At 43.5% G+C, this 138788-nt stretch overlaps 1 protein-coding gene and 2 long non-coding RNA genes across 6 annotated transcripts; all 3 read left to right on the top strand.

Annotated features, from left to right (window-relative positions):
• The first annotated feature begins 20346 nt into the window (after window positions 1-20346).
• On the top strand, window positions 20347-97788 carry cntn6 (contactin 6). The gene is made up of 23 exons (XM_077014060.1): window positions 20347-20453; window positions 63839-63989; window positions 66829-66955; window positions 68303-68478; window positions 69521-69616; window positions 74677-74880; window positions 75440-75542; window positions 76151-76335; window positions 76965-77107; window positions 77594-77723; window positions 77869-78019; window positions 80725-80852; window positions 82068-82240; window positions 82974-83091; window positions 83494-83652; window positions 84013-84162; window positions 85741-85811; window positions 86405-86639; window positions 86876-86991; window positions 89108-89288; window positions 91964-92076; window positions 95963-96131; window positions 96509-97788. Exons 2-23 carry the CDS (start codon window positions 63929-63931, stop codon window positions 96601-96603), a joined length of 3084 nt encoding a protein of 1027 aa, XP_076870175.1. The 5' UTR covers window positions 20347-20453; window positions 63839-63928; the 3' UTR covers window positions 96604-97788.
• Window positions 97789-119731: 21943 nt separating this feature from the next.
• On the top strand, window positions 119732-123216 carry LOC143521026 (uncharacterized). 4 transcript variants are annotated; one of them, XR_013132599.1, is made up of 5 exons: window positions 119732-119966; window positions 121054-121427; window positions 121568-121643; window positions 121952-122091; window positions 122580-123214. It is a non-coding gene; the product is annotated as an uncharacterized LOC143521026 (long non-coding RNA). The 4 variants fall into 4 exon arrangements; XR_013132597.1 differs by having other exon boundaries at window positions 121952-122486; XR_013132596.1 differs by having other exon boundaries at window positions 121952-123216.
• Window positions 123217-135565: 12349 nt separating this feature from the next.
• On the top strand, window positions 135566-138015 carry LOC143521025 (uncharacterized). The gene is made up of 3 exons (XR_013132595.1): window positions 135566-135702; window positions 136412-136756; window positions 137068-138015. It is a non-coding gene; the product is annotated as an uncharacterized LOC143521025 (long non-coding RNA).
• The last annotated feature ends 773 nt before the right edge of the window (window positions 138016-138788 follow it).

Raw genomic sequence — 138788 nt, 5'->3', positions numbered from 1 at the left:
CACCCATACTCCCACTCTCAACCACTCTCCCACCAACACACACCCACACACACACACTCACCCATACTCCCACTCTCAACCACTCTCCCACCCACACACACCCACACACACACACTCACCCATACTCCCACTCTCAACCACTCTCCCACCAACACACACCCACACACTCACCCATACTTCCACTCTCAACCACTCTTCCTCCAACACACACACACACACTCACCCATACTCCCACTCTCAACCACTCTCCCACCCACACACACCCACACACACACACCCATACTCCCACTCTCAACCACTCTCCCACCAACACACACACACACACCCATACTCCCACTCTCAACCACTCTCCCACCAACACACACACACTCACTCACCCATACTCCCACTCTCAACCACTCTCCCACCCACACACACCCACACACACTCACCCATACTCCCACTCTCAACCACTCTCCCACCAACACACACCCACACACACACACTCACCCATACTCCCACTCTCAACCACTCTCCCACCAACACACACACACACACACACACACACTCACCCATACTCCCACTCTCAACCACTCTCCCACCAACACACACCCACACACACACTCACCCATACTCCCACTCTCAACCACTCTCCCACCAACACACACCTACACACACACTCACCCATACTCCCACTCTCAACCACTCTCCCACCAACACACACCCACACACACACTCACCCATACTCCCACTCTTAACCACTCTCCCACCAACACACACCCACACACACACTCACCCATACTCCCACTCTTAACCACTCTCCCACCAACACACACCCACACACACACTCACCCATACTCCCACTCTCAACCACTCTCCCACCAACACACACCCACACACACTCACCCATACTCCCACTCTCAACCACTCTCCCACCCACACACACCCACACACACACTCACCCATACTCCCACTCTCAACCACTCTCCCACCAACACACACACACCCACACACACTCACCCATACTCTCACTCTTAACCACTCTCCCACCCACACACACCCACACACACACACCCATACTCCCACTCTCAACCACTCTCCCACCAACACACACACACACACACACACCCATACTCCCACTCTCAACCACTCTCCCACCAACACACACACACACACACACACACTCACCCATACTCCCACTCTCAACCACTCTCCCACCAACACACACACACACACACACTCACCCATACTCCCACTCTCAACCACTCTCCCACCCACACACACCCACACACACTCACCCATACTCCCACTCTCAACCACTCTCCCACCAACACACACCCACACACACACACTCACCCATACTCCCACTCTCAACCACTCTCCCACCAACACACACCCACACACTCACCCATACTTCCACTCTCAACCACTCTTCCTCCAACACACACACACACACTCACCCATACTCCCACTCTCAACCACTCTCCCACCAACACACACCCACACACACACTCACCCATACTCCCACTCTCAACCACTCTCCCACCCACACACACACACACACACACTCACCCATACTCCCACTCTCAACCACTCTCCCACCAACACACACACACACACACACACACACACCCATACTCCCACTCTCAACCACTCTCCCACCCACACACACACACACACACTCACCCATACTCCCACTCTTAACCACTCTCCCACCAACACACACCCACACACACACACTCACCCATACTCCCACTCTCAACCACTCTCCCACCAACACACACCCACACACACACTCACCCATACTCCCACTCTCAACCACTCTCCCATCAACACACACACACACACACCCATACTCCCACTCTCAACCACTCTCCCACCCACACACACACACACACACACACACTCACCCATACTCCCACTCTTAACCACTCTCCCACCAACACACACCCACACACACACACACTCACCCATACTCCCACTCTCAACCACTCTCCCACCAACACACACACACCCACACACACACTCACTCATACTCCCACTCTCAACCACTCTCCCACCAACACACACCCACACACACACTCACCTACCCACTCTCATATACACCCCCCTCTTCCACACACACACACATACACACATACAGTGAGGATAATTATTTGAACACCCTTTGACTTTGCAAGTTGTCCCACTTAGAAATCATGGAGGGGTCTCATCTTAGGTTCATGCCCACTGTGAGAGACATAATCTAAAAAAATAATTTGGAAATCACAACATGTTCTTTTATTTGTGTGTTACTGCTGCATATAAGTATTTGAACACCAGTGAAAATCAATGTTAATATTTGGTACAGTAACCTTTGTTTGCAATTACAGAGGTCAAACGTTTCCTGTAGTTTTTCACCAGGTTTGCACACACTGCAGCAGGGATTTTGATCCATTCCTCCACAGATCTTCTCCAGATCAGCCAGGTTTCTGGGCTGTCGCTGAGAAACACCAACATTTTCTGTAGGGTGTAGACTGGCTAGGCCACTTCAGATCCTTGACATGCTTCTTACGGAGCCACTCCTTGTTTATCCTGGCTGTGTGCTTTGGGATATTGCCATGTTGAAAGATCCAGCCACGACCCATCTTCAATGCTCTAAATGAGGGAAGGAGTTTGTTCCCCTAAAATCTCCCAATACATCTCCCAATACATGTCCCGGTCATCCTTTCCTTAATACAGTGCAGTCGTCCTGTCCCATGTGCAGAAAAACAAACCAAAGCATGATGCTTCCACCCCCATGATTCACAGTAGGCATCGTGTTTTTGGGATGGTACTCATCATCCTTTGTCCTCCAAACACAGCGGGTGGAATTAAGACCAAACATTTTTATTTTGGTCTCATCTCACCACAGAACTTTCTCCCATGACTCCTCTGGATCATCTAAATGGTCATGGGTGAACTTAAGATGGGCCTGGACGTGACCTGATTTAAGCAGGAGAACCTCCCGTGTCATGACTTTAAACTATGACATCTTAGTGTATTACCCACAGTAACCTTGGAAACAGTGATGCCAGCTCTCTTCAGGTCATTGAGCAGCTCCTCCCGTGTAGTTCTGGGCTGGTTCCTCACCTTTCTTAGGATCATTGCTACACCACGACATGAGATCTTACATGGAGCCCCAGTCCGAGGGAGACTGACAATCATGTTTAGCTTCTTCCATTTTATAATAATTACTCCAACAGTTTATCTTTTTTCACCAAGCTGCTTGGCAATTGCCCCGTAGACCTTCCCAGCCTTGTGGAGGTCTACAGTTCTGTCTCTGGTGTTTTTGGACAGCTCTTTTGTCTTAGCCATGTTAATAGTTGGAGTCTTACTGATTGTGTGAGGTGGACAGGTGTCTATGCAGCTAAACAACCTCAAACAGGTGGAGTGAAGGTGGACTTTTTACAGGCGGACTAACAGGTCATTGAGGACCAGAATTTTTGCTTATTGGCAGGTGTTCAAATACTAATAATTTGCAGCAGTATCACACAAATAAATGATTTTAAAAATCATATATTGTGATTTCTGGATTTTTTTTTACTATATCTCTCACAGTGTACATGAACCTAAGATGAAAATTTCCGACCCTCCATGATTTCTAAGTGGGAGAACTTACAAAGTCGCAGGGTGTTCAAATACTTATTTTCCTCACTGTATACTCCCACAGATCCACTTTTGGTTGTGTATTAATGCAATGATTAGTCCTCAAAAATGACTTGTGTTGTGCAGCTACCCCTCACTCCCCCACTGGTTTCCTCCCTGCGAGGGACAATGGCTTTCCTAGAGCTCTCCCTCTTCCAGGATGTGCGGCTGGTTCAAGACAGTGCACTGACCTGTGGAAATGACATCATATACCTTCTTTCTCCCTTTCGAATCAATTATTCATCCCATTGCACTTTGCTGGGAGGCTTTACAACAGTTTCATACTAGTGAGAAAGAAGCAAAGGTTGGTGCTGGGCGTGGGGAGGGGGGCATGAGGAGGGGGGCATGGGGAGGGGGGCGTGGGGAGGGCATGGGGAGGGGGGCGTGGGGAGGGGGGCGTGGAGAGGGGGCGTGGTAGACCAGCGTTCTCATTTGATTTGCTCGTCAGCCATATCCGTCACCTGCACCCACACCGCACCTGGGTAAACGGGTGAGCGACCTTTACGGCCTGAGTCATCATAGCCGTCACGTTGTCACTGGAGGCAAATCAGACGCTGACCTGTGAATGACCACACAGTCCTGCGATCTGAAGCCTTATGCTTCAGAAAATGCTGCTAGTGTTTCTACAGGTATGCGGTTTATTGGGTCAGTCCTGTACTGGTGTATATGAACAGTTGACAATGTTGAGAGATAACTGTTTCATGGTAACACTGCCATGTACATGGCTGCTTAAATGTTAAAATGTTTTTCCTTATACTGCATGTGTGGATGTCATGATGGCATCTAGTGTTAAGTACAATAATTCTTGTTGAGTACAACAAGATGTTGGTTAGTAGGTCACTCTGTACAAAATATAATAGTGATAACAGAAATAGGTATTGAGCGCAGGCTTTAACTTCCACACAGGCGTCTTCATTGAGGGGATCCCCCTGCTCGGTTCACCCTCACTCAGCAACTAGTAGCCTCACCTGGAGGCTACAGACAGCGTTCACATCTCTCAAACGTTACTCATGGTTTATAAATAGCTGCATGAACTGTCAACCAATGTATGAACTCAGCCTCATTTTGCTGTACAAAATGTGCTCACACCCTGTCCTGTTCTTATCAGAATCAAATCAGAATCAAATTTATTTGTCATACTATGCACAGGTACAGGGTTACGAAATTTCATCCCCCCGGGCCCACAGTTAAAGCACCAGGAACCCAGAGTCGAGTTATAACAAAAAAGGTTTCTGAGCCCTTTTGACTTAGTCTTATTTAACAAATGTCACAACATTTAAAATTGCTATATCTTTACAGAAGGTATGGTTTAAACAGTCAAGGTCACTGATGGAAAATATGTGAACCCTCAGAAAAGGACTTCTTTAAAGAGGGTAATTGGAGTCAGGTGTTCCAATCAATTCAGGTGAGCGCCTGGCCTGATCTGTCATATAAGAAAAACACACACAATTTGTCTGTCTGCCCTTTACAGAAAAACAGAATTGTGTTGCAACATGTGCAATATGGTGCAACACAGCCTTCGAAGGAAAGATGTTAAAGTAAATGTAACTGGAAAGGGTTACAAAAGGATTTCACAGGACCTCAGTCAGTCCAGTCAGGAAGAAATTCAGCATCGCTGCATCTCTGCCTAGGAGTGGGAGTGCTGCAAAGATCTCTACATGATCCCACAAAATCCTCCATCTGACGTAGATACCTCCAGTGAGTGCAAAGCAACTGCAGGCATCCCTTATGCTTCATCACAACTACGCACGAGTCTCCCATATGAAAATCCACTTTATTAAGGGCAGTGGGCAGTGTGATATTAGCATGACAGACACCACTGCTATTTAAAATCTATTTCTACCCAAATACTTCAGTAATGTTCTAGGGACAAATGAAATGAAACATGGTTGGTAAACTGGTAAGAGACCTGTGTAACATGATTTTCAGGGTATTTTCGTTTTGTTTATTGTACCCAGCTTTGTGTTTGGAGACCCTGTGCATAAAACATCAAGCTCTCATCCCAGCTCAAAGAGGTCATGTACTAAGTCAAAAGGTCTGTAGACATATTTATATAAATTTTGTATGCATCAAGTGTAATTGAGTGTATTAAATAAAAATATGCTGTTATTTATGAAAAAGGCCATGATCTTGTAAAAGAAATGTTTAAAAACCAAATTATATAAACTTTAAAATATGACTTTCTCATATATATAAAATTGGTGTTCTGGTAAATAAGACATCTTTCAGACATATTAGGTGGAAGTTTTGCATGCAGGCCACTAGCTTATCTCATCGGGGTGTATACGAACCAAGTGCATCTGCTTATATTTAATTTTTGACATTTTCATTTCAGAATTCTGCTGCCCAGAGATGGATGGGTTTCCCTATTGAGCAGAGCTCTTCTTGCAGTTTCCTCTTACTGCCCATAGAGGGCTCTCTTCCACTCTCACCCCCAGCTTGCTCATTAAGAGGTTTGCAGCTGGACTTTGGAAATGCTGCTCTGTGGTAGAAACTGTTTTTAAAAAAGGCCCATCCAATGGCCCATAAAAACCCAAAATGACCTGAATTGCCTCAGTGTTTCCAGCCTGTCTGTTTCAGCCTGAGTCAGAGTAGCGCCAGAAAAGTCCCCCAGTGGAGCCCTGAAGAATAAACACGGCCAAGACATCGAACCATCAATCACAGTGGCACTCAGCTCTAGTATTAATGGAGGACAGTTCCTCGTATAAGCGCGGCCTCTTGTAAGCATAATTGCGTGGCGTAGTGCCGATAGCATACTCTGCCCCTGCCGCTGAGAAGAATTGATTGGGGTAAATTAGGCCGGCCTTAACTTGTCACGGCTTGTCCCTCAGCCAGCTTGTTAGTTCCCTCCTTCCAGCCTGAGGTCTATTTTTGCCAAGCATCAATATTTCAGAGGGTGCTGTTTGTCTCCGAGGGTCCATCATCGTGGGGAAAGGATGAACCATTACTCCGGGAATTACTCCGGGATGAACCATTACTCCGGGAATTTCCAATTCCTACCTGTTGCTTATGCTGAACGTTTAGGATAGAACTGCAGGAAGTGGATTATGTTGCGGTCAAGAGGCTCCCCTTCGCACGTGACCCCATGCACGCGTCAGCCGCCTCTAGCGTAGCGGGATAACATGCCGCGTGTAGTCGAAAGCATTCAAGTCGCACCTCACTCACTGAACTCCTCTTCTAAAGGCTCCTTCTATGAAAGACATCCCGTGGCCCCAGGAGAGCTGGAGTATTTCTGAGGCCTCAACTCGATGCCTGAAACGATTCCTTAATTCGTCTCTGGAGGTGAATTTTGAAAAGGTCTTCTTCCAGTCGTGGTGATGTACCAAGCTAAAGAGCGCATGAGGTCATCAATCATCCTGTTTGGAAAGCAGAAGCATATGCTGGGTTTTACTGAGCATATGGACTTTCATATACTCATGCTAGAGGTTGAATCAGCATTCAGACACCAAGACACACACACACACACACACACACACACACACACACACACACACACTCACTCACAAAACTACATTCGGCAAATGCTAGTGCCCCTTTGCAAACTCCTTCTTATTATTAACCTTCAGCAGACAGTGATTGCTCGGTCAGAGGAGATGTGCGTGCATCACAATGTAAGCAGACACTACGTAGTGTTCATGACCGCTGAATTTCTGTGGTCCGACCGTTAGCAGTGCTAATTGGTCAGGAAGCTGTTTGGGATTGACTAGTTTAAAATGTCAAACAGGCTAAACATAATCCACAGGGACTGTATCAGAAGGGAAAAAAACATGCATTTACACATTTAAATATAAAACAGGACATGCACTCTCACTCTGAGTCACACTAATCAGGGAGTAGTGCATTTGAACCGGTCAATTTGCATTGACGGGTTGCATCCACTGCCATTTAAATATATTGCAACAGCAGCACAGCTGAGTGTCAGCAAAACTGTTTTTTTTTTTAGTGATTACAGTCTTGGCGTTCCCTACTGATACTCATGGAATTGAGCTCAGTACAGCAGTCGGGGTCACTCAGGGTCACTCAGGGTCACTCAGGGTCATTCAGGGTCACTCTTCAATGTTGTTTTGAAGTGGATTAACATTTAACAGGATAAATCTTTCACTTTAAAACGCCTGTTCTCAGGTCCTGTGAATCTTTGTTTGTTTCAGGCTCTTAGAGCTCTCTCATGGAAACTGTTCCCCTGCTTGCTGTCTACTTGTGTTAACTGACACTGACATCAGGCTAATTTAGATGAGTTTGATCTTAAATTAATTATCTTAGAACCCATCTATGTTATTGGGAGATTACTCAAGAGAGAGCATGTCTAATTGCTAAATTCATGTAGCATTATTATAACAATAATAAAACAGAGTACTTTTACTATTCATAGCCAAGAGGGTAACCATGGACCTGACTACCCAAGGTGCACATTGGATGGACAGCCCTCCAATAGTATCAGAGGTAAAGGGCTTATTCTCTCTGTTATTGAGATTATACCTGAGTGTCTGCAGTGGTACGTTCTGCTCGTGTGTTCTCCATACTGTTTCCTTCCATTTCACGCAGCCCCCTCCTCTAAAGAGAAAGTGGGTCGATCCTCCTTCACTAAGATCTATTGTTGACTACAGAGCAGTCAGCAATTCAGATGTGGTTAAAATTTAACCAAAATCAGCATTTCAGAAATTGAAGTAGTGTATAGTGGAAAAGTGAGTGAGAGAGAGAGAAAGAAAGAAAACAAAAAGAAGGCAGGCAATGTCTCAATTTCCTTCAGAGTCTGAACTGGGCCAACCAGTAAATATATGGTAGTAATGTAGTCTAATTAGCAGTTAGCTTCATTTGGACTCATTTATAAAAAGAACATGTGGATTCAGATGTGTGGGAATTTCATTCAGCACAGCAAGTAAACATTTCATGTAACACTGCTGTCCTAACCAAACAAAGTTAGCCAACCCAGCAACTAACTTGTAAAATCCACACTGTTAGTCCCACATGCAGCCTTAGTCACTGAGGAATGTCTTCTGTTTCCGATGTTTACTCCATATATAAACAACAATTTTTTGTAAACAAAATACAGTTTGTGCTTCGGTCACATGCCACTAGTTAGTTGGCATTAGTTGGCGTTGTAGATGAAGGGAGGGGATGAAGGGAGGGGATGAAGGGAACAGGAAGTGTCCACCTGATGCCAGATCCATTATATCTCTTTGTGTTTTCTGGCTGGCTGAGTTTTGTTATCTGCTCTAATGTTAGAATTCAGCTAGTAGAAGCACACTCACATATAACATCCAGGCCGTGACTTGTGTAAATAACGAGATACTTGAGAACGTTAGCCATCGCATCTTCTAATCGATGCCCAGTGGTGACCATGCCCTCACGAGGCCACAATCACAACCCCTCACACGCTCGCTTTTCACAACAGCCAGAGCTGGGGAGCTTCCCTCTGAACAACTGGCTCACACTATCCATCTCCTCCCAGGACGCCTCTGATCTCAGAGCCGAGACCTCTGGCTGCGAGCGCCTGTGCTCACGTTGCGTTTTCCGTCCTGTGTTTCATCACAGGATCAGACGGCACGAGTGCGAGCTGAGAGGCCTGAAGCGAGCAGCGATCCCGCCTCGGTAGGCGTGGTTTCACCTCGCCGGCACAGGGACCCAGCGGAGGACGCGGGGGTCGGGTGCAGATGGCCGTGTCACTGGCGGAGCCTGCTGGGACACGGGAGGACGCCCGTCGTCGCACTCGAGACTCGTTTATTATCAAAGCGGGAGGGAAAATGTCAATTAGAGGCATGCGGGATGAATCGCCATGAAGCACGATTTCAAACAAAGAATGAAAAATCCGCCACCACGGATTAGCGGTCGGTAAACAAAGGCGCAGGGGTAAGGCTTTGATACTGCCAACATGAAGGCCAATAACTCGCGTCTCACATGTGGCACTCTGGGAAGAGCGAAAGCTAAGGAATCATTTATTTTGGTAAGTTGCCACCAAAACTCTAGGAGCTGGAACTGTAGGAGCGTGACAGCAGGTGGCCGGGTGTGCTCGGAAACCCCACGCGTACGTCAATATGGTGCATCACATCCTGTGTCTGATCCATGGAGGGCACTCGGTGGAACTTCAGCACCTCTGTGGGTGGACAGCTCCTGAAGGCAGAAGCAGGAAGATACAATCGGTACTGGATACCAGACCAGCCGCACACATGCTCACCACTTCATAACCATGCAGACTGCGTCTCTACCAGCACCTTTGGACCCTCTCGATCTCTCGCAGACTGACTTTGCTCCTACGTCCTCACTGCTGCTCCCGCACCTCCCTCTCACTCAGATCGCCTCTGTCATTCATTAACTATGCGCTTACAACTTTTATCATGTTTAATTACTTGTGTCCAGATACTCTAGTCAAGACCCATTAACGGTGTGAGAATGCACGCCTGTAATGGCCCTTTAAGAGGAGTTCGTTATCTGTGTCCTGTGCTACTTCAGTGTGACAGAGTCTCACACACACCGGATGAAGTCAAGGAGAGACATTGAAGGCAAACACACACACACACACACACACACACACACACACACACACACATACATACATATATATATATATATATATATATATATATATATATATATATATATATATATATATATATATATATATATATATTATATATATATATATATATATATATATATATATATATATATATATATATATATATATATATATATATATATATATATATATATATGTCTACACACACTAGCGAAAGTACTGATATACAGATTGGAAAAGAGCTTGAACTATGAAGGATAAGATGCCTCATTAGTTGTTTCTTAGGAAGCAGGATACATCTGCCTCATTGCATTTCACAGTAGGTCTTATGTGTCCTGTTGACACCAAGAGCTGCTTTTTCCTCTTCCCTGTATGATACAAAACAAATGTGATTCATTTGGGCCATCACCAGAGAGCATCATTTTCACCTAGCCATTTTAACATGTCGTTCTCTCCCTTCCTCCCTCTCTGTCTCCCCCTCTCTCCCTCTCTGTCTCCCCCTCTCTCCCTCTCTGTCTCCCTCTCTCTCCCTCTCCATTTGATACCCACAGTCCTGATCACGGCAAAGTTGGTTTCCTTTGCTAGTGTACAATATTTTTGATATTCAAAACTCTTGAATGGGTAAAAAAAATCACCATTTAACATCATTTACCATTGAAGTTCAAATAAGTCTGGTAAGGTTAATTACATAGTCTACTTAATAGTGCCTCTGTTACTTTGTCTTGCACTCAGAGATGTATGACTTATTTATGGCACTCGATGTCCATTTACTCCTGACAATCTCTGCTATCGCTACAATCTCATTTATGACCCCAGCGCAACCGTTTTACCTCATTAGAAGCAAAGAAATTGTGCTGTTTTGACATGAAATGCAAACAGTTCAGAGCCACAATATATTTTCTTTTGTTGTTTGTCTTGCAGAAAATCTTGCATGGAAAGTTACTAGTGGAAGATAACACTAGTTATCTCACTATAAGGGAGTGGAGTATGTCCACACTGTTAAAGGGAGTGGAGTATGTCCACACTGTTAAAGGGAGTGGAGTATGTCCACGCTGTTAAAGGGAGTGGAGTATGTCCACACTGTTAAAAGGAGTGGAGTATGTCCACACTGTTAAAGGGAGTGGAGTATGTCCACACTGTTAAAAGGAGTGGAGTATGTCCACACTGTTAAAGGGAGTGGAGTATGTCCACAATGTTAAAGGGAGTGGAGTATGTCCACACTGTTAAAAGGAGTGGAGTATGTCCACACTGTTAAAAGGAGTGGAGTATGTCCACAATGTTAAAGGGAGTGGAGTATGTCCACACTGTTAAAAGGAGTGGAGTATGTCCACAATGTTAAAGGGAGTGGAGTATGTCCACGCTGTTAAAGGGAGTGGAGTATGTCCACACTGTTAAAAGGAGTGGAGTATGTCCACAATGTTAAAGGGAGTGGAGTATGTCCACACTGTTAAAAGGAGTGGAGTATGTCCACACTGTTAAAAGGAGTGGAGTATGTCCACAATGTTAAAGGGAGTGGAGTATGTCCACACTGTTAAAAGGAGTGGAGTATGTCCACAATGTTAAAGGGAGTGGAGTATGTCCACGCTGTTAAAGGGAGTGGAGTATGTCCACACTGTTAAAAGGAGTGGAGTATGTCCACAATGTTAAAGGGAGTGGAGTATGTCCACACTGTTAAAGGGAGTGGAGTATGTCCACACTGTTAAAAGGAGTGGAGTATGTCCACAATGTTAAAGGGAGTGGAGTATGTCCACACTGTTAAAAGGAGTGGAGTATGTCCACAATGTTAAAAGGAGTGGAGTATGTCCACACTGTTAAAAGAAGTGGAGTATGTTCACACTGTTAAAAGGAGTGGAGTATGTCCACACTGTTAAAAGGAGTGGAGTATGTCCACAATGTTAAAGGGAGTGGAGTATGTCCACACTGTTAAAGGGAGTGGAGTATGTCCACAATGTTAAAGGGAGTGGAGTATGTCCACAATGTTAAAGGGAGTGGAGTATGTCCACAATGTTAAAGGGAGTGGAATATGTCCACACTGTTAAAGGGAGTGGAGTATGTCCACACTGTTAAAGGGAGTGGAGTATGTCCACAATGTTAAAGGGAGTGGAGTATGTCCACACTGTTAAAGGGAGTGGAGTATGTCCACACTGTTAAAGGGAGTGGAGTATGTCCACACTGTTAAAGGGAGTGGAGTATGTCCACAATGTTAAAGGGAGTGGAGTATGTCCACAATGTTAAAGGGAGTGGAGTATGTCCACACTGTTAAAGGGAGTGGAGTATGTCCACACTGTTAAAGGGAGTGGAGTATGTCCACGCTGTTAAAGGGAGTGGAGTATGTCCACACTGTTAAAAGGAGTGGAGTATGTCCACGCTGTTAAAGGGAGTGGAGTATGTCCACGCTGTTAAAGGGAGTGGAGTATGTCCACACTGTTAAAGGGAGTGGAGTATGTCCACACTGTTAAAGGGAGTGGAGTATGTCCACACTGTTAAAGGGAGTGGAGTATGTTCACACTGTTAAAAGGAGTGGAGTATGTCCACACTGTTAAAGGGAGTGGAGTATGTCCACGCTGTTAAAGGGAGTGGAGTATGTCCACACTGTTAAAGGGAGTGGAGTATGTACACAATGTTAAAGGGAGTGGAGTATGTCCACACTGTTAAAGGGAGTGGAGTATGTCCACACTGTGCTCAATGTTTGTGAACAGAGTAACTGGACCTTCACCAACATTTGTGCATATGCTGAATATTCCACCACACATCTTCCATCACGTGGCCTGCGTGAGATTGGAGTGGAGGATGGAGCCATGCAAAGTACACAGCCATCATTTTCATAGCAAATTGAGTGAGAAGAGCCATTTGCTAGTGTGTCCTTTGTTCATAGTGTGTACTTTAAACGTCTGAGAAGTTGACAGTGTTAGGCCTAAGGTTGCTGCCTTTTCAACAAGCCTACACCAGATACTCCTATTCCATTAGAGTCACCACTAACACGTCGTCCACTTGTACATTGTATTTGACTTTGCCAGCCAACTTTTGATTGGTATAAAAATGCCAGTGGGCAGAGGAAGGGAGTAGTGACAAATAAACCCCCCACAATTCAGGAGAACATGGCACAAAAATGTCAGAACTAGGCACCTAGACATATAGCCTAAAGAATGCAGGTGAAAAAAGGTGTTGACTTGACAGGTGGCAACCCTAGCCAGGGCTTTGGGGGGGAAACACGTTTTGTTTGTTGAAGGATAGAGTGTCTGAGTTCTCAACTCAGAGCCATGCAGAAGATTCGAGTATTCGATTCGATTTGATTATCCAATTAATAGTCTGGAGATCAAAAGGGAACCCAAAATTCACTCAACTAAACGATGATCAAAACAGATCCATACGACCTGATTTACAGCAAACAATAGAGTTTAGTACTGATACCTCAAAATCAAAGAAACAAGGATGAGTTAGGAAGTAGGGTAAAACGTTCAAAGCACACTTTGCTATGTTCTTTTTCTGCCCAGATCTGTGGGCTCAGTTACACTATTGTTGTGAGATCATTAACTCAACTGATTGATGTTGGAATGCGTACCTTGTCCAGGATAATTTGGCTGCTTGTGTCCTCAAGCATCATTGACACATGTCCGTGATTCAAGCTGACATTTTAAAGACATTTTGAGATAAAATTGCTGTTCGGACATTAAGGAATAAATCAGATTTATAGCAGATCTTGTCAGATTTAAAGGCGATTTCTCTGCCTGTCCAAACAAATCTCTACTAAGAAAATCCCTAAGAAAAAGGCATGCGTCTAACATCAAACAGCACTGGCTGCTAAGTTCATAACTCTGGAATTAAATGGCGAAATAACAAAAGCAAATGTAGAGTGGAACATAATGTAAATACTCCACTTAGCTTGACACATGTTTGCATGAGTAACGTGTTTGAGTATTCATGCTTATTTTTCTATACTGGATCCATTTCTAACTAGTTACAACAATGTCTTCATCACATGTGTAGTAACTTTGAATGAAAAAGAAATCACCAGAAGACACACTACCAATTATAACATTTTAGAATTATAAAATTATAAAAATATTTTGTTAAATGTATGATTCTCACACAGAAATATTGCACTAGTATTTTACTTTTACTGCAGTAAAATACTTCCAACCCCATATACCAACCACAATAATTCTTTATCTCTGAAAAATAATAATGAAAGGATGTTGGAGGACGTTGGAGCAGTGAACTTCTACCATCTGAGAATGACTTAACATACATGATAAATATTTAGTAAGGTGAGTCCTCTGCCCAAGGCGGAGACACTACAGATAACTGCAAATTTAGAACAAACGACTGCTATTTTTATTCCACGCATTGAGTATCTTCTTAAAGAATTCTGCAGCATTACTAACCTTTACCACGAACCCTTCATGCCACAACAGTGTGGCAGGAGATGAAAAAAGGTTCTCAGAATTCAGCAAATTCCAGATTTTCTTTCTAAGCCGTACACAAGCTAAAGTCTAAATCCTAATGCTTTGGATGCAAAACAATCATGGAAGACTACAGGAGAGCCCCAGTGTGTCATTCTCAGTGACACACACAATGTACCTATCGGGATCTGACCAAGTACCTACCTAGAACTGACCTAGAACCTGCTTCTAGAATGCCAAATATGTTTAATAAACTCCTTTGTCCTCTGTCTATTATGCTATCTATTAAGAGTCTGCTGTTTTAGTATCTGTTGTGGTTTACTGTAATGCCATTTGGCTGTAGTAAAAGACCTGAACAATATGACAAGTACAACTTGAAATCTCCAAACCTATAAACCTAATATTAACAATAATACCCCTGGGTGATTTATGTTTCTTGGATATCTGTAAAAGGCAGCCACCTCTGGTGCAATGTTGGTGGACACTATAAGGACATGAAAAATGTTACAGAGAAGTGACTGTAAATGGCCCAATTTCGAGCAGGAAACCACAACACCAAACAGCCTGCATGGGCCGCACCACAGATGGATGATCTTTGAAGATGGTAAGCTCTGCAGGTCAGGTCTGGCTTTTACAGATCCTTGCCTGGTCCAGCCAAAAACTAGGTCAAGGACCACGGTTAAACCCCCCCCTCCCCTCAACTCCCAAAGATCAACTCCCTGAAGAGTCAATTAGGACAGGATACAGTGCACAATCCAGAGCTAACAGCTAAAAGTAGCGTCAAAGCCATCGCCCCTTTGCCTTTGACTGTAACAAATAACCAAACTCCCAGTTTCTGCCAAGTGAGTCCTTAAAAAGCCTCTATTTAGGTAGCACCAAATCCCCATCAATCCCAAGCAAAGTATATCGACCTCTCATCCACTGTCGCGCAACTCTGGAATGGGCTTCCTTATGCTGCTGGTATTATCCTTATCTCTTAGGAGGTGAATTCAGAGCTAGTTTGGTGTCTCAGATATCCTCCCTCACAAGCGCCCCCCCCCCCCCCCCCCCCGCCACCTGAGATGCCCCTGTGCTCCCTGGTGGAGCAATTTGCAGGGAGAGATCATGAATTACCCGGTGCAGTCCGGGCTGTCACTTATTAGAGGCGGGTCAGCATCTTATTGTGGGGTCTGGATATAAAGCGTATCCGTCTGATTTGTCCTTTGTTTGCCGCCCTGCTGAGATGGCTCAGGGAAGGCGTGAAAATCTCATTTGTCATCGCTCTAGGCCGTGGAGAGCAGGTGAGCTGGCAGGGTTGTTTAAAGAGCATTCCTTACATCAAAAAGCCCATGCTACGACTCGCGCCTTTGATCTTTAATGAAGTCTTTAATATAAGAACACCACTGAGATGCAAACACTTGGCTGGCTTATGTTTAGGAACATTATTAGGCAAACCCAAACAGAGCAATGTCTATTTAGGAGTTTACTGAGTTTAATTCAATGTCAATGTTGTAAGTAGGAAGCAGCAATTTCCGTGTCCAGCTAGAAATAATGTCTGTAAATTCTGTAACTATTTCCAGTAGTGTCATGCACACACTTAAGTAATAAAACATACACAATTAGCAATAATATTTGCAAAAAAAAAAAAAAAACAGCAGGAATAATCTTTTTTCCCTCAAAAATACTGCAACATTGCAAGTTGTCTTGGTTCATTCTTTTCCATGTTATATGACTCTGGGAAAAAAAGACTCACCCAGACAAATATGGCACTACATTGGCAGGTCAGGGAAATGGCAGGTACTCTCGTACGGGGCGACAATCGTACTAGCCTCCAACAGATGTTCCGTCTGAACGTGAAGGCGCTTGCGATCCACCTCTGACACCTCTGAGCAAGGCTCTGTGACAGTGGGGAAGTGCTCTAAGCATGGCTGTGCTCTAAGATCTGTACTCCCAGACCCAAGGGAAGCAGAGAGTGCGACTCTCACTCACGGCTCCTGGGTGACGTGCTTCCCAAGTCTTTAGCAAAGCCTTGCATATATCTGCAATCAACCACAACAGAAAAGATGGAGAAAGATGCAAAGCATGATGTGAAAGTGCATGAGGAAGGCCAAATGTTTGCCATGTTTGTTCATTGACAGGGGGGGACGTTAGTTGGGCTGCGATGTGGTTGATCTAGGTGGCCGATCGTAGTTGGCGGAAACACACAGAACCGTATGAGGGAGCAGGTCTCTTCTAAAAGTGTTGACAGGCTCACAGTGGCATGAAGCTGTCCAGTCAAGATGACCATAGGAGAAAAGAAGGTCATTCACTGAGGTAGTGCTACAAGTAATTACCCTGTGGGGAAATGCAGAGCAATAATGACCACTGTCAGGCCTTTTGCAATCTGCTGGCATGACACTGCGGCAGATGAAAATTATATGGTTGAGTGTGTGTGTGTGTGTGTGTGTGTGTGTGTGTGTGTGTGTGTGTGTGTGTGTGTGTGTGTGTGTGTGTGTGTGTGTTTGTGTGTGTGCGTGTGCGTGCGTGTGGTGTGTGTGTGTGTGTGTGTGTGTGTGTGTGTGTGTGTGTGTGTGTGTGTGTGTGTGTGAGGCTGTGAGTATGTGTGTGTGTGTACGAGACTACTGTCATGGGATTCACATATCTGTGTATGAGTCTGGGCTTGAATATGCATGAATGAATGTGGATGGTTACATTTTTATACATTTTTCTTTTCTGCAGTCTAACAGTGCACATTCTTGGACATTTATAAATAAACATTTATGAGACATCAAACTGTAAAATTATTCCTGTTTTGTCGATTAAAAGTTGAATTTTTGGTCAGGGCAAGAAGACATAAATATGTATCACCCACAGCCTATCCTCTTCTGTCTTTACCATCGGCCTCGTGCTCACTGAATAAAGTGTCATTGCCAACCAAGCCAGGTAGGAGTTAAACATCAAAGCACAGCACAATTAAGCCAAAAATAATACAAAATGAACTGCCACTCCAGCTTGTTTAAAAGTCACTCTCACATTCAACCTTTTCAATCATATAACATTACCGAGCTATTTAATACTCTTATGGGCTTTAGCAATATCAAGGAGTCATTGTGTAATACTCCGTGTCTCGCTGGATTTCTGTGGTAATTACATGAAATGAATACCTTAATTAAGTAAATGTGTCAGATAGCTGCATATATGTCCTGGGTGTAGTTTGTATTCCTGGATCATAGAATCTCTCTCAAGCTTTTCCATGCTGTCTCTCGCTCGCTCTCTCTCTCACACACACACTCTGTCTCTCTTTGAGATAATGACGTTGAGCTTTGTGGTACCCTTTCTACATCCTTCCAATTTCCATTAGGTCGTTTGCATTCAGAAACTTGGAGTATCGATATTCACATACACAGCTCTATACACACCTTACAGTTATAACCCAGGTGTCTGTATGTTAGCGAGACCTACACCTGCTTTTTGCAGGCTGTCTGTCGGTGTTTTAGAAAGGAGGCCCCATCTGTTTAGCGCTACACCTTGCCTGTGTGCAGAAAAGGTCAGGAGCTCATCAGAAGGCACCAGAAGAGCAGAACCTGACGAATGAGCAGTGGCCAGTTTGCCCATTAGGAGGTCTATTATACAGGCAGCTCCATGAGGAAAAAGTTCTTCTGACTATGCACATTTTGCTTTGGTGTGAGGTTCTTTTTTCTTTTTTTTTTTTTTTTGGTGGGGGGTTGTCTTGACATGGGATGACCCGACTCAAATAACACAGCTCTCAAAGAATACAGCCCTCAAAGAAGCAGGGTCACAGGCAGCTTCACGAGCCTACAGATAAGATACACAGAGATGGGAGTCGTGGTAGGCCAGGAGAAAATAGCTTTTAATGTGTACTGACTTGTAGATGGCCCTTTTTGCTTAAAGCATGTATTATCAAAGATTCACTAGCTTTGGTGTTCTGACACTATCGCAACCATGCACCTCGTTTTTTCTCACAGCAAGACAAAAATGATTAATCTTCGAAACGCTTCTCACCAGCCTATTATTCTCAGCTGGTATCTACAGCGACGCCATATTTTTACTGCATGCCTCTTCTTTGCAACACTCCACACAGCAAGACACTGAATTTCGACCGAATGCCTGAAGTGTCAGTTTAGGTTAAGCTGGTCACATCAGATCACTAAAATCATCACAATATAGATACATATATTCTACATGTACACACATTAAGCATTTAAAAACATACTTTAAATATGTTTTAAATACAGAGCCATGTCCCTGTATACACTAGCCTCTTCATTAATATACAATGGCTGAGTAAGGCCCATCTGTTGGCAAGTACAATTACTCGGCCACCCACTATGTCATTCATCACCCATCAGTTTCTGACCACAGGCGACTGCTGACCGGATATTATTTAGGAAGAAGATCATTGTGCGCACAGCGTGGTAGGTAGATGGTTCTGGGGGTTGTGCTGGTGCAACTGTGTCCAGCAAAGCAGTGCTGGATTTGGGTCTTTCGGGTGTCCCCGCCGCCGGGTGTGTTGAGGGCCAGCAGAAATCCTGTGGTGAGAAATAACCCTTTAATGAAGCGCTGAATCATAGTGGTTAACACAAATCATGCATGATATAGGGGAGCTGATTTTAAAGTTTTTAATTCTTTAAACACACGTACACACAAACACACTGTGATCCGTTTTGAATATTGCACCATTGCTGTCAACATCACAACCGTGGCGTGATTCTCCGATCCTAGCCAAACATGCTCTGCTGAATTCACATTTCATGATTGTGAAGGTCACTGAAGTTTAATTAGCTCATCTTCATGGGTTGCACTTGATTAGCAACGACATTCAGGCAGCATGTGGCTCTCAAAGATGCCTGACTGACCCAAGTGAGGATGGATTCATGGATTTATACTTTTACCCCAAATTCTGACCCTTAAAATCAATTCATCAGACTAGGTCACCTTCCAATGTACAACTGTCCAGGTTCAGTAAGCATTGGATTCTTTTTCTTTGTTAACTGCAGTGCAATCTGATGTGTTTTTCTGTCATAGTCTCTCAGTCTTCTTGTCAACTCACAGCAGTCTGGTCATTGTCCTTTGACCTCGCTCACAAACAAGGTTGCCCACTGAACCACTGTTCATGCTCACTAGATGGTTTTTGCTGCTGCTGTTTTTGTGGTTTTTTTTTTTGCAACATTATCTGTAATCTCTAGTGTGTGAAAATCCCATGAGATCATGAGATCAGCAGTTTCTGAAAGGCTGAAACCAGCCTCTTCACTACCAAGAACCATACCACAATTATGGCCAAAGTGATTTTTCCATTGCATGCATGTTTGATGTGATTACTCTGTTTGATGTTTGATCTAACAGTGGTCTCTCTCTCTCTCTCTCTCTCTCATGGACGTAATTTTGATTTCAAAAGTGGGGGGGACATGGATTCGTCGCTATTTAAATATTTGGTTTTAACCGTAAAAACTGGGGGGGACCAAAACCGGCTTTTGAAAAAGTGGGGGGGACATGTCACCCCCGTCCCCCCCCCCAAATTACGTCCGTGCTCTCTCTCTCTCTCTCTCTCTCTCTCTCTCTCTCTCTATATATATATATATATATATATATATATATATATAGGCTATATATAACATGTGCTTTATATATGAACATGTGTTTATCACTTCCTTTCTTCAAATCGATTAAATCGCTTATGTATACCGTCTAAGAAAAAATCTTCAATTATGCTCCTTAATACAGCGTATTTATACGGGCAGGGGAGGAGTTTGCAAGTTAAAGCTGTTTGCAGTCAAAACTAGACGCGCTTACACAGGACCAAGGTATCAGACATCAGACTGCTGTTTCAGTAACATCGCCACACCACCAGCTGCATTCTTCTCTCAGAGCAGGTCGGCGCAGTCCAAGTAGCGGAACCGACCTTAATTTCAAAGGTAAGAGTGTGATGCATGTCCCTGTACTAGGCGTTCAGAAGATTACTGGTTTAGTAGGTACAATTTCACAACGCGAGTTACGTTGCGTGTTTATACTGTAACGTCCATACGAGTTAAGTCCATTTATGCTCCATACACAATTTTAGTATGTTTAATAACTGCTGTATGTTTCTTTCTGAGATTTTTTATCCAAAGTCCTTACAAGGAGTTATTCTCACGGACCTATTTGTGTTGTTTTGTCCCGTGAGAGACGCACCTATAGGCTACAGGAGGCTTGAGTCAACGTTTCACGTGTGTGTCCACCTTGCCAGGTTTTTTTGGGGTGTGTGAGTGGAGAGTGGAGCTAAGTTTGATCTTCACAGTCACGTCTCCGTGTTTCTGGAGGATGTAGTGCGTGTCTTATAATAATCATAATTCTGTAATCCTAGCTTTCACTTTTGAAGCAGACGTGTAAAAATCAAAGTAGGGACGGTAAGAGAGGATCTAGTGATGTTCTTGGCTTGCTGATGTTCAAACAGAGCCCATGGTTTCTCCTCTTTTCTCGGACGTGTGTTTGTAACGTTGTCCTGGGGTCCACTGCTTAGATTCGAGAAGGAGGGTGACTTGGGGTGTTTTACTCGGCTTGTTTAATTTAATCGGATCGGAATCATCTTTGAATGTTATTCAATATGTAAAGTTTGCGCATCTTTTCTTTGTGTCCGAGACATTGTCTTGGCCGCGGAGATGGTGGACCATTTCAGCATCACTCGCGCGCGTGCACGCGTCCGAAGGGGTTGCGCGCAGGCTACATGCTCTCTATATTTGTTACGCATTACCTGCGTTTTATGCAAGTTTTATGCAAGTTGATCGAGGAACTTCTTGTACGTTATAAGTTCCAAGCTTTATGCCAGCTTTAGGATAAAGGTTACTCGCAAAATCCCTCTGAAAAATTAAGAAAGCCGGTGGTTTATCACAAGAGTTTAATCAATTTCCGAGTTTCTAATAATCAGTCTGGGTAGTAAAGTGATGGTTAGCTCATCACTGTGCTTTATTTCTAGATGAGCGCCTTTTATAAACTTGCCACATGAATGGTCGTCTAGCATCGCTATTAACACTTCATGTCAGTAACACGTGGCAACAGATCAGAGAGAGGCAGTCTGGAGCCTCTATGTAGGTGTCCGCCAAACAGATGTCCAATTACTTTGCCTTTCACAGCTCTCTGCCAATTGATTAACTCGATAATATGAGGTATGGAGCTTAGATTAAGGCTGCTGGCTTATTTTTATATTTGGTCATGAATTAAATTTCTTTGAAGTGCATAAAATGCATAATATTCATATTTTTTCATTTGTCGCTGATAATGGGATCCATGTGATAAATTACGACGGTAAAGTGTGGTTTTACGATCAGATTATGAGTCATCTGTTTATAGAAGGCATCTGTCTATATTTTAGAATCGAATTACAGCTCTGTTCTTTGCAGGCAAGAGACATCAGATAATGAGGTCTGGAGTGTGAGTTTTAAGTGCGGACTATACACTGCTTCATTGCCTAGCAGCGGCAGTAGACGGCAGACTTAATCTCCAGTAGGGTGATATAGATCAGGGTGATAGATGGGGCAGGCGGTGTGGTTGAACATCCCCGGCACACTGCTGTCTGCCGGGTCATGTCTTCGATACTGCAGGCTCATTCGGCCAGCTCTCCTCACACACTGTCTCAATGGTAGTGATGCTAATATATTATAGGCTACTATGCTATACTATACTATAGGCTACTAGAGTATACCATATATGTGTACTATATGTGGGCTCTCTGTGCTCTCTCTGTATATATGTATGTCTGTATATATATCGTCCATGTAGTTTGTGTTAGCTGTCCTTCAGGATGCCTCTAACTCAGACATGGGATCCTCATCACAGGATTTCTGTTGGCTGGGATGTTTGAGTGGCAGACCACTCAGCCCAAGAGCATAAACTCCAGCAACACTGCTGTGCCTGATAAACCCCGACCATGTGATTCTCTTGTTTTAATGACACTGCTGTGGCCAGCAGTGGCCAGAAACTAGTGACAAAATACACATGCAAACAGGGTTAGTCTACTATCTATAGCCTGCAATCATTTATCTATAACATATGTATCTAATACAGTGAATTATTAGGTTTAACATTGTATATCAGTAGCAATGAACCAATGCTGTCTAATGAAGTTTATGAAGATGGATGTACATCGTTAAGTAGGAAAATAAACTAGACCACAGGTAAAGAATTTGGCAGTTGTGATGATCTGCTCTAATACCCATGACTCATCAAGGGCATTTGAAGGTCCACTGCGACCGTGGCCCTATGCCCACACCCCTGCAGCACCCGTGGGCAACTAGGCCTGTGACCTTCACCCTGTGGCGCTGACCGAGCCTGGCCCTGATTCACAGACCCGAGCAGCAACGTGCTGTGCGTCGGCACGCTTGAAAGAAGCGGCAGAAAAGTTATTACTGGCCAGCAAACAAGAAAGATGAAAGACCTTGATAAGAAGGGCCTTTCTGAATGGAAACGCAGCTAGAACAAAACTAAGCCGCCATTCCTTCGTGTTTCATCCCAAGGTGAGGTCCGGAACCTGGCGGAAGCCCTTAATTGGTTTATGTCAAAGCAAATTGTTATTTCTGTAGAGTCACGGAGCGTGAGTGAGACGTGCGTTTTCCGTGTTTGATTTGTTTTGCAACCGTATTTTACTTCCCTCAGCAGATTTCTTCCTCCCTTTCAGTCATTCACTCCCCTTTAATGGTTCTTGGCAACAAGCACAAGGTTCATGAATAAATCAAAACTCTCACTGTCACCGCTCAAAGCAGGAGGGAGTGGAATTAACATGTACTGTACAGTTCTCAACTGAGAGCTACTTTCATCATATTCCTTTTCTTTCGACATCAGACTGCGTAATGCCTTTGGTGTGAGTTTATAAATAATTGCACATGTAGTTTTTGGGATCATTGTAATAATTGCGTCTGCCATCAATTATTAACCCAAACCTAACTGTGAACTTAGTAGCACCTGTTCATTCCATTTTCCTCAATTAACATTGTGTTCCTCTGAATACTTCTCTCCAGCGGCAGACCCCTCTCAGTGGTCTATTTCTACCTCTTCCTCTGAGAGCACTGTAGCATCGCAAAGAGAGACTTTGATTTATGACGCAGGGGATAAAAGGAGCAGAAAAAACCCCACATTGTTCCTCATAAACAATATAAACAATAGAAATAGAGCACGCCAAGCACACTAATATTTTCATACGGGTGATTTTGAACAGTAGCTGATTCTCACTAGGTATGTACTGGTTATTGCTGACAAAGAGTCTAATGAGAATTGCCAGTTCACATTTAAGCTTATAGTACTACAGAGTTGCAGTGCATGTTATGCCTGTGTGTGTGTCTGTGTGTCTGCTTCTTTTCTAGCAGTAACAGTTGTGAAAAGATGACAAAAAGACATTATGGGAAAATCACAAATACAGTAAGCAAAATTGCAACATTAAAGAAACCAGACATAAAAACCACAACACTTAACACACAACATTAAGCAGCAACATTACAGCTTTAACCAAACAGGAAACATTTAAAAGAAAAACACATTTGAGGGTACTGTGGTGTGGTGTGAAAATAGGAATTTTTACAGTCAGTTTTTAAGTTGCAGTAATTATTTAGGTATATTCTAGTGATAGCCAATGATGCGTTCATGCTTTGTGTCTGTGTTTCATTTTGAACTGAAGAAAATCATAAGAAGTTTTGAAAAAAGTGTGGATATGAAAGCTCTTGAGAATAAGCAGCAATCAGTTAATGGGAATTGTCGTACAGGCTAGAGTTTGAGGTAACAAATTAACAGATTCATCTAAGGCTTACATTTTTGTATTTTGCTTTTCTGTAAATATTTCCGCTATTCATCTTCTACCTCTTCTACTATTACTACTAATTCTCAGCAAGAGTATGACTTCAAATGAACATCTGGATATTTGGCCAGTGTAAATTTGCTGTGTTAATTCAAATGGCACTTTTAAGTGTAAAATTTCACTTTATTATCCAAATAATTAAAAAATATGAAATAAAATTGTGTAAAAATCAGTAAATGCAAAATTCATCAATTCTCAATCTAACTAAACTGTAAGCAGTAGCTTGTTTTAATTGGGAAAAAAAACATCTGACAAGAACAATTACATAATTACACTTTGAATTTACCCCAAACCCTAACCTACCATGGGGGAAATTAGCTGTAGAGAACAAGCTGTGGTAGTATTACCTGATTGTGGGTAGGGTTGCAGCGGTAACCGGTTTCACGGTATACCACGGTATTAAAATGCACGGTTACCATACCGTGTGCGTTTGCTTATTACCGGTAAAAAGCAAGCCAGCGGAGAAACTGACCCGCGCATGCGCAACTCCGCTCCGGTTCAGCTACTCAGCACACAGCGGTGAGAATGGCAGAAAGTGCATCAGACTTAATTTTTTTAACAAAAAAAAAGCTAAACTAAAATCAGCGGCGAAAATGACGTAATCGCGGTGGCTCCGCCCGTGCGCGAGGGTCTCACGCGCTGTCGATTCGCGAGGTCGTGCACCTCTGAATTTTGTAACTTTGCGCGCGCCGCGCCTCAGCGCAATGAACAATGTCATGTTTGCAGGGTTCATACATCTTTATAAGGTGGAATTAAAGCACTTGTACGTCACTTTCCCAGCACCTTAAACTTAATTAAGTTAAATATTTATACATATACTCGAAATAATTCGCTTTTTCATCACATTATTTAATGGTTGTTTACGCCCAATCTCAACGTCTTCACGTTCTCTCATGTTTAGTCCTGGAATTACAAGAGGCTCGTATTTGTTAACGTAATACAAAAGAACTGTGCGGAGTCGCGCGCTACGGTCACTAGTGAAAGTATAAACCTAGCTTTTATGGTCCTTGCTTTCACTGGATGTGAAAGACGCCATTAATTTACATGCGTTCATTTTCAAATTCTAACGTGCCTGTTTTTCATATGTTAAAACCAGACTCGGTGTGAAAGCCTTAAAATAGAAATCTCTATTGTGAGGGTCATGTCAGAAATAAATCCTCTCTTTCTGCAGTATCTGGTTATATTCTAACTTGGCAGTACAACGGACGTTTACAACAGTTGTTGATCAGACACTGACCCAGGCTCAGTTTATCAGATATTAAATTATTTAAACTTAAATAATTATACTGAAATCCATGATTTAGGTTTCTCAAATTTTGCAGTATTTATATAAACATGTGTACAGCTTTTTTTTATTTAAAGGAGACATTTTGTATACAATTGTTCCAGGTTTCTACAATAAATAGTTAATTGAACAAAAAAAACTTGTTGTAATTTCTTTAAGGGTCAGTGTATCTTTTAATAATATACAAACAAACTGTGATACCGTGATAACCGTGATACCACGGTATTGTCTGAGACGGTTATCATACCGTGAAAATCTCATACCGTTGCAACCCTAATTGTGGGTCAGGATCTGATGTTGCTAACCAAAATTCCCTCATCTTGAGATTCCATATTTAACAACAGTTAAACGTTAATTCACATATCCTGTTTTGGACACCTTTCTTACCCTTAGCAGAACTTTGAGGTGGTTGTGGGTTGTGTTTGCACAAAAATAATGCAGAATTGGTGATTTCAAAGCCACATGAGCTTTGTAGTTATAGGAGAGAACCTTTAAAAGGTATTTAAGGCTTTTACTCAACCTATTTAGTTAGTGAACATATTTGTTAGTTGACATGTTTGTTTTCTGTCTTATTTGGAGCAATGTTTAGGGAGGAAAGGAAGAATATGTCTGGAGTGTTCAGTGTTGTTCATGCCGTTTAGTTGGTGGATTACTTGATTTTGTGGTTTGATTTTCAAAAGCAGCCCTGAATTTCCAAACTACTGACCACCATGAGCCTTCAAATGGTCTGAACCAGCAGTAACATTTACTTTTCTTAATATTGTAATGGGGAAACTGCTTATTGCCCTACTAAGCAGTGTTGGAAACATATTTTTTTTAAAGGTTTTTGTTCCTTATACAGCCATTACATAAAAGATGTTAAGAGCATCAGTACCAAACTCTCTGCAGCTGAGCTATGAATTAGGCCATGACCAGCCTCAGTGTGTGTGTGTGTGTGTGTGTGTGTGCACCTGCGTAGACTGCGTAGGGTTCAGTCACTCGAGCTGAGCTTGACCACAGCACCGGTTGCCTCTTCTCCGTCTTTATTAAACACGCACGTGTAACACACTCGGCTGTGGCATGTGGTTGTTCTGGCTGACGCTGAACTTGCCCACCATGTGAGTTTATTTTCTCCGTCTTCATTAAACAAGGACATTGGACTTACAAATCATGTCAGCGCACCGTTTCTACGCGGCCAGCCTGGTAGCCATCGGAACATGTATAACGGCCCGGAAATCTCCTCTGCTCATGAACCATCACTCTTGGTGTATGACAACAGCTCATATTTCCAACGCATTTATGCCTTAGATGCTGAGTAAAGCCCTTTCAAATCTCATAATTACATTTTTCACAGAAAAAGGGAAGATGTCATGAGATAATTCATGGCCAGTGGTGTTGGGCCTGTGCCAGTTTCCACACACGTAGTAAAAAGCTGATAGTGTTGTAGAGAAAGTTCTTTAATCATATAGCTGTGGAAAAAAAAAAAAAAAACAAGACAACAGCTAAATGTCTGGCAGCCATCACATCCCACTGTTTGTTGAATCCCAACACAGGCATGAGGTATTCTACTTATTGAGGTAGGTGATCAGCTGAACTAACTTTTTTAACAAGCTAGTGCGGCAGACTACTGGAGAGCATGCCAAAATGCTTGAAAACTAGGATTGATTTCTGAACTCTTCCTAAGTTAAAACAATACTTGGTGAAATAAAATGAAGTTGTTTTTGTCACGGGTGTGAGGGGAGGAGGCGTTCAAACAAGATACGTTTATTCCAGATAGTACAGTACACACTCGCAGCACTCGTGTGGCAACAACATTTAACTAGCACTTAACACGTATCAGACTCAAACAAAGACGAGCACAGGACGATATGAACACACACTATGTACACGTAACGTATTTGACTAACGAGAAGGGTGAACACACACATACACACACACCCAGCCACGCCCACGGATGTACATATAAAAACACGGAATACGTTAACGCACGCCTGAAGGGAGGGGTCCGGGCTGTACCGAGTTTTCTTCAAAGTGTTTAACATCTGAAAACACTGCATCTTTTTTCTGGCTTGTTATCAATTTCTGCGTCAATAAATGCTTCAAATGAAAATATGTTTATTTTATCTGGAATTTGCAAGAAATCTTATCAATGTTTTATGGAATAAAACTGATGCAAAAAAAGTTCATGTTACTCAAACACATACCTATAAATAGTAAAACCAGAGAAACGTGATAATTTTGCAGTGATCTATAAATGTTTTCCAGAGCTGTCTATCCAAGTATTGAATATGTGCTTTTAAAAGTGGGATTGCGGCTCAAATTTCAGCCCATAAACCTAAACCTTTAGGGATTGGACAAGGGAGGGACAGTACCTACATGCCTATTTTTATGTCGGGGTTAATTCACCTGAACTTTTTTTGTAATGCAATCATCTTCAGCAGCTGTATTAACATCACATTAACTCTGAGTGAGATTGCTGAGCCCAGCTCCATTATAGAGTCACATGGCTGTGATTGAGAGAGATCCCACAGGAAACGGACACGAGCTTCCAGTGAGCTTCTCCTTGTTGGAAATGGCTTAACCGAGCAGTGACCAAGTCCGTAGGGCGGCTCCAATCATCTCAGGATTTAACAGTCTCACTGTTCGAGCGGCACATGTCAAAATCAATCAGCATGGTTTAAAAAAAGCTCTTGTAGGACTCCTTCTGAAATATTTGACTTGCCTAGAAGCACAGGTTAACGTCATTGAACAAGAACCATAATGCATCAGGATGCTGTCTATGGCAAAATTAAATTAGGATTCTCATAACAATGTTAATCTAGGATAACCAGGCACTGTAGGAACTAGTAGAGACAACTTGCACAGGACTCATTTTGTATGGTAATGCAAAGACTTCTCTTCATCTTTAGCTGCCTAGGATTAAATTTAACTCTGGTAATACCCAAATGGAATTATACTAAATAATTTGTAATTGACATGTGTACAAGTGTGTTTTATATCTGTGGAGTCACCTGATTAGAGTCGCATGCTGTAAATAGATTTGTAATGAGGCCCTCTCTGATGAGTTTGCTTACAGCAAAACTGCAGCGGGTCTCTTTCATAAATCACTCTAATTCTGCATTTGCTCACTTAGTAGATGTGTGTGTGTGTGTGTGTGTGTGTGTGTGTGTGTGTGTGTGTGTGTGTGTGTGTGTGTGTGTGTGTGTGTGTGTGACCCATTCTCTTATCATTATGTTGGCATGGTAATGTTTACTACACATCCGAAACATGCACAGAGGGATAGAGAGTTAAAGAAAGGCTGTTTGCCCAGCACTATCACCATATCTATAATGGGCAAAAGGCTGCACTGCTGTATGCAAACAGGCATTCAGAGACCCTGAAAATTCAGTTGTTTGCTAATCTCAGATGTTCAAATGTGCATACTTTTTAAAATCTTTGTGCAAAAAAAAAAAAAAAAAAAAGTTGCATTTAGTCAGACCATATGAACATGTAAAGTGCTTACAGATGTGCCTGGTAATAAATGTTATCACAGTAACAATATGCAACACAATTTCATTTTTTTCCTGTTTATATGCTATAGCCCTAGTGGGGCATTGCTTATCTGCCCTAAGCCCTGGGGTCCAGTCCAGGGCCCTGGTGTGGGTCTTCCAGAGACCGGCACTCCCATCTGTCCTGTCCATTCATCAGTGCTTTGCTGCAGTCACAATGGCCTTGCTTACAGTCAACTCTATTTTCCCAGGACACAGCCATGTCGGGCCATGGGTAAAAATAACTCCTGACGTCTGCGATTATTCCAAACCCTTTAAACTGTCTTTTCCCATTACATGTACGCAAGTGTGATTGATTGACCCTATCTGTGGGAGCCATGATGTGTGTGTTGCCCGTGTTTGTGGCAGGTTTGGAGAGGGATTTCCTCTGTCTCTCCCTCTCTGTTTATGCAGGTCAGGATGTATACAAGAAGCCCCAAGCCACACAGGGCATTTAAGGAATAGATTCTCCTTCTTGGTGGTCACTGGGTGTTTTGAGCCCAGCTCACCTTGGTCTTCCTCACCATCACAGCTGATCATGCGATGTGATTTTATTACAGTGCAAAAAGGGGCCAGTTGGAGCTTCGGCCTACAGCAGAAATTGCTCTTAAACCCAAACAGACATCTCTGGGCATCGACTCTTTGGAAACATGTCCTGCAGACACAAAAGTAATACCCAGGATGTACTGCACTGCCATTTCTATCTCAGCAAGCATAAATCATGACAGGAGGTTCTTTTGCTTAAGACCTGCATCCTGTAGTCCCCAGCAACTTTAAAACAAAGCCCAATATTCTAGGTAAAGGGAGCCAGATATCCCAGATAGAAGTTACAATTGCAGTCCATAAATCATTTAGAGTCCCTGCGCGAACACCTTTTGTTTCACACACTGCTTAGTAGACCCACTTCATCGTCAGAGGGAAAAGCAGCCACTGTCTTGGACTAGAAACGTCCAGTGATGTTGGCAACGAGCCACCGTTCACCTTCTCGTCTTTCCCAACCTGAACATTACTTCATCCATCACAACAAGGGCTGCGTTGGAGGGCGGACGGCGTTGACTCCCCCACACTCAAGGGGTCCCTTGCAACTTGAAGGAAGGGGGTTGAGACTCTCTCAGGCCCAGCCTGGTGCGGAGAGGTGACACTCCTGCTGTAGAGAGCCACACCTGTCTGCTAGATGGAGGATGGGGGCTCCACAGCTGACAAGACTTACAGATGATGGAATCCACCATTGAGCAGAGATGGCCGTTCAGTTACAGTACAGCTTCACGCCATGTACAGACTTGTTGGTCAGAGCTACAGTGGCTTTCTGATTGGTGGATGCTTTAACAGAGCGGTTCTGAGGAGATACCACGGACAACTCGCTTCATAGAATTCCTTTGGACTGTCAGCAAGTGGCCAGTCCTTTGTATGTTCAGAGCAACACCCAATGTGACCCAGTGGTAATGGCCTGAACAAATGCATGTACACCTACAGCTGGATGCAGAAGTTTCAAAGTGAAGATCCTTTGAAACAGGCATAGTGAAGGTGGGGTGTGGCAGTCCCTCAAAGAGAACAAGACCCGGACAAGGAGGCTGAGATATAATAAAGCTTATTTTTGTACACTGGGAGACAGGGAGTTTGCACAAACAAAGGTGTCAAATTGTCAAACTATCGCACACATAAAAAAAAAAAAAAAAAACTCTTCCAAGCTTTCCAACATTTACTTGGGTTCCTAGCGGTATAAGCAAAGCCGTCAGTCCTCAAACTACTGGAGAGCAGGAAAAGTATGAAAGGTGAGGCAGAACGAGGACCAGGTGTTAGCTGTTAATTGTCAGTTTTCTTTGCTCATCTGGAGCAGGTTCTGTCATGCTTTATGTGAGAAAACTGGCCTCAGATCAGTACAAAGGCCGACTCCCTCCAACAGGTCTGCTGTCCTTCATAAACTAGTATTCCACTAGAGCCCCCTGACCATGGATGTAATTTTGATTTCAAAAGTGGGGGGGGGGCATGGATTCGTCGCTATTTAAATATTTGGTTTTAACCGTAAAAACTGGGGGGGACCAAAACCGGCTTTTGAAAAAGTCCGTCGTCGCCCCCCCCCCCCCCCCCCCCCCCCCCCCAAATTACGTCCGTGCCCCTGACAATATATGAGAAATTGCATTTGTTTATGGATCAGATCGTGTTTATGGATTGGGCTTTTATGCTCTACCTAGATTTATTCCCCTAATCTCCACCTATTTCAGTTCTCTGCGATCTTCTTTAAACAGAATGTTGTTTCTCTCATCTTGCATGGAACATGATTTGAGGTCTGCTTTAATAGCTTCTCTGAAGAAGTGTTCGCAGATTTCAGAGATCATGTTTGAAAGGGGAGGACAGTACAGGTAAAGTACTCTGAAAAGTAATTTCAGTCTTGGATAGTGATGTGTCGTCTTTTCAGTTGATTACATTTCCATTCACTGGCAGACAATTACTCTGTAAGGTTGAATACGACATTGTAACAAATTGTTTATTCAGCTGAGTATCAGTTGAATGTGCTTAACGGGATGCCCTGCCATTGTACTATGTCAACCGAAAATCTCATTTACTTTCTCTACACTACATGCTGAAAATGATGATGGAGAAGAAAAGAGAGAATATTTTGATTGCCATGTAGCAGCGTTTTTACAAATCCAACAGGATTTCTCGCCTGCGAGAATCCTGACACGTTTCGCGGGGTCGCGATTGCAAGCAGTGACGTTATGGTTTCTTTTATGGAAAGTATTTTATAAGCCCGTAAATCCAAGATACTTCTATTATTATTCTGCGTGTATGTGACCATCCCTTAGTGTGCCTACAGTATATGATGTCAATATTGATATGAATAGGGATCATGTCCAGAAGGAGATGGTGTATGCTCTTCCTTTTGTGTGAGTGCTGAAAACATTTATTAGGCATCTGCACATGAGGCTCAGAGTTCTTTATAATAACCTACACTCTGTTGGTTTTATAGGGGCTGGGGTGTCTATTTATTTAACTCCGCTTCAACCATTTACTTATTTCGACAGTTACATATTGAAGTTTGTCTATTCATCACGTATTTTATGATGTACAGAATGTGTTGACAAGAAAGAAAGTTGGTATTTCCAGCAAGGTGATTTGTGGGGAGCATCGTGCCTTATCCTTTATCTAGTTTGACACCATCAACATATCACTGGCAGCTTTAAGACAGTCAGTAGAGTACAGCAGAGTCCGTTAGTAGCACAGTTCCTTATTTAGATCTTCTTAAACTGCACCTCATGAGATGTTCCTTCTTCCAAACAGTATGGGTTAGATGTAAATGTTGAATTTGGAACTCGTTTAACTCCAAGCAATGAAATCTTGTTCTCCTACTGTTATTGTTAAAGAACAACAGGATATGAATTATAAATTGAGGCAGGGATTAAGAGAGCTCACTGTTGTCTACGCACAGATCAATCCCATGTGCCCCAAACATAACTGCTTGTCACTTTATATAATGTATAAGGTCCCAAGGAAGATGATCGTGTGGGCCTGACTCTGATAATGGAATAAGGGAGAAAGTCACCAGAGACCAACTGCTGTTGGTGTGAATTCAAGCAAACAGGTACACAATCTCATCAGGCAAGACTTAGAGGTATGATTTAATTTAATCCTTTTATACGCAGGGAACCCGACTAATTTTAGATCTTTGAGGGTAAACCTGCAAAGTTCACACCCATGGGGACATGACGAGGAAGCGTTCCTACACCGCCGCACTTAATTTGTTGTGAACCTCGGAGCACTCGCAGGGCTCCTCATCTAGGGATGTCGTTAGCGTAATTCGTGGTCGAAAGACCATGCCACAGGAACACAGCTCGACTGCAAATCGAAATCACTCGAAGGACTCGAAGGGGAGGAAGCAAATATTCCTCCGTCATGCTCTCGAGTCCTCAGCTGCGCTCCCTGAGAATGGCACGGCCATTCGAGTATGATTTAAGAGCTGACCTTGTTGCTCGGATTCAGCCAGATGGTTAAGTGAGGTAAACACAGGGAGGGTCAGCACACACTGAGACCTCCACCACATGGCGCCGACGCCATCACAGTCACACACTGCTGCACCAGCTGGAATAAGAAGGACTTCGGTGCTTATGGAGATCAAACGCTAGGAAATTAGACGCCTCTTTGAAAGCCGGTTCAGATTACTGTCACATTTCCTCTGTGAAGTGCTTTGCCTTTGGAGAGACGGGCAGGCGTTAGAACATCATCGGTCGTGGCAAAATTCGGAGAGCTGAATTTACTCTACCAGCTTTCATTGATGTCCATTTTCATGTTGTAGGTGTCACTTCAACACGGGGCGCTGTGCTGTGATGTCTCGGACTGACTTAGGACAAAGCATGTTGATACTGCAGGATGTGTCTGGGACTGCACCATTAGCCTGAAAAAGATGAAGAGCCTCAGTGGTCCTGTGATGTTCGCCATGTCTCAGAACGCAGATGACAGTTTGAATCAGTAGGCTCTAGTATACTTCATCTGGAGACGTTTTTAACATAATTCACAGTCAGATGACCACGCACCTAAAATAAAACCCATCTAAGGATCAAAACCTTTAGACATCTGACAGAGGAACACTGTCACAATATTGTAAAATAAGAGAGGGTTCCGGACAGATTTAGCTGCGCCACTAATTGCCACAAGTCGGACAGAGATAATTCACAGGAGACGAGCTGCGTTTGCTCCACACTGCCGCCATAAATGGCCATGACAGACTCAACTACCCATCATCCTCGGTCCACTCCAGCCTAGCTGGGTTATAACAGGGGACCTGGCCTCACATCAGATGCCTTCAGATGGGCGAGGCACCAGGATCCACAGAAGCTCCGCCTTCTCAACTGCTTATCTTAATATGGGCAAACGAAGCCACACGTTAGGTCCCTGCAGTGCTCCTCCTTTGGGGAAGTGGTGTGTTTACTAAAAAGCCCAGATGCCTGGGCAGAATCATTTTTAACGCTGGTCAGAATGTGAGGGGAAATGTCGGCTGTTAGATAGACAGCTACTTGAGTTGATGGACTAATGTTTGCTTCTCCTTGATGACTGAGGACTACATTTACATACTGAGCAGTGTGTTATGCTTTTTTCCATTTGTTTATTTGTTTGTTTCTGGAATGCTGTAAGTATTGTCAATGATATGGATGCCTTCCTTGAGTAAAAAAAGAATCATTAATATTTTAATACCAGTCCTTGTGACAGAAACTTTCAAATGTCTTTCTATCGCTGTGAGTTTCTACAGTACAAATTGCAGTCCTTTAAGAATACTGAATAATATTTTGGCTTTATTACAATTATAACTAATTCATTATCTCACAATAGGCCAGAACGGTTGCCTTGTGAACACAATAGAGGAACTAAATTAAAGCGTCTGTCCTTATGAATGTTGATAACTCCTCTGAATGGAGGCTTATCTGCTCCTGGGTTTGGTGTTCCAAATCACGCCTCTTGCAGTCAACTCCTCTTGTTCTGTGCAGCCTGCTGTTGAATATGCATGCCGTCCTTGTCAATATGCGCAGACAGGCTTTCTTCTCCAGCCTCATGGTTGGCCCGCTCCATGCAAACGTCTCCTAAAAAGCCTAGCACAGCTTGTCGCCTCCGCGGGTTATTTCCCAAACCTGTTTGAGGTTATCGCACCGTGGTGCGTGCTAGTTTCATGCACAGCGTGGTCGCAGTGCGTCAGGCACCGACTACAACAGGTGAGGTGTAGGATTGTAATGCATGTTGTTGGATGTGGAAAGGCTCCTGTGATGAAGGCTGAAGGCATCCACCCTACGCGGGTCCAGAATGAGGTAATCGTGAGCTCTGACCACCAGGCCAAAGCACCAGCTGCCTGGCATTGCAGCCAGAACCTCCATTCAACCTTCCTAAGTGAAGGTCTCCGCCCCACCATCCTCCTGTTGGAGAGTGATGATCTCTGTCACACCACTGCCCCCTTTGGAGAGCAACATTATCTGTCACACCATTCTCCCTTCAGATAGTGATGGTCATGAAAAATTTGCAGTTGGTAATGACCATCACAACATTGGTCTTTGCAATACCATTTGCAGACCACATTTTACAAACCACATCAGGGCTCCTTGGGTGTGATTTAATACATCACAATGTATTATTGCAGTTGCAAAATGCAGCAGTTTAATTGTTGGCATTCCATTTAAAAATTTTTTTATATATTTTTATGTTTTATATATTTTTTACAATTTACTTTTATATATTTCAATTTCAAGTCATCATGGTACTGTACAATCATGAGGTGTAAAAGCACAAAAGTGCAGAGAAAATGAACAAAGAAAAAGCAAAGTGAAAGGAAAAATTCCAGAAATAACAGTCAGAAAATAATGAAATGTTAAAGGCTAAAAAATAACTTGCTAAAATGCTAGGAGAAAAATGTTCATGTGTGTGCATGCTTTTGTGTGTGTGTGTGTGTGTGTGTGTGTGTGTGTGTGTGTGTGTGTGTGTGTGTGTGTGTGTGTGTGCGTGTGCGTGTGCGTGTGTGTGTGTGTGTGCAAGCTAGTGTTCCAGGAAGAGAAAAAAAATTATTAGCCACATTTTACAAAAGAAAAACAGCTTACACTGCTCAGAAATCTCTGAAGCTGACATTCCATACTGAGGTTTAACAACCAGGACAGGAACCAGCTCATATGTTGGTGGATGTTATATGCATACAGTATTTTTTAGTCATGATCTGTGTGTACAGTGCAGTGATGCTCAACACGTCTGCATGCATTTGGATATTATGCATCGTAAGCTTTCATAATACTGTGATATCCTCCTTGTAAAGGGGTTAAAAATTCATAGCAACATTCTGGCATTTAATTGCTTCCACACTGCAGTAATTGAAGGCATAATGAACCTTGAATCGCGAACACTTTCTCCTTGATTTTTACATTTAACTGCAGTATTGAATTGAACGCACGCCTTCGCAGTATCATGTCACCAAACAGCAAAGCCAGCTAGCTGTAAATAGTCATTGGAAATAAACACATTCTTAAGCAATGTTCTTGAATGCTATGGTAATGTGGTACAGTGGTTCAGTGGTTTAGGTCGGACTTCCATACGGTGCGGAGGACGAACGCCCTTGTTGATCATTCCTACACTTGCTTTTGGCACAGTGGAGTCTGGCTCTTTGGCTTGCTCACTGTGCAGAGAGCACACGACGCACCAGCAGGGCCAGACGAGAAGGTTAAGGGCCCTGCCCGAAAGCCCAACAGCAGCAGGGCGAGCCAAATGTACACATCCTCACACCGGCACCGGGTGATGGCCGCCATCCCAGAGTTTCTCCTGCACCGGGTTCAGTCAGTGAGCCGCCTTCTCGTCGGACATGTAGAAGAAGCTGACTGTTGACTGGCTTTAGCCTTACATACTGGCAACATGCTAAAGCTAGGAAGAACACCTAGGTAACCTATGTGACCTAAAGTTGCTTTTTAAAATGATTTTCTCAAGATGTTGTTTTCAGTGCCACTCACTGGAATGCTGGGTAATTATTTATAGCCTGGTTACACAAAGCTTGACAATTTAAAAAATCCCCTTTTGGTGTTTTTTTTTTTTTTTTTTAATACAAGGAATGACAGTTATTACCATAAATCTTTGAAGAGAGGATTTTGGTTTTCTTCCAGCTTTTAATCTGTCAGTATGTTTTGCTCTGATACCCAGCTCTTCCTCTTTGGAGTAAGCTGGAAACTTTCTACATTTTTTGTCATTTTACAGTAACAACCCAAAGGCAGCAGTATTCTTCCCAATCCATTTCAAAATCCCCACAATACAAGAGCCAGTGTGTTGCGGTTTACCACATTTAGAGCCAATTTCCCAGACCAACATGAAACCCAACCTCAAACAGCTTAATCCATGTGAGGAAAACCATGCCTTACTGTATTTTACTATTGATAATGCACTACATTTACAGTAGAAAACTATGTTAACATAGACAGAGAGACGGTCTGGGACAACCTGGCAGCACTGTGGGCGGAGTCAAACCCTCTATGATCCACACTCCGCACATTCAGGCTCCTGTCTGTCTTTTGTCTGCTCATGTCTGTGTCTCTATCCAACTGATGTTATTGTCATACAACTACAAATAGAGACCCATTCCTTTAATCATCTCAGCTGTTTACGAACAGATGTTCTTACAAAGGAAGAGAAAATGCATTCTCTTATGGGAAGATAATGTCAAGATATCATGTCAAGGATATATTCCATTGTATATTTTTAGCATTCTGAATTAGTGACCCTGCACACAGACTGGCACACACACGCACGCACACACACACACACACACACACACACACACACACACGCAACGCATACACGCAGTTCATTTCACTGCAGTGAAGTGTCCTCCAGAGAGTCTGAGAGGTATTAAAGGTGAGACGTTGTACATCGTCTTGGAGTTTGGAAACGGCTCAATACTAATCAAATGAAATAAGCCGATCCTTTAGCAGCCTCCTCTTCAAAGACAGCAACAACAAAGAGAGAAAAAGGGGGTTGGAGGAGACTGCCGTCATTTCCTGAAGGCCTGAAGTTCACCAAGAAAACACAAACATGTAAATGCTTCTCTGCCAAAGAGGATATTAAAACTACATTCCGAAGGAATGTTAGTGTGTGAAATTTTCATCTACCAGATTTATGTAGACATATTTTTCTTTATCTCTCTTTATCTTTTCTTTATCATATTTTTATCAATATTTTGCATTATGACAAGATGTGACATTCATATCAATCCCAAATGAAGAAAAAAATAAAAAATTAGATAAGACAAGCAGCCAACAAGTGGATGAGCTGTGTATTTTTTTTCTCCATCTTGTCAAAGAAATGTAATATCCCCCACCCCTCCCTCATCCCCACCACTTTAACCCCCCACCACCACCACCATCACCACCACCTGTTCTATCAACTTGGTATCCATTTTCTCTTTCTCTTTTTTTCTTTTGCTCTTAAATCGAGAAATCAGCAAATGGAGAGAGCAGCCAGGCAAAGTTATCAAAGTGATTTGTAGCCTGACAGAGCTGGCCACAAGATTGACTTCTGAAATCCTGATCATGGTGCATAGCTGTTTATCTATTTCACTTTGGCCTGAGTCTTTCTCTCTACCTCCCTCTCTCTCTCGCTCCCTTCCTCTCTCTCTACCTCCCTCTCTCTCTGCTCCAGTTCTGTTTTATCTAGCAGTCCCGCGCCTCTGCCCTGTCTGATTATTTATGTCTGTCATTCTGTGGTTTAGCCGCTGCAGAAAGGTTAGAGCTCATAACCCGGGTGTGCAGGCCATTGCGACTGGGACTGGCAGACCTGATGAAACTCCAGCCAGCTTGGCGCTGATCTGGCAAGCGCCACGGAGCTGAAGCGTTTTTTTTTGTCTCATCACTTTAATATGCTATAATGCGGAGATGGACATTCCAAGTTCAGAAAGTAAAAGTCCTCACCAAGATTTTGCTCAGGCTTCCTGGATTGTGTTGATTTCACTAATTTTACTTGGATTGCACTAATTAGAAAATCCAGCAAGCTTGAGTAAATCCTGGGAAGGACTTTTACTTTCTGAACCTGGAATGCCCACCTCTGCTATAATAAAGACTTCAGCATGCAAATGTAAGACAATGTGACACATATGTTAACACGCTACTGATTTGCGAACCTCCCGTGTCCACAGGTGAACTACACGCTCCATGCCCACTCGCTTAGAAACACATTTTTGAGAAACACCTTGTAGGCGTGCAGTTAGAGACGACAGGCGATCTCTTGGCATGCACAGTTCGTGTCAGCTTCCCTCCAGCTCTCTTCCTGACCACAGATCGCTGTTATCTGGGTATTTTTGGGTGTCAGAGCACTCAGCACAGCGTCAGCACCGGCACATGTAGAAACAGCAGCAACACTGCTGTACTTGACACACTCCCACTCCCAAAGCCCCACACCAGCATCACTATTGTGTAAAGAAGGGTCAAATCATATCCATTCAGAAAATAAAGTGATGAATGAGGATGCGGGTGGCTAACAAATCATTCCTTTACCTAGTAAATACCATCAAGATACTTATAACATAAGTGGACCTAATATAGATCCCTGGAGTTGTAGGTGCATATAAGCTGTTTCTAAAAAGGTGGCTGGCCAGTTATCATTAGCACATACGTAACCCTAAAGGGCACAACATTCCATACAAACCCACAGAAATATCAGCAAGAGTCCCGATTCTAATTACCCACAGACATTTTCTTTATTTAACAGCCACCTCCCACATGAATTCACGTGCACCCCCCAAACCTCCATTAATTGTCATGTTGGTGCAGTGAGTGGAGGGATTAGCATGTGCTAGCCGCGCGAGCTTTAGAAAAAGGGCTGAGCGGCTCATTGTTTGTGTCCCCTGTGCTCGCAGACAGAGCGGGACACGCCGCATGTGATTGGCATTCTTGTAACCGAGCTTGTGTTCTGCATCCCATGCGGTTCCGTCCCAGTGAGCCCAACCCGAGAAACTAATTGGCCTTTGTGCAAAAGCCGGGCCGGCCAGCGTCAAATCTGTAAGGCGTCAGGAAGCTACGATAATTGTTACAGCTGCGCCTTGCCTTTCGGGTTGTTTTTTTTTTTCAGTCCAGCTACCGTAATAAATAAAATATGACTCGAGGAAGGCATGCTGGCCATTTTTTTTACTCCTTTATTGCTTTGGGTATTTTTTTTCTTTCTCTTTCTGAGGTGCTAGTAACAGACTACAGCATTATGAAGAAGGAAGAAGCGTAGGCCTATATGTAAATTGCCCACAAATATGTCAGCGAACATTTACACAGAGTAAAAGTATAGATCAATATATTTTTTCTTGGATTTTTTCAGCATTGGGTTTATATGCAAAGTTAATTATTTTGTTGAAGTGATTTTTAAGTTTCCTCAAGCTTCTCCAAATAAGTCCACAGAACAGCTGCCCTCGTGTAGCGTTGCCAAAATGTGTTTTCACAGCCTTGTTGTAATGACTTAAAATTGTATACCAGGATTAGATGGCTATGTTGTACTGATTTCTACTGCCAAACTGTAGATAATGAAGAATATAGAGAATACAGGGGATAATTGAATTAAGATTATTAACATACTCTTGTAAATAATCAGTTGGTTGGCATGAATAGAATAGAATAGAATTAGTTGGGTCTGTATTACTGTCATTTCCACATGGGACTTTACTGGCTTCAAAGGATTACTATCAGAACATATCAGAACAGTTCATGTGAGTGTTATAAAATGATATCGGGCCATTTCGTTTAATGACAGTACTGTAAGAAGTGTTAGGAACACAAAAGTAAGCATTTCCTGTGTCTTGCACTTGGTGTTATTTGATTTAGTTCAAAGGTATTTCCAAAATGCTGAAGTTGTCATCAGCAAATAAAACTGTTAGGAGACAGTTAGTGGTGTGTAAGAGACGTCATGCTGACTGGTCTCTGCTAGCTTCTCCTCTTCATTGTTAGCCATGCCAGCATTTTTGGGTGAAATTTAAGTTGCTGTTGTATTTTCCAACTTTTTTGCTGAAGAAAATGGGAAGAAACAGGTTAAGGGATTTCGGTGGCTTTGCAAGGGTAGTTTAAGCTGTTAATCCGAAAATTGTGTTCCCTGAGTTTTTAATGACCACAGGCATTTAGGAATTACCTGTCATCTTGAGGACATCCTTTGATCCACAATTCTCTGCTTTCAGGCTTATGATTCTGGTTCTCAGGTCATTTTTAGGAATGAGCGACTTTAGTAACTCATAAGAGTGACCAGGTCTACAGTTTACTGCATCCTATAGGGAGAGTTATGGGAAATGACATTGTGGCCATTTTAGAGAACTCAGTAACCCTTTCACTTATGTTATGGTTATGGCTGTGATGACAATGAGCAATGAATTTTAATTATTTTAAAATGTAACAGGAAGAATGTAGATGAATATGACAGTAAAAATAAACTAACCTCACACATTTGCTTGAGTAAGAATGTAAAACTCCCTCATTTTAAACTGTACAATTTGTTCACAAAGTTAAAATTAAGTAAACATAACAAAGAAAATGAAATGTAGCACGATACCACCAGCCTCTGGTGGGGTCTTGTTTTAAGACCTTTAAAAGAGCTGGAAAATGCAAATGAAAAGCTTTGAGTAATACATCTGCCTTTAAAACACGGGCATGTTCCTCAGTACAGTACAGATGGGCTCTTGGGACAAAATGTTAATGAGCTGTTTTACCCTCTGCCCATTTTTGTTACCACTCTGTTCTCTCACGTGGTGTTTTGGGTTATGACATCATATCCTGTGTTTGGATTGTTCGCTTTTACTCCATAATGTGTTCATGTTTCAAATGAAGCACACAGAGCATGTTTTAACCACACCAGCAGAGCAATCTCGCCAGGGCTCGTTTGAACCCAGTCAAAACTACCAAGTCTCACTGGGTAGGTCATCTAGGTGTTCTGTGGTTCAGAAAACTGAATTCTAACTTGTCTGAAGAGCTGTTTCTGTTACTTTTTCATCAGATGTCAACGTGTTTGACACATTACTTTCAACTTTTACACAACAAAGCACTATTCTTGCACCCAATTTGCAACCAACCAACAAACAATAAAATAAAATAAATATCATACGCATGAAAATAACGGGCTCTCTTGCTTGTGGATGACAGAGGATTGTAACCAAAGCTTATTTGCATGCCAGACAAGATGAGCCTTAGGGTTACAGCCTTAAAGCCTTGGTGACTACAGTTTCATTCCTTCTCTCGCCCTCCTTCTCTGTGCTGTTCGGTTTCGCTCTCTCACAGTGTTGCTGCGTGATCGCTCCTGGCTTGTGCGACAGCGATAAGCCATGGCAAAGGCTCATCCCAGTTGTTCGAAGGCAGACGACACTACGCTCCCGCTCTCTGCCTCTGCTGCTTTGTGTGCTAATCTCACTTCAACCAAGCAGCAGGACACGCCGGGAGCTTCACGCCCGCGTACGCCGCCGATGAAGAGAGCGCTCCGCTTCAGTGTCGGAGCGCTTTGGGTCATGGTCGGCATACAGAGACGGGCTTTCCAACAAAATCCAAAGTTATCCGAATGTAGTGAATGGGCAGTGTTTAGGTGAGCGATCCAGCACATAATGAAACATGCGATAGGGGACATGGCCATGTAGATGAAATGCACAAAACATTTGCAGTCATGAGTATGTTCTAGTGAAAGACTTCTTAAATCTTTCTCTTTAAGTCTCAACAGAGATCAGTAAGGCTTTCTGAATCCCAGAAATGTCTTTGAAGTCCTGACAAAGACTGTGTTAAGTTAATTTCTGCTTGAAGACCTTTCCACTTCTTTGACATTCGTTAAAATGTTTTGTACTTTTGGATGCAATCACAACTGCATCTGAAGGTGCTTATTCTTCTGACAGAATCCATGCAAGCTCGTTCCCTGTCTCCAGGCTATGCTTCACCAGTAATAATAAGTGACAGTTCTAAGGACCAGTTATATTGGAGTATAAATAGGAGTACCTTTTTTCCCAGATAGACATCTGTTGATGGAGGTCTTGCCAGTGCTGATTAGCTCCCTCAAATTGTGTGCAATTAAAAGGGCATTTGCACATGTGCAGGCTTTCTGGAGGGACCTGCCACAGTGTCAGGCTGGGGAAAAAGGTGCAAATGACGGAGGACGTTTGGCAAGAGTACGAGTCTGGCATCAGAGGAACATTCTTGGAAGGGAAGAAATAACGAGCAAGAGCAAGAACAAGGTGGCGAAGGCGTGAAGCCAGAGCTGGGCTTGATGGTAAACCTTGTATTAACTGTTGTAGCAGGGCTCAAAGTCACCGGGGTTAGGGACAGATATCGGAGGAGCCGTGTCTGTACTGGAGTCTTGAGCAGGTCAGCTCAGAAGAAGTGCAGACACTGAGAGAGGCGTGAACTTGCGGCAACTAAGACAATTCAGTTTGTGATCCAAGCGCATGTGTGTACGCAGGCAGAATCTGCATGCTCGAGTAGTCTTACTGTCCAGTAACTAGAAAATGAGACACAGTGCTGCTTTGGTTATTCATCTCTTACTTCCTCACAGATTCATTGTGATACATTCCCTCTCAGTAGTATCTGTAGGGCAGCTGTTGTCCATGGCCTTCATATGGAGATATTCTCTATATTCTTAACACGTACACACACACACACACACACACACACACACACACACACAAAATCTGTATACAACCAGTGTTCAAAGCTACCCAATAAATCTACTGCATGGGGAAAGTCTGAAAACATATCCCAAGTCAAAAAAGTAGCATTTACTTCTTATTTCAGTCGTAGCTAAAGCCTGCCGATGTTTCCACAGGTCATGGGGAGCACATCTTTAGAGAGTTTCTGTGTTTGTTTGTTTGTTTCTTAGCTCCCCAGTAGCCATGCTGCAGCATCAATACTGTCAAACATAAAGTTGTATATTGTCCAGACTTCTGCCAAATGTAAGGTCAGATTTTCAAGGACAGCTGAGCTTGTCTGGTTAAAATTAAGCAGACCACTTGCTCAATGCCATGTTGCATTTTGGAACACAGTTGTGTACATGTGGTTTTGCAAAGCATTAGTCTTATTTCTGTATGTGTAGAGGTGCAATAAAGTTCAATGTTTAAAGAAAGGAGTCCTGTTTTCCTTATTGGTATTGGTTTTATGTGAACATGAAGCTGTTAGAGTAGAAGGACGTTTTACCGTGACAGATCTGTATACCTGGAAATAATACCATGTAGAGATTTGAACCTGCAATCTCATGGTTATGTAGTTTACTTTCAAACTATGACCTTACCGTGACAATCGACTGGTTTTCTAAGTATTTAAATGGTTCCATCCAGAGGATCATCAAGAACACCTTAGGAGCTGCCCATCTGTAGGAGTACTTATGAACTCGGTTGGGTTTGGCATTAGGAGTGCACTCTTTAATTCAGCTGTGCCTTAAATCTAATCAAAAGGCACTTGTGCCTTTCACTCAATCACTCGTTTTAAGTGTTGCTTTGCAGCAGCTATTTGGTTAAAATCGATTTTGTCAAGCAAGGGCAGGTACATCAGCACAATTTCATGCTCTCGAACAAGTCAGACGAAAACGAGATTGGAGATCGGGTGTTAATGGCTACTACATTCCTCATGAGTGTTCCTGCTCTGTCTGATTGCGAGGGTTTGAAAGCTGTCCTAATTGAGACCTTTGAGATTGGGGTCTTGTGCGAGGTGCATGGACGAGAGCACTCATGCGCTAACCCCCTTAGATATGTGACCGATACATATAGATGAAGAGGCCCACCACCTAGTAGTCCTCGTATTTGTTGAAATGTTTTAAGGATTCGGTGGTGATTTCAACAACCCAGAAGCCCATTAGCTCACAAGTCAGCTAGTTAATGATCTTCTATTGTTATTTTATACATGAGGACGAGGTGGGTGGACGTTTCATTTTGGCTTTGCCCTTAACCTTCAGAACTATCTGATCACTGGGCTTTTCCTCACAAGCCTCTCGAAGCTTCTTATTATGCCACTCTTGACCTTGGCAAATTGTGACGAGAGCCCATTGACTGGAGTGTGGAGTGCTGCTGGCGTGCCCTTTCAGTTCAATGATAATTCTGGACAGTGGTTTAGCATGAACTTCATTTGCATGTTACCAATGTGGGCTTTTGTGTTGGAGGGAAATGTTGCATTCAGTTACTGCAGGCACAGGTGCTAATGTCCCCAAAACCGAATGAAAGCAGCAGTGTAGCTAGCATGATTTATTTTGTCTAAGACTAACCAGCTAGCACAATATCTTTTAACAGTTAACACTGCTTTTGCATAAAACTAACCAGGCTGTGTGGTCTTTTTTTGTCTAACAATAGCCAGTTAGCATGATTTATTTTGCACAAAACTAACCTGTTAGCATGATGGCTTTTGTATGTTTACCAGTTAGCATGATGTTTTTGGTTTTGATGTCATAATGTTCAAATGACATAATGTTAACCAGTTGCCATGATTTCTTGTGAGCCAAACTCCTTTGGATATCATTTTACTGAACCCTCCTAGCTTGCATTTGCCATACTAGCTTTTTCGATGATGAGTATTCCAGTATAATTTTTTCTTGTCATACTTTGGGCACTTAGATACTCTGATGGCCACTTCCAATAGCATAATAGACCAAATAAAATCACAATAGTTTATTTAACCTATAGTTCACGGTACTCAAATTGACCCTATAGTCACCAGATCTCAATGAAACAGAGCACATTGGATATGGTGAAACTGGAAATTTGCATCATGCATGTGTAGCCAACATGAAACTGATGCTACCATGTCAATATGGATCAAAATCTGTAATCTGTGTTTCCAGGACCTTGTTGAATCTGTGCCACAGAGAATTAAGGCTCTTAATTAAGTAGAACTCCAATCTCTACAAGATGTGTGTCTAGATAGATAGATAGATAGATAGATAGATAGATAGATAGATAGATAGATGTTGCATCATAGGATGTCAATAACCTCCTGATTAATCTATGTACATATATTCAGTGTTAACTCTGAAATGTAATTTGCCTTGGGATCAATGTTCTATAAATGAATGTTATGGAGTCTTATAGTTGTATATGAAACTGTGCAGTATCCTCACCTCATTCCTGACATTTCTCTTCTAAAAGCTCTAAGCCCATTCTTCACTTTGTCACTGTCCTCCCTCCTGGTGACTTGGCGAGGACTAATCTTGCTGACATTGACCCTTTCACTCTTCGAGGATGCTGGCACTTTGTCAAAAATGGGGGTGTGCCAGACGCAGTTCGTGCCTAACCTTTAGTGGTATTAGTCTCTCTGTGACCCAGGTTGGATGATGGACTCGGTCCCCTCTCTGTGAAATACCAGCACTGTCTGTGGCATTATTCAGGTGACTGACAGCCCTTGGTCCCTCCTGGGAGAAGCAGCCCGGCTGTATTGACAGGACTCGGAGAAGCCTTGATGATATTACACAGCATCGTGATGCCTGAGTTACAGCCTCAGCACTTTATGATTTGTTGTTCCCCTCCTACACTCACACACACACACACACACACACACATACACAAACACACTTGAGTGCACGTGCGTTCTGTTCCCCTGTATGCATCCTCACAGTGTTTGATATTTGACCTGAGGCAATTCATTACATGCTGTGCATTATGCTATCACCTTGGATTACTCTTAAACTAGGAGCAGGTAATGAAAACTGATATATCATATCACACTGAGAAGCAACTGCGACAAGCAAGCGTCGTACCAAAAGAGGGTGATGGCCTTATGGTTCACACTTAATACAGGTTTTATCTGCACCTTTCTGGTTAACATTAAGTTAATATCCACCTTGAGGATCTCACACGTGGATGTGTGACTGCTCCCCTGCCAAATGGCTTCCATACACAAAGAAGGGACGAGACACAACACGGCCAAACATTTTCAGGCACCGCAATTCGAGTGCCTGAATAATTCATGCGAGTCTGAGTAATGAATGTAAAAAGAGTTTCGCTATCATTCATAATCTGGAGGAAGGGGGGAAACCTGAGCCCAGAATCCGGGCACTTAAAGGCGCGTTTGGACAGGGCCACGCGATACTCGAGGAGCAGCAGAGACAGGGTCCTTCCTCCACGCGTGGGCCAGAGCGGCACTGAAAACACAACACCTCGGACATCGGTAATGGAGCTGCGCAGGGTGTGTGTGTGTGTGTGTGTGTGTGTGTGTGTGTGTGTGTGTGTGTGTGTGTGTGTGTGTCGGGTGGGGGGTTTAGGCCCAGGCCCAGCACACAGGTTTGTAAGCAGGTTGGCAGAAGCTAAGGGAGAAAGACCAAGTCCTTTTTTGGCCGGGGTGGAGTGGGGTGTAGGTGTTGGGGAGTTGGAGAAAGGTGTTGGGGTGTTCCTTGGAAAGGAAAGGATGGAGATTGGTAAAGGTAAGTGTGTGTGTGTGTGTGTGTGTGTGTGTGTGTGTGTGTGTGTGTGTGTGTGTGTGTGTGCACCCATGCATATGCGTGTATATTTATGTGTGGGTGGGCGGATACTACAACAACTGAAAATAACTATGATGAATACACTGAATTAATTGTGCACCCAAATGGACCACAGGCTTTTCTTTCATTCTGCAAGACATCCAAATGACCTTTACGGCTACAAAAAGCTTTGAAGTACAGCAGCCATTAGTATCCAATATCATATGCTCTCATGACACCATCTTTCAACACCCTCATCAGAAAAGGGGGAAATGATATAGATATGGTTGGTAATATGCTGTTGATGGTGTTTATAGCATCCCTTCGGGAGGGGGTGGGCCATGATGAGCAACTCTCATCCCCAGTTGCAGGTGGACATGAGGTATTGATTGGGAAGAGATTAAGTGTCCACCAATCAGGAGCTGGATTATGCACGGTTACCAGCTGTTTTGCGGTTAGTATAAATCATACAAGTAAATGTAGCATTTCCCAGCGTTGTCTGTGAACTCATTATGGACCTACATGATATGCTTATTCCAGGAAAACAAGATCTGTGTCATCACTCCATCATCACTCCATCAGAGCTTTACTGCAACCTTGGGAGATTTCGGTGAACAGCAAAAGAGTTGTGATGGACACCCAAGTGGCCTGTTAGATGCTCACAGTAGCATACAGAACAGTCCAATTTGATTTATAGCACACGACCTTGGGGGCTAACGTTGGTAAGCTAGGCCAATTTAAACATTTTTTAAAGAGTTATCAAATGATTCTGATTTTTAAAAAGTCTGCGAGAAAATTCTTGCATGCTTACATCTTAGCAAATATTCATTTTCCACTACTAAAATCAATAAAGCCAATTAACTTTGAGGTAAAGAGCTTACCTAGAACAGCCCCACCCCACTCCCATTGGTGAGTAATGAGAAAAGAGGGGTCATGGACTTACACCCAAGCGATAATATACTGTTTTTTAATATCTCCATTTCTTCCACTGGCTTAGCCAGTTTGTCAAATCCCTAAGAGCTCTTAAACCTACAATCGAACATTTCTTCAGGGCATCTTGATCCTCCCCCACCTCCCCTAAACACCTCCTCTTCACTTATAGTGTCACTGCTTTGACTCACTCACCTCCCTTTGCTTTCTTTTATTAATCACAGTGAGTCAGCAGCTCGAGGTTTTCCGCGAGTCCACCGCAGTGCCGTGAAGCGGCGTGTCTACGTCGCACGCACGCTGCTGCGTATGCAGAGCGTTTTTTTTTATTATTAGGACGCGGCGGTCTGCTCTCCCGCTGCCTGCAGAAGTGATCCGTCTTCCTATGATAGGCCTGCTGCAGTCTGCCAGCTCTGGGGAACTACATTACTATGAGTAAATGGCCTTGCTGGTGTTAGTGCAGGGATCCAGGTCGTATGCGGCGGGGGTAAACAATGGGCTTGAAATCAGTTCAGTAGCTTTTGCGCAAGACATCTCCACCCCCTCCTTGGTAATGCAATGCGGAGGAGCTATTTGTTTATGAGATATTTCCTGGATGACCTTTTTTGCAATCCGTGTCACACAGCATGGTTTCTAGAGTCCTGTAGACAAATAGGGTAAAAAATGACTTTGGTGATGGGGAACCCAAAGTTTCAGGGAACTCATAGTACAAAGTTAAAACTTGCATGTTGAGTTTCTGGGTATTGATGGGTTGTGCTTGTGTATCCAGAGTCTTTAGGTGTATGACTTTATGTTCCATTTCCTCTTATTCTAATCTCAGCTTTTAGTCTTTTCTTGATTTTTCCTTTTTACTTACCTGCAAATTGATCATGGTTATAATCATACATTCCCCAATACTAAAGCAAAGGTTCAGTTAAATAGGCAATGTTGCTAGCAGTAGCTAGAAGTGGATATCCATCAGTTATCACATTGTCCTCTTTCACTCACTGTTAGTTGCATTTTGGACTAAATAATTCCCGTAACCCTGTCATCCTGTGCATTGACCTATTCCAATGGTAAAAATGTTCTCTGGCATCACAGTTTCATTGTAATGGGATGCTGAATTTACCTAACTGCTTTAGGTAAACCAATCGGTGCATACCAGTCTCATAATTGCATGTAACTTAAATTGTTGTATCTTAGATTGTTTATGACACACATGCAGGAAAAGTAATTAGGGCAACTCAAATGACCCAAGGCAGTTCATTTTCTTTAAAAATTGCTTTCCATATTATAATTTCAATGTAGTCTAATTGCTAAAATTGCTAAATGTAGTGTAGTGGAGTTTAATATAAATACATATACAAGAACACTGTATCTCCACATATTATTTTCCACGTTGAAATGAAGCAGAATTAATGGGGAGATGAAGATCACTTTCTCCAAAATCATGTACATTGTGATAGGAATCATATTACAAGTTACAAAGCAGTTTTCTCTTGCAGTATGAATCACTAATGATATATTCGTTCACACTTTCTCATTAAACATTCTGTGTATACATTTGTGTATACGTTTGTCACAAAAAGCTATAAATTTGTCTCTGAACAAATAGGTGTCCTTTGACATCTATGGTAAGGATGTTATGCCCCATCGTGTAATGAAAATGTGTGTCTGAAATGTGCGTCTAAATTACAACCTTCACTCGGTTACGAGCTCGATCCGTCAATACCTGGTGTGAGCAGTGAGGTAAGTCTTTTTGGGGGGAGGGGGATTATGATGGCCATAACTCACAGCTCTCTGGTTCACTTCATGCTACCTTTCCCACAGCTATTTCTGCTTTTTTGTCCTTATGCTCAGAATTTTCTTTATTTTTTTTTACTCACATGTCTCCATGGGAAACAGTCCTTTCTGTACCCATACCTGTGTTGACCTGTGTTGTGCCTTAGCACTGAAATAAAACAATAAAACAAAGCAAGGAGAGGAAGCATTGGCTCTCAGAAAGCAAGATGCAGCCCGATCCACTGGGTAATAATACGGTGCAGCACAAAGAGGCTGGGCAGAGAGCTAGCTCCCCGCCAAGAGGCCGGGCAAGGGTGTGTTTGCGGACCAGGAGTGGTCTGGAAGACGGCGGGCCCATTTAAAGATGTCCGGCCGAGGGTCGCGCTCCGATTCAGCTCACACGCGCCAGATTAGCCCCCTCGCTGAGGCCGACAGCTGTCTTCGGCTGCGGGGAGGCAGAGGGAGGGTGTGCCGGACGCACTCGATCGACTGTCAGGGAGCCCCTGATTCATTTCACTGCGTAAACGAGGACGGATGCTGGGGCTTAGCAGAGGCCACGGCGGCTAAGGCATTACGTCACCCCAGAAGAGCCAACGTCGCTAATAATGAAGGAAGGCCAGCATGGGCCAGCGAGCAATTGTGCAAATGAGGTCATGCTAACAGGCCTCCAGTGGCTTTCAGTGGTGCACACGCTGCTAACTATGTTAGCACACTCAATGAGTTGAGGACACTGGCAGAGCTCTGTGTGTGTGTGTGTGTGTGTGTGTGTGTGTACAGTGTATCCCATGTTCATATTTTAGCATAATTTATTTAAAAAGCACAAAAAGTGAGCATTCTGCAAAACAAACACAATTGACTAAAAGTTAAAATAAGAAAAATGAAAATATTAAGAGATGTTTATTTAGGAGACAAGGCTTGTCTCAAAGCTCAGCAATGAGGTCAGATTTCTGCTTTTCCTCTAAAATTATGGCAAAACTTTTCTGTTTTGTAATTAGTGTGTTTGGTGTGTAGCACAAATGGAAGACAAACACCTCAATTTTTTAAAGATTTCTCCATCTCACTTGTGACTGAGGAATATGCCATCATTTATTTCTCCCTCAGTAGGGGCTTGGTGCACAGGAAGGGTCACGTGATTAATAATAGCATTAGAGTCCAAAATATTCTTGGCTGAGAAGTAACATTCACATGATTATCTGTATAATTCCAGTAAATGCTGCAAAAATTATGGTCTATGGTTAAATTTAAGTTTATTTAGAAAAAAAAGTGTTATATTATTATGAATAATGAATAGTTTAAGCTACTCAAAGATTTGATTAATTTATTCAGCAGAACAATTAACAGATTAATTAATAATTAACTTTTTTAAAGATAACTTTTTAGCTATCTAATGCGTATCTTTCAACACTGTACCCCTGACTCATCAAAATTAATTTACATTGAATAAACTGGAAATGGCAAATGAAATGGCATACTTAAGTAAAATGGAAAGCAATCTATTTTTATTATCTTACCTGACTGGACAGCCGATGCATTCATTTTGGCTATAAGTGCTGTGTGCTGGGACTTGGAATGCATGCAGCATTCAAATCATATGAAGCAATTTAAAGCAACCACAGGTGATTTTGTCATAACCATCATTATAATTTTTCCTCCCCGGTTGGTGTACCAATGCATCCTGGCTCATATCCATAACTGGTGCACTGGTCTTTCGTTGGAGCGAGTCATCCTTCAAGGTCAAGAAAGACACACCAACAAATGCACAAGACTATCATGTTGACCTCTGAATAAGTCTCCCCCCACAGTCCAAACACATGCAGGTTTGGTCAAATGTAACTACCCTAAAAATTGTCCTGGCCTGAGTGTTTGTGTGAATGACCGTATGCCAGTGTTGGATTGCACTCTGTCCTGGGTGTTGTCCTCTGTCCCCGTCCTTCACCCGACGCAGTCCCCCAGGGGGCTGTGGTTTCTGGTTGAGTACGCAGTGTGCGATTGGCTGCAGCTTCTCACCAGTGGGTTGATTGGAAGTACAAAGCTGAGCCGTACACTGGCTTTCTCAGGGTAGGCTGGAGGAATCACAGCACTGAAGAACGGGACCTGCAGTGTTTTATAGGGTGGAGAAAATGAGGTATGCTGAGGTAGGAGAGATGTGTCTGTGAGCAGGGGAGTGGGTTGTAGAGGTGTGTCTGTGAGCAGGGGAGTGGGGTTGTAGAGGTGTGTCTGTGAGCAGGGGAGTGGGGTTGTAGAGGTGTGTCTGTGAGCAGGGGAGTGGGTTGTAGAGGTGTGTCTGTGAGCAGGGGAGTGGGGTTGTAGAGGTGTGTCAGTGAGCAGGGGAGTGGGTTGTGGAGGTGTGTCTATGAGCAGGGGAGTGGGTTGTAGAGGTGTGTCTGTGAGCAGGGGAGTGGGGTTGTGGAGGTGTGTCTGTGAGCAGGGGAGTGGGGTTGTAGAGGTGTGTCTGTGAGCAGGGGAGTGGGGTTGTGGAGGTGTGTCTGTGAGCAGGGGAGTGGGTTGTAGAGGTGTGTCTGTGAGCAGGGGAGTGGGGTTGTAGAGGTGTGTCTGTGAGCAGGGGAGTGGGTTGTGGAGGTGTGTCTGTGAGCAGGGGAGTGGGGTTGTAGAGGTGTGTCTGTGAGCAGGGGAGTGGGTTGTAGAGGTGTGTCTGTGAGCAGGGGAGTGGGGTTGTAGAGGTGTGTCTGTGAGCAGGGGAGTGGGTTGTGGAGGTGTGTCTGTGAGCAGGGGAGTGGGGTTGTGGAGGTGTGTCTTTGAGCAGGGGAGTGGGGTTGTGGAGGTGTGTCTGTGAGCAGGGGAGTGGGTTGTAGAGGTGTCTGTGAGCAGGGGAGTGGGTTGTAGAGGTGTGTCTGTGAGCAAGGGAGTGGGTTGTAGAGGTGTGTGTGTGAGTAGGGGAGTGGGTTGTAGAGGTGTGTCTGTGAGCAGGGGAGTGGGGTTGTGGAGGTGTGTCTGTGAGCAGGGGAGTGGGTTGTAGAGGTGTCTGTGAGCAGGGGAGTGGGGTTGTAGAGGTGTGTCTGTGAGCAGGGGAGTGGGGTTGTGGAGGTGTGTCTGTGAGCAGGGGAGTGGGGTTGTGGAGGTGTGTCTGTGAGCAGGGGAGTGGGTTGTGGAGGTGTGTCTGTGAGTAGGGGAGTGGGTTGTAGAGGTGTGTCTGAACAGGGGAATGGGTTGTAGAGGTGTGTCTGTGAGCAGGGGAGTGGGTTGTAGAGGTGTGTCTGTGAGCAGGGGAGTGGGTTGTAGAGGTGTGTCTGTGAGCAGGGGAGTGGGTTGTAGAGGTGTGTCTGTGAGCAGGGGAGTGGGGTTGTAGAGGTGTGTCTGAGCAGGGGAGTGGGTTGTGGAGGTGTGTCTGTGAGCAGGGGAGTGGGGTTGTAAAGGTGTGTCTGTGAGCAAGGGAGTGGGTTGTGGAGGTGTGTCTGTGAGCAGGGGAGTGGGGTTGTAGAGGTGTGTCTGTGAGCAGGGGAGTGGGGTTGTGGAGGTGTGTCTGTGAGCAGGGGAGTGGGGTTGTGGAGGTGTGTCTGTGAGCAGGGGAGTGGGGCTGTAGAGGTGTCTGTGAGCAGGGGAGTGGGTTGTAGAGGTGTGTCTGTGAGCAGGGGAGTGGGTTGTGGAGGTGTGTCTGTGAGCAGGGGAGTGGGGTTGTAGAGGTGTGTCTGTGAGCAAGGGAGTGGGGTTGTGGAGGTGTGTCTGTGAGCAGGGGAGTGGGGCTGTAGAGGTGTCTGTGAGCAGGGGAGTGGGGTTGTAGAGGTGTGTCTGTGAGCAGGGGAGTGGGTTGTGGAGGTGTGTCTGTGAGCAGGGGAGTGGGGCTGTAGAGGTGTCTGTGAGCAGGGGAGTGGGGTTGTAGAGGTGTGTCTGTGAGCAGGGGAGTGGGTTGTGGAGGTGTGTCTGTGAGCAGGGGAGTGGGGTTGTAGAGGTGTGTCTGTGAGCAGGGGAGTGGGGTTGTGGAGGTGTGTCTGTGAGCAGGGGAGTGGGGCTGTAGAGGTGTCTGTGAGCAGGGGAGTGGGGTTGTAGAGGTGTGTCTGTGAGCAGGGGAGTGGGTTGTGGAGGTGTGTCTGTGAGCAGGGGAGTGGGGTTGTAGAGGTGTGTCTGTGAGCAGGGGAGTGGGGTTGTGGAGGTGTGTCTGTGAGCAGGGGAGTGGGTTGTGGAGGTGTCTGTGAGCAGGGGAGTGGGGTTGTAGAGGTGTGTCTGTGAGCAGGGGAGTGGGGTTGTGGAGGTGTGTCTGTGAGCAGGGGAGTGGGGTTGTGGAGGTGTGTCTGTGAGCAGGGGAGTGGGTTGTGGAGGTGTGTCTGTGAGTAGGGGAGTGGGTTGTAGAGGTGTGTCTGAACAGGGGAATGGGTTGTAGAGGTGTGTCTGTGAGCAGGGGAGTGGGTTGTAGAGGTGTGTCTGTGAGCAGGGGAGTGGGTTGTAGAGGTGTGTCTGTGAGCAGGGGAGTGGGGTTGTGGAGGTGTGTCTGTGAGCAGGGGAGTGGGGTTGTGGAGGTGTGTCTGTGAGCAGGGGAGTGGGTTGTGGAGGTGTGTCTGTGAGTAGGGGAGTGGGTTGTAGAGGTGTGTCTGAACAGGGGAATGGGTTGTAGAGGTGTGTCTGTGAGCAGGGGAGTGGGGTTGTAGAGGTGTGTCTGAGCAGGGGAGTGGGTTGTGGAGGTGTGTCTGTGAGCAGGGGAGTGGGGTTGTAAAGGTGTGTCTGTGAGCAAGGGAGTGGGTTGTGGAGGTGTGTCTGTGAGCAGGGGAGTGGGGTTGTAGAGGTGTGTCTGTGAGCAGGGGAGTGGGGTTGTGGAGGTGTGTCTGTGAGCAGGGGAGTGGGGTTGTGGAGGTGTGTCTGTGAGCAGGGGAGTGGGGTTGTGGAGGTGTGTCTGTGAGCAGGGGAGTGGGGCTGTAGAGGTGTCTGTGAGCAGGGGAGTGGGTTGTAGAGGTGTGTCTGTGAGCAGGGGAGTGGGTTGTGGAGGTGTGTCTGTGAGCAGGGGAGTGGGGTTGTAGAGGTGTGTCTGTGAGCAAGGGAGTGGGGTTGTGGAGGTGTGTCTGTGAGCAGGGGAGTGGGGCTGTAGAGGTGTCTGTGAGCAGGGGAGTGGGGTTGTAGAGGTGTGTCTGTGAGCAGGGGAGTGGGTTGTGGAGGTGTGTCTGTGAGCAGGGGAGTGGGGCTGTAGAGGTGTCTGTGAGCAGGGGAGTGGGGTTGTAGAGGTGTGTCTGTGAGCAGGGGAGTGGGTTGTGGAGGTGTGTCTGTGAGCAGGGGAGTGGGGTTGTAGAGGTGTGTCTGTGAGCAGGGGAGTGGGGTTGTGGAGGTGTGTCTGTGAGCAGGGGAGTGGGGCTGTAGAGGTGTCTGTGAGCAGGGGAGTGGGGTTGTAGAGGTGTGTCTGTGAGCAGGGGAGTGGGTTGTGGAGGTGTGTCTGAACAGGGGAATGGGTTGTAGAGGTGTGTCTGTGAGCAGGGGAGTGGGTTGTAGAGGTGTGTCTGTGAGCAGGGGAGTGGGTTGTAGAGGTGTGTCTGTGAGCAGGGGAGTGGGTTGTAGAGGTGTGTCTGTGAGCAGGGGAGTGGGTTGTAGAGGTGTGTCTGTGAGCAGGGGAGTGGGGTTGTAGAGGTGTGTCTGAACAGGGGAATGGGTTGTAGAGGTGTGTCTGTGAGCAGGGGAGTGGGTTGTAGAGGTGTGTCTGTGAGCAGGGGAGTGGGGTTGTAGAGGTGTGTCTGAGCAGGGGAGTGGGTTGTGGAGGTGTGTCTGTGAGCAGGGGAGTGGGGTTGTAAAGGTGTGTCTGTGAGCAAGGGAGTGGGTTGTGGAGGTGTGTCTGTGAGCAGGGGAGTGGGGTTGTAGAGGTGTGTCTGTGAGCAGGGGAGTGGGGTTGTGGAGGTGTGTCTGTGAGCAGGGGAGTGGGGTTGTGGAGGTGTGTCTGTGAGCAGGGGAGTGGGGCTGTAGAGGTGTCTGTGAGCAGGGGAGTGGGTTGTAGAGGTGTGTCTGTGAGCAGGGGAGTGGGTTGTGGAGGTGTGTCTGTGAGCAGGGGAGTGGGGTTGTAGAGGTGTGTCTGTGAGCAAGGGAGTGGGGTTGTGGAGGTGTGTCTGTGAGCAGGGGAGTGGGGCTGTAGAGGTGTCTGTGAGCAGGGGAGTGGGGTTGTAGAGGTGTGTCTGTGAGCAGGGGAGTGGGTTGTGGAGGTGTGTCTGTGAGCAGGGGAGTGGGGCTGTAGAGGTGTCTGTGAGCAGGGGAGTGGGGTTGTAGAGGTGTGTCTGTGAGCAGGGGAGTGGGTTGTGGAGGTGTGTCTGTGAGCAGGGGAGTGGGGTTGTAGAGGTGTGTCTGTGAGCAGGGGAGTGGGGTTGTGGAGGTGTGTCTGTGAGCAGGGGAGTGGGGCTGTAGAGGTGTCTGTGAGCAGGGGAGTGGGGTTGTAGAGGTGTATCTGTGAGCAGGGGAGTGGGTTGTGGAGGTGTGTCTGTGAGCAGGGGAGTGGGGTTGTAGAGGTGTGTCTGTGAGCAGGGGAGTGGGGTTGTGGAGGTGTGTCTGTGAGCAGGGGAGTGGGTTGTGGAGGTGTCTGTGAGCAGGGGAGTGGGGTTGTAGAGGTGTGTCTGTGAGCAGGGGAGTGGGGTTGTGGAGGTGTGTCTGTGAGCAGGGGAGTGGGGCTGTAGAGGTGTCTGTGAGCAGGGGAGTGGGGTTGTAGAGGTGTGTCTGTGAGCAGGGGAGTGGGGTTGTAGAGGTGTGTCTGTGAGCAGGGGAGTGGGGTTGTAGAGGTGTGTCTGTGAGCAGGGGAGTGGGGTTGTGGAGGTGTGTCTGTGAGCAGGGGAGTGGGGCTGTAGAGGTGTCTGTGAGCAGGGGAGTGGGGTTGTAGAGGTGTGTCTGTGAGCAGGGGAGTGGGGTTGTAGAGGTGTGTCTGTGAGCAGGGGAGTGGGGTTGTAGAGGTGTGTCTGTGAGCAGGGGAGTGGGTTGTGGAGGTGTGGGGGGAGACTTATTCAGAGTTTGAATCAGTCCAACAAAAAACAACAGGTCAACATGATAGTGTTGTGCATTTGTGGGAGTGGGCGTCTCCCCTCGGCCTAACATTACAGTAGCTAGCTTGTAGCACAAACATTAAGGACTGAATTCAAATTCACACAGCCTTGATACCTTAATTGTTTTTGCTCTTTGCTTGGCTGATTATATGTTCAGGGTCTTTCAACCAGTCGATTAACTAGCTAGCTTCGTTAGACTGTATTGTCAAAGAAATAACTTTACAGAACTCTAAACAGTCCATGTATGTTTTTGTCAAAAAAGAGAAACTATTTTTTGTACAGTCCCACAAAATAAGCTACATGAGGAACACTGTAATGTATAGCTGCTAGACTAATGAGTGTGAAGAAAAGACAGGCTTGACTTGAGTTTGAATAAAACACCTTTTAGGTTTGTACTCTGTTATTTTTTTAAACATTGGCAGGTTTAGCAATCTTGGCTACTCTGAGCACAATGTGTGTTAGGATTATTGAAACTTAAAAAGAGAAATGTTTAATTATGGTACTTTTTTGCTCAAGAGAATAATCAGAGGCATAGGAGACCTAATCAAAAGTGTCACATTTCTTTCTCTGGATAAACACCACAGATAATAACAAGACTTATTTTCTGATTTTCATTTTCTGTGGGAAACCTGTTATGTTATTTTCTCAAAGGTAATGATTTTGTCAAACATTTGTGACTACTTCTCCACTGCTGAAATGCACATAAACAAGACACCTAAAGGGCTATGTGTTAAAAATGTTGTTAGCTGTGACTTCAACTAATAAATGCATAGTACAAATTGGAATAATCCAAAATGCCATCTACTGTGTAGATTTGCCTAGTTTTTTTGATATTTCAGGTGCCACATATTCTTTTTTTTTTTTCAAAAATTTATTTTTGATTTCTTTGGATGCACTATTGAATATTTAAAAGCCTCAGAACCACATTATAAAATTTGCGTTGAAATTGAGTGGACTTAGAAAATGATGGTGCAGGCATCATTGGTATTTGTAAAAAAAAAAAATGCTGCCATATTATGTTGTATTGTGTCAAAAGAAAATGCTTATGCAAAGCCAATCCATCCACTTTCACCTTAATTAAAAAGTCATATACTGAAGTAAGCACTTTTATTAAAATATGGCATGACACGGTAATCAATCTAGAATCCCATAACTGCGGGGGATGAATGCACCGTATAGCGATGGTTTGGGCAGATATGACATTTCATAATTAGTGTTGCTCAGATCTGATTCAGTGTGTGTGATTCATTGGTTCATATTTCATGCATTATGTGCAGTTTAAGCGTACAGTGATGAAGGTGAGGTATCCCCCCCCTTTCCCACGCCGTGACAGTGATGAATTGCTGGCAGAGCGCCACACCTTGACTGAGAATCGCTTATGAAGGTTAGCCTAGCGCTGGACTGGGACACCCCAATCACACTGACAGATTCATGTCCAATCCCCATGAATATACCCACAGCTCCCCTCCCCTGGCTCTTAAGCTGATATATACTTGTATCACCTCATGTATCATTTGGGTGTGCTCATGATGAGAGACATTAGCTTCCGTTTGACGATGGGTGAGGTTTTGGCAGCTGGCGATGTAGACAAAACAGCAGCACGCCACATGCTGCCTTCCTGAATCACTGTGTGATTCACTGTGGATTCACGCCGTGGCTCTGAGCAGATCCGCCGGTGTGCTCGCTGGAACCAGCGGCATGACCATCGTCACAATCTTCCGCCGGTTTCATAGAGGCTGCAATGAAATCTCTTCATCTGCAGCCACTGCATGTGTGTGTGTGTGTGTGTGTTGGGGGGTTGGATGGGTAGGGGGGTTGCACATTATCCATGTCCCAGTATTATTGGAGATTATCCCTGACAGATCACACCCCCTTCAGGCACCATTAGCCAGACTTCATCCCACTCCGTATTTCCAACACCTGCGACCGCCGTTCACCGAGCACAAGAATTATTACCATTGTAATTTTTCCCTGGTATATAAATTAATCATGGAAGGGTCGTGATCAACTACTTTTTACGTTTTCCTTTGCTGGACAATAGCCAAGAAACACTCCCTCCCAGAGGACGGCCAGGACCCCATGCATCATTAAAATGGAGCGCTGCTCTCTTGTCAAAGAGATAATTCGACACAGACACTACATCTTGACACATATTATCGTGCCATATCTGGCTCAGTACAGATGTACAGGGTCCTTTTTCTTCTTCTTCTTCTTTTGGGCTCTGAGAGCTTGGAGGAGAGGATGTGGGCACAGCAAGAACTAAAAGCAAGCTGGTCCTACTCAGGAGGCGTGTGGACAGCTGATGCCACATAACAGAAACGAGCATCGATCATCTCGGTGTGACATTAATGACCGAAGACGTATGGGACTTGTTAGACATCCTGTGGAAATATATCTTAAAGCTTCTGCCAGACCTCTCAACAGTCAACCATCCAACTTTTACAAACAGTGCCTTGTTGCAGTTTATTCATAGCCATTTAGGCTTTAGGTGAGTTATAAACCAACGCTTGTTTCGATCAAGATAGTACGACTAGAAGGGTTACGTTGATTTACTATTCAAGGTTGTAAAACGTCTGTAGCTTCTTCAAGTTTTCATGATGGGTGTCTACCTTACACTTTCATAAACGTAGTTACACAAACATTTATTAAGTATTTCCTTTTAATATTACAATAAAATAGATTGCAGTATACATTTATTCGTATAGATGCTCATAAGTCCACAATACGCTATGCTTTCAGTCAGAACTGAAAATCAACTCTCATTCATATATTCATATGACATTTAATTATCTAAGGGAATGTGTGTGATAGGGAGCAGGCTTTGGCACCAGTTTGGAAAATCCAAAATGTAAACAGCAGACAAGCGAAAGTTAAAACCAGTACAGAGCAAACTAGAACGCCAGGGGGGTTCTCAAAGAGTAAAGACGGACAGGCAAACTTCTAACCAGATAGGCAGGAAACATTCATCATCACACAGGGGCAAAACCAACAAGGTGAAATCCAAAAAACAGGCAGGGTCGAGTACACAGAGATAACGGTGCGGAGATAACGGTCCGGAGATAACGCTTGGTACGGAGTATCAGCAGTACCTCGCTCAGAGGAAGCGGACCGGACAAGTTTACATACACTGCAGCTGACTAGACACAGATGAAGCCAGTTGGTCCTCTGGAGAAGCTGATCTCTGGTGTCCTGGATAATCTGGGGCATCGTGGGGAGTCGAGTTCTGTAGAGCAGCGTGACATCAGCATGCTATCTACTTTATATTCTAATAATATGGAGATTTTTATTGTATAGTAGAATATATGGAGCCTGAGTAAACATTAAAAACATTAATATTTCATGAGTGTTCATGAGTAATATTTCATGAGTGAACATTCATCAATGCAATATGAAGTATTTATGTAAGATGTTATGAATATAGACACACTCCGTGTAAAGTATTACCAGTGTTCTGGTATGACCTAATTGTCTAATGGAGATGTCATTTGCTTGTAATGAAATCCATATTGTGGCCTCGCAGCTGTGAGACAGATCAGATGCTACCCATTGAGTAGCACTCATCTGCCAAATTTCATATAAGCAGCATGAAAGTATTTTGGTTTTGAATATTGCATGTTGGTTATCTTGACTATTCAGTAGGAAGCTTGATTAGTTATACACCAGTTTAATATACATGATAATATGGAACAAAAAAAGAGTTAAGCAGTGATTTTTCTGGGAAGGATGTCTAGCCGTAACCTTTTAAACCACATGCCTGCTGTATTTTTAAATGACAGGTATGCTGTATTCTTAAATGGCACGTTATAAAGAGCAACTTCGTTAACGGGCCATGTGACAGGTTTGCTTTCATGTGCAACCAATCAGGCAGGCTTAAAACAACAAAAAAGGCTATACTGGTTATTTAAGCTCTTGCACTCTGAGGAGTCAGTGCAGAATCAGAGGAAATGTGAATTTGTGCTTAAGTGCTTGAGAAGGAAGATGTCACTCTGAATCCCAAAGTACTCTTGGTTAAAAATGAGAAGATAACTATGAGATACCAGCTTTCCTGTCATTTCACTCAGACTTTGGTGTCTTTGGCTTTTGGAGTAAGTATGCGTAGACCGACATGAAGATGTCAGCACTGAATGGTATATGGCAATACAGTTCTGGACAGAACCACAGTGCAGGAATTCCACATTGTTCTGGCTACTCCCTATCTCTGCTTCTTTATCACCAACACCTGTTTCTGATTTTAGCATTTCTTTAACCCCCCCCCCCCCCAACCCCCCCTGTTTATATCCCCCTCTTTGTCACTGTAGTTCATTAAGTCGTTTTTCTATTGCAGGGGAGGACAATTTCAGTCCTGGTGATATACCGCCCTGTAGGGTTTGGTTTCAACCCACCTGGCTCAAATGTTCATATATTACTAAAAGCCATAATTAACTGGATCAGGTGTGTTAAATTGTAGTTAGATGTCAGTCATGCAGGAGGGCAGCTCTCACACACTGTAGTAGGGCATTCCTACCCCTAATTACTGTAGTAGTTTCACCTGGTTCTGACACCTGTCTCAGTGTTTGTGTCATCACTGATTTGCCTACTTGTGATCCTACATTATCTCCTCTGCAATATATAAAATAATAATATATAATAATAATATTTTACTTATAACAGATTTAAGGGAAGGAAAAAACAAGGACATAATAGATGCACGGCTCAACGGTACAAAATGCCATCAGCACAGAATGCACTTGAGAAGGGTTGCCACGACTAAAACGTACAAAGACAAGTTTTCAGTCAGGTAGCATAAAACCCCTGAACGCTCGGGCCACTTGGAGAAAGCGTGGGATAACAGCGGCGTCAGTGGTCGTAGCGCTTGGGGCTCGAATGTAGGCTTGTGTTGCGCTGCGACCCTGTGACATTTGAAATCTTGTGTCGTATCAGCACTTTGGTGCCGCACACACATGCCCAGTAAAGGCCTACTGCGATATTTCCTTTCATATTAGAACATCAGCATGGGCGACTGTCAAATGTGTGAACCGCGGGGAACAGCAGTAATGCCTGAAGCTTCAGTTGGCCTGCTTTGCCTTTTGAATGGAGGTCATGAGCAGGCCGTCATTTCTGCCCGTTTCTTCTTCCCTATCGCCTCAGTCCAAGGAATGCTAGGGTCATGAGCAGAACTAATGTGCATTGCAGTATGAGCAGAGGAAACCTTTCTGTATAGTATTTATAGCACATATGTTGTAAATGGCTTGTTTTGGAGTGAACACTTGTATGGATCTAGTGGGCTATAAAACAACCAACCCACCCCCGATCTCTCCAAAATGCACCACGGTTGGACAATACAATTAAAGGAAGTCATGTCAATTGAGCTAGAGCTCCTCCGAGACTCCAACCAGGTCAAAGGGTGCTCATCCTAGTCTCAGTACTCACTACCGTTACCCAGCATCCATTTCAGCTACTCACTGTCCAGGCCTGATACACGCAGGTTAACATGAGGTTATCAACTCCCAGACTTCCTTGAGACTCATAGTGGCCCAATGGGACAAAATGACAAAAAAAAAGAAGAAAAGGAAGAAGAAGCATGAGGTAAAAAAAATGGATTGCGAATCAATAGAGATGAGTGAAGTGATGGAGGGTTTGAAGGTCAGGCCTCGTGGTCCCTCTGCCCTCGGAGCAGATAATATAGGAACATGATCAATCCCATCTAATTTAATCTGTCCCTCCATCTCCGATCTGATCCTGGCTCATTTTTCTTTCCTGGTCAGTTCTTTTCATTTCCTGGCCAACGATCACACAGCCGTCGAGAAGCTCCGTGAAAAGGGCTTGGAACAATACCAGAGATTTGACATATTAATGGAACAATGTTCAATGAGAATGAGAGAGAATCTTTGTTCCGCTCCACTAAACTACATCAAAAACTTCTGTACCTAAATTGAACTTAGATTATGTAAAGTTCATTAAAAATTCTTGACAGATTTTAGAACCTTAATTGCATCTATACATGCATATAACTTCTGTACTGAGAGTACAGGTAAATGCATATTTCTGCTATTTCTCCAGAAAACACCAACTGCTCAGATATTAGTGAGCTGAACTGGCATTGTGGTCCAGTAATGTGTGCATCTGAAGCGACTGCAAGCCTGCAGATCTCAAGGCTTGAGTGATATGCGAGGACAAGTTATTTCTTATGCACTTCTCAGTTCAGTTCTACAGTTCATTTGGGACACGAGTGGAGAGGGAGAGAGTGTATTATTCAGAGGGTAAAAGTGCTAAACAACAGATAATATTTCATTCCTTTCCAACTGAAAACCCGCTGTTATAAATATACATGAAAGGAGATATGTCTGGCTAAGCTGTGATGTGGGCAAAAAAGGACATACTGGAGAACATTTGTTGATGCCTTTGTTAAACTGCAAAGTTTAGACTTCTGCGTATTGTGAGTGACACCTCATCTGGGGTCGGGCACAGTAGAGACTCATCACGAAAATGAGCCATAGAAACCTCACATGGTAAATAGGAGCATGGATGACTGTAATGTTATTCAGCAGTTCTGAAATTCCACACAAATACCATCTTATTAATTTTTAATCATGCCTCATTTGTAAATATAAAACAATGATGGTCAGAAATTAAAGCGTCTCGTGTATGGGACTCATAAGTGGACATGATCAAAACGTGCATGAGAATCAGGGTCTCCCATATGTGACCCACTGGTTGCATGTCCTCCATCATTGTCAACATGTGCTGTCTCCTATATCAAATGTTCTTCAGATACACAGCAGGTCTGGTCTGGTCTTGGTCTTGGTCTGTTGGTGCGGCCCAGCCCAGGAAGCCGCGAGTTTTAGCGTTGTTCAAACATCACCTTCCAGCCTGTGCGCCAAGATCCTGCAGCCGTGAGCTACTGCTGTAAGCTTCCTCCTCCTTCCTCCTCCTCCTCCTCGCTCCCTCTCCGGAGAATAGCACCGCTGCAGGTGTGCTCTAAACACCGGCCCACGGTAGATCAGCTGAGATTCTGACTCGCCTGAGATTCGGCCTCCGCTTATTTGGATGTATATGAATGATTAATATCCTGGTTCTCCTTTACGCGCTTTAGGTGTGTGCATGTGTGGGTACAACCGCACCCACCTGCTCCCCCACCTTCCTCTAAACATGCTCCGTCTTTTTTCTCTCTCCGTCTCTCCCACTCCTGCAGCTAACGAGAGCTGATTCCTGCGCAGGAACGCCGCGTCTCTCGCGCTCTGGCAGTTGGATGGGAATAAAACCGAAACTGTGACCTCGGAAGATGAAGATCTTGTTGCCATGGGAACTCTTAATCCTGCTGTCACTCAAGTGCCACCTCGCAGGTATGATGTCCCTCGAGCAGCCTTTGATACCCCACCCGGTCTGCACAGTCCCCTCTTCAGGGGAGGACGGCGCTTTATTCCGCTACGTCTCATCGGCTTCCTTCTTCATCTTCAAACGCGTTCCTACGCTCGCCTCAGCAGGCCTCGTTTTTTAATGTCTTCGTGGAATAATTCCTTAAACATTTTCGTCCGATCTTTTTATTTTATTTAAGTAATGGTTAGTGCACTAGCTAGATTAGTTTACCTTTAAACACATTAAAAATAATTCACTGAATATGTTCTGACTTAGATTTCCCAGTTCTCCTTGACACAGTTAAGATGTATTCAAAAAATGAGCAGGAATGCTGATGTAGGATCAGTTGCATCTCTGCTAACATGGCTAGAAAATCTCAACAGGTCTGGGATCAGCGATGCTGCTCTGTTGTATGAACACAATCCTAAGCATAAAGCAATCTGCTACTGCAAAGGTGTTGGAAAGTACGGTGTCCCTCAATCGTTTTGCCAAGCGGGCCCTAAGCGCACCAGAGCTGTATTCGGGTGCTAACAAATGCACCCTGCATCATTTTATACAAACAAACACAATACGAAAGGCAACAAGCTCTCTCGGCTTCGGTTGTGTGATCGGCGGGTTGCTTGGAACGTAACCTTGGCAGACCCCCCGCACGCTTGTTTGCAGTACAAAGCTCCCGGCGTTCAGAATCCTCGCCGCCGTACTTTGGTGCTGCGAGGGGTCGTGCAATCCTCGAGCGGCAGGTGCTCCGTTTAAGCCCCATCAGCCGCCGCCCCTCAGCGCGGCCGCCACGGCGGTTGTGGCCCGCCACAGGAGCGGGCGGCGGGGGATGCTCGTTTTTCAGCCGCAGGTGCCTGCCTTTGATCGCGCAGCCATATGCTCCGACAGCGTGTTTAGTAAACAGGGATAAAACCCCACGAGGCAAGCTGCTCTCAATGCCGGAACGAGGTGGGAGAAAAGACGCCGGGCTTCCGGTCCTCAGAGCTGACGGAGCCCGACCCGCAGAAGCTTGGTCCTGGTGGATGTGTTTTTTAGTTCATATCAACATATGTTAGTATGTCTGATGCTATTTCACGAACGTGGATGGCGGCCGTGTGGAATTCTATACAGAAACACACAGCCGGTCATATCCAGATCCATGAAATGCAATTCTGAAGCGCTGACAATTCCAGGGATGTGATTTAAACTGATCAAGCTGAAAAGATTACCACAATTTATAGGAATGCATCTAGGAATTGATCCCTGGATTAAATCTATTTTTCATTAGAAATGGAGGGTAGAGTAACAGTGGATAATAACATTACACGTAAAATAGCTCAAGAATGTAGGTACAGTAGTTTAAACATATTAAATTATGCATATGATAATAACATAGATAGAATAACTAAGCAGTTAGCTAATTGCTAAGACTATTTTGACCAAATGTAGAATAGGTTTTTCCTCATTGTCTGCTTGACACAGTGAATTAGACAATTCCATTAAAAACAGAAATTGATAATGTTTAATTTAACACTAGGCCTAGATTACTAGTCATTGAAGTTGTAGTCATTTGCATAGAGTGCTGAAAGTAAGTGACAGTTTCGACTCATGGTGGGTTTCAAATTACAATAAGGTTAAATAACTAAATATCAGCTTTAGGTCAGGTGTATTTACATCTATATTGGGAGAACCACAGCCAATCTAATGCATAAATGTGTCTAACGTGTGACTTACGGTGAGCAGGACACCACCTCCATCCTCTGGCGAGCCCTGGCACAAGTCCCCTCCCTTAATCTACTTCTCTGGCATCTTAACTCCACATCTGCTGCATATTTAGAAGAAGTGGTGATTGTGAAGTTCCTCCCCTGGGTCCTGTCGCATGCAAAAAAGTGGCATCACCCGCCACAAGCTTTAAATGGATCGTCAATTTCATCTCGTTTATAAAGGACACATAAAAACTAGGAGGAAAGGGGGGGGGGGGGGGGGCGGCGCATCCCGCCGAGTCTGGAGACGTGAGGCCCTCACCCCGGGCAAACAGGCCTGGCAATTTCCATTAGCGAAATGCAGGAGGGAGCACTTCACTATGTCCTTGTCAAGGTTAGGGACCTGTAAAAAACAGAAGTTCATCTGCTCAAAGAGAAAGAGGAGGTGATTCATGCCAGGACGAGGACGAGGGATAATCAGAAAGAGAGGCAAAAAACACCATGCGGGAAATGGCTCCTTTCCAAATAGGTAAATGGAGGAGCAGGCGGGGCTGAATGTTCGTACAGAAAACTGCAGGGAGAGCGTACATGGGCGACACGTCGCATTCACACGAGTGTGTCTGCACGCAGATTTGCGTTTGAATCACATTCCAGCTCTGGGACGACGCGTCCAATTCACGACATGCACACGAGGCTGAACGCTGCTTGAAAAGCTCAATTACTTTGAATTGTACGTGAACGCCCCCCCCCCCAATTCCCATGTCGAGTGACGTCAAAAGCTCCATGTTGTTGAGCCATTTAGGAAATTATATATTTCGCTGAAGTAATTACCCCAACACGGGGCAATTAGAGACGTGGATCTGTGTCTTGGCAGCAGTCAACCAAAACAGCGGAGCAATTTGTGGTGCCATGTGTGCGCAGACGCTGCCAGAAAGAAAGACGAGGTGTAGATATGGCACTGCGGTACACGGGTGGAGTGCGGGTGGAGGTGGAGCGTTGGACAGGAGGAAAAGCTGCACCCTTTGGCGTTGCCCCACACACACACGTCTTAATGAGCTTACAAGCGTTGAAATCGCCATGTTGAAGCGCTGCCTTTGGGCACGAGCACGCTTGGCTATTCTCGTCCCGCTTACGTGTCTCCTTACAGAGAGGATCACCCGCCATGGCCCCATGTTCACCCAAGAGCCCAGCGACGGCATTTTCCCGCTGAGTGGCGATGACAACAAGATATTCATCAACTGTAGAGCCAAGGGGAACCCGAAGCCACATTATAGGTAAATATGCTGGCTCGAATGTTTTCAAGCATCTCACAGGAAGCAGACTGACCTAGGATCAGGTTCCCTGTGTTGATGCAGTTGTGTTCACTGACAGGTAATGGGTAGAAATTGATCCTAAATCAGAGAAGGTTGTTCTTATATTTACCCCTCATATGTGTTCATTGGGTTGTTATCAATCTCCTTTTAAAATAAGTGAGCAACAGATAATGAAAAAAAAAATGTAATTATTTTTTTAGACATAACTGCTGGGACACATAGATATACACTGATGACAAAACACCCATAAATGTATGGGTAAACTACTTGATTTTAAATGCAAAAACACAAAATCACCCACCACACATATTAAAATATTAACAATGTTTGCATGGTACTAAACTAGAGCTTTATAATAAACATTCAGCTAATTTTCAATTATAAAAACAACTGAAATATGATAAAACACTGCTCAAAAGCCAGCCAGATTGGCTATCTGATAACGGCCTGGGCGTGGTCCTAATATTCTAATGAGCATGCCTGACTGACAACCCTGGGTCAGAGACTCACTATGCCTGCTATGCAACTCAAACAAAGCTAATTTCCCTTTGGTGTGTCATAGCTTAGTCAGGAGTGAGGTGTGAGAGACACTATTCAGGGTGTTGATTAAAGAATCCAAAGCAGTTTGAGTAGAAATAAAGAAGGATAATGAAGTGTTAGACCATCAGTGCGAAGTGGACATGAGAACCATGGGGGTTAAATGTGGAGAAGGCAACGAGGCACAGGTGAAGGGAGTAAGAATTAAACTGGTGAATGAGACAGGAGAAAAGGACATGTGTGTGGTAGGTGTGTGGAGAAGTGGACGTTTGAGTGGTAGGTGTGTATGGTTTGAGAGGACTGCTTGGTTATCAGCCTTGGCGTGACATGGAGAGTCATAAGTTATCTTAAATGCAAGCAAGACTAATCAAATCATGCAACCACAGCACTAACATGTACAAACTTTCCAATTAGGATTTTGCTAATAATAAAAGGCTAACCCAACATAGACTACACTGACACACACTGCTAAAACATATGAAAGAGATTTTACAACTTCTGTGGAAATAAAGTAGTTATTTACTGGACTTTGGTAGTTTATTCTAAAGACAATAAATATGTAAATTGTGTGCCCAGAAGAGCAAGATTAACCTAATTTGAAAGAAAAACACAGTTATGTTCCCTGGGGCTTTAAAAGTTGGTTTCCTGTCACCACACACACACACACACACACACAAAATAAAAAATCAAAGTATTGCAAGCACAATTCTTTAATTGCTTTGTAAAAGTAAACAAAACAAACTTGTAGAACCAACATACCTTCATCTGCAGGTGGAAATTCAATGGAAGAGATCTCAACATTGACATGGATTCGAACTACAGTCTGGTGGAGGGCAACCTTCTGATCAATACCCCACAGGCAATGAAACACGGAGGCACTTACCAGTGCATCGCCACTAATGCCCTCGGAACCATCCTCAGCCGCGAAGCCAAAGTAGAGTTTGCTTGTGAGTACAGCTCTCACTTCAGATTCCGCTGGTGTTCCTGCCAGACTGAAATCCTTCCTAAAAGAGATGTTCTCCACTGATCCGGTAGGGGATTGCAGCGGTTCTGTGCGGGAACTGCTGTAATCATTTGGCGGGCGCTGAACTGCCTCAACACAAACATACAATATTTACAATACACTTAACGTGTCGTTGGTAAACTCTGAGCTAATCCTGGGATCAGCTGTTTCTGTTTGGGACCTGTGTTCAACAGAACTTCATTGGCTGTTTCAGTGATACACAAACTTGAAGTTTCAGTGATACACAAACTTTTGAAGTCTGCTTGATGTAAGTGTGTATGTGTAGTATGCAATTTAATGATGCATACGTAGATGAGTTTTTAGAATGTGTCTGTTCCTTAACAACTGTGGTGCTTAATAACACACTCTGAATTTCTGCCTTGTCATGGGAAAAGTGTAAATCAGAGTCCACTTAGTCTGTACACTCTGCATGAACAAATATGATGTTGCTGTAATTGGAATTTAACAACCAAACACACTTGATTGCAATGGTACTTGAAGTTTATTATTGATTATCATTAGGTAATGTCTCTTGTAGTTCAGGCACCACCCCGGTCACTGTATGAAAATTAAAAGTTTTATATATAAAAGCATTTATACATGCATATCATCCATTTTGCTGAAAGGATGTGAATTGCCCCTGTCATCACAGTGTGAAAAATGGATCATTCCACCGTTAATTGGCGTGAAGTTAATTTGGTGCCTATACGTTGCACTCCACCATAGGTGTGGCTGCTTATGGGTGTGGATTGTTACATCACTTATGGTGAGGCAGAGGCAGTGACATTCTGGAGGTAATACAAATGCTCCATTTTATTTAATTGGCTGAGCGATGTTCGCAGTGTCACTGATATTTTCATGACCTCTGCAGGTTACAGTGGTATTTCGAAAGGTTCTGGTCCTCCGAGCGGTCTATTACCCGTCTGTGGGATGATGCCGCCCGTAATGAAAAGTAATGGCGCACCTGTTGTCCATGCTGTGTTCAGATCTGCAGAATTCCAGCAGCAAGGCGAGGAGCCCAGTGTCGGTGCGAGAAGGTCAGGCGGTGGTGTTGCTGTGTGGGCCGCCGCCCCATTCTGGAGGTACTTCCGCGCTCCGTCGTGTCTCTTGGTGCTACTTTTTTCACCCTGTGCTTGGCAGTCGTAAGAAACCATTATCATGATACTCAACCTATGGTTTTCAAAGCTGCCCCAAAACGGTGTTGTTCCAGCAGGTGGTGCCAGTGAACAGCTGTAGCTGCAGGGAACTTTAAGCCTGACTTGAAGTTGTTTGCATTACTCATAAACATTCAGGAAAATTATGTATCACCACGCTGAGGTGTCTCCTATGTTAAATCAAATATGTTTAAACAGCGGAATACAAGGATAGTGAGCTCTGGTCCGAAGAGTTCGAGGTCCAGTGCAGTGGACATGGATCAGGGTGTTGGATTATTGCCCTTATGGACTGGAGTAGGGTCCGCAGTTACAATGCGTACCCCATATTTTCCACATTGCCTTTAAAAGTATATGTGAGCTCTGTGGTTTGTTTTTAATAAACTCTCTCAGAGGCACAAACCGAAACCTTGAAATCTTGTGAACCCCAACTCTTTACTCTATCGCCAAGCTTCTGTTGCTTGCTGTAAACCTCTATAGACTCTATAGATCAAAAGCTTTATGACAAATGGAATATTAGAGCATGGCTTCTACAACCGCAAGTTTTCGCTCCAGTACAGTGCAATGGCTTTCATGTTCCACCAGTGCAGGTATTCATACACCCACCTCTTGCCATTTAGGCCGTCCTCCTCCTCCTCCCTTCCTTAATGCCACCCGTGCCCTGCCGGTCATTTGGAAAGGTTATTTTCTTAAGCCGCAGCCTTATACTGGTGGGCTAATAAAGGCACCTGGCAGGCAGTGTGGAGTCATGAGCTCCTTTATCCCTCTTCAGGGCTACGAGTGTCAGCCGCGTCTGTGCGCGCCTGATTAGTGCCCCACACACACACACACACACACACACACACACACACACACACAGCGTTCTGCCAGCGTTCTGCCGATCTGCTGTGTTTTCCAGCAGGGTCCATGACATTAAGCGCCCTTGCCTCTTCCCTAACGTGCAGGCTCAGACCCCCCCCACCTCCCCCCATCTCACTCTTTGCTGCGTTTCCATACCCCATAAGCTCTTTCATATGGATATGCGGTCCTGATAACTTGCCCCATACTGCAGCTGGGTCCTGCTGGATTTTAAGGATTTGACAGGTGTCTGGATACGCATGTCTCCTAGAAACCATGGCTGTTCCATAGGTTCCCCCTATATAGTGACTCCATGTGGAAGAAAGCCTTCCTGACATATCTGCTTTGCAATTTGACACTTTACTACTGTAATATTAATGCAAATGAATGCCTTGCCCATTTAAGCTTGCCACAACAACTGCATGACGTGTCCAGAAAGCAACGCGGTCTGGCAGTGCATTCCGTACACGTCGCTGCCCCCGCACTCCCCGCCACGGCCCCTGTATCTTCTTATGCAAATCCTAAATATCACCACAGTATCTAGAATATTAGTATGAAATCCCTCCCCCCCCCGTCTACAGTAGGAATTGAGGATTTGAACTGAGCCGGAGGGCTCGGCTCCGACAAGAGAAGCCTCCAGCAGTGCCTCCCACCGCCCACCACGCTTTGAATCCAACGTCTCTTTCCTTCGAGATCCGAACAAGGCTTCCCTCTGCTCCCTGAGCTGGGTCATAAAAGAGTCCCCAGCTTTGAGCTGTCCCACGTCCTTCATCCCGGGCCGTCCCTCAAGGAGCCACGTCCCGATCTCGCAGTACCTTCCCCTGCCCGTCACTAAGCGACCCGCTAATCCGATGCCGATGGCGACACAACCCACCCCTCCTCTGCTTGTTAAGGAACGGAGTGAGGAGAAGGCCATCGGAGACACCCCGAGCCATCTTCTCGGTGTTACCCAAGCATCAAAGCCCTTTTTGTCACCGACAGGACCAACAAAAGGAGCCGACGAACGAGGATCAGCGAATTACAGGCCGCTCCGCCTCCTGCGTGATGTAGGTGCTGTTCCACTCCAGCCTGAGTGAGTTGATGAAACAACATCAACAATATACTGCAGCAGATCCAATTTGGCAGTTAGGGCCCTATTTGCACGGTACACAAAGACTCTCACTGCAACCCGCGTACTGGTATTTTCACGGACGCGCGAAAAACACATTTTCACGCCTTGCTTCAATGAGAAGTGTGCAAGGAAATGGGAGCTCAATGTAAATGAGATGGTGCATGGTAAGGTTACTATGTTTTCATAATGAATCAATACGCAGTGCTGAGACATCTTTTGGTGTTGTTTGTCTTCAGCATCTTAAACCCTGCCGCAATCTGTTTTTTTGTTTGATGAAGCCGCCCGGCGCCAGGTACAAACACAATGTGTGGCAATTGCATGGCAATTACAGTGGACCATGTAATAATGACCTTGACAATCATAGTTATGGCACTATGGAAATCAAGGAATATGATTACTAACAGTTATGGAATTGCGATCCTTCATGATATAGCTCTCATTAATTTAATGTTTTTGGGTAATGTACCTTAACTAATTCCACATTTACCTGATATACAAAGAAATAGGGGTAAAGGAGGGTGTGAACCTCAGAATACTCAAACCCGACGCTCCATGACATTTTCAGACCTCTGCACACAGCACAAGCTGGACTGTGACTACTAATTTCTGGTGGAATGTTCTACCTAACATGCTGTGGTTTAACGTAGTAATGCAATACATCATTGTGGTTATAAATATTTGCTGGTGTCAGGCTTGAAACCTGCACAACTCTGTCTCCGCTGTGGTGATGTGTTCTTGCCGCTGCACTGACCTCTCAATTTCTGTGATTAGGCATTGTGCTTAGCGCAGGTGTTTCACGGCGCCTGAGACGAGCAAAACGATTGGCTGAAAACATATTAATTGCTACACTCCCTCATTTATAATAATTACATTCCACTTCCCCAACACATTTTCACATAGAACTTAACTGCACCTGCATGAAAATGGCGCTCTGTGTTTCGCTCACGCTTTACACATAGGCCTATAGTGGAACTGCATACCAGTCATACATCATAGAAGTAATGTTCTTAGCCGCTTGTAGCACCCGGTTCTTTACCGCGGTTGCGAACAATGGTAATACACGCGCTCTGGGATTTGCTATTCTAATGTGATTGCTGCAGTAGATAAATGTGCTGTCACTATCTGGCCTATCGCTACATCACCATTAGCCAGAGCATTAGCTCTGCGAGTTCAGCTCTAGGTAGGTGCTAATGTAAGCAATGCCCCTCACTATGATTCTCGCAGTGGATTTTGCATACAGTTTGACTCATGGCTGCTCGTGATTGAGGGACGGCACAAGATGTTGTGATGGGGGGGTGTTGTGATGGGGGGGTGTGATGGGGGGGTGTGATGGGGGGGGGGCAATGTAAACATGTGGAAGGGCTGCGGGCTGGTTCCTGCACTCTACCGTATCTTCCACTAACGCCTGCTTGTGGCGTCACTGTTGTAGAGAATTGCTAGGCCTGAGGTTGCCATCTGTTGTGTACTGTGACTGCTCATGTCCGAGCTAAAGGTTTGTTAGCATTAGCTTGTAGGACTCCCGTCACAGTGAGGGGTGATTAGCCTCTAGCATTGTTCAAGTAATGAATGCCTTAAAAATGCCTTTAAAAGAATGCCTAAAAAATGCTTTTTATAAGTAATAAAGCTCTAGCATTAAATCTTTGGCTTAAATAAATTATTTTTGGTAAATTGGGCTTACTGGTGAATTATACCAGCACTATCTTTGTATTAGTTTGTGGTGTATTGAAATAATTTCCTCTGAAAGAATTTTCCCACATGAATTGAATGTTTGAAACTAAAAGCTTAAAGTCTAAAATGCTTAACAATGTTTAAGAAACTCTTGATAACACTTAAAGTAAGCATACGCTGTTGGGTTTCTAGTTTCCTGTGATCTGTACAGCTATTGATTGTCATTTTTAACATTGACAAATCTGGTCACTGTCTTGAAATTCTACATTTTGAATGAAAATCTTAGTAAATTTGGGGGGTTGCTGAATTGGTGAGAACATACCTTAGGCCTATAGATAAAAACTGACTGAAATGACAGATGTCCTTGTGTGTAAGCAGCCTTTTGCTACAGGCTTAATTAAAATGACTCCAGTATAAATGCATGTTTAATTAAACATGCATTTGACCACATTACTATGTGTGTTACACATGTTTACTGTAATTATCCTTTTCTTATATAGAAATACATAATGTATATTGAAAAACAAAGATAGTGCAGACAAATAAAGGAAGGAAAGTTACCATTTCAAGCTCCAGCCAAATTAAAATATCCATCCACTCATCCATTATCTGTACCGCTCAGTCCCGTTAGTTGGTGTTACGGGGGGGCTGGAGCCAATCCCAGCATCTCCGGGCGAAGGCAGGGTCACCATGGGCAGGTCGGAGTTTGAAATATGTATGTATATAACAATGTATGTAATGAAAATAACGAGAATGAAACCAAACAAGTGCGCCAATGAGAACAAAAGACAGTGTAACATTAATCACCAACAATGCACATGAACACGAAGCAGGATTAGCTAAGTAACAGGAAACGACCTCCTGACCCCCCACCCCCCCCCCCCCCCCCCCCCCCCCGGTGGTGCCACTACCGATGGACAACATGAACCAACAATACCAACGAAGGCATGGAATTAATACAAAACAAATACATGTGCTAAACACTAGAGAAACATAAGCAACGTGCTGTACTCTTCTCACTGAGGCAACTGGTAGACAAATGTTTATTGTCTCATTATGTGGCATTATGTTGACTTTGTGTAGCGGTGAATTCAAACATTGTGAGACACATTTAAGACTGGAGTGTTAACACTGGAATATTATCAGATGGAGTTCCTACAGGACAGAGGCCCGTTCTCAACATATCTGGAGATGAGTGGGAATGTAATCACAAAGCAACCTTTTTCTTCTTCATACATATAAAATCAAATAAATCTTTGGTGGCTTGGTACAGTGTCATGGTACTATATGTACTATAAAATGTATAAACGAACATTGTAAACATGTTTCTAAAAGCACAATGTGGCTTTATTTTATTTGTTTTATGTTTTGATAGAAATCAGATATTCGTGGATCTACAATGGCCGTCCTAGCATCCTTGTCCGGGACAACCGACGCTTCGTGTCCCAGAGAACAGGGAACCTGTACATCGCCAAGGTGGAGGCATCCGACGTGGGCAACTACACCTGCGTGGTGAAGAACATGATGAGCAATGCCACGGTGTACAGCTCACCCACACCCGTGGTGCTCCGGCGGGACGGTGAGGGCCAGCTGGGGGCTGAACCGCCAGTACTGTAATGTCCCGTCATGTCCTGTCCTTGACACTGCAAGCACTGGTGGATGCAGATTGGCTGCCTTTAGCATGACCATACTCGTTCAATATGTGCCGTGGTGTTCACCTGTTCATGGCTATACTCATGTCCATGTCTTTGTGTGTGTGAGAGAGACGATGTGTGTTGCCAAGTCATCCTGGTGGGATGAAGTCTTCCCCATCATGCACACACTCGCTCCTTCCTCACACTCCTTCACACATTATTCTGACAACGTAACTGCAGTGGGCATTCCAGGTTCAGAAAGTTAAAGTACTTCCCAGGATTTTATTCAAGCTTGCTGGGTTTTCTAATTAGTGCGATCCAGGTAAAATGTGTGGAATCAACACAATCCAGGAAGCCTGAGCAAAATCCTGGTGAGGACTTTTACTTTCTGACCCTGGAATGCCCACCTCTGCCTAACTGTATGTTCTGCATTGGTCTGGTCGACTTGAAGAGTGCGACTTCAAGCACAAGTTTGTTCATTTTAAACTTCCTGATTCCTCGCAGCTGTGATGGGGGAATACGAGCCAAAGATTGAAGTCCAGTTTGAAGAGACACTCCATGTTGCCAAAGGATCGTCAGTCAGGCTGGAGTGCTTCGCTTTGGGGAAGTAGGTGTCTGCTTGCGTTAAGGACTCTTACTTCCCCTCAGGGAGCTGTGAACCCAGCAAGGGATCACCAAACTTGCCACCCATACATCTCCGTGCTTTATTTAATAGGATCCCTTCAGGAAAATATAGCCTCTTTTTATCTTCTCAAAATTCAGCTACAGAGAGCAGGGCACTCATGGTTACAAAAACTGGTAATTTGTGATTCAAAGGCTTGGGTTGGGAGGTGGAAAATTCTCATTGTTTACCAGTAATGTCAGCGAACGATGAGGCTTCAGGACACCTTTGAGTTTTTGAGAGCTCTGGGAAAGGCTGTGAGACAGTTTCAGAAGTTTTCCATGTAGGTCATGAGGGAAATTGCATCTCTGGTTTAACTCTCGTAATGTAATGTAATGGTATGTAACAGAACGTTGAATACATACAAAACCATTTGACCAAAAATGTGGCATGACGGACAAAATGGCAGTGGATTTGTATCGGAGGGAAGACACCAACTATTGAGCAGCTTTAATGCACTAGATTTCAGAACATTTGCTGTTAGCTTTTCAGGAGATGTTTGACAGGTGTTTAACATTAGCCTCCATGCTAACATGACCTGTTTGATTGGACAGTCCAGTGCCTGCCATCTCTTGGAGAAGAGCAGACGGAAGCCCTTTTCCTGGAAAGATAAAAATCAATCACTCCAATGGGGTCCTAGAGATCCCTTATTTCCGACCAGAAGATGCCGGCTTGTATGAATGTGTGGCAGAAAATTCCAGAGGACGCAGTGTTGCAAAAGGACAGCTCATATTTAAAGGTAACAGTAGCTTGGAAACAGTTCATAACAGAATAATAGAAGGTCCATACTTAACTAATGATGGCAACAAATTAGATGCCTTTACTTGGTAGCCCATGTCGAAGTGCTTAGGATCAGTTACAAGGCTGTTATACAAAATATATCTATTTAATATGATGTCTTGTTGGTTTATTACCTTTGCAGCGAGTGAATCAATAGGAGAAATTTTAATTGTGTGCCAGAGAGTGGACAACATGGTAACCAGTACTGAATAATGAATAACCTATGGACGAATCCATCTTATTGTCAGTCAGCAGAGCCAGACTAATTAAAATGGCTGCAGCGTGAGTCGCCAGGTCGGCAGTAAAAAACAATTTTGCTCACACTAAGCAAGGGCACTATGAAGGGAAGGATAATCTGGAATTAATGTGTACCAATTAACCCCACTGTTTGGTGGTTTATAAAGGGCTAAGCCTCCTCCAGCTAACACGCATGTTTACTATGTCCTGACAAGGGGGATGGAGAGGGGGGAGCGGAGGGTATCGAGGAAAGGATTAAGAGAGAGAGAGAGGGGCTTGTTTGGCATTTTAGCTTGTAGAAAGTGGTGTGTAAGAGGAATTTGTGCCCCTCCAACAACCTCCCGCCCGCAGATGTCGAGCAACTCCGTTGGGTTCACACTCTGCGGGACGCGTACATGGCCATGGAGGCCGATCTCCACTGGGAGTGCAGGGCTAGCAGTAAACCTCAGCCTGTGTACACGTGGCTCAAGAATGGGCAGGCCTTGGTCTCGCAGGTAAGAAGGCAAACGCCTTTCCTTATTTCTCCTTTCCTGTCATACCGTGAAGTAGAAATTCCACTTTTTTTTCATTCTTAGCTATGAACCTATATTTCATAGTGTTCAAAGGGAATATTCACAGTAGGTGATATTCCAACATCTTGCAGAAAAGATAATCTAAAATTCTACCGTGGCACTAATCTGTATATCACTAGAATTAAATAAATAATAGGCAGCTGACCAGTAGTAGTCATTACTTGATCTCCAAGGGTGTGTGAGATGTGAGGAGTGTGAAAATGATTAGCAGTAAGTCACATGATCTGGAGAAGTATGAGGGGAGTAGCATGATCATTATTTGCGATGAAATTCAGAGCACAATGCACTTGCATTAAGCTGAATATTGGTGTATTTAAGCTATTACCACAGTATCACACACAAAATGTTGCATATGGAGACTGATGCTGTCACCCACTGATGCTGTCAACGTTCACATCTTGTCCACAGGACAGAATCAGTATTGAAGGCGGCAAGTTAACGGTGTCCAGAGTGAACCTGGATGATTCTGGAATGTATCAGTGTTTGGCCCAGAACGAGCAGGGGGCCATTTACGCCAGCGCCGAGCTAAAAGTGGTCGGTAAGCCGCACTCTCATTGGTGCGAAGGCTCAAGCTGCAAACCTTCGAGTGTCCGGAGTGTCCGGAGCAGTCTTGGAAATGAGACCGTGACATTTGTGCTTTAGTGGTAGGGGGGAAAAAAAGCAAGGACCATCTTGTTTTACAGCCTCTCCCCCAGACTTCTCCAAGAGCCCGCTGAAGAAGTCCACGCTGGTGCAGAGAGGCGGCGAGGTGGTGATGGAGTGCCGGCCGCACGCCTCACCACGCGCCACCTTCTCCTGGAGGAAGGCTGGTGAGCTGCTGAAGGACGGTGAGAGGTACGGGTCGCTCGTTGAGTAGATGTCTTATACGGCTCCCTTGTCCCAGCAGACCCCAGGGCACCAGTACTTCAGAGGCTTAAATTGGCAGACGCAGAGATCCGACATGTCTCTTTTTTTATCATTATTTGACTGTCGTGTACGCTGAGAGTTCCTAATGTTGCTTATCCTTCTTATTTAACCCCATCGTGGCCTCTTTGCTTGTCAGGATTTCCAATACCCCAGAGATATTTATTTATTTTTGGTATTTTAATTAAGACAGAGTTTGTACCGGCACTTTTTTTATCATTATAATTCTCCAACCAGCTTGTCCAGGCACAGATGTTGCATGTTTGGAAGCGACATCGTTTTATTATTATTTTTCTTTCCCTGATGGCATTTTCACACAAGGCTGCACGCTCGGCTAATGAATTCGATTCTGGCCCAGCCTTTCGCCTGTGGGCCCTCCGTGGGGCAGACACAGTGTGGCACGGCCGTGTCAGGACAGGTGGTAGGAGAGGGAGAAGCATGATCTCCTGTAATGGATGGGGATGAAGGGACGGCCACGACGGTCCATCTGGACCAACGCAACGCGGGAACACGCATGACCGTGACACGCTGACTGGTGTCTGGGAACCCCGAAGGACCCGAGCGATTATTGGATTTGAGGGGGAGAGAGAAAAATGAAGAAATGTGTGGAGGGAGAGAGAGAGAGAGTGTGCTCGGAGAGAACATAGGATGTGAGAGGGTGTGATAAACGCGCTTGGACGATTACCACCACATCTGGGTGTTTGGAGGAGTCTGTACGCACGAGCCATGGCATTAATATGCTCACACTCAGGCCTGGCCCTCCTCTGTCTTTAAGTGGCGGGGTAAATATCGGGGGAGGTGCGACCGTCGGCTGCCCCGGAGTTTAGGACAGGAATCAATACGCCGTGCCACGCTGCCATGGTCTTTCCGTAACTCTCTGGTCTTGCCCCAGCACGAGAGGGCGAGCATCGATTAGTTATCATATTTCACGAGGCGGTCATCTGAAGAAAGATAGGAAAATGATTACGAACCCGTTGCGGCTTGACGAGAATACAAATGTGGCTTGGTGCAGTCAGAAGTTTCTTTTTTGGTAAGCGTAGAGTGGAACCCTCCCCCCTCCTTATTTTATTTTATTTTTTTCTTCAGCTCATTGCCCCGCAGGTCGTCTGCTCAGCGTGCCTCGATCGCTCAGTGTTTGATATTTTTGTCAATAAATCAGAGCAAAGCGGCCGGTGCTGAGCACGCTCTCCCAGCCGTAGTAAATACGTATTTATTTTAAAGAGGCGACCTGAGAGGGTTCTGATTTCTCGGCTTGCAGCCTCACTGCGCTGCCGTTGATTTAGCTGAAGGAGAAGGTCACGCGAGCGCCGAGTTCTCAACATCATTTATTTATGTTGTGCGCGTTTGTTACTGGTTCCCTCCTTCTCTCTTTCCTTCTTTCTCTCCTCTCTTTCAATCTCTCCTTCTCTCTCTCTCTCTCTCTCTCTCTCTCTCTCTCTCTTTTGCTTCCCCTCTGCCTTTTTTCCAGTTCCATTCCTGGTAATTAGAAACCAAACAGCAGTGTTCACAAAGAGCAAGTCAGTAAATACATTTTCGAGTACTGTCTCTTAGTCTCAATTTCATGGGATGCTAAATGGAAAATGGTATCCTGTGTGTATTTACTGTGTGAGCTACTGCCATTGTATTTCACAGACAGATCAACCTCAGGCCTGTTTAGTGTTACAGTGGAGAAGCATCAGCTCTTTCACTTCACATTTCTTCTGTTTTCCCTCCGTAACCCGGACAAACTTCTACATGTACAACAGTTATATATTCATGCCAGTTTTCATTCTGGAACCGGCTCTTAGATCATGGATGGCATATTTCTCAAGGTTTGGCTAATGATGAGTCTTGGCTGTAGAGAGAATGAGTCAGCCCTCTGCCCTTTCTGCCCCAGCACTCCCCTGTATTCCCTCTATTAATAAAGGCGTTTAATCTTCAAAACCCGACATCCCCTTCCAGGCCATCCCTCGCGGCGGTACCGCACGGCGTTTGTGGAGCTGAATGAGAACTCACTCCCAACGATATGGCTTCTTTCCAGTGAGGTGGTTCCAATGCGAGGTGGTTTAGCCAGACGGTTTTGCTCTCCACTTCGAAGATGCGGAGCCAATTCAGGCATTTTGAACGGCGCACTCAGCAGGTTGGGGGTGACTGTGTCACGCGGTCGCAGGACTCCCTCATCGCTAAAGGAAGTCTTGGTCTATATGTCCTCTCTGTCCAGCAGCAGCTCCAGATCTCCTTCCCCTCTGAATATTGAAACCATTTAATATAGGAATTGGTGAAGTTCTCCAGGAGGACTGGAGAACAGTTGAGTTTAGCATTCTGTGCTGCTTAAGCTCATAAATGCTGGAGACTTAGCAGAAGAATTCCTTTGTGGTCCACCTAATCTAGATGCAAATACTGAATGCTGACTTAAATTGTATTTTTAAACGTGCTGATACAACACAAAATGGCAGCATTCTCCAGTTATCTGTGACGCTGAAACTCGCAGTGCTGCAGTGAGTTTTAACACACATGAGCTCCACAGAAATGTTTGTTTTTGTTCATGATGAAACGTTCTGATCATATGTATGGGCTTCGATGTCATTTCTCATTGGTGGAACGGTTTCAGCACGCTGGTGACGTTGGTTTTTGTCCGTTCTTGCCTCGTCCCACAGATGGACCGTCCTGGACGACGGCACCCTCCGGATCACCAACGTGAGCGAGCGGGACGCTGGCAGATACACATGCGTGGCCCGCAACCCCTTCGGGACGGCCAGCAGCAGCGGGACCTTGCTGGTCAAAGGTACGGCTCCACCAGAACAAAAGCGGACACCCAACCCCTCTCTCCCTCAGCAGACGTCTCAGACTTGGACAAGGAGAAGCTGAGAAAAAATGTGACTAACCCAAGCATGAAATTGATAATGAAATATATAGTTGTTTTATGTTCCCGCCGGGTTTGACAGAGGTATAACTCATCCGGGTTTTTGTCAGCTGTGAGTTATTGGTCAAACTGGCGGCGTGAGAAGAACCTTTGCCATCTATACTATTGAGGGCAAGTCTTTCCTCTCCTCCAGTCCGGCACAGCATGCTTAATTAACAAACCGCTGCTGATGCAATTTTTTGTTCTGTTTTGCTTGTGCAGTAACTAATAGATTTTTCATATGCATGGTTTTCTTTTTCCACCTTTTCTTGTCAACACTGTTTCAGAGTTGATTTATTCAGTCGCGAGGCTGTATCAATAAAGCGTCTCTTCTCACAACATCAGCCCCGATTGGGCTGGAGGCGAGGCCAGTGTGCAGGTGCTTGAGATCAGCTAATCAGATAAAAGGATAACGGTAGCTCCCAGCTGTCCCAGCTCCATGCTGTCGGATCTGGGTGGGGGGGTTTGGGGGGTTCTTGTGGTTGGTTTGAGGGAACGTACTCTGGCAGAGTATCGCTCATGGTCTTCGAGGCACGCACACATGTGCACACGCCCAGTATCATATCAAGTAGGTGGCCCTAATTAGTCAGTGCTGAGAGAATGACAGTCTCCGCATCTGGAGACCAATGTAAAGTATGTGTGGAGTAGCCTCAGTAAGTTCTTTAGTAAGTATATAATGACACATAATTACCCAGGATGAGAGAGGTTCTCTCAGCCTGTGTAAATAGAGTAGGTTTGACAAGGACTGTTGAAGATTCCTTAGCCTTCCAATCTCTTTGAACTGTACACACACACACACACACACACACACGGACAAATACACACACAAGCGCGCACACCAACACACAGACACACACGTCCTTTGCAGAACACTAGATTTTAATTAGAAAGTCAGGACTCAAGATGATCAAAGATGTGATTCCAAGTCTTTCTAAAGCACGTGTGTAGTAATCGCTGTAGTTCAACATGCACATGCGTCAATCCTGCTCAGACTCATTCTACAGCAGGGGGGCTGTGCGGCCTAATAACTCACCCTGTTCACCGACTCCAAACGCTGGGATTTGGTTTTTCAAATATGTTCATTTGCATTTTTTTCAGAGCCAACCAAGATAACGGTTCCTCCACTGAGCATGGACGCCACTGTGGGTGAAAGCATTGTTCTGCCGTGTGAGGTGTCCCGAGATGCCACGGTGAAGCCCACATTCAAGTGGTTCTTCAGCGGCAAGCTCGTCGATTTCAGTCGACATGACCACTTTGAGATGATCGGGGGGGTGAGTGTCTGAAGACGGCTCGGATCCCACACTCCATACTCCCCATGACATTGTGTGCAATTTCTGGAGGCAGATCGTTCACCAGCGCTCTGTGTGACCGCAAGAGCGCTCCACTGCTTTGTTTTTGTTTTTTGAATGCACAGATGCAGAGAGTGAGAGACATCTATCTAATTACATGGTATCTACTGCAGCCTCCTTAATGCACTGAGCGGGTCAGAAAAATAAAACCCCTCCTCCCATAGGGAGGCCAGCGTCTCCTCCCTCCCTAACCACCCGTCTTCCCCGTGCCCGCCCCCATTTCACCCGCCTCATCCACAGAGCCTTTTTTCATTCCCCTGTTAATTCTCTCGAGAACGAGGAAAGGCTCCTGGAGAATACCCAGTGCCAGGCATCTGCTAGAAGGCTGCTCGTCTAGCTGAAAGAGACAGCACTTATCTCAACCATAAGTCTGACTGAGAAACATGTTGGCTTGGGAGCTGGATTGACATTTCATTGGGCATTTAATTTTTTTTTTTTCCTTTTTCCTCCAACGTATTAAGAGACAGTGATCAGTGTCGGAGTGATTAGCATGTTGACCTCTGACCCACGTAACAGGGCAAAGCATACTTGGGAGGCGGCCGCACCCCTCAAAACATTTCCTCGCGAGAACACGTTCTGCTTCGGTCTGTGCCAGCTGAATTAGCTCCCAGCAAGGCTTTATTCCATGTAATGCATTTCCTTTTTTCATTGCCAGGGATCATCCGGAGACCTCATGGTTCGTAACATTCAGCTGAAGCACTCTGGGAAATACGTGTGTATGGTGCACACGGCGGTGGACAGCGTGTCTGCGGCGGCCGACCTCCTTGTCAGAGGTACGGGCTCCTCAAGGAGCCACTTAGCATTCTGTTCTCCCTTCAGTGCTTATTAAATGATTATTAAATGATAAAGTTTCGAGAGGCTCCCTCCTTGCATGGGCGCACTATTTCTGTTTTATCTGGCCCATGGAATAATGACTCACAGAGCATCTGGGATCAGCGCATTAATTCCCGGCTCTGTGCTCCACGGACCTTTTGTGTTTCCATCGGCACGTGAAGGGTCCACCGCTCGGCCGGTGAATAATAAACGTCTTTTGTGGCCTGACTCCTCTCACTTTGCGCAAAACTTTTATTTGTAACCTTGCCGCACCCCTTCAGGTGATGAGACGTAGTGGATGATGATGTTGACGTTTTTTCAAAGTCGGTATCCTCCCGGCCTCTTTATGGCCCTGTTGACAGGGCCCCCTGGAGCCCCAGAGGGGGTCATGGTGGGGGAAGTCACGGACAGGACCGCTCAGCTCTCCTGGGGCCCTGGTTCTGACAACCACAGTCCCATTACCCTCTACATAGTGCAGGCACGCACCGCCTTCTCCATTGGCTGGCAGGCCGTCAGAACAGGTAGGCACGGACACAGTTCACATCATTATACTGTGTCAGATGGCTGTCAGATACAGTGTTTAATAGTGATGCAATGAACATTTGGTTGATAACGTGAAGATGGCAGTGAGAATGTCCCTGTAGCTATTTTTACACACCTCTCTTTCAAAACATGGAGGAAGAATGCTTAGTTAAAAAGAAAAAGAAAAAAAAAATTGCAATCACGGATCATGCTTAAGATGACCTTTGAACTACCGTACAAAGAGAGAGCGCCAATCTGTTACATCCTTACATTTGATTTTACTTGAAGATTTCTTCCCGTATGAACGTGTGCCAATTGACATTTATGTGTGTCTTCATTCCAAATTTCTTTAATCCTAGTTCCTGATTCTGTGCCTGGACAGATGACAAGCGTTACAGTGGTGGGCCTCAACCCCTGGCTGGAGTACGAGTTTAGGGTGGCGGCAGTCAACGGTGTCGGGGCGGGCCAGCCCAGCGCTGCGTCCGTGCCGGTTCGCACGCGGCCAGCAGGTACGTGTCCCCTCCTCGACCCCGAGACCCTCCTTCCTCTGCGATGGCGGCAGCTCTGATGCCTCAGGCGTGCGGCAGGGACTTCGTTTACCTGCGTAATTAGTTTTATTCGCCTGGAGAACCACGCAGTGACGGCGGTTTAGCCGTGGGAAATTCGCACGCGTTATTCCCTGTCTGTCACTGCTTTCAGGGTGAGCTCAACGCCTCAAATTGTGGAGAAATCTCTACATGATCGGGACAAAAATCAGTACTCTAGAGAATGTACCCAGTGAAGCCAAAAGAAGCTTTTTGTGTGTTAGAGACCTGCATAAACTTTTAAATATTTTCAGTCAGTAATGTATGTGTAAATTTCCTGTTGGGAAGCACTATGAAAAAAAACTGACTACACCTGAAACCAATCTCAGTTCACCAACCTCAAGTTTACCAACCTCAAAACAGTAAATCCCATGAAAAAAACCCACTGCATATATCAACACACTATGTACTATCAATGAGAGTCCATGAAGTCTTTGAAGCAATGTAAAGTGCATTTGATAATTGTGTCAGTCCCTTTAGCTTGTTAAGAGGTTGGGAAGATCACACAGCAACAGAGATTAAGTGTCTTTAGTAAACAACCCTCCCACACTTTCTTATCTGACTTATATGTACAAACTAGTCTGAAAAATTTTATGTTTAGCCCATAACCATAGTTAAGGGTTCAGCACACTCAGACAGAAAACCACCGTGTTTGTTTTGCTCAGTGACCCAACTAGCCACAAACACTCATGCTAACCATGGGCAACTTAAATCCTAGCTGTAGCGTAGGGGGGTACCCGGTCCTTTTAAAGGCTTTCGGTGTTGGACATGAGTGAGCAGGAGGGCCTACCATCATTAATTTATGCCCCGCACAGCCACGAATATGTGCAGTACCCACACTCGCTGTCAGGGAACAGGACTCTAGAGTCCGTTTTCAAGTGCCTTTTTATTTTCTTGGCATTTCTGCCTTCATATCTCACACCTTGTATTCATTGACTGCTGCGCTTTTTTAAACAGACAGACCCCCCCCCCCCCCCCCCACACACACACACACACCCAAGCTGTCAATAAAAAAAAACAAAATAACTTTCATTCAACTTCAGCATTAATCTGTAGGGGGTTTAGCTATGATATTTAATTACCCCACCTGCTTGCCTACAACCAAGGATGGAAATAAGAAGGATTGACGTGCATAAAACTTAAATATCTGACTCCAAATTATAGTTTGTAAGAAACTAAAAGAACTCACTTCTCAAATAGCAAAATATACCTAACCAACTTTATAAAATTCCTTGTTATAAAGAATAGCCTGCTTTGTCAGAGGTTTATCATAAACATTCGTAGCATATGTGATACTTTAGAGGAAATTGGTGTTAGCATTGATTTACCTTTATCTGATACTAATAATGAGCTCATCTGGCTCAGTATAGCTATAATCAAGGAAGACAAAACAATAACATAACCATTCTAGATTAAAGTAACAAGAATAATACCGAATTGAAACAGAAATACAGACCGCCCTCGCTGTTCTTGTTGGTTATTTCCTGCTGTTCTGGTCCACAGCCCCAGAGGTCGCTCCAGCCGGCGTGAGCGGAGGGGGGGGTGACCGCGGTGAGCTGGTCATCCAGTGGGAGGTGAGGACCAACTCTTCTAATGGCAAAATGGTTCTTGTCTGTCTCTTAAATCTTCTGCTGTCGGTTACATCTGGAGAGAATCCTCAGCGGTGACCAGCGGTTTAAATTAAACAAGCGGTAATTAAAAAACAGAGTTGTCCTCGCTTTTTGCTCTAGTGGCATTGCTCCCCATGGTATGTAAATCATAATCAAGTTGCAGGTAGAGGAAGAGCTTGTATCAAATTGAAGCCAATGGGAAGTGACAAAGTGTCTCTAGAGGTTTTTTCAAAGGCACGCTTCCGAAACCACATGTTCGTCTTCCGCACTGGAGCAAAGTGATATTTTGGAATCTGTGCGGTTCAGGTGTTAAGAGTGCAGGGTTTGGTTAAAGAGACGGACACATTGGTTCTCAACACGCTTCAGCTTTTCGTGGGGAGAAATGTCAGTTTTGTAAAAAGGAAAGAAACAAGGGAGCCTCTCATCCTAGAGCCAGCTGAAATCACCCGGGTTAATTAGGCACATCGAGGATCACTCTTCTTCTTTTTTTCTCTCCTTCTTTTTTTCAACAAATATTTGCATGCGTTAATGTACTCTTGTGTTCTGTGCATCTTCAGCCCGTACCCGAGGAGCAGCAGAACGGGGATGGGTTCGGATACCTGGTCGCCTTTCGGCCCCTGGGCTCGCCGTCTTGGGCGCAAAGCATGGTGCCCTCGGTAGACGCGTCTCGATACGTGTTCAGGAATGACAGCATCCCGCCTCTGTCTCGCTTTGAGGTGAAAGTGGGAGTCTACAACAGCAGGGGAGAAGGACCCTTTAGCCCCGTGGCCATTATCTACTCGGCAGAGGAAGGTCGAGAAAAAATTTTATGCTGATTCTCCCATCAGAGTTTCTGATGATAAATCTGAAACCTTTAAATAAGCTAAAGTTGAATTGCATTTAAAGTGCCTGAAGTGGTCACAATGCAGCTAATTTAAAGGTAATTTAACCTGTATATGTTTTCCCTGCTTTTTATGATCTCTCCATGTATAACGTTCACTTTCTCCCCATCACTATTCCTCCCACCTCTGCTGTCGTGTCTCTCACAGAGCCGTCGGTAGCCCCGACCAACGTCTGGGCACGCAGTCTGTCTGCCACGGAGGTGCAGGTCTTCTGGGAGTCCATCCCCACGACACTCAGCAAAGCCAGGATCAGGGGCTATGAGGTATAGGAATAAACAGACTGCTCTGACTAGTAGAGACAGGAACATATGAGATGCAACAATTATTGCACCTTGTTTCTCCAGAAACGAAAGGTTTCCAAAAAATGGCTTCACGCTGTTTTGCCTCAGTGCACTAATGAAAAGTGCTGATGACGTTGTGAACAATTTCCTGCTCCGCAAACAAGAGCCTTGCTGGGTTTTTTTTCCTCCTGCCCCATTTTTCACGATCTAATCTGGGGAATGAAGAGGTCTGCTTGCAGCTGGGCCTGTCTCCCAAGGAGCAGCAATACCCAGACGACCACAGTGAGAATAAATAAATCACCCTTCAGATGGTGCAAGCATCATACATCAACCACTAACCCCAGCGCCCCCCACCCCCCACCTCAGACACTTCAGCTGTGAACCCTCGTGCCTGCGTGCGTGAACCCTGGAGGATTTTGGCTTGTTCTCTCCACCCGGCACCAGATAACCTGGAGCTTCTGCTGTCAAAGCGGCCAAGCCGGGCACCTTTGGATGTAATAAAGGTGATCTGAGACGAGAAACGCTTGCCCTCATCTTTGGAAGCTGTGTGGAGTTGTTTTTCTGGTAGAAATAAAAGAGTGTGTGGACATGTGGGTGGACATCTAATAAACGGAGCCTGTAAGAGAACACTCATCCTGTTTTGACTTTGGTCAGAAAAGACCTCTTATTATTCAGGGGATTGAAATTCCAAGCATGGGACGATACCTGAAGTTTAGAATTCTCTCGTATCTAAAACAGACACATCAACTAACACAGAGCTTGATAATTAACCTATGAACTGAACCAGGTGCAGTGAAATATATACTCCCGGGCCACTTTATTAGGTACACCTGCCCAACTGCACATTAATGTCAGCCAATCACATAGCAGCAACTCAAGGCATGCATTTTTGCATGTAGACATGGCCAAGATGATCTGCTGCAGAGCATCAGAATGGGGAAGAGAGGTGATTGAAGTCACTTTGAACGTGGCATGGTTGTTGGTTCCAGACGGGCTGGTCTGAGTATTTCAGAAACTGCTGATCTACTGGGATTTTCACACACAACCATCTCTAGGGTTTACAGAGAATGGTCCAAAAAAGAGAAAATATCCAGTGAGTGGAAGTTCTGTGGGCGCAAATGGCCAGACTGGTTCAAGCTGATAGAACAGCAACAGTAACTCAAATAACCAGTTACAACCGAGGCATGCAGAAGAGAATCTCTGAACACACAACACGCTGAACCTTGAGGCTGATGGGTTACAGCAGCAGAAGACCACACCGGGTGCCACTCCTGTCAGCTAAGAACAGGAAACTGAGGCAACAAATTGGCACATGCTCACCAAAATTGAACAATAGAAGATTGGAAAAACGTTGCCTGGTCTGATGAGTCTCGATTTCTGCTGCAACAATCGGATGTCAGGGTCACAATTTGGCATCACCAACATGAAAGCATGGATCCATCCTGCCTTGTATCAACGGTTCAGGCTGCTGGTGGTGGTGCAATGGTGTGGGGGATATTTTCCTGGCACACTTTAGCACCAATTGAGCATCGTGTCAACGCCACATCCTACCTGAGTATTGTTGCTGACCATGTCCATCTCTTTATGACCACAGTGTACCCATCTTCTGATGGCTACTTCAAGCAGGATAACACGCCATGTCATAAAGCGCAATTAATTTCACACTGGTTTCTTGAACTCGACAATGAGTTCACTGTACTAGAATGGCCTCCACTATATATATATATATATATATATATATATATATATATATATATATATATATATTGTAACTGGTTATTTGAGTTACTGTTTATATTATATATAATATAAAGTCTAAATTATATATATATATATATATATATATATATATATATATATATATATATATATATATATATATATATATATATATAAATAATTTAGACTTTATATTATATATAATATAAACAGTGCAGAGAAAAAGACTCTCAAAAACCCCTTTCAAATGTTTTCCTCAATGGTTGGCGACCTCCCTGCATCGACGTCTTGGAATGGCCTTCTAGGACAGTTTGTTGATCCTTCTGCTTTGTGTGTCCAACTAGCAGTACAGAGGTCTGCTGTTCCTTTGGTGCTGCAGGTGCTGTGGTGGGAGGAGGGGTCACCAGAGGGCGACGCGAGGAAGGAACAGGTGGCTGTCAGCCCCGCCCTCATCGCAGGACTCAGGGGAAGCACGCTCTACTCCGTGTCTGTCCGTGCCCACAACAGCGGGGGGGTGGGCCCCGCCGCGGCCCCCGTCAGGGTCACCACCAAGAAGCCGCGTACGTCATCTCATTTGTTTGGGGTTTTTTGTGCTGGCGTTTATTTTGTCGTTGTGTTTTTAATCCAGCGTGAGTCTCTCCCATGAGGCGCATTTCTGAAGGACTCGTGCTTTATTTCATACACGCTAATGCATTTGGGGTGGAGACACCGACATTATTACAGTGAGGAAAATAAGTATTTGAACACCCTGCGACTTTGCAAGTTCTCCCACTTAGAAATCATGGAGGGGTCTGACATTTTCATCTTAGGTGCCTGTACACTGTGAGAGAGAATCTAAAAAAAAAATTATTCAGAAATCACAATGTATGATTTTAAAAATAATTTATTTGTGTGTTACTGCTGCAAATAAGTATTTGAACACCTGCCAATCAGCAGAAATTCTGGCCCTCAAAGACCTGTTAGTCTGCCTCTAAAAAGTCCACCTTTCCACTTATTATTCTAAATTAGAAACACCTATTTGAGGTTGTTTAGCTGCATTAAAACACCTGTCCACCCCACACATCAGTACGACTCCAACTACTAACATGGCTAAAACCAAAGAGCTGTCCAACAACACCAGAGACAGAATTGTAGACCTCCACAAGGCTGGAAATAATGAGTACCATCCCGAGAAATGCCATCCCTACTGTGAATCATGGGGGTGGAAGCATCATGCTTTGGGGGTGTTTTTCTACATATTGGACAGGACAAATGCACTGTATTAAGGAGAGGATGACCGGGGCTACATATTGAGAAACAACCTCCTTCCCTCAGTTAGAGTATTGAAGATGGGTCGTGGCTGGGTCTTTCAACATGACAATAACCCAACGCACACAGCCAGGATAACCAAAGAGTGGCTCTGTAAGAATCATATCAAGGATCTGAAGTGGCCTAGCCAGTCTACACCCTACAGAACATTTTTGGAGGGAGCTCAAACCACGTGTTTCTCAGCGACAGCCCAGAAACCTGGCTGATCTGGAGAAGATCTGTGGAGGAATGGACCAAAATCCCTGCTGCAGTGTGTGCAAACCTGGTGAAAAACTACAGGAAACGTTTGACCTCTGTAATTGCAAACAACGGTTACTGTAACAAATATTAACACTGGTGTTCAAATACTTGTGTTTATACTGGTGTTTTTGTTTTACATTATGTCTCAGTGTGGTCTGTGATTTCAGACCCTCCATGATTTGTAAGTGGGAGAACTTGCAAAGTAGCAGGGTGTTCAAATACTTATGTTCCTCAAGATAAAGGGCACCACTTGCCATTTACATCCTGTAAGCGTTTCATGATGAACAAAAGCAGGCCAAACGCCAGGCGTTTGCTCATTCTACTACACGCTCAGATCTTTTCTAGGTCTCTTGATGAATCTGGAGTCATTGTTTGTTTTAATATAAGCTCCTCATTTATGGAAGTAAAGAGAACCTCTAGCAACAACTGCCATCTGCTGGTGCAGTTGCATTACAGATTATTCAAGACAATGTCCAACACGATGGACTGTTTCAGTACTTTTAAGACATAATTACTCCCATCTTAGCTATTTAAAGAGCAGATAAGGGAACCGCCATGGTGAAAATACAGGATTCAAGCTCTTCTGTGGGGGACAAAAATAAGAACCAATCAATGGGACGATATGCTCAGAATGGGTATCCTCCAGCTCACCATAAGAGACCTACACAACCCCTGTTAAAGCCATGAGCTTAAGTAGTCTGATTATCTGATGCCAGTGAACTGCAAGAACAAACGACATATTTAAACAGAGCTAGGGAGTGATCAGATAAACTATGACATCTCAATGGAAAGAGTCAGAGCGCTAATTTGGGGCTAATAGACTGAGTAGGCAATTAGAGATGACTTAAAAAAAAAACCCTCCCAGTTCTGCTCCGCATCTCTTAGCGTGGGGTGGTAATTGGTCAGATTGTTCTGTGTGTCACATTATCATGCCAAAAAAGAAAAAAAAAAAAACAACAGAGCGACATTGTTGGGCCGTCTGGTGTGATCTGCCCATAACTGCATATAATAGAGAGTGAGTGAGCTTTGACTCATTAGTTAAAAGAAGAAAAAGAAAACAGCGTGGGATTACAGGGACTTGTCTTTGGTTTTACTCGACTTATGAAGGAATGTGCTCAAAGTACTGGCACTAGGATCAGAGAACAGAAAGACATTTACCACTTACTTGTGTGGTGTGGAAATGTCTCAATGCCACAAATCACATTTCATCCATGAAAGCCATTATGATCTGAGCATGTGTAATATTAGGCTCAGTTTCAAAGCAATTGCATCACCTGAAGTCATGACATGGATTGTGAAAGTGGGTTACATAAAAAAAAAATACTGTATTGTTTTTAGTAGAGGTACATTAATTAATATTAATGAAATGTACAAGTTATAACAGTTACACTGGTTGTTGAATATAAAGAAAATTGCTATGTTAAGTTTTACACCCATAAGATTGCTCAAATGTTTCACATAATCAGAATCTTATCTGGTTTTGAATGCTTGTCTTCAGGTTTTAGAATGGTTTTAAGGATGTGACCAAGTTGCAGTTGACCTTCAAATCCAAAACCCTTGCTTTGAAACGATGCTTCAGGTTATGTAGTGCTGAGCGTAAAAATAGCACAAAGCTTTACACTGCATGAAGAGCTTGTTTCAGACACTGCTTCAGTTTGAGATGAATCTCATGGTGTTTATTTTTCAGCTCCAAGCCAGCCTCCAGGAAATATAGAATGGAACCTGACAAACTCAAAGATCTTCTTGAACTGGGAGCATGTAAAGGCAATGGACAATGAATCAGAAGTAACAGGCTACAAGGTGAGATGTTTCTGTTCTTCGTGTCATTGAATGCTGAGAAACACCAACCACAGTGGATCAATATGAAGGAGCCTGGACACATGGGAAACTTGTGTGGTGACCGTCTTCCTCTTTTCATCAGGAGCACTTTATCTATTCGTTTTTGCTACTACACAGAACATGTATTCCAACTCTGCCCTCACAAATAGCAAAAATAAATAAATTATACTACATATATATTTTTAATGGGGTTGTCCTTGTTGGCAAAGGAAGCCCTTTCTTACAGTTATTCTATAAACATGTTCGTTATGAATCACAATCTAGCAATTTTCCAAAGCCTTCTCTTCCAACCCCTATTAGTCATTTATGCACAAACCAAATGCAAACCATATCCATACCTTTATTTAAATATTTATCTAAACCATATTCATACCTTTATTTAAATATTTATCTAAACCATATCCATACCTTTATCTAAACCTTTATCCAAATCTTATCGCCATGTTAAGCAATAACTTGAACAAAATGTCCATTGCTCATACTACCACTTGAGCAAGATCACCATGCTGTATCCGAAGTCATGTTGGTAGAAAAAGGCGTAACAACTGTACGTGTTGTTTGTGCTGTCGCTGAGTAGGTACAGAACAAGACAAAATAATGACCCTGAAAGTAAGGACTCTTGAAAACTGCCCACAATTATTTAATTCACGCTGCGTTCGAACGGACCCGTCACGCAACGCACTCACACTGCCTAAACATTTTCTTCGGTTAATCTAAAAAAGAATTTTTTTTTTCCAACCACTCTTGATTATCAAATGTTACAGGCTTAAAATGGTTCATTTAATTTAAACATTGGGACACTTCATCTGTATTTAGATTTTCTTGCTATATGCAAAACCTTAAAGCTTCCTTTGTAATAGCAATGTTTTGCCATCATTGTAGGCTGATGATGAGTTAACAATAGGTCACAGCCAGGCATTTGAGCCCTTTATTTATGCATATTATTTGCTTTGTGTGGAGATTTCTAACCCATGCCAGTGTTTGCTAATTAGGCAGCTTGGATGCCTGTTGCCTGGCCTAAGCCAGCTGGCTCTGGACACCTAGGAACCATCAGGGCTACTCTCTCCTCTTGACCACTTCAACATCTCAGCCAAAATGAGTCATAGCCCTGAGTGACGAGACCGAGTCTGACTCCAATCTGCAACTTCAGCTCTTTGATAAGTTCACTGCCTCAGTCGTGCGTCAGCCGCTTCACATTTGCACCCGTTAGGCTGTAGAGAAAGAACACATGTAAACCCGAAGAACAAGTGTGGAAATGCAATTATCTCTGTAATAATCTCAGCGCTGCACCTTAAAATGCACTCGCCAATACTCAAAATACCTTCGTTTAGCTCAAGTGTTCACTCGAGGTGTAATCCGCTTGCGTTTGTCGCCGCTCTGCTCTGATAAAGGAGATGCAAGGGCGTGAGTCTCTCCACGGAGAAGCAGATCTCTGCCGTCTTCTCTTTTTTTTTGTCCTCATTTCTGAGAATGGCAGCCAGTGCAGTAAGCCTGCTGTGCTCAAAAGTGCAGCCTTAGTAACGGGTACGTCTGAACTATTACAGACACTGCCAGAGTAAAAAAGCAAAAGCTGGAAAAAAACTCCCTTCCAATTCCTTTTTTTCCTTCTTTTGAATGTATTAATTTCCAGTGGCACGGTGCTTGCTAATTGAGGAGCAGCTTCATTAAGAGCTGTTCGTTATAAAACCCCCATAAGACTCAGCTCCATAGGGGAGGGGGGTTTAGACTCAGCTTCATTTGGGAGGGGGGTTTAGACTCAGCTCCATAGGGGAGGGGGGTTTAGACTCATCTCCATAGGGGAAGAAGGTTTAGACTCAGCTTCATAGGGGAAGGGGGTTTAGACTCAGCTTCATAGGGGAGGGGGGTTTAGACCCAGCTCCATAGGGGAGGGGCGTTTAGACACAGCTCCATAAGGGAAGCATGTTTAGACTCAGCTTCATAGGAGAGGGGGGTTTAGACTCAGCTCTATAGGGGAGGGGGGTTTAGACTTCCAATATACATTGGCTCTTTGGGACATTCTCAGCACACGGCCTGTATATTGGAATCAATAACTATAAATTGCCTGGCCTAAACAGGGGAAAAAGCAGAATCCCAGCTATTTGTTTTAGCTTGTCAGTCTAAGAATTGTAAATGATTTATGGATTAAGTAGCATTCTTTCCCCACACAGAACAGAGCACTGCATGTCACGCTAATCAACTGTCTAGCTCACTGAGAATCATCTTTGAAGATACTCCTGATTTCACTCTACTCTTCATTACTTTCATTAAATTGTATTTGCTTTTGTTTGTTTGTTTGTTTGTTTTAATATACATTTTAGCAAAGCAGGTTAATGAGCAAGACTGGGAAAACTGCAAGACTTCCTAAGAAAGCACTAAGAAGAAGTTTTAAGAGAGGGCAAAAAAGTCAGAAGAAGACCTCCTCCTCATTTGTATCCATACTACACATCGCAGTTATGATGCTGCTCACCATTTTCTATGTCCAGGCTGGTGGAGATCAGTGATCGCTGTTGTCATTGTGTCCTCTGATTAAAGTTACTATCAGATGTTTGAATATTTAAAAGGGCAGTTCTCTGCTTTCCTTATTCCTGATGGTCTGTTGGCTACGTGGGTGCTTGGGACTCAGAACGGTGTCTGAGTTACATAATTTACCACAAAGAAGGGAAGTGTAGAGGGAAAGGTAACGGTGTTCTCTCAATTAATCAGGCTGTAATAGCCTTAGACGTGTTGGGTTTAGGAACTGATTTGAAAGGATACTGGATGTGATGTGGTCCTTCAAGCCTGGCATTGAGAAACACTGCCTTCATTTTTAGCGTCCATTTGTACTATTTCGATAATGCCTTATTATGTGAAAACATGCAATGCATAAATATAACTACTTCAGATAAGTAAATTGACTAAGTTAACTAAAGTGCACATTCCTTACTTGAATTTTCACCATACTGTCCCAATGAAATGTCACCAATCATCTAGGGATTGCTTATAATAGGACAGTGTAAAAATAACAGAAAATGGGCACAATTTACATGGCATCCAACACCCAGTGTTGTAATATATGAGCTATTGCATGACACAGAATTCCATATTCACTGCACATAATGCATCAGAGATGTGTTGTACAACACCTCCAGAGATGTCACAGAAATCTAAATTACCTATGTACAGCAAATGTTTCTCTCCGCACTATGATGTATATGTATGGGGTGCTTGTGACCCCATTTCCTGTGTCACATCTGCTGCAGTGTGAGAATAGCTATAGGCAGTCTAGAGTATAGCCAGTCCCCTGCATGCCAATTTTGTCATGTATAGCATCAGTAATATGGGATGAAGTACTTTGAAGTATTTAGATATGATCTTGTACACATTTACAAATCAAGTTCTTAAAAGGAAAGAACTTGTAGTTCTCTCTCTAAATGTTTTGGGTTTTTTTCTGGATGAAGGAAAATTAATTATCAATGTCCTGTTTTACGCATGTACAAGTGTTCACTGTGTCTGTGAAGTTGAGCTGCCATGGCAGAGAGCCTGCATTAATCAGACTGCCTCTACTTGAATTGGGATAAAAACTGACCCCATAAAATGGCACCAAATCACCAGAGATCACTGGGGTAGTCTTAAGAGCTCACTTTAAAATACAATTAAGACATGAAATTTTTAGAGGTTCTCTTAAATCACTATTAATACCCTCATAATATACCTAAGGCTCAATGTTACAAAGTCATTTTCAGGGGTGTAGCCAGTTACAATGAGCTCATCAGTGTAAAATGAACGAAACGGTGGGGTGTCCCTGAAAGAGCTGAGCTGGATTTTGCTGCGTTTTGCATTGCACTGACTCTGATCTGTCACACTGCAGGTGGTATATCGTCAGAACTGGCGGAGGAGGACCAGTGTGGTGGAGACAAACAGGACATCGGTGGAGCTGCAAGCTCCATCTGGGGAGGACCTGCTCGTCCTGATCAAAGCCTCCAGTGATGGGGGAGACGGAAGCTACAGTAACCCCATCCACATACCAAAGATGTCCAGTAAGGCCTCACTAATTCCTGCTCGCATAAAAAAATCTGACAAAGCTAATGTTATTAAAGCAATGGAATATAGTAGGAGACAATAACCACTGTGCAAATGTATCCCCTCATTTTGCTAATTAACAGCTGCATTGGAGTTTCTTGGTGAATGATGTTGAAGTAATGAAAGCTTTTATCAACTAACCAGAAGACTAACTTTGAGTCTCAGAGACCAGATGAACCTACTAGACCTCAAACATAGCATGAACTGCTATTTCAAATGGCTTAAATGGTGCCATCTAACATTAACAATACACTTAGTTTAAATATTGTTAAACTAAGCTAAAATGAGACTTACATTAACTAAAGTTCCTTCTGGTCTCCTTGTGCTGTTGCAGGCCTGAACTCTAGAGGATACTTCAGCTCAGATGCAAGCAAGATGGTCCATGGCCATGTAGTGGTGTTCTTCATGCTAACATGGCTGCTTCTGTAGGGCGTCTGCCCTTCAAATAGCAGACTGTAATTTAAATAAATAAAACCAATAAAATATATACATATATTGTGAGGATTGATACTGTTTAAGAGGTTTAAGCGGTACATACTAGTTATGGAACTTATTTATTTACGTGTAGTAATCTCAAGAATGTTGACAGACATGCATTGCCTTACATTTCATGTTTAATTTTTTTCATCGATTGAAGTTATCGATGCTTTTTATATTTCGATTTTATGCAAAAAAGGGCAGGCTTTTCTCATGTTTGGTGTAGGTTTCAATTTACAGTTTCAAGTTTGTAGAAACTTGAAAATCCTTTGTACTTTGAAGTGCAGTGCATTTCCTCCTGAAAGCTGCATTTAAAAAACGAATGCTGAATTCTGGGGTAGAATTCCCTTGGGTCTTCATTAGAGTTCTGCAGTTTGCCTCATATCCTCGATTCTATTGGTACAGATGTGTATTACTGTATAAAAGTGTGAGGTGTACACACTTTGCCAGTCAGCCCCTGTGCTTCTAGTATGGCCAGAGAATATCCACATCACAGCTGTAATCAATAACCAGGCAAGTGAGAAAAGCTTTTGGTTTTTGTAGCATAATATAAACAAGAGTCTTTATTCTAACATTGGAATCAGCTCACACAGATAATGGTCTAATACGCCTCATGTGTTTGCTTCCATTTTTGCCAGAATACTATGCTTGGAGTTCAGAATTGTTATTCTTGTTTGGATTAAAACAGAAACGTCCTGTTTAAAGCTAAGCATCCAAATTAGGAATTAAAGTTTGATTGAACATTTGACAAAATGCAAAAAACACTTTAAAAACTTTACAATTTATGCATTTTTTTATTATATGTTTTCAACAACTTTATGATGTAGCTATTATCATCAACCCTGAATAAGAAATGTGATTAATGAATCATTTTTGGCTGTTGGTGAAAGAAATGAGAGTTATAATAATCACAGTCATATTCAGGTTTTATTTCTCATTATGTACCCTGTATTTAAGTGTTGTAAATTGTTGGCTTTCATTCGCTTTTTCATGTATTTAATTTAATATGAACCTTGCATTTTATAAGCGTTTGAAATTGTCATCTTTCAATTGGTTTTCATGTTTCTTACTGCTATTATCCTGGTTTGACAAGCAGTTTAATACGTTTTGTATTAATATTTTACCTGTCTCTGTGAGATGTACACACAAACCTAATAAAATTTCACATTGAAATTCTAATCTTGGTTGTAATGTAACCAATTATTGAGCCTCCCAGCACGTCATAACAAACAGAAATGACAGCAACTCTGGTGCATCAGGATATCTGAATATAAACACCGCATGGGACGTCAGCGCATCCCTTGACATTCTTATTGCGTCTGCACTTCCTCATGGTTTCCATCTGTGTCGAGTGTTGTGTATGCTTGAGTTCTTTTATCTTGGAAGAAATACTTCAGGTTTTGTTATACTCCTGCAAGAAAACTTGGATGCAGTCTGATCTACATACTTACGGTTGCTTGGTAACCGTTGGTGTACAGGCATGAGCGTTCAGAATAATCAACAGGCTGTAATTATCAACAGGCTGAGAGCAACGTCCCTTATGAAAGAAAAGAGGCTGGGAGGCATTCCAAGAACAGGATGAATGATAATATCAAGCAGAGTATGATTTGACTTAACTATCACATCCATCAGCTTGACATGAAAAGACAATAGGCACAGAGTAATAACAATAAGCACTAACAGTAAAAGCCATGCTCAGCAATACAGGGTGAAGTCATACCATACAAAATGTCCCCACATTGCTTTGCAACTGCCAACAGGAAGCATGTAGACACTTTTCACTCATGGTGTGCTGCGGCCTTCTTAGTTAAGCTTTATTCCTGATACCTGGATAATGTATGAAAGGAATAACTTTTAACTAAGTTTAATTTGTTTGTAATAGAAAATAGAATCAGAATCAAACTTGTCGGACAGCAATGGAAGCATTCCCTTCCTTCTTGGTATATGCATTTACCAAAGTTTGCTGTTAAATACGAAACTAGGTTGAAGTCAAAGTGGAAAATGAAGTTTTAACAACGAGGCATCAAAGGTGTGAAATTTAAAGAAGGCCTTCAAGTTTCCATACCCCAGGAGAATAAGCTTGTTAGGAACATGGACAGGGAAACATCTCAGTGCAAATGTAATCTTCCTAGAAACTGCATGCAATTTACTGGTCAAGGAGGATTAAATCATAACAACCAGTCCACCTGAAACCTGAGGTGGGTGTAGCAGGTGGTTGGTGGAGTGTTTCTGACATCTTTCTGACCATTTCATTTGCCGCAGAAGCAGCTCTGGCTTCAGTGTAACAGCGTTCCTTGCAGTGATCCTCTTAAATGAGTGACTTCAGAGCCCGTAAGGCATGTGGAGAAGTGAGATGTAAAAAGGCTGCTTTGTGGTCAGCGCTTCTGGATGGCTGGTGTGTCCATTTCATCCGACAAAATGGCTAAAATGGACCTTCTCTCATTTTTCTAAGGTGACTTTGCTGACCTGAGCACTGTGCGGTCCACGCGTTTCTTTGTGGCCATATATTTGCTAAATGGATGAAATGTCGCCCAGTTCCGATCATTTTATACAATAATTTAATATTTTATTCAAGAAAATTAGTCTTACTGCTTACACAGTGACAAGCTTCTTATAACACCTGTGTCAATCCAACTCTCTTCCCATCAACAGCACTATTATTAAATGGTAGCTGTTTTTATTTCTTTTGTTTCCATTGTAAATAGAGATCTTCTTATCAAGTAGGGCATATTAAGCATTCTGCCTTACAGCAATGTAATGGATCTTATGCACAAATGAAAAGACCCAATTTTGCCCTAGATTTTCTGTGGATAGCCACAGCAGTATAGGAGAAACACCTCAGATGCATAAATGAAGTAATAAGTGTGAAAGAACCTCTGGCAATTGAAATTAATCATTTCAGTGATAGAATAGGGCTGTCATAGTTCATTTGTTGGTGGTCGGCTGCCATAGAGGAGAGCACTGGTAAGATAATGAATGGTTTAGGAGTTATGCATATTAAGCGGAAGAGGCAATCCGAGGCGCGGTGAAAGGGGCACACGAGAGCTGCGGCCTAGTTAGGGGCCTTCAGGGTGGAGACAGACGAGGAGTGTAGGACAAGCTCAGCTCTGCCACTTGGGAAAAGGGAAATGTGGGGACGAGTGGCGGAGACCTTTGGGAAAGGACGGCATGGTATACATGGTACACTACCTGTATGAAGGCAAAATCACATTTCACAGATTGATTAGAATTACATAAGATGCTGTATTTACATGGGTGATTGTACTTTACTTACCTAGATTTTTTTTCTAACACATTCTTTTTGTCGTGATTTTCTGAACCACTCATAAAAAGCTTGTGTTCAACCTCACTGGCACTGCTTACATGCATATTCTCCAGTTGGTTATCATCCATCATGAGAAGTGAAGGGTTTAGCCATAAATCAAGGCCAGTGGAGTAGGTTGTCTGACAGGGAAGAAGGTCTTTCTCTACACGTATGGTGAAATGTGGCTCCTGGCTGTTCATCTTTTTCTCTCTGTGTCTGAATCCACGTGGGAGCGCCTCATGTCAAAGGCAGACGGCGGGTCACGGGGGGAAAAAAAAGTGGCCCAACAAAGATTAGGGTGGCAGAGGGCTCAAGAGGTGTGGAAAGCCAGGTTAAAATGGCCATAATCTGCAGAGCACCACCTTGGGCTACCAGGCTTGTAAAAGTTGGGGAGGGGGGAGTGTATGTTGGCAATGCAGGTCCCCAGAGACGGAGTGTCAGCTGAGGCATAATCCAGGGGGCTTGAGGGGGAGGGTGGGGGGGGGGGGGGTGAGCTGGTAAACATGATTATGAGTCAGAGAGGAAGACCATCACTTCACCTGTCAGTCCTGCCTAGGGGAAAGAGCTTGGGGGGTAGTATTCATACCTGTGTTGATGCGATGACGACTGCTGAGAAGGTGGATGATAGGGATGTCCTAGAATTACACAGACATGGGTTTTATCATCATGAGAATGTGACAGTCTGTTGAATTAGCATAATTGCATGACTACATACATATCTGACAATGACATTGATGTGATGTTTTCCGAAAGCCACGTGGTCTGCTGCTTGTGTAAAGGGGTTTGAAATAGGTTTCTAAGAATTCTGAGGCCAGTTTGATGTATCCATAATAAAATCTTTTGAAAAAGCGTGTTTAATGTTTTAGAGTAATAGGCTTTGACCTTACTATTTTGATATATTCTTCAGCACCTCTGTCCTTGTGTGCTTTAAATCATCTAAAGTTTTTAAGTTCTACCAAATTTCAACTTTAATACTGTATCTGGTCAGTTTCCAAAAAGCATCATATTGTAAAGATCACAGTAAGTGAAAGATGTGCTCAGACTGATATATACTCTACCATTTAACAATGATATTTGTGTTGTGTTGCTAGTGGGGAACTGGGCCAGCAGTGAGATCCTGGAAGGTTAACTGAACAACAAATCGAATAGTTAAGGATGGGATATTGTTATGCATTTATTCATTAATTCATCCATCCCTGGTGACATCCTTTTTTCACACTCTAATTCTTCAGTCTTGTACTATGTTAAATATGTTATTAAATTACTGAACAATTTTATAACACAGTATAATTAGTATAATAGTATACCTAATGCAATATGTCTATGGATATTCTATCCATTTTGATTCAATTCAGGGTTTCCTTGTTTTGAATTATTCCATTACTACATGCTTAAAGTATTGGCATTGTTTATTTGTAGGGTCAAATGCTTCACATTTTGTATTATTTAGCTGCTTGCCATAATCAAATATTCCCTTGTAGCTATTAATATTTTGCCATAAATCACATGTGCCGCTCAGTAAACATGGAGCAATCTCTATTTTAAAACCTCAGTTTCCCTCCCCACTAATTTCCGAAGTGCATTTAATGAGTTGCCACCACAAAACATGATACAGCACTATGGCACTGCTGTAACCTCAGATCTCTGTCAACATGACCAAAGTTTAACTGACCCACACAGATATTATGTACTGTATGTATGTGATATGTAGAACACTCTATTAGCACAGCCAGTTGTCACAGGCCAAACTAAAAGCTATGAATACACATGTAACCACTGAGCAGGCCAGAGATCTCAACCTTGCTGAAAACACTATAACAAAAACCCATGATGCTCACATGCTATAACACAATTTGATCTTCTCTGATCTTCTTCTAAAATATGTCACTCCTTAATGGTATAATGCCATTACATTCTCCTCAATGAAAGGTAACAGGTGGAGGTCTTTTAATCCCAAGTCATTTGCCTGTTGAGATCACATTCTTAGTCTTGCTTGACATTTGCAGTAATTAAAGCCACTAACCTAAGCCAAATACTGGCATGGATTTGGAGCGCTGACACGGTTAATTTCAAGTCAAATTAAACCCTCTCCCTGTATTACCTACACGGGGTGCCTGCACTGGTACTGTAATCCACAGTATGCCAACAAGTTGATTAAAAGGAACTAAGTAAAGGTTACGTATCACAAGCATGCAGGTTCCAGGAGCTAGAGCCCTCCTGCTGTTGTGTACATCTTTTGTGTGCGATGGGTGTGCCTCTAAGTGTCATTTACAACTGTTTAACGTCTTCGACATGCTGCTGTGCTCTTCAGTTTGAAGCAAGCTGTTCAGAATGGATTACTGATAATCCCCTTTTATGGAAATGTTTGAAGAATTGTTTTGTACCTGTAGCATATTTCCCCCTCCTCAGGACTCTGGGTCCCTAAAGTTTAATCATTGTTCTCAGCTCTTACAGAGATTATGCAAAACAGCTAAGATGACGGTTGTGGAGAATCCATTTCGAGCATAATCCACTGGGCGATGCTCACCGCTGTGCTGTGTAAAACCAGTGTATGGCGGTTGTTTAAGTTTTTTCGCCCCCAAGAGTGCTCTGGTGGTGTAATCATTTAATTTGACTTCCTCCTATGCACCTTCTCGCAGAAGGAGGCCTTTATGTGAGGCAGACGGGGGGGGGGGGGGGGGGGGGGGGGGGGGTCCTCTCTCCCCTGACAAATAATAATTCCAGGCTATGCAGAGGTGTAGTTTGTGGGAGATGTCAGAAAGTGACAGTGCAGGAACCCAAGCCAAGCTCCAAAAGCAGGGATAAAGTGCTGTGATAGACAGAAGATCAGCTGAGAATTAAAAAGACTTGGAGCCCCCCCCTCCCCTTTGACATCAGCCCCCCCCCCCCCCCCCCCCCCCCCCAACCCCACAGCACATAGCAGCACACTGGCAGTACCTCTCTCCCCATTTCTCTCTCATCTCTCTCTCTCTCTCTCTCTCTCTCTCTCTCTCTCTCTCTCTCTCTCTCTCTCCCACTTCCTCCTCTCCCCCTGAAGCCTCTCCAAGCCTATTTTACTCTGGCCCTTCTGAGATGCCTGGGAGAAGAGCGTCTGAAGTCCCGTGACTGTGTCACTACCGTGCTTCACTCTGGGACCCACAGTCTGGTGACGTTGTGTGCAGTCGAGCTGGTACCGATGACTCGCGGCGACACGTCTGCATTTGTCAAAATCAGCATGTGGCAGTAAAAAAGTAAATACACAGCAGTTCCCATAAAAAACACGCAAACAAACGTGAGCCTGTTTACGAGATCTGATAAATAAATCTATTGTGAGCACAGTAACATCTTTAACAAACACCCAATCCCAAATAAAACAAATGTGTCTGAGGTTGCGGACTGGAGGTTATGTTAGTAATTACAGATTTTATTTACACCGTTTATTCATAGTGACGGCAGAAATACAGTAATTACGTGATAATTGGAGCCTCAGAGGTACGGCGTGCGTGCGGGAGGAGTGATTGGCAGCTCGCTAACAAGCCCCTCCCCTTTGCTCCCTCTTCTTTGTCCTGCACGTGGACCTGCTGCATTATTAAAATAAGTTTAACCGTCCACTGAACCCGAAGCCATGACCTTGGTTTGAACCTGGTTCGGGGATTGGAGCGGAGCACTGCTGAGCACACTGGGAATGAGGCAACGTCTTCAATACACCGCGTCCCACTGGTTTCCTACCACTGTGCCACAAATTGCGCCCTGTTTCAAAAGCGAGCAGCTGTTTTTTGTCTTTGTGGCCACCGTATCCTTTGCTCATGGACCTCCTAGCCCAGGGGTGTCTGCTGGCGCTCACAGGGTCTGTGGTCCCTGCAGTGTTCAGCACTGGTCCCCATCAGGCACCGTCAGCTTCGGCGTTCAAACACACCTTCTGTTCTTGGTTTGCTCGATCTGTCCTTATAAATAACAAACCGAACCTCGATCTGGATTTAGCCCATGTTACGGTGATGTCTCTCACTGCATATGCTAAGGCAAGAATGGCAGATTATGACATTCAAATGCTCTGTGGGCGTGCTTTTTCACAGGTACATTGAGTCACTCTGCATTTCAGCTGATCGATAGTTGTCAGTGTTGAGACAACTAGAAGAAAAGAATATGACTAGAGTTCATTACTTCGTTGGCTTATTTGTCATAACGTTATATTGACTTCTGTCATATTCCCTTTCTTGTCATTAGCTGCACTAGATCATTCTGGCTTTTGCAATCACTGCAGAGGAGATGTTCATGGCTTACGGGAGACTATGCTCTCTCAGTCAAAACACCCTTTGACTTCAAGGCTTTTCTCTGATCTGCCATTACAGATGGTTCAAAGACTTTACTTAAGTGAACGTGTTCAGTATGCTGTATGAGGTTAGTCTACTATGTGATGTTGTTGTCTCTTTGCCATTATATAGTTCAGCATACACCAATGTATGCTTCACTATAGGAACTGTACAGATGATGTTGGAGCTACATCACAGACACGTCCTCATTACTATGATTAAAGAGATGTATTCTGCACTGTGCATGCCACCTCTGATTCCTTCCTCATGCACTCAGACTAATGAGTCTGTTCCAAATGGGAGGTACCAGCTAGAGTGCCAGGATGTCATCTCCATGAACGCAGCAAACGGACGACTGGCCAGCACATTGCCAAAAACCACAATTAGAACTGACAGAGCCACCGTATTACCGACTGTAAAAGCACCTAATAGCAAACCAGATTACCCTGCTGCATATTGGATGGCTTCACAATCGTGCATGACTTGAAATGTTAATGCGTGTTTAATCATAAAGTGCCAAAGGACATTGATCAGCACTACAGCACAATACGTATTTGCTATATTTTCAACCCCATTGAACCCCTCTCTAGATAGTCAAGTTCAATTTGTTTGAAACACAAAAACATTTGAGAATCTTTAAGTATAGGCCTACTATGTGATTAAGGGTGCATTATCTGTAATGGAGCAATTATCACTTATGGAAATGCCAGACCTGTATGAACACCATCCCTAAAAAATACAGACAATATGATACATCAAAAACATCTTATCAGTGCACTGAGGATCCCTTTAATAATCCAGCATGTAGCCACGACCTGAGCTTGACTCACCATGTTCTGGAAAAGCTCTGTTTACTTCCAAAGAATAAACGGGTTTTTCGCGTATTTATCTTATCTGAGGGAAAGGGTGCAAATAAAATGTTTTGACATCCCCGGCCCAAAGAAGAGGCCCCCTCCCCGACCCTATCTCACCCTCTCTCTGGTATCAATGCGTTATGCCTGCCTTTATGAGAACACTGAGTAGGGGAATTAGGAATCGCTGTGTGTTCGCACTGCTCTGATGTATGTAAAGAGGGTGGGGTGGTGGGGGGGATCTCCTAATCTGCAGTTTCTAAAGCTTTGCCAACCAAGCTCTAAATGACAAAGTCGGTATGCTAAAATATTCGGCAATGGCGGCAGAAGGCTTGATTAAGGCAATCATGTTAGTACAACAAAACGAGAGGAGGTTGGTGCATCTAATAATTCTGAACGCTATCTCAGCATAACACCTGGCAGCTCTTCAACATGTCTCATGCAGCTAAGTTCAAATCAGACACTATAGAAAACAACGGGATGATTATGTTGAACTCTGAAGATAAATAAATAAGTAAACAGAAATGAAAAATCCTGCAACTGGATTTATACCTGGTTTAGTGTCAGGTGCACTTTTGAACTTTGTGTCGTATTTGGAATGACAAATACTCACGAGAAGCTGTGTGTGTGTGTGTGTGTGTGTGTGTGTGTGTGTGTGTGTGTGTGTGTGTGTGTGTGTGTGTGTCTATGACTTTGATCAGGTAGAACTGAACCTTTTTAAGATATGTACTCAGTATGCAAAGTGATAATTATTGGGGTTAGGTGGACCAAGAAAAGAGGGGGAGAGAAATAATAAAAAGGGAAAAGACAAAGAGTTATTTTTTATAATAAAGTCTACTTTGCAGTTCCTTACAATTCAAATATTCTATAACATGACTGTTAAACCCAAGAAGAGTCACAGTGATGGCAGGTGAGTACTGGTGGGCCAGAACATACAACATTCTGAAGGACTGAATGCAGTATATGAGGGTTCATGTATCAGCGCCTGGTAGATCACCATTCTGTCCAACATCACATGGAGATGAGGGTTCATGTATCAGCGCCTGGTAAATCACCATTCTGTCCATGTCACTGGAGCCCAGAACTCATTTAATTGTTCTTTCTTGTGTGACCTTAATTAGAGTCGTTTTCAAGATGTCTGCAGGCACACTACTATATTTCTTTATTTTCCACTGACTAGGCAAGGAAAAAAAATATCATTATGGTTAATTACTTGTAGCATGTTTTTCAAATGTGCTACAAACTACCCACACACTTATATCATCCATTATATTTCTAGTTGTTTAAAGTTATAGCATAATGCTACATAACATTATACTTGATGTTATATAAGCTTACTAATATAATGATTTCAACTTACCATTTAAGCAAATATGAAATCTGGGACAAACATTTACTTACTTGTCTCTATTATTATTTTTAGTTATTATTTATTTCTTTTATTATTTATTTTGAGGGAGCTGATCTGTAAAACTGGAAACTGTACATATACACCCAGGAATAAGTCTCTGTCCTGTCCCTGATTTCTAGAATTTAGCTTACAACTAAACCTTGTGAACCAGGCACCCAGCCCAAGTGACATGCCCACTCTTTGTGAGCTGGGGTCAGCCATTTTATGGACCCCTGGAGCCAAGAGTGTTAAGTGCCTTGCTCAAAAAACTGCAACCATCTGATTGATAACCTAAAGTCCTATCTGCTAGACTGTTAAATAGCAAGAACACCAGAGTCAAGCATAATCTACAGTTTTCCTACAAACAGACTAAGCACTAAACACTGAACAGCCTTGTTTGTTTGGTGGATTCAACAAAGAATCATTAACAGCAGGAATAAGTCCAGAATAGTCACCTGAGACATGGCCCTTGAATGTACTTCATGCTTTTAATACAGTCCTGAATCACTCGTTCAAATTCGAGTAAAGAAGTGTTTTGCATGGTGGAACCCAGCTAACATCAGGTCGATTAGCTTGTGGTGATATATAGCTCTTTTAAACTACTTTGCTGTGTAAATTAAAGCCCTTAATTGCTGCCGTAGCGCTGGATGAAGATGAGTAATAGACAGGAGACTTATCGCTGGCAGCCGAGCGTGAGCCAGACTCTGTAAACACAACCGAGCCACCATACCCTCAGAATCTCGTTTAACACGGCACCATGGCAGACATGTCCGTGCACAGAGCTGATAATGGGGATTATTGCAGAGCACGTTTGCTAGTCTGAACATCATTTAATGCAGGGAAATAGGAAAAAATGTTGTGGGTCATTACGCCAGGTTATCAAAAAAGACAGTATTGGTTTAAATGCTGTAAAGATTATTTTGGTCATTTTCCTAAATGTGTGAGCACGTGGCATGAAAATCAGTGTATGTCCTTGTACTGTTGCATCATTATGGATAGTGCATACTATATAAAATGAGGAACTGAGAGGTTTCTGTACCACAAAGTCAGTGAAACCAGTCTGCATTTCAGTGAACAGGCCAAGTTGTTGTTTTGCAATGACAGTGTCATGTGTGACAGATTCTTGGAGCCATCCACAACAGTATCTGTTCCACCATGAATCCATCTGTCCGCTGGTTGACTGATGAGTGACTTGTCCAATGCCCTGATAGAGCGGGAGTGAATTGAAGGAGAGTGCATTATGAGTGAATGATGTCAACCTGGATTTCAGACAATCAGTTTCAGGTTTGTGAGTCACTAGATTAATACTGCAATACTGCAAGAAAACCAGGGAGCTATTTTTCCAGTGCTGTATTTCAGTCTTTACAGGATGACAGTCTTCATACAGTATCAGGATGGCCAACACAATATGTACTGCATTGTGCATAGTATAAAGATATTTCAGATCTGTGCAGTTGGTATGAATTACATACTAAATTGTTAGTTCAAACATTTAAAAATATAAGGTTGGGGTAATCCTTTTACAGGTCTCTCTGCCAGACTGTTTGTCTGTTAAGTAGGCAGTGGGTATCAGTGTAAACAGGTGGAATGTAAAGGTAATGTGATATCTAAAGCAATTCATGAAGGAGATTAAAAAAATTGTATCATAGGATTGACTGTGCTTACACATGACCTGATGAGAAAAACATCACTGGTATCTGATCCTGTGTTGAACCTGTCACAGATTTAACGCTGCATGGATCATACAAATGTCTTTGACTGCACAGGGCTCTCTCACTTTAAGGATTGTATACAGTTCTCCTGCTCACTCAGCTACTGCTAAAATACTGCATGAGACAATGCTGTGCTCAAGTAACAAAGAAAAAAGTGTTCCTGCCCTTAATTTTGTCTTGAAAACAAATCTGCAAAAAAAAAAAGAACTGAATTACCACAGGTGCAAAAAGTTGCTAAAGGGACATGATTCACAGGAAATTAAAGTTATGTCATTTAATTACTGTCTTTGCACTGCACATCCCATATTAAATATCATTGTGTACATATAAATAATAACACATGCTCCTTTAAGTCCAAGTCATGGGAGTGTAAAAAAGTCTATTTATGGAAAGCAAAATGATTGTTTCTGCATCTGCAAAATGTCTTCATGGAGGGCTCAGTGTCCCATCAAGAAGTACAATTAAAGGAAAACAATATATTTTGTCATTTTTCCCCCAAACAGGTGCTCCTGTTCATTATTTTTCCATAGTAAAGCAATTATGTGTTGAAAGGAGTTGGGGCCAACTTGGTGCAAGCCTGCACTAGATAGCTTTAATTCACCGTTATTCACACTGCTGGGCAGAGCTTGGGGGTGAAGTATTCCTTACATAGATTATGATGAGGTCACTCAAATGTCATACATAGACTGCAACAGACATTCTGAGGAAGCAGTTTTACAGTAATACAGGTCTAGACCCCTATTGAGAAAGCCAAAGGAAAATTAAAATGCCATGAGGAAGAAACCTTGAGGAGCCAAGACTCAAATTGGAACCCAAACTTCTGCATAGTGGGTCTTTGGCTGGTTCTGATTGGTCAATTACAATTACTTTGTTTCATCAAATATTTCTGATTTAATTAGTGTCTAATAGGCAATGTTCAGAATGGAGGGCTGAGCTATTTAACCCCCCCCCCCCCCCCCCCAGTAACAAGTGTAGCTTAGTTTGGTCCACAGGGCAATGAAGATGTTTGAGGTAACTCAGAAAAAGAAGGCAGCAAAGGGATTGATACACTAAAGTGCAGACTAAAGTGTACTTTACAGATTAAAGTGTACTTTACTGACTAAAGTGTCCTTTGATTACTATATGTACTTGGCATGAAGTTGTCTGATGCTGAACTTTGTCTAGGTGCAGCAAATGAACATAACAGTGTTACACACAAGACAAATTAGCCCACTTTTGCAAAATTACATTTTACAAAAGATACTTCTGATTGTTTTTTTTCTGTTTTTTCTGTTATTTGACTGGACAAAAGATTTCATGGGTGCTGATAGAGAATTTAACCTTTAACTATACATGTATCCGAATAGCCAGAAAGGTAAGAGGTTGAAAACTGCTCGGAAGAGGAGTACAGTAACGAATATCAATTAATGTTGAAACGATGACTTAGGCTCTGTTCGAAATAGACTACTACATACTGGATACTGCATACTGGACTCAGTATATACTTGTGACGCTGGGACAGAGGCAGCAGGAGGCAGAGGTGAAGGATGCTCGGGTTTATTATCCATAATAAATAACAACAAAAAGACTCAGGCTCAAAGGCAAAAATAGTAGCAACAGAAATGTGAACACCGAAGTAAAAGCTCTTGGGTAGTAGTGGCAGAACTCTCCCAGGTAGCGAGGCGCTGAGGCAGGAGAATGAGCAGCGCTGGAAGGATCGACCTGTGGAAATATAAAGGGAGAGCCTAACACGGAACAGGTGTTAGAACACAGGTGATTGGGAGCGTGGGAGTGTTCTGCGCTGTGAGGGTGTGTGTTGTGAGATGGGGGGCGTGGTGGTGTTTGTGCGGGTCGCTTGGGACGCACTCTGGTGGCGTCCGGGCCGACTCACCGTGACAATACTGGATACTGCATACTGGTCCTCGTAGTAGTATGCAGTACAGTTTCCAGTATGCGACAAAAGCAAAGCATACTACGGGGTCACGTGAACGTAGCGTTGCATGATGGGATGCAGTACACCACGAAGATAGCTCTGTTTGCGTACTGGAATATTTTGCGGAAGTAGTAGGTCATCCGGGTATGTTTCACGTACTGGAAATTTTCATTTTGGTCACATACTGCATACGGCATACTGATTTGGGGCTCGATCAGTACGCCAGTAGTATGTAGTAGGCTATTTTGAACACAGCCAAAGAAAAGCTTAGACGTCTGACCAGCACGAGGGACTGGCGAACAACGCACAATACTAGAAGCAGGACCACTTGGCCTTAAATAGGTCTATAATTTGGCAAATACAGGTGAAGTAAATGAATAAATAAACTGGAGATAATGAGGTGAAATGGGTTTGTGCGGTAGGTGTGTGAGTGGGTGTGTACCTGGAGCCATAGGGATGGTGCTCGTGACACTTGGATAGTAAAAAAGAATTGATGTTTGGTAGTACACAAGCTACCAAAGCAACTGCCAGGAGAAACTTATTTCACTGGGTTCACAATAAATGGAAATATACAGATAACTGTACATACAAAGTAGATGGGCTGAATACTTACACAAAGTCACTAGCAAGCTGGTGTGCAGGAAAATGTTTACGTGTTGCATGATAATCCAGTCATATTGAATTCGTGGGAATATTTGTGCTGGCAGAGCCAACTGAAATATTAAAAAAACAAACCAATCATAATCTGCTGTCGTTTATTACTATTAACTAATAAATGACATTTGTAGTATTGAATAAAAGCAAAGTCAAATGAGAGGTATATCACACTAGAGCAATATTACACGAGATAATTCCTCTTGCGTGACACTCATTAAATAAAGAAACCCGGTATGTGCTGCAATAATCTGCCTTTCAAAGTGCATGATCACCTGACTATAATGGCTTCAGACCCTATGGGCTCTTTCATCAATTAACTGTCAAGGATATTCATGGCAAAATAGTATGCTCACCTTTCTGGGTGCTGTTATAAGACTGACGATTTTATTGCTGTGAGGTTTCAAGGAACAGATTGTAAAGTATCGTAATGTTTGTACGTATCAGAATTACTACTATGGGAATATTCATTTGGTGTTCTCAAACTGGCTCTGACATATTTCTATATCTGCATGGCAGAATATTTCACATGTGTGCATGCATACACAAACACATCCAAACACACCGACACATTCATGTGATATAATTATCTCATCCATACCAGACAGGAAAACTCTTACACCCAAATAAATTCATTCATTATTCCGTTCTATGTGGGCACAGACTTATTGCTGCTGGAGCAAAATATGAAGTATGAGACCCAGCCTCTAGACATCAGTGAACACTGCTCTCCTAAAAGGTAGAAAGAGCAACATCTATGTAAGAGGAGTAAATTTCTTTTAGGCCTGGTCAGATAATCTTACAAAAGCATTCTGGTATTGCAACAGCAGGCAGGTTTCATCATCAACTGAAATGTACTGTCTTAAACAATTCCAAAAGTTGCAAAACAGTTTAGTTGGTAATTAAGTTTTAGTTTAGGTGTTTGAATAATTATCTTCTGAAGTCTCTCCAAATAATTCATCTGGTAATGAAAATGTAGTTTTTCTGCTCAGGAAATCTTTCTGGTGATTGCAAACCCAGAGGTTCCACTGTCTTTCACTAGATGAAGCAGACTGACATTTACTTGTGTTTTTCTGCCAGTTCTGCAGTTACTTGAAGATTAAAATCTTTATAGCGACAATAATGTTTATAATAGGGCACACAGTGGGGTCTAATGAAAACTTAATCAACCCTTCTCTTATCTCTTCAACCAGGAACTGATTTGTGTGTAGTTTAAAATCATCCAGAATATCAGTTTGCATTCAATAGCAAATTGCAAAATGCCTGAAAGTCTAATATTGTCAGAGATCATTTATTTCAACTGGAAAAAAAATTAATTGAAGTTTAGAATGTTTTAGGATGTTTAGAAGGTTTAGACATTTGAAGGAAAGTTGCAGGTATTAGGGGTGATATCAGAGGTAAGTACGGACACTGACTGGAATATTCCCTGAAGCTCACAATTTACCAGTCCGATATTTAAGCTGCAGAACAGGACACACCACCATTTGAAATTCTTCAGATGACTAACGGAACCTGATATCGCCCAAATACGCGAAAATGCAACATTGCGAAAAAAAAGTACATTCACCTCATTGACCATGCCGGCAACAGCACATCAATAGCTCGCCCACACTGTACGTCTGACTACCACTGTGGCTTCCAGTTACTGTCCCCTGAAAGTAGGTGAGCTAAACACGTACAGTGGCAATGTGTGTGTGTGTGTGTGTGTGTGTGTGTGTGTGTGTGTGTGTGTGTGTGTGTGCGTGTGTGTGTGTGTGTGAAAGAGAGAGAGAGAGAGAGAGAGAGAGAGAGAGAGAGAGAGAGGCAAAGTTAGTGAGACCAACAGACACGCTGCAGTTATCAGTAAAACCACTGCTGTGGAAGATTTTTCTTAGCAGTATTCATGTGCGTGTTCACACACTCACCAACAATATTTGCCGGTATGTGACATGTTATGAATTATGGAGCTGTGATTACACTAGATGCATTTCTCTAGAGATGAACTGCATAGCTTACTGGTGTCTCTCAGAATGAGAAGGTCTGAGAGAATGACAGCTCGGTGGGCACAAGAGTGAAGCTGTCTCTCATACTTGATGAAGACAAATGATAGCTGCATAACACTCTTACCTCATGGATCAAATGCAAAGAAATGTGACACTGACAAATGGCCCTGACTGAAACATGTCATTTGATTGAATGGTTCCACATTTGTTTCTCCCATGTCCCTGCCATAGAACTGCATTACCATTCATCTGGTAGCTCCCGGATGCAATCTGCATTAGCCCTAATTTGTGGAAATGAAGAAGGAAAATACCAGGACCCCAAATGTTGAAACACTAGAAAATAACTTCTTATCATTAGGTTAACCAACACTTTCAAACATTAATATTCCTAACTGAGATCATTATATAAAAAAGAAAACTAAGGTGTCTAGGGTGTTGATTTCATACTTTTTTACTTACCATGATGGAACACCCTTCTCCCCCCTCACCACCTTCTATTATATATTTTTAATTATATTTTTGACACCAATAAAATAAACTCTAACTTGTCGGGCTACGTATAGAAGCATCTCAGCTCCGCAATCTTCCTTCTGGCTGCAGACACGCAGTAGACTGGAGAGACAGTAAATGCCTGTTGAAGCATCACTGAGCAAATACATCCAGCTGAGTCACAGCCATTTTGTTCAAGGAAATACAATCCGCAGCCCTCTGACAAATAAGAGGCAGAAAAGGTAGGCCAAAATTGGATTTGCAATGCCAGGAATGTCTCGAGGCAGCAACAGAGTCCAATTTATATTTCTGAAATGGTTTTGGGCCGTGAGGATAGGGACGCGTCCCGAAGTGGACTGCTATCTTAGCGGCTCCCATGCAGAGCCAGGGAGCGGTGGCTTTGTCACCAAGTCTTGGGTGTCCACACCAAGATACATGTGAGGAAAAGTGAGTGCTGTTTCAGGCCCATGGCTAATCCAATACCTGTTCGCATGTGCATAACGTGCATATTACGCCACTTAGTGTATGGTGTCTGATGTAGTGATGGTAAATATGATTACTTCTATGATTATCCACACTTAATGAAGTAGTAAGTGTTTGGACGGATTCTTTTTTCAGCTCTCTGTGGGGTTCCAAGGTCCCCATGATGGTGTGAAATCATAAAATAAGTGACATTTGTAGGTTAAAAACCAAATTGCAATTTCACAACAAAATGATTCTAAAGATTTGGTTTTGGTTACTGGCTAGAGTAAGGTTTATGTACTGCATTAGTATTGTTTGATTGGTTGAAGTGAATTAAAAAAATCCTCCACCTCACTTCTTCCTCCAAAAAAAAAAAAACAAGACTATAAGATCATCTGAGTGTGATGTGTTTGGCAGTTGTTAGTGTAGTGACTGACCATGGCTGAGAATGCATCATGGCTCTGATACCCACTATCATAGTGGCTCAGTCAGTGCTGGGTTATGGCACAAAGGAAACCCATAGAAATCCCAGAGACATATTGTACTTTCCATTGTTATTAGTGCCACCTGTACACTCTTTCCCTGCTCTACACTACAGTCCACGAGAAAAGGTTATGGGCTATAAAAGGTTATAAAGGTTATATGTTCTATAGTTTGCACCAAATTCCTTGCTTCACACTTTCCTCTGAGTTTGCTTGAGCAAATGTAATAACGTAAAATGACCCTACCGTTAAAACCTTATAACCTCTTTACTGTCCAAGGAACAGCATTTCAACTGTTAGCAAACCACACTGTCTCATTCAACTTTAACTCCATAATGACCCCCTATATATCTGAACATGCATCTGTGAATTGTTCCATTCTGAGGGTGTGAGCAGAAGAAACCACAGCACAGCAGCTCGATAGGAAGCACTAGGACACGCCGAGCAGGCAGCACGCAGAGGCCCGAGGTGCTGGCTCAGCTGGAAGAGAGGAGGCCGAGTTGGACCCAACAACATGGCACTGGGGCTTCCCGTCGACCGCCTGCGGCTCTGTCCGATCCAACTGTGGTACGCCATGAACAGGAAGATATGGTGAGCCTGCCTAAATGACTCTGGTCATGTGACACGGACTAGATCCATGACCAAAGGCTGCTGGAACTTGTTTGCGTGTGTCGAACCTCAGGTAATGGACGGATAATGTATGCAATCTCTCACCAATTCCAAACATTGCCTGTTTTTTGTGCAGTGAGGCATATAGCATTGCTGAAAGGCTGTGTTATAGTTTTAAATGAATGTATTTCCAGTTTTAAATGAATGTATTTGATGGTGAATCCTTCAGTGAGTCAATCACTGAAACAAGAAAAGAAGATAAAAGCTGCAATACCATCAGAATAGATCACAAAACAAACAAAAATCTGTGAACCCTTTCAAATGATCTGGGACTCTCATCTTCATCACTGTATGAGTATTTTAAAGAACTTTCCCACACTGAACAGCTTTCTCATATCTGGAATGTATTCTTAAGCATCAACAACATTTATGAGACTTGTCATTTCAGCCATGTAGCTACAGCTGTTCCCCAACAAAAAAAATTATAGACGAATGGATTATGTTTATTTCATTAGAAATGTTTGAACAAATAAGTTAGACTTGATGTATAATTGTTTTGAGATTATTCTATATCTTTATGACATCTGATTTTGAATCATAGTACAAGGGGCAAGATTAAAGGACATATACACAATATCTAGAGACTGTATATACAGTCTAAACAAATTTCTCTGGAATTAAATTTCATTTTAGTCATTTCACAGTTTGTGGTGTTGGTATTGCCATATCAGTATCCAGGTTAACATCCTCTGTTGCAGCGTATGTAGTGTATGAAGGGTGCAATCTACCATCCTGGCACTTTCATGATGCAGTATTTCATGAAAACTTACAAATATTCAAGCAGGAAATACATTTAGCACAGTAAAACCCAGTACAGTCTCATTAAGGATACCACGGTTTATTTTTGAGAGCTTTTTTTTCACTTCTCCACCTGCTCCCCCAGTGAGCGAATTTCCATTTTGGCTCACATCTGTTGAAGCCCTCTGCCATGCCAACCAGCTTCTTGAGACTCACAGGCCCTGGGCTCAATGCCACCCCATACAAACCCATCCCCAAACCCCCAACCTGTCCACTGCCACCCCAATCCCCCCACTGTCTCATACATGAATGCTTCCGACGGCCAAAGGAGGGTGCGCCATCATGTCATCCGGGCCCATCCGGGCCCATCCGGAACGCCCTCCCCGTGCTGTCCCAGGTGCCAGTGCCGCACGCACCGCCGTGAGCTCTGGGTGCAGGTTCAGCATTGACAGAGGGTGGTGTCTGCCTCTCCCTCTCTCTTCCTCTCTCTCAAGCTTTATGGATGTAGAGGGTTGGATCCCCGCTGTCTGAATGAAAGACTGGGGCACTGAGGTTTATAAATAAAATTGACAGCATGCACCTTGGCCAACCATGACTGGAATGTTTAAAAGTGAGCCAAAGCCCGGAGAGACAGACAGAGAGACATGTTGAAGGTGTGTGTGTGTGTGTGAGAGAGAGAGAGAGAGAGAGAGTAGAGACAGACAGACAGGCAGTCCAAAAGAAAGACAAAAATGAAAAGACATACAAAGAGAGAGGCAGGGCCATAACCCAGACAAACACCAGAGTTCACACTCGAGGACCTATTCTAAAAACAAGAAACAATTACAGCTGCTATGATAATTGATCATTTTCAGCCAGGTGATGTAGCCAAGCCAATGTTCTATTCTTTGACAAAAATAAATAGTCTGGACTCAGCTTCGATTAAATACAGAAGTAGCAGTGCTGGTTTTATATTGAATGAATTCCCCACAGACAGAAAGAAGGCGACACCTCTCCTGTGCACTTCTGAATTCTTGTTTCACCAGTCAAACTAAGCATACATAACATAATGCACTTTGTCAGGGACAAAGTGTTTTAGGGAGATGAGAAGATGACTTTTCAGAGATGGATGTAACCAGCCAGTTTGAAACAAGAGGCATGTTTAAGGTGGATGCCACCGATTTCAGTCCCCTAAATTCTACAGTGAAACTGCATTTGATGCAGCTATCTCTTTACAACTTAGCAAATGCTTTACAAATGCTTAATTAATCCATTATTCTCCTACATGTCTTCTTTTGGGGACCTACAAATGTGTCCGGCCAGAATTTCAAACATGTATAAAATGTTAATCATGGCTTTACTTTCATGATGATGCTTATTTTTACAGACGCCATACGCTACATGGCTGTTTTTGCACTGATTTGACCATCATTCAGATCTCTACTTCTCACATGCCAAAATGTATCGATCATGAGCCGATCACGAGTCATTGGCTGCACTGCTTCTCAGTGTGTTGCTGCTTTACAGATCCTGTGTGACCAGAGAGGATACATAGAGTTTACCTTCTATAATCTCTGTAATATAATGCCTTAACACGGTCTAACAATGCCTGAACACAGAGCTAATAATGATGCTCTGAGGGTTGGGCTTGTTTTTCAGATAGGTTTGTTTTGTTCGGATGCGACATGCTGTACACTTTTTACAATCACAACCCTCTAGCTAAACTCAGAAAAAGGGTTTTCAGTAGCTGTTGGTTTTACATGATGAAATAATGCTAGTATGACTCATCTTTATTATGTGTTTCATCTAAACATAAATGACATTTCTTTAACTCATCATGGTTTTCATTATACTTGACTTTTTTGTACTCATAACTTAAAGTTCTTTCTTTCCTTGAAACAACTCGATTTAATTTCTGTGCGATAGATAGATAGATAGATAGATAGATAGATAGATAGATAGATAGATAGATAGATAGATAGATAGATAGATAGATAGATAGATAGATAGATATGTCTACTTGCTTTCATTAACATTACTTTCATTAAGCAAACCTTCTGAGAGGGATTATTTACTTATGAAAATACACATCTAAAGAGAAATAAAACTGTTGCATGTTTTCTGCTTCAGATTTTCATACAAATATGTATGGAACCTTTAGGTTCCACAAAAAACAGAATGCACCCGAATTCATTAAGTGAGTTTAAACTGGGTGTAGTTGCAATAACATAAAAAGATCAGGGGTGACATTGACTTTGAATAGAGGCAGGATGATGTTTCTAATATTTGAGAAACAAAAGTTACAAATTGATTGGTTGATTTGTGGAGAATTTAGCTGCAATGTTGTTGAAACTGGAGCATTTTCTTCATATTCGAGCCATACATCTATAGATGAATTTCTAGAAGAGCTGCATTATCTGTTAACTTCCGCTTTTGCCCCTCTCTCTGAAAATAAGCTACACAAAGTGTTTGAGAAACAAAATCTTTGTGGTAGAGAAGGCAGTCCTTAAAATCATTGCTAGTGTAAGTGCATTAAACCCATTATACACAGCTATTGGGAAAGGGGTCCCAAGGACTGCATATCAATGCTAGACATTTTATAATGATCATTTCAGTGTTGTCGAACCTGTTAATATATTCTTGATGGAAAAGAGGGGCTGTCTTTTCAGTATGTTCCAATATTATAAATCCTTCAACAGCTTCAACAGAACAAAACATGGACAGTGTATTGGTTTTCAAACAGCTTTACACATCATGTTAGAATGGTGATCACTTCAAAGGAAACAGCTTTTTCTCGGATGAAGCAATAAAAATTTCACAAACTTTATATTTAGATGACATTGAAATATGTGATCCACTTGGTACGTCACAGAGGAAACAGAAGCTTTGTGTTTGTTAAGTGTACTGAATTTTGATCAACTTATCCCCAGGCCTTCACCCAGCAGTGTCCTCAATCTGTATTGTGCAAAAGTGATGATGTGAAATGTTATGGACACGATAAAGTGTTGGATCATCATTAGCATGACCTTTCAACTCTAGAACTAGATGGTGTTTTTGTTCCTCTGCTTGGGCAGTCAGTGGAAGGCACGATTCATGCTGTGGTGGTAGATAACTTGGGAGCACAAGGCATTGCAGGTGTTTTGGGGCGCTTCTCTGGAGAGTATTTCTGCCGATTTTGTTTGGGGAAAAGTTCAGACATGCTGGGCCACCCAGTGGAGGATGGGTTCCCTTTTGAGTCTTGGTCCTCCCAATGTTTCTTAGGGAGTTTTTCCTTGCTACTGTCGCCTCTGGCTTGCTCATTAGGAATCTGAACCCATGCGCTTGTAAAGCTGCTTTGTGACAAGAAGTGTTGTAAAACTATGTGTTGACTTTGACTTTGACTCTGACATCCAGTCGAATGAGGTTAGGTCAAGTGTATTCGATAGAACAAATAAAGATTGTTTGCTCTTGTTACCCCAGTCATGCATGAACTTCTTGAAGGCATCATGCCAGTAGATCTTGCACTGTGCCCAGATTTGCTTACAGCTAAAAGTAACATTGCAAAGCCTTAAGATAAGCTTCATGATTATGACAGTGTTCAAGGCTCTTACTAAAAGCACATTGTTATTTCACACCACAAGCTAGTTTTTTTTTTTTTTTTCTTTGCAAACGTAATGTGTCAATGCTGTATTTCCCTACAACAGGTTTGATAAAACCAACAAACCTCATGTAATCCTTGAATGAGAAACTGGAGTTTGGTACCAGATGAGCCTGCATGGCTGGTGTTCTTAGATATGAAGGAGCTTGTGGTTTCTCCCATACACAGTGAAGAATCTGTTGCTTATCTTGAGAGCAAGATCTCTGAACAGAGGCAGAAGTAACAACGTTTCTCTCTTGTGAAACTGCTACCAAAACACCATTATCTGGCGCATTATCCAGAAAACACAGGTTGTTTGGTCCACCTGTACTGTTATGAACCATGCACTTTGAAGCAAAGTTTACACAAAACACAAATTGCTTCAGAAACATTCCTCTTTAACTTATAGTGAAACTTCACACCCCTCCCTTGTGCTCCACTCTCTCTTCATTACTTTCAGGTGTGTCTCGTTTGGGTCCTTGATTCAGTCAGTGTATTTAAGTCCTGTGTTCAGTCTCTTGTCCGGTTGGTGATTCTAAGTAGTACTAATTTGTATGCTGTATGTTATTCTGCTGTTTTATGGTTTCCATGCTAGCTTTTACATCTCCTCTATTGTGTATTTGATTGTGCCTTTAGTGTCAATTGGTTTAGTTGCTTAATGTTTTGTTTGTCCTTTTATTGTGTCAATATATTAATAAATCATTCAAGACTCGGCACTTGCGTTCAGCCTCCAACGCCCCAGTGTTTCAGGATCATTGACCAACTCTTGGATGCAGCGGGAGGCCTGTGAGTAGCTCACCCTGATGGCTTTGTGCTGCAATGCAGCCTGTATTTTCAGTTTTTAACATGCCCCACACCGCCAGAATTTACTGGTCCTGTTCATGAGGTACCATATTATGCACACACTGCAGCAGGGGAGTTTGGCCCATTCCTCCACACAGATCTTCTCTTGATCTTTGATGAGTTGATCTTTTTTCACCAAGCTGCTTGGTAATTGCTCCTTAGACCTTCCCAGCCTTGTGGAGGTCTACAATTTTGTCTCTGGTGTCTTTGGACAGCTCTTTGGTCTTAGTCATGTTATTAGAGTCTTACTGATTGTGTGGGGTGGACAGGTGTCTTTATGCAGCTAACATAGATTATAACAATAGATTCTTCTAATTTAGAATAATAAGTGGAGTGGAGGTGGACTTTTTATACGGGGACTAACAGGTCTATGACACCAGAATTTTTGCTGATTGGCAGATGTTCAAATACTTATTTGCAGCAGTAACACACAAATAATTAAAAATCATACATTGTGATTTCCAGATTATATTTTTTTTATTATGTTTCTCACAGTGGACTTGCCCCTAAGATGAAAATTTCAGACCTCTCTATGATTTCTAAGTGGGAGAACTTGTAAAGTTGCAGGGTGTTCAAATACTTTTCATCACTGTAAGGGATAATAATTTTGTTGAATTTGATTATTTAGTTGATACATATCCATTGGAAGAGTACATGGGAGGTACCATTCATATGGTGACTTCAAAAAGACATTTGCATACATGTGTTCAAAATATTAAGATGATGTGTTGGAAGTGTGACTAACTGTATACCTTATTGTGTTAAATTAGAAAAAAATTGAACCTGCAAAAGTGTGTGCTCCTCTTCTGATATTTTTATTGTCAACTCGCACATCTACATCAAGGTCATCTTCTGAGTCATCACTTGAGTCTTCCAAAAAGTCAATCAGCTTGAAGTCTTTTTCATGGCTTCGTATGTTTGTTGTGCCCTGGTTCTCGTAAGATACCAAAACTTTCTACAAGCCAATATACCCTTCAAAATAAGGATCATCACTCAGACCTGACCCACATCTGAAATCTCCCCATTTTAGATGGACTTGCAGATGGAATCGTGAAGTACAAAAAAGTAGTACTTCATCCAAAAAAATCAGACTTTGAAGAAGTGATGAAAGCTCTCAGGAAGCACCCTTGCTTGAAACAGCAACGCTCAGTAACTGGTTGCAGTGGCTGAAAGGGAAGTCTGACATTCAAACTTGGTAACTTTGAAATCCAAGTGGCAAAACTGCTGACAGTCTTGAACGAGTAAGAGTTTCCCTTCTTTCAGAATTTAAAAAGAAACAATGACCAGACCTTGAAAGTGCTAATGGAGAAGACCTTTGCTTTGAGAAGGCAAGAAGTTATCCAGGAATCACCTCTTATCACAGACTTCAAAACAAAATGGGCAGCTCTTTTTAGAACAAAAGAGGTAAGCACAGGTTTCAAGGTAAGTGTATTCACCACACTCTCAAATGACTGTGTTAATTCTTTGCATGTGAAAGTTTGTAAGCAAGCACAGAGTTTGAGTGTATTATAACAGTCCCTCTGCTGTCACTGTTCTTTTCCAAGCTGGATTCGCATTCTGAAAGTGTTTGCCAAAAGAGGAGGAGTCCAAGGACTGCAATTTGTGATGGCCATGACACAGGTATTCCTAGTAGCATTCAAATATAATTAAATAATACTTTTAAATAGAAGTTTGAACAATACGAGAGAGAATGCAGAAATGGGTAGTGAGGTGTATATGGTGTAGGTAAGAGAAAACTAGCTGTGAATGGGGAGGACAAATGTAAAGTAAATGTTACTTTCTTTGATTTACAGGAAAGTAATATGGAGTGGGAATATGGAATATGAAAGAAAACAGGATGCTGATTATGACTAGTTAAATTAAGAATGCTTTAAGTTTAACAAAGTGCAATAGTGTTTTTAACAAAACTTTGATTATTTTCTCCGCAGGGTGTAGGGGTCTCCATTAGAGGTAGGGTGAGGAGTTCGTTCATCCGGGAGAGACTCGGAGCTGCTGCTGCCCTATGTAGAGAGAAGCCAGTTGAGGTGGTTCAGGCATCTGGTCTCGATGCCCCCTGGAGGCCTCCCTGGTGAGGTGTTCCAGGCATCTGGTCTGGCTGCCCCCTGGTGAGGTGTTCCAGGCATCTGGTCTGGATTCCCCCTGGAGGCCTCCCTGGTGAGGTGTTCCAGGCATCTGGTCTGGATGCCCACTGGAGGCCTCCCTGGTGGAGATTATATCTCTTGGTTGTCTTGGGGACGCCTCTGTATCTCCCCAGAAGAGCTGGAAGAGGCTGGGGAGAGGGAAGCTGGGGGAATTCTTGCGTAGGCTACTGCCCTCACAACCCAGACCTGGATTAGTGGATAATTAATGGATGATCACTCTTCCTATCAATAGAGAGACAACGTTGAAGTTAAAAGACTGATCCTCAGAGCTCTGTGTCTCTACTTGAATGAAGAGCCGAATTATCGAATTCGTCGATATACTGTATGGACAAATATGTTTGAAAACTTCTAAATGGAAATTTGTGTACTTTGAATGATTTGTGTTTTGAACGTTCTTTTTCCTTTACCCTTATAGGTTTCTGATGTGGCGGCATTCAGCATGGAACTGAAGAGTGTCTTGGGTATCTATGCAACCAGAGTTGAGGGAGCTGAAGCCATAGACCTCCATGCAGCTTTTAAAGTGATTATTGAAAGTTCAACGGTTCTGACAGACCTTTGTGTCTCTTGCCATTGCATTGTTGCTTGGGTTAAGCCTTTGACTCCTTTCCTTCCCAAGTTCAGATGCACCTTTGAGGTTGTCCAGAAACTCTTTTTGGAACTAGAAATTAACAATCTGTCACACAAAGCTCAGGTTCTGAAAACTACGCTCTTCAGTGGGTTGTATGGTTAATGCATGATGATGATTCTTGATTTTGGAAGTATTAAAATGTGTATGGCATGGTAATGTTTGCAGTTTCTGGATAAATCTTAAGATTACTCTTGTGTTTTGACAGTCTCCAGGCAGCTAAATATGATTTTTAAAGGATTTTACTTAACTACATGCTGCATTGTTAAACATTTGAAATCTGATTTTTTTTTCATGGTGAAAATAGAGCAGACCTAGAACTGTAATACATTTTGGAAGTGTTGCACTTACTGCCATATGCTGTTAATGCATTTGTAAAGATTGATTTATGGCTGATTTGATTAATATTTTTATATAATAAAACAATCTTTCAAATAATCTTTCAAAAATACTTGGAGTTGTGTAAGAAGGCAAAATTGCCTTTTGTGATTGTTTATTATGTTATTAGTAGTATTATATTAATAATACTTTATTATTATTAATAATAATTCATTTAGTGCTTAGCTGCACAAAACCTAAGTAAACACAGAGTGCAACACATATGCATGCAAGACATGAGACATGTGTGACAAATGGCAGATGAACACACACATGTCCATACATACACACCTGAGGGAGGAGTCACAGACACACCTGAGGGAGGAGTCACAGACACACTGACACACCTGAGGGAGGAGTCACAGACACACCTGAGGGAGGAGTCACAGACACACCTGAGGGAGGAGTCACAGACACACTGACACACCTGAGGGAGGAGTCACAGACACACCTGAGGGAGGAGTCACAGACACACTGACACACCTGAGGGAGGAGTCACAGACACACCCGAGGGAGGAGTCAACCCCTCCATGATGCTCTCCTGGTTCGAGCAGAGGGGGCGCTGCCCTGGATAACATACTACTTCTGACAAATATTCCAGTATGCCAGCAGAGCTATCTTCTTGTGTACTGCATTCCTTCATGCAATGTGGGCACTTTTTACATATAATATAAAAGCAACTATATTTTGTACTGCTCATTGTTCTAAAAGGAGAAAATACACTAACCAATATCCAGCTAATAATCTGTGAACCATTAAGTTAGCTAGTTAAATTAGCAGGCTCTATGGCTTTAAAGCTTGTTAACTAAATATCCTATCAGAGGCCATTGTCAGGATAATGATCAATATTAATTATCAATAGCAAATTACATAGCATAGGTATTATTTTGATATTACTATAGTAAAGTACATTATTGACAGACCATGAAAGCAAGGGGCATATCCCTTGGTGAGACTTTGTATCCAGGGAATTGGAATGCTGTGCAAGGCTTTTGAGTAAGTTAACGCAAACTTTTTTGCTTTAGATTCATGTTCTGAATTGGTCTCAAATTAAGGCCATCTAATATGTATTTTTTCTAATACTGAAACAAACTGCAGTGCATAAGTAATGTGTTTATTTGTTTCATTCTTCTTTTTTTCAGAGTTTGAGTTCACAGGCTCAAGGGCAAAATGGACCTCATTAAAGTTGTATTTCAATGTTGGACAAGAATGAGTTCATCACAAAATACTGAAAACATTAATATCAGTTATTTTGTGGGCTACTGGAATTTAGCCATGTGTAGTGCACTCATATTAAGTGGACTCACTCACATTAAACTCCTGTTTCAAAATGAAAACTATAAGAGTATTCTTAAAAACTTTACAGCATTTCTCTTTCTTTTTTTTCAAAACTGAAACAGTCTTCGGAACTTTGGGGGCTTCATAAGAAGTGCTAATATTTGTGGAGTATACATTCATGTGACCGTGTTGTATGGTTCACTTTCGTCTCTGTGGGAGCAAACACGCAACAATTCCTGTTCGGCACTGTAGTCTTCACACATGTTTAGACAATGGAATGTGCCAGTAGTCTGCAGTGCTATAAGGTAGCAATGTGCCTCGCAGGCTGTGCTGAAGAACTCCGAGCGTAAAGGTAGCTCGGGCACAATCACACCACTCCTTATCACAAGGAGGCTGTCCACAACATGGGGCACTTCAAAACAATGTGAGTAAATTTATCTGTAATGCCCATGGCATCATGGAGTTAAGAGGCATACACACATGCTCAGAAGAGCAAGGAAGGGCAATCCAAAATCTGGGTCATACAGGCAGGCCAAAGTCAGGTCAGTTGGAGAGAAAACGCTTTAATATATTACAAAGTTTAACTAAACAGGCACAAACAGGCCTGTCTTACACACACCATACACTCTACACCTACATGTAATGATCAACACAGAATACACTAACACTAGGTCTTAAATACACAGAGATGTCATCAAACCAAAAGGAAACACCTGGGAATGCTAATTAGGGCCGGGGTTACAACAACTAGGAGGAACTGAAAAACACTGAGACATTTACGGCATTTAGCAAACAGGATTGACAAGGCAGGGGCGGAGCCAGGCATCACATTATCAGCTAAAACCAGTAATAGGTGTTACTGCTACAACTAATTACCATTACCTAATGCAGCCTGAGTGATGATCTTCAACGCTTGTGATAGCAACTGTTAGCAGCTAATTGTACTGCTAACCTGGTGGAAGACCTCAGGGAGCTCACCTTCACACCGTACATTCTGACATCTCCTAATGCTTTTAGCTCTTAGCAGGTTACTCATTTGCTAATAAAATGAAAAATGGAACACGGTTTGGCACAAGGTACGCGATGTACCTCGGTCAGCACTCAATCTCTGTGTAACTTGTGTCTTCTCCTCTGACTACATAGAGTAGGCTATCTGATAAACTGGTTCCTCCTCCTTCAGATTCAGAAGCACATCGTAGTATCGTAGTTCCCTGTTTCCTCATTCTACAAAGTTAGAAGGATTTGCTTGCACAACACACACACACAACACACACACACACACACACACACACTTTATATATATATATATATATATATATATATATATAAACACACACACAGACATATATATATATATATATATATATAAACACTTACATATATATATATATATATATGTCACGTTGAGGACCCCGGCCCCTCCCCTTTGGGCGTGTGTATACGTAGTCCACGTGCTTTGTCTGCGTCTATGGATATCCGTGATTATGGCATGTCGTGTGAATAATCAGTATCACCTGTTACTCGTCTCATAATCACGTGGGGCTAATGTGGTTTGTCTATTTAATGTGCGCTCGCGCAGTGTCCTGTGCTCGTCGTTGTCTAGAGTCTACGTACGTTTCTGTGTGTCAGATGTTCCTCGTGCGCTATTGCACAATCTATGTGTGACAAATTAAAAGTGACGTCTCTGCAAGGATTCTGTTTCTCGTCCTTCGCTCCACCCCGATCGTCACAGAACGACGAGCCGACCAGAGACACCCGAAGATGCCAGGATACGCCACCCGGCCTAAGAAGGCGTTACGCACCAGCAAGAGGCACCACCGCTCTTCTTCCTCTCCCCTGCGCCGCATAACCTCACCGACTCGGGAACAGCTGATGTCGGACCCGGTATGCGCCCTCCAGCTGACCTCAGCCCAGAAGATCGAGGAAAGAGACCCCGAGCTGGCGGAGCTCTTTCGCCAGGGCGCGGTCAGGATTTGGAGGGAGCGACACTCCCCTCCATCCCGCGCCCTCTCGCCGACGGAGGGAGGTCCCGGTGTGATCTGCGTCGCGGACTCGACCCCGGAGGCGGAGTTTGGGGAGGGGGACTCCGAGGAGGAGGAGCAGGATGAAGAGGAGGAGGCATACCCTCCGTCGCTATGCGATGCCTCCACCGTGAACTACGGTGGGGAAGGGGAGGAAGCCTACCCCCCCTCGCTGGACGACGCGTCCACCATTGACTACGGGGAAGAGGAGGAGGAGGAGTCTGAGGAAGAGGACTACCTCCCTCCGCCCGTAGGTCCCTCTTCCGTAGTAGAGGAGGGGGAGGAGGAAGACGACGAGGACTACCCGCCGTCGGAGCGCTCCGCACACCCCGCTGACTACGGGGAGGAGGAGGAGGGGTATGAGGAGGACGATCGTCCTCTGTCCGTGCGCTCGGGCGTTTCCGAGTGTACGGACAGCGACAGGTACTCGGAGGAGGAGGGCAGTCCGCCCCCCTCTGAGTGTTCTGTTGGGACGGTAAAGGGGAAGTGGAGTTCATCCTCCGGTCGCTCCGGAGGAGAGAGGATGGACTGCTCCCGGGGTGGCAGCCCAGAGCAGTCCATGAGTTGGAGGCGGAGGAGATCGAGGTGGACGCGCCCACTGTCGACTTCGGAGGGCGGTCGCGAGGCGAGACGGACATCCCATACGGCCAGCTGGGGGGAGAGTTCGACAGCCGCGCTGCACCGGGCGCGTTCGACAGCCGCGCTGCACCGGGCGCGTTCGACAGCCGCGCTGCACCGGGCGCGTCCGCCCGCCGCTCTGCACCCAGTGGAGGGTTCGCAGCGAAGGTAGGAGGGGGACTGCCCAACACAGCGCCAGCAGCACCGGATCTCTCTCCCCTACTCGCTCTCCTCCTGGCGCGAAGCCTAGCACCTGTTACGTGTTTGTATGTCCCAGTGTTTGTGAGTCTTCCCGTGTGTATTCCAAACCCATTTTTCCCATTTGTTCCTCTATGTGTTCCTGTGTGTTCCTGTGTGTATGTTTGTGAATGTCCTGTCCAACTTGTCTAACGTTTTTTCCCCGGTCTTCCCAGGGAGGGTGTGCTAGGCGATTCGTGACGGACGCTTCGCCAAGGGCAGTCACCTCCCAGACGCAGGACTGATCCCGTCGGATCCGCCCATCGTCGTGGGTTCGGGGCACTCGGTCCTGTTAGCACCCCGGGACGGGTAGTGCCCTTGAAGGGGGCGTCTGTCACGTTGAGGACCCCGGCCCCTCCCCTTTGGGCGTGTGTATACGTAGTCCACGTGCTTTGTCTGCGTCTATGGATATCCGTGGTTATGGCATGTCGTGTGAATAATCAGTATCACCTGTGACTCGTCTCGTAATCACGTGGGGCTAATGTGGTTTGTCTATTTAATGTGCGCTCGCGTAGTGTCCTGTGCTCGATGTTGTCTAGAGTCTACACGTTTCTGTGTAAGTGTCAGATGTTCCTCGTGCGCTATTGCGCAATCTATGTGTGACAAATTAAAAGAGACGTCTCTGCAGGGATTCTGTGTCTCGTCCTTCGCTCCACCCCGATCGTCACAATATATATATACAAATGAAATTTTTTAATTAAAATGTCTTCCCACTAAACCTGGTGATGGTCCAGATATGATCCACTAAATGAGGAGCAAGACTTCTCTTGGTTTGTCCAATGTAAATTTGATTATCATGCAAGACATACAGTGACAGAAAATGCGGAAAGTTTGTGTTGCCAAGAGACTGCGTATGCATTTTTTTTCATAGAGTGAAGTCACTGTAGTTATCCCAGAGTGCTAAAAAATGTCAACAATGGAAAAAGCCATAAAACTGAACAAAATGCATATTTCTAGTTTGTACACTTTAGTTGTGGTTTCATGTCCTGTTCCACTGAAGTCTTGTCATTCAGGACTAAATAGATATTTACAGACTCGCACACACGTGTCCATCAGTACCATATTCACCGGGTGCCAGCATGGGACTCCTGTTAGCTCTGTTTGCCAGCTGCCCTTCTGACACAACTCCATGCCTGGCACTGCTTGGCGGTTGGGGTGGCCTCTGTTACCCCCTGCCTACTCAACCAGGCCAGCCTTTCATCCTAGCGTTTCCTGGTGGGAATTCTCTACCACATTCAGCGGGGCTTGTGCCAAATTTTAATTTCAATCTCTGTTTACCCTTGCATTAAAAAATCCATCCAAGTTAACCGTTGTCCCTTGAGTGTCCTTGGCAGAATTGTGCTCAAAGAGTAAGAAAGCCTTACTAGCTGCCCTAACAGTAATGTAAGCTCCTCTTTACACAATCTCTATTGTTCTTTCAGATCTCTAACAATTGTGTTTATGGTCATTTTTTTTAATCTGTATCACAAATTCATTTGTGATAAACTCCATTTGTGACAATACATTGAATGGATTTGACAAAAATTTGTCTACTAAAATTTTCTAAAGCTTCTTTGTGTGTTTGTGTGTGTGCGTGTGTTCAGAAATGAACATCAAATATAGAAGTGGTTGAAGAAGACCTACACGAGGACATAACAAAGCTGTACACACAGCATCATGATTTGGTTTGTGTGTGCAGAATGCTAATGATGTTCTGGGGAGGTAATTCAGGCTCAGGAGACTCCAGACTCTGACTTGAGGATCTCAGAACCTGCTTGTAATGAATTCAGCTCAGTCAAACTCATTTGTTAGACAGAATGTGTAGGTTCAAATGCAAAAAGCAAGATATTGTCAACAGGGGAAAAGACAACTGAAGCAAATAGTTGAGGAAACAAATTTCAGAAACCAAATCATGACTGAGGGAAAATTCATGTGATTCTTACTGTCATGGAAATTTCCTGAAATTATAAGAGGACTCAGATGTGGTTAAAAGAGAGTTTTATTATAAAAGTAAAAAAGCGTGAGAGTCTCATCTAGAACAAGAACTCAGAGGAGAGAGGGCAGTCCAATCTCCTTTATTCCTTTGTTATCACATGTGTACAGTACGTTTGGACACACTGAGAACCTGAGGGAGGAGAATGCACAGTAGACAGCTTTCGTCTCACATATGCACTCCTCCTGTGTATTCCTCCTCTAGGCACTATGATGAAGGTGCCTGGAGCCCACCTGACGTACATCACCACTCTTCCTGATCCATATCAGCACCCATATGTGGTCTCTCATTGTCAGTAAGGGTCATGCCAACTCCTCCCCCGATGTTCCAACCCTCTGCCTTCTAGTCATCTAACCACTGGCACCTGTGTTCAGTTACCGGCATGCATATTTAGGTCACTCTGGGACTCTTGGCAGTTACAGAGTACTGCACGGTGATACTGGCAGTCTGAGTCATGCTTTGTACTCTCTTGTCCTTGATTTCTGGATTTGGACTATTTTGCCTTTGCCTGTCATCTATGGATTCTGCTGTTCTGATTACTGTATTGTAACATTGTGTTTTTGGACTTTGCGTTTTATTGCTTGCTATTTTTTGAGCATTATAAATTTCCTGCATACATTTGTTATCAAATGCAGCCAGAAGGCGATAATATATAGTTAAGGTCTAGTGTTAGTCAGTGTTTTTTTTTTTGTATTTTAGGTTATCCAGCTGTCTGAGAGATTCTGGTCCATGAAATGCCCCAGTCTAAACAATCACACCATGCAAAGCTGATTGATGTCAGACAGAGCCTTGGCTCCAAAAGACAATAAATCTGGTGCATTAAGGGCTGAACCTTTGTTTAGGGCTCAAGCTTTCGCCCTTGCTGTCTGCCACTAGAAGGGTGAAGGAGATAAGTCATCCATCAGTGCTACACGTCACCTTGGACAAAGACAGTAGGTCCTACAAGGGAGTGAACGAGACACACGTGCTGGCAGAAGAACTTGAGCATGGAACACTAATCACACCTCCAACCACAGATCCTACAAGCACATGTACATATGCTTCAGGATTCTGTTGTCCAGCTGCTCCCACCACAATATGCTGCAGGGACGTTAAGATTTGCATGATTTCCTCTTATTGCTCACCTGCAATGGAATGACTGAAAAATTCATGACCTCTGGTATGAATATCCATCGCTGCACAGATAACCTCACACATTTCTGTGCCCAACAGGAAGCAACCATTTCTTTCACACCCAAGCATACATTCTATGTGTTGTTTAGACTTTCTTCTTGACCTAAAAGTTAATTTAACAACATTCAGTAACCTCAGTAATAATTTTGAAAGTATGATAAAGTGTTACGGTGAACACAAGATGTCTCCACTAGCATTATGTCAGCCTTTGCATATACTGTATACACAAGAAAATACTCACTTTACACAGTGAATCAACTGCAGAGCGGTCTTCATGATTTTCTTTGATGATCAAGGAGATGCACTTAAAACACCAAAATGTTCTACAACTTTTAACATTTCCTGAAGCATATTTTCCATAGCCTATAATATATAGATTTTTTTCCTGACATGAGTTTAATATTAAACTGTTTATTGCTTAATGCATTCATTCATTTATTTATTTCTCCCTGGGAATTGTTATGGTGTGCCATGTTTCTCCTGGGTCTCCTCCGGTTGTCTCTATTCTTATTCCTTTCCACACCCTGCTTCCCTCCCTGACACGCTGATTAGTGCATTCCTGGTGTCATAGCCCACTTATTACTGCTCTCCTGCAGATATTAGGGACATGCTCTAATAAGTCCTCGGTTGGGGAACGGGACTTCTCCGTTTTAACGACCCGCGGTCAGCGCCTCATGATTGCTTTTAAATGAGAAGGAAAGAAAGCGAACACACTGGCCGTCCGACTCACAAATAGGCAGACCAGCCCGGTGTGGCATATCCGACAGGGACTGTATCGGGAAGGAGAACGCCACAAAAAAAAAAAAATTATGGATTCCAGGCAGAGAATAATTTGGATGATTGGCACGATGCCGGCCGAGCAGTCATATAGTCTTTCAATAAAAGGGGTAACTGTATCTCCTCTTTCCCAGTGTGTTTAAACTCAGTCGATAACTCGGGCATCAGACTTAAAGCCAAAGGGGCAAAGAGGCAAACCACTTAAAACAACATTAAGTGGATAATAATAGGAACGCTGCCTTCTATCAAGTCATCCGGTGACAGAAGGCCTTAATGGATGACAAAAACCGGAGCCATTCCTGAGGCACAACTGCAGGGTGCAAGTTCAATAGACGTCATTTAACAACAGGACATGTTGATCCATTTTCTTCACAGGTTGACTCGACATAAGCTAAATGTCATAGCGTAGAGTCCTAATGACATTTACTAAAAAGTTCTCTTTCATGTCCTGATAGACAGAGAGAGACTGAATATAGAAGAATAGAGAGATTATTAACTGTGCATGCACATCTTGTTTGCGCTGAACAGAAGATTTGAATGTTGTCGTCACCGTCGCTATCTACTACTGACGGAGAAGCGTCTTACTCTGGCCTCGACGAGCACTGTAACGATGTCTTGGAGCCATCGAACCTGAGCTGTCAGCTGCTGTGCTCCTTATCGCAATGTCTGTGTCAGAAGAAGCTGAGGGGTTGAATGCGTAGCTCCCTGTGACATCGTCATTATAAGCGTATATCATTATATTCCACTTCATTTAATTTTGTGTCAGCTGTATGGCTGGATTTGGGTGGGAGGGTTTGTTTCAGCCTCATTATAAGTTGTGGTATTTCATCAAGTCTAGTCTTCCTAAAGTATGGATATATTTGCTGTCACAAGATTTTAATATGCATGTGAAGTTTAACTATTAGGTAAATTAGGCACTTGAACAAATATTTGGAAAATATGCTAAAATGTTTTTTTATAAAGATAGGAAGCATATACTCTATTTCAGGGGCAAAGTCTGAGGGTACCCTTTAAAAACATAAAACAATTGAGTACTCACAATTTGCCATTTAAGAGGCTAACTCCATCCTCTTTCTCTTTTCCTCTCTATTTCCTTTTCTTTCTTTCTCTGGAGAAGCTGAGCCCACACTGACTGGCAGACAGGGTGCTGTCAGTGGCATCAGACCTGCTTGGTTTCCTGGGCCTGACACGTGCACCCTTCCCGTCAGCCTGCCATCTGCGGCCCCGGGGCCGTGGGCCATCGCGGGGGCCCTGTGCCCTGTCGCCCATGGCTCTCCTCGCAGTTAGTCAGCTCCTCCGTCTCGTCTCTGGCCAGCCGGGCAGACTTATGAAACGCTGCCCAGTAATTAGGGCCGCTGCTCCCCTCTCTCGGCCGTGTCGAGCATCCAAAGCAGACCCTGGCACCGCGTGAGCAAGAGCTGTTGAAGAGGACGGCATGGATAAGGTCCAGGCTTGATCATGTCTTAGAAATGCATCTCCAGATATTTATTAAGATTGATAAAGTTTGTGGAGCTTACATAGACAGCTGCGGGCTGTTTTCCTGACTCAACTACCTGTTGTGATAACTGACATTCTGCCACTCTACCATTTGTTTGGGATTGTTAAATCTTTTTGTTTTTTTTGGGGTTTTTTTTTTTAATGTCCACTTATTTATTCATGCTAGCTCACATTGATTGACTCCTCCATTACCCTGTTGTGATGGGAAGTTTGGGAGCTATAATTATATGCAAATGAAAAGGGTGATGCAATAATCCCAGCAGGGAGGAGTTGTTCTTTGTGATTGCTGATGTGATGTTTGTGGCTGTATTATAGGTCTGCTCAAAAGCAAAAATTAAAATGAGAATGTCTTTTTCTTTAAAACATGAGGCTTTTTATGAAGCTTTGATTTTTAAGTGGCCTATTAGAAAAGAAAAAAAAACTGATTTGTATTCTACCTGCTGTCAACCTACATATTAAATTTTATGTAAGAAATTATATAGATCAGTGATAAAGCCATCTCTACTAAAGTCTCAGGTAAACATCTGACATTTCTATGGTCTAATACAGGTTGAATTATTGGATTATTTATTTATTTAAAAGCAGTGTATTCTCTATTTGGCCACCAATATATATACCAGATTTTACTGTAACCTTTAATGCTTGATTTGGTGTTAAAATTTGGTGCCATAAACACATTACTAAAGATAATCCTGAAGCATTCATGCTTCCTCATGTTTTTAATGCCACAACTCCCCAAACATATTTATGTCTGAAAGAAAATCCCCAATGCCTTGTACACAATAAGAGGACAATTATGGCCCTGGTAAAGTAATAATATTGTACTGGATGAACTGTTCCGTTCCCTTAGAGCCATTCTTCCTTGACGTTTCTGCTTTTGTTTTAGATTTCTTCTACAGTTTACGATAAGTAAATGGTGCAAATCTGAGTCAGGCCTCTGTAAAGGTTTTCATACAGGACACTGTTGTGTGGCACACAAATGTAAAGCATAATGACTTGCGACCACCACGTGCTGACTAAGAGTAGTGTGGGTCCCGCAAGGTCCTGTCTGCATGGAACCAATTCAACAATGTGGCTGAGCGATGTGGTGGACAAAATGGCGACTCGAGCAGTCGCTGGCCCTCGTCTAGCAGTCGGTGTTGACCGGTTCCAACAATGTCACACACGGCTGGCGAGTGGTGTGTATAAACAAGCAAATAAATAAATAAATAGTGAAAGCCAGAGTGGAAGATGATATCACTTTAAGTGTCTCCTTATGCTATGGGGGTGCCCCCGCATGCTCTCTGTCTCCCTTGTTTTATCTCTTTTCCTGTATCCTTCACACAAAAGGGATCAGATCAGTTTCTCTTCCCCCTCGTGTCCTGACAGGAAATTTCACTCCGTGTTGTGAGAAGTGCTTGTCCGTTGGGTTTGAAATGGAAGGGGAATAAGAGAAGTAGAGGTGATTTTGTGAAGGATCAGAGATCACCCACGTTGAGTCTGTGGACCCCACCCACACTGCCCAGTGTCATTAACACATCCTTTTAAACCATGTTGTCTCTGATACAAACAAGCAATCTTTGTTTTTATATCTCTACACTGAGTTCAGGAAAGTAAGCATGTGCATATGAAGCGGGGGAACATGCAACTGTAATGCTAAAATGAATTTTAAAACTTTCAGCAAATCACAGACTGCTGCACCACTCAGAGGAGAGCGGTGGCAGCAAAAGCGTGTGTCCTTTGAGAAGATGATGGCACAGTAATGTGACACTGGCTGTTAGCCATGGTTCAGGCCTTATCTGATGGGACGGATGGGCATGACACGAAGTGCTCATCACGCTCCATTAAACACCAGCCACACACCGTTCCATAAAGCCAGTTTCAATCCATCCAAGCCAGACACACACACACACGCGCGCGCGCGCACACACACACACGCACGCACACACACACACGCGCGCACACACACACACACTCGTCCAAAAACAACATACAGAACACCACTACACACTTGTTTTTTTCTTTTCTGGGTTTTAAAAATGGGATTTACCAGTTGACATTATGAGTATTATTTCATGTTAAGCATGCTGCTGCATACTGTACAACTAATAGCCCTGTGATGCGTGATAGACTGGGTCATTCTTGCATGATTGAGGATATCTGCCTGATCCTCTTTATATTAAAATACCCCATAGGCTGGGGATGGTGGTAATAAAATGGGCTTTCTTTAAGCCTGCATGCACACACACACACACTATAAACTCTTAGCATACCCAGTGAAATCAAAAAACATTTTGGTGAAGATATGAAGATCTTGAATTTGCTAGACTTCTCTATAATTGTAAATATTATAATGAAGTGTGTGTTTTGTGTGTGTATGTGTGTGTTTTTCAGTCATAAACATTATAAATGTTCAGTGGCTGTTATTGCTCTATTATTGTCACAGTTAAATAGTGCCTTCCATAATACCCAAGGACACTTTACAATCAGCACTCTACACAATGTTTTTTCTTACACCGGATCTACACACACATACTGTTTTTTTCAGATCCTCACACATGAGCCACAGCTTGAAAGGTTTATTGGTTCCAATTAAGTGGTTTTTTTTTGCAAGGTACATGTTTGTTTTCTACCTCTCAAATGCATCCTACATTCATATGATTTTATAGCTTAAAAAGAAAAATGAACAATTCTCCTTCATCGTGTGCAACAGTCTTTAGAACTCCTGTTACATTACACCACAGCTGATCACAGTCTGTGCTAATTAAACGTTAAAGTGCTTTCAACTAATTGAAAAAGCTATCCACCAGCATATGTGCCTTTCCAAACAGGTAGGGACTACTGAATCTGCCATCTGCACTTTAATTGCTAAACTTGTCAGTGATATGGTTATTCTTCATTTTCTTACCTTTAAGAACAGATGGATTTTTAATATTTGTCCCCGAACTCCTCTCTGAACAGTGCTCCAAATGTTTATATCATGGTGAGTGTAATCCCTTGGGGTTTCCTTTCTTATTTGTTTGGGCAAAAGGCTTTGTTTAACTTCTGGCATTTTGAACTGAAACTTACCTCTACTACACAACAACTAACTACAGTAGTTTTGTAGAGTAAACAAACACATGTATTGCGAGTGTAGGCCACAATGCAATTCAACCCTCCACAAAATCCAAGAAGATCAAATTAATTCTAAAACACAAGCGGAAAGCCATTTCCAGATGGCAGATAATGACTTTAAACTATTGTTTGTATGAAGTAATCATCAATTTTATTATCTAGTTTTGCTAAACAGTCACCATGAACAGCAGATTTACACTGTGTAATACGACAAAACTATTGTAATTGTTACCACATCTTGCACATATTTAAGATGCAGCACTGCAGCCAACAGTAGTTGCCAGTGTACGAATCAACAGCTGGTCAGGCAGCAGCCATCTTCCCAGGCAGTGTGGTTATGACGTGAGGTGTGCGTGGTGAAGGAGGGGGAGTCGAGAGAGTTTTGTACACGTAGAGAACACATACAGAGAGAACCGACAATGAAAACTTATATATGTTAATATTAACAAGGAGAAACAATCGACGGGGACAAACAGACGAATAGAAGGCAGGCTTAAAAGGGGGTGTGGCTACACAACAAACACGTGGTAGATGGAACCACGACGTTCATGAGAATGGTGGGAATGTGGCTGTGACAGGATCTGCCTCCGATAGCACGGCTCCCTAAGCACAGACCAAAGGAACAGCCCCCTCACACTCCTGCCCTGTGGCACAGCGGGACGGGAGACCCGTCTAAGGTGGAGCTAAAGTCTCTGGAGGAAGAAAGGGAGGCAAAGTCCACGGCCTCCCCGCTGTCTGTTGAGCTCAAGTCCGCCACGAGTGGTGAAGTACACATCATCATGTCCATCATCCTGGGTGACCAATCTACCCTCTATGGCGAACAGTCCATCCAGTCCAACTTTTAGGAACCATTTGATCTATGAAGTGGACATCTGGAAGAAATATTTACTTTCTAAAAAACCTTGCATGCACCAACTAAAATGGTGAGCTTCTATAAATTCTATAAAAATTTAGAAAATGTTCTACAGCTCTATCCAATAAACCATATTGTTTTGTTTCCAATATCACCCATAAATGTGATGCAACTATGAAATTCTGAATGATTCATGTATAGTTTGATTCATGTGTAACTTGAAACTTGGGATTCATTTGGATGAAATTCAAATCCTGTAATTAGTGGAGGGCATGTTCTCATGGGAGGTTTTTTAGACAAGCCTTTTTGCTGTTTCACATCTCTTATTTTCTGTTCTCAGATGAAAAGACTGACAACATATTGTCTTCATTTATCCATCAGGTTGCAACAGGCTTGCAGGTAGCGTTCCTCTTCCTGGACTCTAATTCATGGCCATCACATACAGAGCTGTCCATGTGCTGAAGAAGTCTGACCGAAAGAACACGTGTTTACAAAAAGAGAGCTAATTAAATTTCATGGAAGCAGCATAATAACAATATTAAAAATCTGAATATTTAATGAATCATTCCAGCTCAGCAGAGCAGGAGTCCCTGATGTATTTTGAAACCTCCATGCTAATTTCCCATCAAACTACTAAATGGGATTTGCCATGTATTTTTTTTTTTGCTCAGTTAAGTATCTGTTAATCAGGGTTTTTATGTTTTGGGTTTTTTACCCATCAGTCCTGGCCTCCTGGTTTGGTCTCCACTAATTTGTGCCTACATTCAATTAGCCCATGTAACCGGAAACAGCTGAAAAAGAACATGGCTGTATAAAATAATATCCTCATTAGGAAGAAAGGCTCACTGTTTCTCCTCATTGATAGAACAGCTTATCAAGACAATTGCCTGATCTGGTGTACAGAAAACAGCTGCAAGCATTCTTTTCCAAGCACACCTGCTTCACGGTTGTCTCTCCTTTACCCATTGACTGAGATTTCAATCCCCAGTATTCTCCTGGACCATACCCACTGTTAGCTTCACCCAGTCTAGCTCACTTCTTTATTAATTACTGTCACCTGTTCCCAAAGTCCACTGTGTACCTAAGTCTCTGTAGGCTTTCATGTCCCCTGTGAAGTCTCACGTGTTTTTTTCTGACGCTAAGCCTTATTTATGGACTCATTATCGCTTTGTAAGCTCACTAGATCCTTGTTTGGTTTTGTGTGTTTTTCCTTTCTGGATTTACACTATTGGATCTGTCTGTTGGTTCCTTGGGGATCTTTGTCCCTCCCTGTTTCCTGATTATTATTATTATTATTGTTAATATTATTGTTGTTGCTGTTATTTTGGATTGCCGACATTGTACGTCTGCCTCCTATTATTAAACTGTATTTTCCACATTTGAGAGGCTCTCTTCTCACCACCAGTCAACGTACTCCTCTTCTTTGTAAGGGAGCCAAGAGCGGTTTCTTATGGAATGACCAAGATGTTGTTTTTTTCAAAAACAAGCTCTTGTAGGCTTAAGATTATAGGAGAACTTATCTTAAGACAGACTTAAGAAACAGATGCAATCACATCTTGGGCTTTAGGGTATGTCTAAGCTCCTGTTCCTTCATGTGTAAATAAACCTGTGTTGTATTTGTCTTTGTCCTCCTCAGAATGAGCATTCTTCAGTCAACACCGGCTCCTCGGTGTGGCAGATACTGGTCTGCCATCGTGGCAATCACTGGATGTTGATAAAACCAGCATTGCACAGAAGATCAGTCAGGCTGTGTAGCAGGAGTCACAAAACAATGAATCAAGGACAGTTGGTTTGGACATAGTTAGAGTTATGTCAAAGAGTTTAATACAGTAGTTAAGCTCATTTCAACACATAGCAGTATTTATTTTAGCCTTTTTTGACATGTGGTTGTTTTTAACTGTAGCACCTCTCTTTGATATACTGTAAAGAAATTCAATAATATGTTGGCCACTGTTTGTATATTTGTTAATATAATACAAAGCTTTAAAGAAATAAATGTAGTAACTCTAAGTAAATAGAATGAATGCATTTAAACATTCTCAAATATTTCTGACTTAGTCATCTGTGCTATTGTATAGCATTATTCAAATAATAATCACATG

The sequence above is a fragment of the Brachyhypopomus gauderio genome, chromosome 8 (genome assembly GCF_052324685.1).
Source record: "Brachyhypopomus gauderio isolate BG-103 chromosome 8, BGAUD_0.2, whole genome shotgun sequence".
Classification (NCBI taxonomy): domain Eukaryota; kingdom Metazoa; phylum Chordata; class Actinopteri; order Gymnotiformes; family Hypopomidae; genus Brachyhypopomus; species Brachyhypopomus gauderio.
Note: the sequence above shows the minus strand (reverse complement) of the source record. Positions and strands in the feature narration are given on the sequence as shown.

Bases quoted from the DNA above. Each gene is read 5' to 3' on its own strand.
- cntn6 (XM_077014060.1), top strand. From the start codon at position 63,929: ATGAAGATCTTGTTGCCATGGGAACTCTTAATCCTGCTGTCACTCAAG. The intron at 83,092-83,493 runs GTACGGGCTCCT...CCCTGTTGACAG, and splicing joins GGCCGACCTCCTTGTCAGAG to GGCCCCCTGGAGCCCCAGAG. The intron at 84,163-85,740 runs GTACGTGTCCCC...TCTGGTCCACAG, and splicing joins GGTTCGCACGCGGCCAGCAG to CCCCAGAGGTCGCTCCAGCC.